The sequence below is a fragment of the Oncorhynchus clarkii genome, chromosome 17 (genome assembly GCF_045791955.1).
Source record: "Oncorhynchus clarkii lewisi isolate Uvic-CL-2024 chromosome 17, UVic_Ocla_1.0, whole genome shotgun sequence".
NCBI lineage: Eukaryota > Metazoa > Chordata > Actinopteri > Salmoniformes > Salmonidae > Oncorhynchus > Oncorhynchus clarkii.
Genome location: NC_092163.1, coordinates 38,002,003 through 38,121,421, shown reverse-complemented (window position 1 = coordinate 38,121,421; position 119,419 = coordinate 38,002,003). Strand labels below are relative to the sequence as shown.

The window sequence follows — 119,419 nt, the reverse complement described above, 5'->3', positions numbered from 1 at the left end:
TTCCTCTCTTGTGCAAATACAATAACATTGAATCGAAATACATTTGGATAACTTTTGGATCAATTTTGATAACAATCTGACACTATAAAGCTCATAAGTAACCAGGCCTATTCATGAAAGATAGAGTGATGTGAATAAATGTTTGGTTACATCGCCCCCTAAATGCAAGAAATAGTTCACCAAAAGTACATTTTTGTAAATTACCAACCCTTCCCTGATTGGAGTAAACTAATAGACAACACTTACAGCTATTTTTTACTCACACAGTGCACTCTAATCTTAATTTCAACCCTCAGATGTCCACAGACTAACCCATCTTTCCCAGTACTCTACAATTTTAATATTTCCTTTTGCAATACTTCCTACTACTTTACTGGGATGTCTTACGAGGGTCTTGAACCTCCGTATTTGTACAATTTCTACCGAGATTGCCCTAAAAATAAATACTTTACCTAAGAATATAATCATATTTCCCATTGATTGGTCGTGTTATTTGTTCAAGATCTGCTAGCACTGTTTGTAGGTCCATCTGAACACAGACATTATGATTTAACAACCATTCCTGGACCTGACTCCAAGAGCGAGCCACTGAAGGACAGTACCAAATGAGATGATCTGTTGATTCAGTTTCTTCGTGCTGCACAGGGCTGACTGTTCAACGGTAGCCTAGTGGTTAGAGCGTTGGACTAGTAACCGAAAGGTTGCAAGTTTAAATCCCCGAGCTGACAAGGTACAATTCTGTTGTTCTACCCCTGAACAGGCAGTTAACCCACTGTTCCTAGGCCGTCATTGAAAATAAGAATCAAACATCTCCAATCTAAAATCAAATCTAGAGTCGGCTTTCTATTCCGCAACAAAACCTCCTTCACTCACGTCGCCAAACTTACCCTAGTAAAACTGACTATCCTACCGATCCTCGACTTCGGCGATGTCATCTACAAAATAGCTTCCAATACTCTACTCAGCAAACTGGATGCAGTTTATCACAGTGCCATCCGTTTTGTTACTAAAGCACCTTATACCACCCACCACTGCGACCTGTATGCTCTAGTCGGCTGGCCCTCGCTACATATTCGTCGCAGGACCCACTGGCTCCAGGTCATCTACAAGTCCATGCTAGGTAAAGCTCCGCCTTATCTCAGTTCACTGGTCACGATGGCAACACCCACCCGTAGCACGCGCTCCAGCAGGTGTATCTCACTGATCATCCCTAAAGCCAACACCTCATTTGGCCGCCTTTCGTTCCAGTTCTCTGCTGCCTGTGACTGGAACGAATTTCAAAAATCGCTGAAGTTGGAGACTTTTATCTCCCTCACCAACTTCAAACATCTGCTATCTGAGCAGCTAACCGATCGCTGCAGCTGTACATAGTCTATCGGTAAATAGCCCACCCAATTTTACCTACCTCATTCCCATACTGTTTATATTTATTTACTTTTCTTCTCTTTTGCACACCAATATCTCTACCTGTACATGACCATCTGATCATTTATCACTCCAGTGTTAATCTGCAAAATTGTAATTATTCGCCTACCTCCTCATGCCTTTTGCACACAATGTATATAGACTCTCTTTTTTTCTACTGTGTTATTGACTTGTTAATTGTTTACTCCATGTGTAACTCTGTGTTGTCTGTTCACACTGCTATGCTTTATCTTGGCCAGGTCGCAGTTGCAAATGAGAACTTGTTCTCAACTAGCCTACCTGGTTAAATAAAGGTGACATTTAAAAAATGTAAAAGAATTTGTTCTTAACTGACTTGCCTAGTTAAATAAAGGTAAAATAAATAAAACCTATATTGAGCATTATTTTTGTGGCAAGAATTTTATATAATATTTTAAGTGAAAATAACGGATTGATGTATCGATTGTTGTTTTGTATATACGTTCATAAACCCCTGTTCCCAACTATCTTGAACTTTATAAGGCATAGTTGTCAAACCTCTCTACCTTCAGTGAAACTGCTACATTTTACGATTTACACTAGTCATTTTAAGCCATGCATGGTTTTTCACTGAAGGCAGACAAACCCATGCATTCCTTTTTCTTTTTAGTAATTACTTCCATTTTTGTGGCAGAGCTGCGTGAGTTGGAATTACTTTTGTAATTGAGAACACGTCTCCATACACATTCGATAAGTGCTGGTGTGACAATTTTACCGTCCTTATTTACAATGTCATTCATAAACATGATACCTTCCTTATACCTTTTTATTTCTCAAAGAAACAAGGTCTTTCCTCTATCAGTACATTGACGTTTTTAATTTGCTGTAATATTTGTTCTGTCTCTTCTGGAGGATGTAATTGGAATTGTACCCAACTCTGTATGGTTTCATTTAAAAAGGAGGATACTTTAAACAGGGTTTCATTGTCAATCCACCGGAAATTGTTGTTTTTAATCTGTATGACGGTTAAAAAAAAAAATAATTACGTTTTGAAAATTAGAATGTGTCTCTCTTAGTAGCCTGCTGGAAACCAGGTTTGGATTTCGATATAATTTCGGTATAATGTTGGCTTTAAGAGAGAGGTTTAATGCCTTAATATTTAATAGTTTTAACCCTCCAAACTCATCCCACTGGGCACAAACTGGTTGAATCAACGTTGTTTCCACGTTGAGCCAACGTGGAATAGACGTTGAATTGATATATCTGCCCAACGGGGATGTTCCTTATATAAATATGCCCGTTTAACTTTGGCCTACTTCCATTGATGATTCAAGTCGAGGAAACGAGAATGACTGCACCTGTTGTATCGATGACTCAGTGGGGAGGATTTGAGGATGGAGGTCAAAATGAGCAAGGAAACCCGCCTGCAGAACCCAATGTTTTGAGACATTTACATTTTTCAAAAGGCAACTCAATTGTAGTCTAGACTCATTGTAGACTCATGTATCCACTTAATGTATCACCTTTTACGCATATCAACATGGATAGGCTATTACGCTACAGTCTCACCAGCCCTATACTGGCTATTATAATCATTTCTTGCCTAATTGTTGGCGTAGGCGAATGTGTCGCCCGCATTATATTAGAATTTTGGCCACACTCTCAAAACTTAGCCAAGGACATGACAGTTTCAGCACGCTGGACAGAACCAATGACGGGTCTGTTCTCCTCTTCTCTTCACTTCTACTGGTCTGTTCCAGAAAATCCGCTGTCCTTTCTCCTAATACCTTTGTGCCTGTTTGTTTCTCTTCAGTTAGCTAAGATATGTCAAAAGAAGCTTCGATGGAAAGAGTCCTGACTCAAAGACAGATTTACCGGAAGAGTGTAGGCTTCAGAAACCAACTCATGCGATCAGCCAAGTGACATCACCTGTGGCGCAACGCTGTAGCCTATACATCCTGTAAAAGTGTGGAAACATGACTTTAGCTTCAATACACACAGTGCATTCGGAAAGTATTCAGACCCCTTGACTTTTTACACATTTTGTTATGTTACAGCCTTATTCTAAAATGGACGAAGAAAAAAAAATCCTCATCAATCTACACACAATACCCATAATGACAAACTGAAACCAGGTTTTTGACATTTTTGCAAATTTACTACAAATTAAAAACAGAAACACCTTATTTACATAAGTATTCAGACCTTTTGCGATGAGACTTGAAATTGAGCTCAGGTGTATCCTGTTTCCATTGATCATCCTTGAGATGTTTCTTCAACTTGATTGGAGTCCACCTGTGGTACATTCAATTGATTGGACGTGATTTGGAAAGGCACACACCTGTCTATATAAGGTCCCACAGTTGACAATGCATGTCAGAGCAAAAACCAAACCATGAGGTCGAAGGAATTGAGCAATCAAGCAATCGGGGCAGAGTGGTCTTGGTCAGGGAGGTGACCAAGAACCCGATGGTCACTCTGACAGAGCTCCAGAATTCCTCTGTGGAGATGAGAGAACCTTCCAGAAGGACAGCCATCTCTGCAGCACTCTCTACCTTTATGGTAGAGAGGCCATACAGAAGCCACTCCTCAGTAAAAGGCACATGACAGCCCTCTTGGAGTTTGCCAAAAGGCAACTAAAGGACTCTCAGACCACGAGAAACAAGATTCTCTGGTCTGATGAAACCAATATTGAACACTTTGGCATGAATGCCAAGGGTCACATCTGAAGGAAACCTGACACCTTCCCTACTGTGAAGCATGGTGGTGGCAGCATCATGCTGTGGGGATGTTTTTCAGCGACAGGGACTGGGAGACTAGTCAGGATCGAGGGAAAGATGAACGGATTAAAGTACAGAGAGATCCTTGATGAAAACCTGCTCAGAGTGCTCAGGACCTCAGAATGGGGCGAAGGTTCACCTTCCAACAGGAAAACGACCCTAAGCACACAGCCAAGACAACGCAGGAATGGCTCGGTGAAAGTCTCTAAATGTCCTTGAGTGGCCTGGACTTGAACCCAATCGAACATCTCTGGAGAGATCTGAAAATAGCTGTGCAGCGACGCTCCCCATCCAACCTCACAGAGCTTGAGAGGATCTGCAGAGAAGAATGGGAGAAACTCCCCAAATACAGGTGTGCCACACTTGTAGCTTCTTACCCAATAAGACTTCAGGCTGTAATCGCTGCCAAAGGTGCTTCAATAAAGTATTGAGTAAAGGGTCTGAATACTTATGTAAAATATACATTTGCAACAATTTCTAAAAACCTGTTTTTAATTTGTCATTTTGGGGTAGTGTATGTAGATTGATGAGTGAAAATACATTTTAGAACAAGGCTGTAATGTAACAAAATGTGGAAAAAGTCAAGGGGTCTGAATACTTTCCAAATGCATTGTATCTTCAATATGAAGCAATCTTCACTCGACCTGCAGCTGCGGGCGTAAAAACACTTCCATTTGACTTTCCATTTTAGAGATGAAGTGCTCCTCTCGTCTTGTTCATGTTGCAATAACAGCGTGTGTCACTCCATGCCATTCCTTTACTTTGGAAAAGGAAAGAGCACTTTTACTTACTTTAGATTATACTATAGTAACCCAAATCTGAATGTCATCTTTTATACTGAGACAATAACTCATAACCTTTTCAGTCAGCAGGGGGGGATTGTGTTGGTGTGTTCTGTAGTTAGAAGGTGGGTGTCCAGGAAGAGCCAGTCAGACAGAAACAGAGGGGCCCTGACAGTTAGCCAGTTTCCATTCCTTTGTATCGGCATTGACTCACCTAACCATCCATGGTGCTTTCTGTCTACCCCCACCTGGGCTTCCCTGTCTTAGTCACACCAAGGGCTCTCTGACCCCAAACATTGTGTGTGTACGTGAGGGGGATGACCGGGGGATGCCGGTGAGAAAGAGAGTTCCCTGAACATTTAGCACCAAGCACCACATTAGACAAATGGAGAGTGTGAGTAACGTGCCATTGACATGTAGTCAGAAGAAGGCTCCCGTCATTGGAGATGCAACAAAAGCAGTATTAGGATCATTTCCCCTGCCCTTATAGGGGCACTATGGATTGTGGGAAGGGAAGAGACGGAGAAGCTTCAGTTGGGTGAACTCAGCGTACAGTAAGTAGCCCTGGCCGACTAGACAAACAGACAGACAGATTTTAAATACCTTATTTGAATCAACAAATCTCATTACAGTTGAGAAGGATTCTAGCAACTCAAAGGACACAGATATCTGGACACTATGGACACAGAAAGCACCTCCTTCTCCAAACAACTAAGCTGCCCATGACAGCTGACACGGGGCAGTAACTTGCTATCTGCTTTGCCTTTGTCCTATGCAGGCCTACAAAAGGACAAATACTTTCAATCTTTGTACACACGTACATGCACCTATGCAAGTATACACTCGCAGATGTGTAACCCCCCCAAAAAGTATATGGAATTGGCTATTTTTAAGACAATAGGACAATGTGTAAGACAATAGGACAATGTGTAAGACAATAGGACAATGTGTAAAAAAAATAGGACAATATGTAAGACAATAGGACAATGTGTAAGACAATAGGACAATGTGTAAGACAATAGGACAATGTGTAAAAAAAATAGGACAATATGTAAGACAATAGGACAATGTGTAAGACAATAGTGATCAAGTATATTATCAGTCCATTGTAAATGAACTAAGGCTACATTAGTTACATACATTTTGCTAAGGGGTTTCTAATTGGGAATGCTGAAGCCAATGACACGAGGCCTTTCAAGATGCAGATTTGAAATATTTCAACATAATTTGTTCTCAGTTTAAGCTGTCTGAGAGAGATATCTATTATCATGGTTGACATTGTTTCCGTTGTTTCTAAAGATTGATGTCTCAACTTTATGCGTTAAGTTTTGCTAATGCTTTGTCTGTGTTTGTTTAGGACTAAAATGTAAATGTAAACTGTATACAGCACTTCATTAAAATGTTTTGTCAAATGTTTTGTCTAGTATTGTTGAATTAATCACTGTGTATAGTCAACTATATTTCAATGTTTCGTACATTACATAACCAAGCCATGGCCGAGTGATCATAGATGAAAAATGTTCGGTAAAGTATTTTACCAAATATGCACAGGGACTGTGGTGTAGGCTATATGCACATAATAGGGGGAAAACCAAACAATAACAAATGTAAATAAATGTGGTTCTTGACATTGCTGTAGATTGCCCGTTGGTGTAACAATAGAAAACGTAACAGAAATGGATGTGCCCAAGTTTACTATTATGGCTACTGTCAGAAGGACAATCTACAACTGAGACTACAAATACTAAACATTATGAGACTAGAAGAGCAACAATATCTTCAGCAATACTAAAATAATATTATGTGCAAAGGTTTAAACATGTACTTTTTTAACTAAAATATAGTACTATTGTTTTCATCATAAAAAGCTATGTTTGGTTGTTTCATTTTCTCGTCAAATAAGAGGAAAGATCATAAAATTGTCATAGACTGTTTTCTCTGCTACAACCACGACAAGCGGTACCGGAGTGCCAAGTCTAAGACCAAAATACTCCTTAACAGCTTCTACCCAAAGCCGTAAGACAGCTGAACAATTAATAAAATGGCCACCGGACTATTTACATTGACCCCCCCACTGCTGCTACTCACTGTTTATTATGTATGTATAGTCACTTCACCCCTACCTACATGTACACATTACCTCAACTAACCTGTACCCCCACACACTGACTCGGTACCGGTACCCACTGTATATAGCCTTGTTATTATTATTTTATTGTGTTACTTTTTATATATTTTTTTACTTTAGTTTACTTGGTAAATATTTTCTTAACTCTTCTTGAACTGCACTGTTGGTTAAGGGTTTGTAAGTAAGCATTTCACGGTAAGGTCTACACTTGTATTCGGCATATGTGACAAATAAAGTTTGATTTGATTTGATATCTTTCAAAAACATAAAAGAGAAGAAGAATTTTAGGAGTACTCTTGTTTTTTCATATAATCCTTATTACACATTACATTCATAGGCTAATGTGTGTTTGTTGAAGTGGATATTTATAAAAGTGATATAAGTTATTTTTTACCATGCTCATACCATATATTAAAACATAGGATTACTTTTCAATTATAGTTTTTACTGTATATGCTTCCGTAACAATCATTGATATATTTTTTCTCACTGATTACTATTCTTTGTATATATCTTTTATTCTAATACACATTCAGTACATCTCTCTTTAGGATAACCAAATACCATTCCAGATAGATGTATTGGCTGTTGTGAACATGTGCACTAAATTGGAACATGTTGATGTGCAGAGCAAGAACATAGGATGCTTGATTTAGGGTAAGTGAAATGAGTAATGTTAATTTGATAGTACTGTTTTCTACTGGTGTTTACCAGGACTAAAATAAAGTGTTTTCCTATGTATTTAGTATAGTAGTATATTAGTATATTTAGTATAGTATCAATGGGTACTTTTGTTCTGTTACCTGTGACAAAGAAACATTGTTTGTCAACCATAGGCTACCAAATACATAGTGATGCTTTTTTCAATTAATCTTTAAAAAAAAACAATGTGCAGGGTAACATGGGGTAACTAGTGCTGTGTAAGGTGCCTCGCGACAAACCATGTCCAAGTCATCGTAAAGTATAAAAGATGACTGTGTAACTCAATTAATTTACTTATAGATGATTTGGTAAATGCTAGTTTAGACACCATTCACTTGCATTGGATTGCCGGGTGGGCAAGATGACCCATTGGAGGGGGGAGGCAGTTACCCCCAACATTCTCACCTTAGTGAGACCTACTGCTTTATTAAAAACTGATAAAAATGTGTATCTCTAAACAAGTGGATTATTTATCTTTAGGCTCCCCTAATGGTATATACTGTATCTATACACAAGTTTATAGATCTAACTTAATCAGATTAATGTATGTATATATATATATATATATATATATATATATATATATATATATATATATATATATATATATTTAACTTTATCTAAATGATGAAATATTTGATCAATTTACCTAAGAATTGTTAAAGTGACTTCAATGAGACAGATAACATTTTTAGTTGAGCAAGAGTAGTGGAAACTGTGACCTTGGTTACAATGATTTGGGAGACAGGCGCAGGAATGCGTAATAAGGGTTTTTATTGTACCCAAATTACGGCGTGCCGTGTAAAGGCACGGGGACGAAGACCAAACAAACACTATACAAAAAACAAAGGGTTGAGACCCAAACAAAAGAGCGAGGAGTACCTCGAATAATGAACATACGCGCACAATGATTAACACAAGGGACGAGACCTGTAATCATCTGCGCAATCCACAATGGCACGAAAGCCAAAATACACAGCACAGGTACTCGCACGCACCAACGGACATTGTAACAATAATAGACAGCACCATGGTGAACAAAGGGCACATATATACAAATACTAATCAGTGGGAATAGGGGACAGGTGTGCGTGATGAAAGTTCCGGGGGGGATCCGTGACAGCAACCAGGGAATGTGTTGGGGGGAAAAAATGGTTACCCCAGGTGGCTAGTTACCCCATGTTACCCTAATTATTACAAAGTGATGAGATAAAAACTCTGTAAAATAAAGTGTAACAATGAACTGAAATTCTGTGTACATTTCTGATGCCCACTTATCTTCCACCATCTCAACCACTGCAGTCAGCTTTTCCCATTTATTTTGTCATGACAAAATATCAAATGAAATAAAGAATGAGACAACACAATGAGAGGAGTTTTAATAAAGTTGAGGGGTTTTTTCATGTCTGACGAGAGTGTTTTCTCTCACTTTTCCTCCCTCCCTCTCTCTCTCTTTCTGTCTCTGCCTGTGGCGGGCTCTGTGGTCGCTCTGTGGTTGTTTTGTTTCAGCGTCAAGAAGAGGGGCTCAAAGTTGAAAGAACAGAGAAAGAGTGATAGCGTCTCAATGTGCACAGTGCGCTCTCTCCTCTCTCTTTCTCGTGCCCTCTCTTTCTGTCACACAGGAAAGGGTCTTGTTCACTCGCTGAGACCTGAAGAACCACGGAAGACAGATGTTTTTGCTGCAGGTGTGCATGCTGTTTCGTACAAGCCTGATCGTTGTGTTTATTATACATATACACACTAATATTGTGGTTGACATCAAGAAAGACAGTTTTTATATAGTGTGTTACATGTCTCTGCTTTCTGTTCAATGCAATATGAAGTGAAATGGTGGAGCAGGCTTGATTATGTTTGTGTTTAAACGCACAGTCAGATTAAAAGTCTCCCACTCAACAGTTAAACAAGGAAATACCACACACACACACACACACACACACACACACACACACACACACACACACACACACACACACACACACACACACACACACACACACACACACCTCGCTCTGGTCCCTATGATAAGATGACAGTAAATGGACATGAAGTAATGAATGATAAAAAAAAACGATTTTATTCATCAACACATGAACCAGAATACAATGCTTCATATTGCTTTGACTCTATTGAAAGTACAGTTTTGCCAAATATCAATAGGCAAACAATGGTATTGTTCTTCCAGATGGGCAATGCATAGCAAACACAAAACAATAGATATACAGTATGCACCTATTTACAAGTAATGTATTTTATTTATTTATTAAAAGCTGCATTTGTGGTATACTAGCACATGAGAGTAATACCAGTTCATAAAAAATGTCTTCTGTTAAATACATCCACTTAATTAGAAAACCAGAGCCAGAGGCAGTAACATTGTGGACAGCATCCTAAGAGTTTCCTTTTAGACAGTTGCATTTTCAGGTAAGTTCATTGCTGCAATGAACAAAGAATAGAAAAGTGACATGCTAATAAAACTGTGTTCAGATTCAGTCGAATTGGATTCCTAGAAGGAGAGCCAAGGACACATACAGCACTGTCTCAGAGTCTGCAGTGCGGGCTCTCTGTCTTACTTCATTGGTCTTTTCCTGTGAGGCAGATACAAAACAGACAAACCGTCAAAGAGAGTCAACTACACAGAGATGAATACAGGGACAAAGATTGTCTCAATTATAGAGAAAGTCAGATCGATCACACAACATTTGAGATTAGAAGCGTGACCAGGACCTGTATTCACAAAACGTCTCAGAGTATAGGATCAGGTCCCCGCTGTCCATGTAATCGTACTCGCTGTGATCTAAAAGGCAAAACTGATCCGACGCTTTATGAATACAGGCTCAGATCAAAGAGTCAAAGAGTAAGTCACAGAGATCGATACAGAAGCAGGTAGAGATATTTTATTGTGTTGTGAGAAAAGGTGAGAGGAGGAGAAGATAAACATCACATGGAACTTACTTGGCAAACTGATGTCGACACTTTTTGGGTAGTCCTGCAACACACACGCACACAATTAATTCAGAACAGAATACTAACAGTCATAAACATGAATACGTTTCTGTCTCCCCCTTTCAACCCCATAGGAGCAGCAGGTATACTGGTATCCCACACAGAATACATCAATTACGATGTTGTTGCTTACTCCCAAAATAATGCACTTTATTGTCTTTCCCTTGTCAAACGTTAAATGTTGCAGGTTAAAATGTTGTTCGTCCCTGGTCGGGCTTCATTTATAATTTGATATCCACGTAACTCAAGTTTTCCCGCAAATATTCCATTGACATCAATACACAGTTTACACGAGGGTTAAGCACGTACATCTCAAGTAAGGATTAGGCCCTGCGTGAGCAGTGTCTTTGACAATTGACAATCCGAATTACAAACAGCACTGGAGCTGGGTGGTTCTGCTATGTTGCTTTACCGGCAGGTAAGCAAGGCGAAAAGACACTCACGGCTGAAGTAGTACAGTGTGTAGATCAAAGCCACAGCCAGGGTGAGGAGTACTCCGACCAACGGCCACAGAACTTTGTAGCCACAGCCTGGAACCCAATACAACGCACTGTTACAGTGTTTTAGCAGCTTGTAACACAACATACAACCAGTTGTAACATAACTAGACACACAAAATGAACGTGTAACACATTCAACTTGTTACGCAGGCAACAAACAACTTATTAGACAGACTTCTTAAAAGTTATGAACCTCACCTTCTGGGGTTTGATAGTTCCTTTTGGTGCAGCGGCCGGTTGGGATTCCTGGGGGCTTGGGCTTCGTGACAGGGGTTAATGTTGGGCGAGTTTCTGGTGGGACACAAAAATAGACAGACAAACGTACGAGACACACCGTGAGAGAAACAAAATAAACAAAACATAACGGAGAGAGATTTGGACAGATGAAGAAGCTTAAGGATGACAACTCAAAATACAGGTCTGCAACTGGTCGCAAGGGAAACTTCGAATTGCTTTTATTTTCTATAACAAGGCTGAATTCCGCACTGACGTTCTGACTTCACAATATTTGGTAACGAATTCCAACCCAGCTCTGAAGGGACACAAATCGAAATCTGAATCAAAGGTTGAACTGTTTCGGGGAGAACATGGAAAATGAGGAAACTGCTGTGTTCCCGGGTCATTCTAAATATAATATGGCAGATGTGAGTGCGTTCCACAGTCGTGTAACTTGTTTTAGGAGGGAAATGTAGGAATTCTGGATTTATTCAGGAAATCTTCTCATCTCTAATCAGTCATATGAACAATGGGAAGCGTCAGTGCCGTGCAGAGTAATGGCTTCCTCTCACCTCCGGGTCTGAGAAGAACTCCTGGCCTCCACAACTCGTTCTCTTTCTGGTTCTGGAGCATACAGGAGTACAACCCTGCGTCCTCTGCCTTTATTTTAATGATGCGCAGTGTGAAAACCACCTTGCTCCCCATGTCCCTTTTACTGGCCTTGAACCCGTGTTCATCCACCCCGGGTCCGTAGGTGACCCGATCAGCATTGTTGAGGCTGAGAAGGAACTGGAAGCCGGAGTTGTTGTGGTGTGTGCGGAACCAAAAGACTGTCTGGCAGGAGCGGCTGGAACACTCACAGCTGACGACCTCTGAGTTGTTGATTGGGGGATACTGGACGAAGTGGGACTCGGTTGGTGTCAGGCTGTACACTGGAAAAGGAGAAGTGAATGGGGGTTGAGTTTGGCTGGACAAACTGTTGCCACATCAAAGACGACCAACAATACTGATGAAATAAGGTCCTATTGTCATTTGTGCATGCTGGACAGAGATCACAATGATAAGAAGACATGAGGGATGTCCGTAACACTGGTATACTCTTACATAATTTTTACCTGACAATTTTTTTTTACTAGATTGAAACATTATTTGCTTGTGCTTCACTGTAAATAAATGATTGTGCTTTCAACAGTGTTATTGAAACCTGTTTATTTACGACAGGTACATTTGACCAGAAATACATCAAGCGAGACAATGAGATAAAGGGTCGAGATTGTTCCATTTAAAATGAAGCAAAAAAACTGAAATGGTGGAGAGATAGACACTGTGTTCAAACCAATAATTTTGCAAGAATGGAAGTGTTAAATTATGGCACCTTGGAACCATGAAATGTAGCAACACAACAGAAAGGTTAGACGAGAGACTTATCTATAAAGGTGACATTCTGAGGCAAACGTTGCGAGAGACAATGCTGAACTGTTTCACTTCGCTTCTTTACATGCAATGCTTCACAGAAATATGTATACATATCTTAACTTCAGAGCTCTCGTTTGGATTTAAGAAAAGCTATTGGTTGTCGTTGAATGTCAGTCATGTTTTGGAGATATGACAATTATTGAAGGTCTGTGCATTTTTGGCTCCGGCCTACTGTTTTTCGTTGACGTTTATCCGATCATCACTAAAACAACGTATCACTCAAATCACCAAAAATATTTTACAGGACTTCATACAAAGAAAACACTGGGGCCTCATCCACACTCCTTTAACATTTCCTGGTGTCAAACCTTCTTGCAAACATACACAAGTCTAGACAGAAATAACAACCTTTGCCAAAATGGAATGAGAAGTAAATAACAACAGCGCATACACTTGTCATTCTGACTCTCACTAGTTGTCAAGGTAGGCCTCACGCTGTTCCTGAGACCTCAACAGAAAATAACTTGTTGACCGTGAGGTAGAGAGAATATTGGGGTCCTTACCTGTTTTCCACAAGCACACCGTTGTCCATACCAGTGCCAACGGGGTCATCTTGAGTGGTCGTGTGTTTATGATGCGTGTCGTCTCGAGGGTTAGCTGAGGGTCGGCAAAACTGCTTTCTTTTCCCTTTCTGCATCTGTCAGAGAACAGGGGAGCAACTGAACTAACATGGCCAAGTGTCGCCTGGGTAACACCCCTACGTGACAACACACAGCCACGCACCAGGCCTATCAGAGAGTGAGACACACACACACACAGACTTCTAGTGAAGAGAGGAGATGAAGTTCAATGTATATCTAATGGCAACATGTCAGAAGTTCTCCACATATAAGACACTTCATATCCTCTTGTTGATTGCTCAAAAGGCTTTGTCTGTATATGTCACAGTATCATACACTATTATCAATAGTGTATGATACAGTCATGTAAAATAACATTTAAAAAACATAAACCTTTGAAGTTTGTATACATTAACACTTTTTACTCCTAATTCAAAATGTTTATTGCGGTATGCTGTAGAAGTGCCCAGACACTTTCTAAATCATTTCACTTGGTTTTAAGAAACTTACCTCACCAGTTATAACCCTCATCAGGAATATAACTGCTATTACTTTGCAGTAAAGGGGATGCTACACAAAGATGTATCTACTCAGAATAAAGTAACGCTCATGGACCAACAAAGTGAACAATTCCATAATATCAACAATTACTTTTCCCAACCAATGGACATCTAGAACCATAGGCAGAAATTTCAGTCAGGGTCGGCAGTATTTACAATCTGTAACAATAGTGCTGGTCTACACTATTTTTGTACTACGGTGCCTTTGGAAAATATTCAGACCCCTTGACTTTTCCCACACTTTGTAAGGTTACAGCCTTATTTAAAAAATAAAAAATAAAAAAGTTTCTTTATTCCCCTCAAACTACACACAATACCCCATAATGACAAAACAATAGGTGCTCATTTTTTTTATTTAAATGAACGTAAATATCACATTTACATAAGTATTCAGACCCTTTACTTTGTTGAAGCACCGTTGGCAGCGATTACAGCCTCGAGTCTTCTTGGGTAGGACGCTACAAGCTTGGCACACCTGTATTTGGGGAGTTTCTCCTATTCTTCTCTGCAGATCCTCTCAAGCTCTGGTAGGTTGCATGGGGAGCGTTGCTGCACAGCTATTTTCAGGTATCTCCAGATATGTTAGATAGGGTTCAAGTCTGGGCTCTGGCTGGGCCACTAAAGGACATTCAGAGACTTGTCCGAAAGCCACTCCTGCGTTGTCTTGGCTGTGTGCTTAGGGTCATTGTCCTGTTGGAAGGTGGACCTTCGCCTCAATCTGAGATCCTGAGCAGGCTTCATCAAGGATCTCTCTGTACTTTTGCTCCGTTCATCTTTGACTTCGATCCTGACTAGTCTCCCAGTCCCTGCCGCTGAAAAACAACCCCACAGCATGACGCTGCCACCATGATGCTTCACTGTAGGGATTGTGCCAGTTTCTTCCAGACGTGACCCTTGGCATTCAAGCCAAAGAGCCAGAGAATCTTGTTTCTCATGGTCTGGGAGTCTTTAGGTGCCTTTTAGCAAACTCCAAGCGGTCTGTAATGTGCCTTTTACTGAGGAGTGGCTTCTGTCTGGCCTCTCTACCATAAAGGCCTGATTGGTAGAGTGCTGCAGAGATGGTTGTCCTTCTGGAAGGTTCTCCCATCTCCACAGAGGAACTCTAGAGCTCTGTCAGAGTGACCATCGGGTGCTTGGTCACCTCCCTGACCTAGGCCTTTCTCCACCGATTGCTCAGTTTGGCCAGGCAGCCAGCTCTAGGAAGAGTCTTGGTGGTTCCAAACTTCTTCCATTTAAGAATGACAGAGGTCACTGTGTTCTTGGGGAACTCCAATGCTGCAGACATTTTTGGTACCTTTTCCCAGATCTGTGCCATGGCACAATCCTGTCTCGGAGCTCTACAGACAATTCCTTCGACCTCATGGCTTAGCTTTTGCTCTGGCATGCACTGTTAACTGTGTAAACTTATATAGACAGGTTTGTGCCTTTCCAAATCATGTCCAATCAATTTACCACAGGTGAACTCCAATCAAGTTGTTGAAACATGTCAAGGATAATCAGTGGAAACGGGATGCACATGAGCTCAATTTTGAGATTCATAGCAAAGGGTCTGAATACTTATGAAAATAAGGTATTTGTTTGTTATTTTGAATAAACTTGCCAATTTCTAAAAACTTGTTTTTGCTTTGTCATTATGGGGAATTGTGTGCAGATTGTTGAGGAAAATGTTTAATTGAATACATTTTTGCATAAGGCTGTAACGTAACAAAATGTGGAAAAAGTCAAGGGGTCTGAATACTTTCCGAATGCACTGTATATGGAATTGTTTTATACCAATACATTTAAAACAAAGGCCAAGCTTTTCTGGTGTGACTAGTTTGCACAATTACCATGTCTCACCTCTCCTAACCTCTCTGCCCAGGTGTGTGACCTAGCCCAGCTGCAGCCGCACTGAGTACTGGAGCACGGCTGCAGATCAAGCTACCTTAACTCCAGTTCATGTCAAAGAAATACAAAACCAACCAAAAATGAAGCTCACTGAGTACTTCTGTAATTGCTAAACCTGATAAATACCTGAAAATGTCTGAGTCTTGACAATTTCAACAAAGCATGAACCTTACCACTGTGAGATGTGAAGCAGCATTGAGGTCACCTTTCCTACAATAAAAGTTAAGTTATAAGTAGCCTATTTTTCATATTAAAATATTATATTTCACAGCAAATATTGTAACTCACATTTACTTGTTCACAACCTTACAGCAAGATTTTCAATGTTGTGTATACGTTTTTAATGTTGGTTCTCATGAACAAATATATTTAACACCACTCACTTACAACCCACATGTGATCATGCTTTCGTGTTTTGTTCACGTACATTATCTTATATCCTCTTTATGCCTGCCTTTATATGGGCACCCTGAGAGACGCACACAGCACACCAACTAAGGGATACAATTCAATAGAATGTGGAACGATCCGCAAAATTGGTTCATTTTTGTATTTCCAAAAGATTTCCTTTCGGTAAGAACATTACATCAGATACAGTGAGTTCCAAAAGTATTGGGACAGTGATATTTCATTTGTTGTTTTGGCTCTGTACTCCAGCACTTTGGATTTGAAATGATACAATGACTATGAAGTTAAAGTGCAGACTGTCAGCTTTAATTCGAGGGTATTTCTTATCCATACCGGGCGAACCGTTTAGAAATTACAGTACTTTTGTACATAGACCCCTAAAATGGGGGGGGGGAACTAATAGGTATTGGGGCAAATTCCCTTATATGTATATTAAAGTAGTCAAAAGTTAAGTACTTATTTAGTCCCATATTCACAGCACACAACGGCTACATCAAGCTTGTGAATCTACAAATTCGTTGGATGCATTTGCTGTTTGTTTTGGTTGTGTTTCAGATTATTTTGTGCCCAATAGAAATGAATGGTAAATAATGTAGTGTCATTTTGGAGTCACTTTTATTGTAAATAAGAATGTTTCTAAACACTTCTACATCAATGTGGATGCTACCATGATTACGGATAGTCCTGAATGAATAATGATGAGTGAGAAAGACGCACAAAGATCCTAACCCCAAGATATGCTAACCTCTCACCATTACAATAACAGGGGAGATTATCTATGCATAGTCACTTCACTCCCACCTACATGTACAAATTACCTCATCTAACCTGTACCCCGCACACTGACTCGGTACCCCCTGTATATAGCCTCGTTATTGTTATTGTGTTACTTTTTATTATTACTTTTTATTTTAGTCTACTTGGTAAATAATTTCTTAACTCTTCTTGAACTGCACTGTTGGTTTGTAAGTAAGCATTTCACGGTAAAGTCTACACTTGTTGTATTCGGCGCATGTGACAAATAAAGTTTGGTTTGAATAGCATGTCTTGAGGGTATGATATTTGTGCGTCTTGAGGGAATGATAGAAACGTTCTCTCTGATCATTACTCACCATTCATTCAGGACTATCGGTAATCATGGTAGCATCCACGTTAATGTAGAAGTGTTTAGAAACATATTCTATTCTTATTTACAACAAAAGTGACTCCAAGATCACACAATACATTATTTACCATTCATTTCTATTGGGCACAAAATAATCTGAAACACAACCAAAACAAACAGCAAATACATTCATGAAGTTTGTAGAGTCACAGACTTGATGTAATCATTGCGTGCTAGGAATATGGGACCAAAAACTAAACTTATAGCCTACTTTAATACACATAAGTGAATTTGTCCCAATATTTTTGGTCCCCTAAAATGGGGAGCCTTTGCACAAAAAGTGCTGCATTTCCCAGACGTTCACCCGATATGGATGAAAATACCCTCAAATTAAAGCTGACCGTCTGCACTTTAACCTCATAGTCATTGCATCATTTCAAATCCAAAATGCTGGAATACAGAGCCAAAACAACAACAAATGTGTCACAGTCCCGATACTTCTGGAGCTCACTGTATATATTGCAGGGTGATGGAGATATACAATTGGGGTCATGCAAAGTTACCCTGTACTACAATGCAGTAAAAAAGTGCTTAAAAGTCCATGTAACTGAACATTTTCTAATGAACGTCATCCCGTCAGAGAGTTTGTCATAAAGGGAAAGTTCACCCAAATTACAAGTTATGAACAAATATGACAGCAATCCATGCTTTGGTCTATTTACCAGGCCAGTGTTTCCAAATGCTTAATCTAATGCAAGTCAATAATATTGATATTAGCATTTTACATTCTTCATGTCCAAGTAACTTAAGTGAAGTGTGAAAAATGCTCATATCGGTACCATTGACTTGCATTGGATTTGTGCCACAAATGCTAAAAGGTTAGCATTTGGAAACAGTCAGGTCAGGTAAACAAAACCAAACCCTTTCCAAGGACTGTTTACAGAGTAACAAAATACATTTGGTAATTTGGGTGAACCCTCCCTTTAACAATGTACCTTGCTGCAGTAAAGCAAAAGCATTCTGAAATTGTAAGCTGTTAATGCCTAACTAAAACTGTATGGCTATGGAGCTTGGTTTTTTAGAGTGTGTGTGTGTGTGGGGGGGGGCGGTATAGGGGGAGAAACAAGGCCTAGGTGGGGGTCGTATAGGAGGAGGATGTGGGCACGGCACAGCTCTACGGGGGTCGAGGGTTTGAGAGACACAAGGAACCAAACCACAGGATTCTTTGAAAACAGGAGATCTCAGAGGGCTTCAGAGCATCTCTACGCGCCTCAGAACAGTCAAGCCTTTGTTGGGCTCTTGAGTCGCAAAGCTGAAATGGAGAAATATTTAGTCTCATGTCTGTTCAGGAACACAGTGTAGGAGATCTAAGAATGTTCAAGCATTATTTCCCATCTGTATGTTTGTATTATTGTTTGCAAAAAAAGTAATTAAAACATGGAACATCGGAATCTTGATAACAATGATCCAATTGACATTGTTCAAATATACACCAGATGTAACTGCTGTATATAAACTGTCATTCATTCTACAATAAACCATAGCAAGCCAAGTGTCCTCATTTTTACGTTGTTCCAGAGATCTACCGATATGTAGATCGAGGTATCAGGCAACCTCTACATTCAATCAGAGATACATTTGTTTTTATTTCCTCCTACAGCTAATGTTATTACACTGAGAGTAACACAGTCCTACAGCATTGTAGCTAACTAATAGTAAAGTCATTTCAGCCCTAATTCCTAAGAACCTGATATCTTTTATAGCCAACATAACAGATATGCATTCTAATTTACAATCTAGAAAAGTAGATTTGTTGAAGACCACATGTGTGCTTGATCATTTTAGTATTTTTCATGGCAGTGACAGACTCCAAGATTGCAGAGTTGGATTGATCGACTGCTGCCCCCCTGTGGTAAATCTTGGCCCAAGCATAGAAGGGGTAAGATCTTTTTCTTTTTGTTTTTAACAAAAAGCACTCTTCTTTTCTCTCGTGAGATTGAAGGCCAGCATCCCGGAGTCACCTCTTCACTGTTGACGTTGAGACTGGTGTTTTGCGGGTACTATTTAATGAAGCTGCCAGTTGAGGACTTGTGAGGCGTCTGTTTCTCAAACTAGACACTCTAATGTACTTGACCTCTTGCTCAGTTGTGCACGGGGCCTCCCACTCCTCTTTCTAGTCTGTTAAGAGCCAGTTTGAGTTGTTCTATGAAGGGAGTAGTACACAGCGTTGTACGAGATCTTTAGTTTCTTGGCATTTTCTCGCATGGAATAGCCATCATTTCTCAGAACAAGAATAGACTGACGAGTTTCAGAAGAAAGTTCTTTGTTTCTGGCCATTTTGAGCCTATAATCGAACCCACAAATGCTGATGCTCCAGATACTCAACTGGTCTAAGGAATGCCAGTTTAATTGCTTCTTTAATCAGAACAACAGTTTTCAGCGGTGCTAATATAATTGCAAAAGGGTTTCCTAATGATCAATTAGCCTTTTAAAATGATAAACTTGGATTAGCTAACACAACGTGCCTTTGGACCTAGCTATTGGAGTAGGTACAAGGCTAAGTGCAAAACGACATTCAAGTTGGAAAGACGATTGTTTACCGACGGAAATGGGTCCTCTAGGATAGCTGTTAGCTAAAGTTGACCTTATCATAGGCTACAGTGCCTTATTCGACATTTAACAGTTAGTGAACTAACCTTAGCTCCCTAATTTGAGAATGCCCTTGCCTTGGCTAAAGACATTAGCATTGCCACCTAGCTTTTTAGCTACGAACTGTAATTTCACATTCTTCTTGAACTCACTTTCAATCTGTGAAACATTGGTATTATTAGTGTTTATACAGAACCCACGTCATGAGTAGAAATGATGTTATTTTCAGTATCTGACTCCACTAGCAGCGGAGAACATACTTTGCTCTTCCATCTTTGTTCCTATCTGAGCAGCGCATGTGCATTGCATAGATAACTAAAAATATGTTGCAGAATGGTCCTTGTTGTCTGGGTTCCTTGGGATGTCCCAACTCTGACTTTACCCCATTGAAGTTGATATTTAAAATGGTGAAGGTAAATGACCACCATACAAATATTCCTCCCTTAGTGGTCTTATTTTTGTGGACAGAGTTTGAGCGGAGTAAACCTTCTCGCTTTGCCTCTTCCTCTCTGCTTTTTGAGATCTTATTCACTCTCTGTAAAGTTAGAATTTTGTACTCAATGTGCATATAATAACTGAGAACATGTTTGTTTTTCTTTTTGTTTTGTATTTTCAAATCATGTTTTCAAAAAGGATAACATTGCTCTCATCACATGTCTCTTGACCCATTCTTTCGTTGAAACAAATCAATTAAAGAGAGGACAATGATGAAGACATTAATAACAAAATAGATACTTTATTAAAGGAAATGGCATGTGCACGATGTTGCATCTGTAATTGATAGTCTACAGCAGCAAAAAGGGGACAGAAGGAGAATGCAATGGTCAAGAGTGATGCTATATGATTATCAAAGTGGATAAACCACAAAATTGGACCAAATCACATGAGATTAGAATAGAGGTCATGAAGGAAACAGACAAGGAAGGATGTAAATCAGCCACGGTTGATAGGTTGTCTAAGGTTATTTTCGCTTCTGAAATTCTCTGGCCAGGGCATCCAACTGCAAAGAGAGTAACATGACATGAATTACAGGTACAGTATTTTTTTGCCTTCATTTATTCCACATGTCAAAGTTATTTTACTTCCGGACCCGGTTCCCCCCACCATTTCCACCCCTGGATATGCAACATGCTTGTAACACCTGTAGACAAATAATAATACTATGCTCACACACTAGTGGCATTTCATTATTCACCCTGAATGAGGGACTGATTTAGACTTGGGACACCAGGGCTACATCCATCAGGGCACAACATTATGGAAATATCAGATAGAAATACATTATGTAGAACAAACATGCCTCTGACAGTGAAAAGGGCATCACATATGCAATGTTCCGCAACATTTGCCTATTCATCGACCATGTAGAAAAGAAAACGAGAAGTATTCCGGCCCCTCAGGCTCAGATTTGAGCTATCCCTGCCCTATATGATTGCCACCTGATAGAGTATCATTACATGAATGTACTACTTTCGTCCCGCCACTGCACTCACAATAACGTTTTTAAGGATGTTCCTTCGCTGGGGTCTCAGGTAGCTGCATTCTCCTGCCTCACAGAGTTTAATCTCCTCTGAAATCTGAGACAGAGAGATAACAGCATGATGGTGACACAAATGGCTACTGGGTGTTACCCAGACAGGTGCTAAAAACACCCGTCTTGACTCCTGATGAAAAGTGCTGTATGGTATATCCATTTGAGTCATTGAGATTGTAGTACTGTGACCCACCTCAGAGGTGGTAAATGTGTCCAGCTCCCTTTTGCCTCCAGGGTACCAGCCATGGGACCAGTGCTGGGAGGAAGACAGCTGGGCTCCCAGACACAGCAGCAGCCCCAGCATAAACACCAGTCTAGCCACACTCACCATCACTGGATCTGAGTGGAGAGGGATGGAGAGGTGTAAGGAGAGGGAAGTTGTAGGTGAAGACAGCATGCGACACTTGTCTGTGCAATAAGGCGTACCTTTCACAAGGAAAGAAAGGGAGGGATGGGGGCTGGTTATACAATTAATGCCTCAGTAACGAGAGAAAGTGCGAGAGGCTGCTTTAACACAGGCTGCTCAATTCCCCCCCAAAATTATCTAAACAAATGTGTCTTTTGACCAATTACATCTTTTTCCAATAATTGGGCAAAAGATCAGAATGAGGCTGTCTGTGTAAACGCAGATTATGTGGCCTGTCCTACTACTGCTGGTAGTGACATTGGTGTCAGAAGTGTGATGGCGCCTTCTGATGGGCCAGACTTGCAAATCAGGGTATCCAAATGTTGGCGAAGAGGAACAATTGGACAGGCAAACAGCAACACGCAACAACAAGCCTTAAAGTTTAAAATGTGTTTTTCTTGTGCCACTCATAACTTATCCAACGCAGGAGATATATTTGACACAATCAAATAATATTTATGCAGGGGGGGAAATTCTCCACAAACACATTTTGCAGTGGGTTTTAAAGATTAGTTTCTCATAGGCAATTGTTGAGGGAATTTCTTCTCAAGATTCCACCAAGGCAGGATTGAAAATAAAGAATATGTGAACACCGTAATATTTATTGTAAAAGAACGATAAATATCAAGGATTTTTTTTACGTCGAATTATTCATAGACAGCATCAAACCCAAAGCAAATGCAATAATCCTATCCAAGATCTCACTTCATCCCCATTAATACTCAAGAGCAAAAATCATAGCAATCCTTACCTTAGACCCTTAGTTCGATAATCACTGTGGTATTTAAATCGGTTGTCACTGTTGATGTCCCCCAGGTACGTCTGTGTCCACTGTTCACTTCTGCCTATTATTAACCTGTTGGTATACAGCAACTCAGTGGCACGTCACTTTTCCTGAGCCGATAATGAGTGTTGTAGAGCTGGTCTCTTATGGCATCTCTGAAGCATCCTCTTCCTCCTCAATTTATGTCCCCACCCCCACGCCACTTGGCCCTGCCCATCGCTGACCCCTTTGCTCCTTCCCCTCCCAGCGGTCAGCTGAGCGGTGTTCAGGGACGCATGGTGTGTCCGTAAGATCCGCTCAATTCCAATTATCATCGCCAAACAGTCCTGACCTCTCTCGGGATGTCCGTCCTCACTCTATCTAATACCCCCATTTCACCCTCCCTTCCTGCCCCCTAACACCAAAATCAACACATTTAGTGACGTAGGGTGAGTATTGGTTAAGTGGGACACATGGCAAAGTGGGACACTTAAGCTTTGTAACGGATATCGTTGCATGTGTACAATAACGTAACCAACAATCAATGCCTGTGTGTTAGAGATGATAAAAAAAGGATTCAGTGGGTATGATGTCTTCATTATGGCTGTGGCATCCCGTGTAATGACACGTGTCTCTAGACACATAATGGTTAGTAAAATGACATAGGGTTCTGAGGTGAATAATCAAATGTTCAATTTCGTTTTCCTTGCTAGAAAAAGCTTGCATAGCTGCATTTTACTTAGAAAAATATAACCTAACCAACATAAAAACTCCTAGCTAACTACTGTATACTCATAACCATACAGGTATATGACAACAACAAAAAAGTTTATTTGGCTGTATTTGACTCTGGTGACAATAAAAGTCATTGAAACTGATGAGGGATAAGGTCTTTCTGGTTTCATTCTATAAAATGTCCATTAGAGTGTAGTGTTTAGAATGTTGAGCTGATAGGTCGAGATTAAGTTCATTTTATTTATAGTCTATACAATTACAGGCTACATCATATAACTATAATAAAGTATGACGATAATAATAATAATAAATTATCATTCTTAATGTTCCACAAAAATACATAAAGAATGTTAGTATGAATAATTGAAGTTTATCACAAAAATATTGAAATTACTCATATATCCTCTAATTTATCCTTCTTCACAATAAAGAATTAAGTGTCCCACTTTGCCAATCAAGGTGTCCCAATTTGACAGTATCAACGTAAAAAATGTAGTCTCAGCACAATTTGCGTTTGTAGAAGAGTCATCCATCCTGTGTTTAGCATTTCTTGCTTTGCTCTTTTGTATCGTGTATTAGAGTTCTTAAGATATTTAGAATGGTATCATGTTGGAGGTTAAGACAATGGGGTGGCTCTGTAAGGTGTTCCAGAAAACACATTTTCAGAAAGTGTCCCACTTTACCGATACTCACCCTACAGTATATACACATACACTACCGTTCAAAAGTTTGTGGTCACTTAGAAATGTCTTTGTTTTTGAAAGAAAAACACATTTTGTCCATTAACATAACATCAAATTGATCAGAAATACAGTGTAGACATTGTTAATGTTGTAAATGACTATTGTAGCTGGAAACGGCTGATTTTAAAAGGAATATCTATATAGGCGTACAGAGGCCCATTATCAGCAACCATCACTCCTGTGTTCCAGTGGCACGTTGTGTTAGCTGATCCAAGTTTATAATTTTAAAAGCTGTTAGTTGCCCATGTGCCTATCCCTAACAATTTGGTCTGTTTTCACATCTTAATTTTGTTTTGCCTACTGTTCTGACTTGGTGGTGCACATGTAGCCTATAACCTGTTTTTGAGAAATGTAATTATTGAATATTGTAAGAGCTTTCATTGTATGCTTATATGCTCTCTTTATTTATCCTACAGTTCTGACTTGGTGTACAGGGAGAACACTGTAAGAACAACCCATGTTCTGAATTCTGTCGCTGTACATTTCAAAAGTGCTGAACAAATGGTTAGTTATATTGACTACGTCCGTCCTAGCTCGCTCATTAATGTCTTAATCGATAGCATTCTGTCCCCTTTTGTACATCTCAATTGTCAGTAGAAACCACATTTGTTTAAGCAAGTCAGCCATATCAGCTATGTTTTTTTTAAAGGCAGTAAATGAGGCTGAATGAACCGTTTCGTTGCCAGACAAGGCTCTGCTAATAACCAGGTGTAGCACTGGTAAGGTGTTGGGACTGCTGTTGGGATAGCTTTATGTAGATCCTAACAGTTTGTAGGCACCGTTTGTTACTGGTATAGTGCAATTAATGTATTGTTTGGTGTTGTGTTGTGTAGTGGCTTTGCTGGCATGCATCCCACTTTTTTGTTTGTTTAGCCCCACCAAGATTTACATGCTAAAATTGCCACTGACAAGTACAACTATCACTTGAGAACTGACCAAATTGGTGTCATTTAGCTAACAGTATGTGGGACCAGTCAACATCATCAGTGTTGGTCTGCAGTCCGGGGGTTGAGGATCACTGACCTAGGCCAAATCCCATTTCCTCTGTATTTGCCCATGTTTAAAGTGGTGCCGTGGCCTGTCACATGACCTCCATCACACTGGAGTGACCGCCAGGACACGGTGACCTTGGGGACACCAGACAAGCAAACACGAGCACGATCAAACATACCAGCCGCCACCATCACTCTCATTTCCGGTCTGACAGGCCTTTTTGCTTGGGGGAAGGGGTATCAATTGGAGAGTGGCTAATTTTCATGTTTAAAATGCATAGGGGGAGTTCCTATCAGGCAGTTGTTTGACAGTGTCGTCTCTCTGTTGACTTAGACAGAAATACTTTATCTGCTGACTGACACGGTGCTGACAGCGCGAGGGGAGAGCAGGATGCAGAAGGACATGATGACAGAGTACTGCATGAGTCACCGAGGAGACATCGCCTTGTCCGCCAAACCTTTCTGAGACGCGCCAACGGAACCGGAGAACCTGGGCCCGTATTCACAAAACATGTAGGATTAGAATGTAGGAGTAGGATGTATGATCAGTTGATCTTGGATCAGTTGAGCCTTTTAAACCATAATGAATAACAGGAGGGACCTGATCCTTATTAGACTAGGGGCGTCAAACTCATTTTGTCCTGGGGACCCGCAACGAGGTCTGGAGGGCTGCACAGAAAATTGGTTATATTTCCTCACCGGTGAAATTTGCTAAAAAAATCTATAATTTGGAGAAATGTTGATACTCATTGACTGTCTAGCTTTCATTTAGGTGATTATTAGCTAGCTGGACACAGTCAAGGATCTCTATGAATGTAAGTCCACTATGATTTCTACAGTTTCCATTTGGTTTCAGTCATTTTAAAGTAGGGTATAATGAGTTTGTTTGTTTGCCCACCCGTGGGATAGACCATGGTTAGTTGGATTAGGTGTGTTAGTGCATAAAAGCCTACACACACAGTGGCCTTCCAGGTCCAGATATCCATATCCTTGCATGAGTAGGCTCAATCAAGTTCTTACGACAAGCTGCATCATTTAGATAATGTATTATTTGGGTATGGATTAAAATAGGGGTCTTCAACATTTTCTTGCCCAGGCAAACCAGCGTCCCCCATCATGTTTTTATTTGATTTATTTAACCTTTATTTAACTAGGCAAGTCAGTAACATGTTTTTTCCCCCCCCACGTCTTCTCTCATCTGCTGAATAATAAATAGCAAGGACAGGTAACCAACATTTTATATGGAATAGACTTGGTATATAGTTTTGCATTATTTGGACCTCCCCACATTATAACTGGAAGAAGTGTCAACTGTAACATAGCCTATTAGATAGAAAAGTAACTCCAAACGCGTTCGCTAATACTGTAGCTGCTGTTTAAACAAAGGTTAGCATTGTGTTGGCAAAAATGAATGTCCAAGTCAAGAAAGCTTGCCAGCAGCCAGCAGCACTTGTGACTGGTATTCGCAGGTGCTTTTTCAAAGCATATGTCAGATACTCCAGTGAGTGTAATTGGTTCCAATTAGTGTAATTACTCTATTAGGAGTTGAGAAATAAAGTTGACATTGTTAGAAAGAAGATATTCCCTTTTTCTACTGAAGGTATGTAATTAAAATGTTGTTTCTTCTGTTTTTTTCTGGCAATATTCATAACATTGGATTTTTTTATATATATATATATATATATATATATACAGTTGAAGTCAAAAGTTTACCTACACCTTAGCCAAATACATTTAAACAGAGTTTTTCACAATTCCTGACATTTAATCCTAGTAAAAATTCCCTGTCTTAGGTCAGTTAGGATCACCACTTTATTTAAAGAATGTGAAATGTCAGAATAATAGTAGAGAGAATTATTAATTTCAGCTTTTATTTCATTCATCACATTCCCAGTGGGTCAGAAGTTTACATACAGTGGGGCAAAAAAGTATTTAGTCAGCCACCAATTGTGCAAGTTCTCCCACTTAAAAAGATGAGAGGCCTGTAATTTTTATCATAGGTACACTTCAACTATGACAGACAAAATGAGAGAAAAAAATCCAGAAAATCACATTGTAGGATTTTTAATGAATTTATTTGCAAATTATGGTGGAAAATAAGTATTTGGTCAATAACAAAAGTTTATCTCAATACTTTGTTATATACCCTTTGTTGGCAATGACAGATTTTCCACATTTGAAGCTGCACAAAGAACGGTAAGTCGTAGTTAATATAGCCGACAGCTAACATTACATAATTTATAACTTTGCTCGTGTAGCATGTAGGTTAACCTAACGTTAAATTAATGAGCCTCCGAACAGTCAGTCAGTGCGGGAACGTGATCATTGCACCCAAGATTGAGGTACAACTGGCTAGTCAATTGGTATCCTAAATCCTGCCTGATGTTACTCCTGTTGCTAAAGACATTGACATACGTTAGCCTACTGTAACCACACACAGAAAGGGGGTGTGTTAAGGTTGGGTGATTGTGTGCAAGCCTACATCGCCCCATAGTGATCCCTGATAGTTGGGGGGGGGTCTTTCTCATGGCTACCCTTGTATTTCCATGGAAATATTAAGTTTATTTGGAAAGTTGTAAATATATATATTTTTAAAAACATTCATTATTTGCGTAAATGTAATATACTAACTATTACTTTTGTTTAAAGTATGAAATGGTATGACATTTGGTGAAGAGCACATCATGACATGTTTAGGACTCGAAACTCAAAGTTTAGGACTTGAGACTTGACTGGAGACTTGTCGGTCTTGACTTGAGTGCCAAGACTTGAGACTTACTTGTGACTTGTAAAACAATGACTTGGTCCCACCTCTGATATATACACACACATACACACACATAGTACCAGTCAAAAGTGATGGAGTGCTTGTTGGCTGCTTTTTATTCACGCTGTGGTCCAACCCATCCCAAACCATTTAAATTGAGTTGAGGTTGGGTGATTGTGGAGGCCAGGTCATCTGATGCAGCACTCCATCACTCTCCTTCTTGGTAAAATAGCCCTTACAAAGCCTGGAGGTGTGTTTTGGGGCATTGTCCTGTTGAAAAACAAATGATAGTCCCACTAAGCTCAAATCAGAAGGGATGGCGTATCGCTGCAGAATGCTGTGGTAGCCATGCTGGTTAAGTGTGCCTTGAATTCTAAATAAATCACCATCAAAGCAGCACCACCTCCTCCTCCATGCTTCAGGAGTGGGAACCATACATGCAGAGATCATCCGTTCACCTACTCTACATCTCACAAAGACACGGCAGTTGGAATCAAAAATCTAAAATTTGGACCCATCAGACCAAAGGACAGATTTCCACCGGTCTAATGTCCATTGCTCATGTTTTTTTGGCCCAAGCAAGTCTCTTCTTCTTATTGGTGTCCTTTGATGCAATTTGACCATGAAGGTCTGATTCATGCAGTCTCCTCTGAACACTGGATGTATCTGCTACTTGAACTCTGTGAAGCATTTATTTGGGCTGCAATCTGAGGTGCATTTCACTCTAATGAACATATCCTCTGCAGCAGATGTAACTCTGGGTCTTCCTTTCCTGTGGCGGTCCTCATGAGAGACAGTTTCGTCATAGCACTTGAGGGTTTTTGCGACTGCACTTGGAGAAACTTTCAAAGTTCTTGACATTTTTTGGATTGACTGACCATGTCTTAAGACAACAAGGGTTAAGGGTGAAAAATGACCCGCCACTATGTTTAACAGCAGAGAAACCCCCTAAATTATATTTTTTCAACTTGAAATTGGATTACTTTTCCTAGAGTGACCCCAACATTAGAAAAAATGAAACAACTCGTTTGTTCATATTTCCATGAAAGCTGTACACCACCAGGGTATAAAGATTGTCTTAGGGTCATAGACCCGACAGTTATAAAATCATGCACACGCCACAAAAACACAATGAGAAACTGAGATGATGTGTGCTACTGATTGAACTCAGCCAGCAGCTCCTGAAGAGGAAGATCACCATGGTTGGCACAGTTAGAAAGAACAAGCCTGAGTTCCCCCCTGCAATCCTCTCAACAAGGGGGAGTGAGGCGTTCTCATCAAAGTTTGCCTTCACCCCGACTCTAGTTTCTTACCTCCCAAAGAGGAACAAGAATGTGGTCCTCCTGAGCTCACTGCACAAAACGGCTGAGACCAGTGATCGTGAGGACAGGAAGCCAGCCATCATCCTGGACTACAACCACAACAAAGGAGGCTTGGACCACCTGGACAAGGTGATTGGAACTTACAGCTGCAGGAGGATGACTGCCCGCTGGCCCCTGGTCATCTTCCATAACATCATTGATGTGTCCTCATACATTGCCTTCGTGATATGGAACAAGATCAACCCTACCTGAATGCCTGATGAGCGGAACAAGAGGAGGGTGTTCCTGGAGCAGCTGGGAAAGGCACTTGTAACTCAACACATTCAAAGAAGGGAGCGCCTCCCCCACACAGCAGCCTCTGCAGCGCGTGTGAAAACTGTTCAGGGGGCTGAATCTTGTCCTGATCCACCTGAGACTGCAGCTGGTGCAGGCAAGAGGAGGAGATGTCAATTCTGCCCCCAAAGGACTGTAAAACAAATACTATGTGCTGCACATTTGAGAAATACATCTGCAAGGTCCATGCACACACACTTGCATACTGTCCTACATGTGAGAAATACATCTGCAAGGTCCATGCACACACACTTGCATACTGTCCTACATGTGAGAAATACATCTGCAAGGTCCATGCACACACACTTGCATACTGTCCTACATGTGAGAAATACATCTGCAAGGTCCATGCACACACACACTTGCATACTGTCCTACATGTGATAAATACATCTGCAAGGTCCATGCACACACACACTTGCATACTGTCCTACATGTGCTAATTAGAGTTGATTGATTTATGTTCTTCACGTTTTGTTTTGTATCCATTGTCTGATTTTATTCTTATTTATTGTTGTTGTTTATACACCTTGTGGGTGGGGGCAATGGTTAAAACAAATAGGAGTAGACTACTATTTTGCAGTTGAATTCCTCATTATACAGTTTAAAAACATATTATTTTGTCAGAAAAGTTCAAGACTGTTTTTGTTTCCCTTCAATAAAATGGCTATACAAGTGCTATCTTTCGCAAACAAAAAAATTGTTTACACCTATGCAGTACCTTTAGTAATAATAATAAACATCTACTTTAGTAAAGAAAACAATTATGACAGGTGTGTTGTAATAAAAACGAGTGGTGTCCACTGATTAGATGCAGTCTTTCTGCATTGCGAAGAGGGAAAACCCAGATATTCAAAGTTTGTGATGAATGACAGGTTGTTTCTTCATACAAAATATATGTGGGGTTTAACATTTTATTTAGCGGATTTATTTTAGGCGTTTAGTGAAGGCGGGTCCTTTTTGACCCTTAGGACAAGGGGAGTATACAGAATGTTAAGACTACACAAAGGGTTAAAGTAATGATGGACGGTCGTTTCTCTTTGCTTATTTGAGTTGTTCTTGCCATATTATGGAATTGGTCTTTCACCAAATAGGGCTATCTTCTGTATACCACCCCTACCTTGTCACAACACAACTGATTGGCTCAAAAGCATTAAGGAAATAAAATCCACAAATCAACTTTTAACAAGGCACACCTGTTAATTGAAATTCATTCCAGGTGACTTCCTCATGAAGCTGTTTGAGAGAATGCCAAGAATGTGCAAATCTGTCATCAAGGCAAAGGGTGGCTACTTTGAAGAAACTCAAATATAAAATATGTTGATTAGTTTAACACTTTTTTGGTTACTACATGATTCCATGTGTTATTTCATAGTTTTGATGCCTTCACCATTATTCTACAATGTATATAATTGTCAAAATAAAAACCTTTGATAGAGTAGGTGTCCAAACTTTTAACTAATATATATATACACACACACACACACACACACACATACATATATCTATACATACACACACACAAATACAGTTGAAGTCAGAAGTTTACATGCACTATAGCCAAATATTTTGACACAACTTTGGAAGTATGCTTGGGGTCATTGTCCATTTGGAAGACCCATTTGCAACCAAGCTTTAACTTCCTGACTGATGTCTTGAGTTGCTTCAATATTTCCACATAATTTTTCTGCCTCATGATGCCATCTATTTTGTGAAGTGCACCAGTCCTTCCTGCAGCAAAGCACCCCCACAACATGATGCTGCCACCCCCGTGCTTCACTGTTGGGATGGTGTTCTTCGGCTTGCAAACGTCCCCCTTTTTCCTCCGAACATAACGATGGTCATTATGGTCAAACAGTTCCATTTTTGTTTCATTAGACCAAAGGACATTTCTCCAAAAAGTAAAATCTTTGTCCCCATGTGCAGTTGCAAACCGTAGTCTGGCTTTTTAATGGCGGTTTTGGAGCAGTGGCTTCTTCCTTGCTGAGTGGCCTTTCAGGTTATGTTGATATAGGACTTGTTTTACTGTGGATATAGATACTTTGTACCGGTTTCCTTCAGCATCTTCACAAGGTCCTTTGCTGTTGTTCTGGGATTGATTTGCACTTTTCGCACCAAAGTAGGTTCATCTCTAGGAGACAGAACGCGTCTCCTTCCTGAGCGGCATGACGGTTGCGTGGTCACATGTTTAAATTTGCGTACTATTGTTTGTACAGATGGTACCTTCAGGCGTTTGGAAATCGCTCCCATGGATGAACCAGACTTGTGGTCTGCAATTTTTTTCTGAAGTCTTGGCTGATTTCTTTTGATTTTCCCATGATGTCAAGCAAAGAGGCACTGAGTTTGAAGGTAGGCTTTGAAATACATCAACAGGTATACCTCTAATTGACTCAAATGATGTCAGAAGCTTCTAAAGCCATGATATCATTTTGGGGAAATTTACAAGCTTTTTAAAGGCACAGTCAATTTAGTGTATGTAAACTTCTGACCCACTGGAATTGTGATACAATTCACTAAGTGAAATAATCTGTCTGTGAACAATTGTTGTAAAAATGACGTGTCATGCACAAAGTTGATGTCCTATCTGACTTGCCAAAACTATAGTAGATAGGACATCAACTTTGTGCATGACACGTCATTTTTACAACAATTGTTTACAGATTATTTCACTTATTTGTGGAGTGGTTGAAAAACGAGTTTAAATGTCTCCAACCTAAGTGCATGTAAACTTCCGACTTCAACTGTATATATATATATATATATATATTACACGTACATATGTAAACTCAGCAAAAAAAGAAAACGCCCTCTCCCTGTCAGCAAACCTAACGTGTAAATATTTGTATGAAAATTAGATTCAACAACTGAGACAAACTGAACAAGTTCCACAGACATGTGACTAACAGAAATTGAATAATGTATCCCTGAAGGGGTGGGGGGTCAAATTCAAAAGTAACAGTCAGTATCTGGTGTGGCCACCAGCTGCATTAAGTATTGCAGTGTATCTCCACATGGATTACACCAGATTTGCCAGTTCTTGCTGTGAGATGTTACCCCACTCTTCCACCAAGGCACCTGTAAATTTACTGACATTTCTGGGGGAAATGGCACTAGCCCTCACCTTCCGATCCAAAAGATGTTGTTGCGGTGATGTCTGGTGAGGACCTGCCTCACAACAAGCCTACATGCCCTCAGTCCAGCCTCTCAGCCTATTGCAGACAGTCTGAGCACTGATGGAGGGCTTGTGCGTTCCTGGTGTAACTCGGGTAGTTGTTGTTGCCATCCTGTACCTGTCCCACAGGTGTGATGTACCTATCCTGTGCGGGTATTGTTACACATAGTCTGCCACTGCAAGGACGATCAGCTGTCCGTCCTGTCTCCCTGTAGGGCTGTCTTAGGCATCTCACAGTACAGACGTTGCAATTTATTGCCCTGGCTACATCTGCAGTCCTCATGCCTCCTTGCAGCATGCATAAGGCATGTTCACACAGATGAGCAGGGACCCTGGGCATCTTTCTTTCGGTGTTTTCAGAGTCAGTAGAAAGGCCTCTTTTTAGTGTCCTAAGTTTTCATAACTGTGACCTTAATTGCCTACCGTCTGTAAGCTGTTAGTGTCTTAACGACCGCTCCACAGGTGCATGTTCATTAATTGTATATGGTTTATTGAACAAGCATGGGAAACAGTGTTTAAACCCTTTACAATGAAGATTTTTGGATTTTTACAAATTATCTTTGAAAGACAGGGTCCTGAGTTCATATACATATATGCGCATCCACGCACACACGCACGCATGCACACACGCACACAATTAACTGAAATGACCACTGAACTGCAGTAACTATTGCAGACTGCACCAGATAATGCTGTGTAGTCAATAAACAATCTCAAGCACTTTATTTAGGTTTGAACAGTATCTTGCTTTGAAAGGCCATTTGGCATTATATAATTATATATAATATTATCATATATATAATTATATATACACATATATTCAAATTTTTGAATAACAAAACACTATAAAATGAAACAAACGCAAATTAAAAATGATTTAAGACAATAATAATACAAATTAAAAATAGCCAAAACAAAAAACATCAAATACATTTCAAAATGGTCCCAGTACAGTTTTAATATAGATTCTTAAAAAATGAGAAAATAAAAAAGCAAGGCAGCAGACAGGAATGAAATATAAATAACCCTACATTATGTACAGAAGGGAGTGGGACAGTGACCGGTTATAAGGGAGACAAAACCGGCCCAAGGGGCAAAGAGAACGAGGCGGAGGCGGAAGGAGAAAGAGGATAGGAGTTAAGAGAAAGAGCGAGACAACTTTGGGAATCTCAAAAGGGACAGCTAAATGGGCTCAGAGGAGAGACAGGTTTAGCGGGGAGAGACAGGTTTAGGGGTGGGGGAGAGACTGATTGAAACCTATGAAGTCCCACTCCTCCAGTCTGTTTCACTATCGTTCACTGTCTCTGGAGAAAGGTGTGCCCTGTAACTCAGACAGGGATATTCAAAATGCTCTACGGGGGCATTGCGTCATATTTCAATCTGCAGACGGTATGGAACAAGGACCCAGACACACTAGGCTGTCCTCTGTAATAACCAGTAAACTATGTCTTTGTGATTGCAGTAACTCAGGGCAATGTATTATACCAACTATATTTGGTTAGGTGGAGGACTCAACGAGGGGCCATAAAGAAGGAATAGTCAAAGGTCCAGCACTTCAGTGACATGGAGTGAAGACGTAGCTGGAACACAAAACAATGGGTTTGAATTGGAATGGAACCCGGTGTTACAGCATGAAATGGAAAGGGGGAAACCTAGTCCGTTGTCCAACTAAATGTATTCAACTGAAATGGGTCTTCCGCATTTAACCCAACCTCTGAATCCGAGAGGTGCAGAGGGCTGCCTTAATAAATCGACATCCACGTCGTCGGTGCCGGGGGAAAACTGCCTTGCTCCGGGGACAGAGCGACAGATTTTTACCTTGTCAGCTCGAAGCTGGTTGAGCATGAACAGAAGAATAAAAAGGCCCTGATCTTGGTCTCAAGAGTTACAAAGCCAAGAGGCAGCTCGGGCTTTGTACACAGGTGCTTTGGTCGACAGAGTTCTATACGATGGCTCAGAGATAGTGGGAAGGGGGCAAATATATGTACTAATCTATAAGGTGATACTGGTTTACCAAGCTTCTATACACCAACACTCAACCAACTCACTGAGGGAGAGGTGCAGTCAACATTTACCATATAAAAATCTACCTGTGAGGCACTTTCAACCTGTGAAGCTTTAGGTCAACAGGGTTGGGGGTTGGCACAATGTCATTGGGAAAAAGGGATTATTACATTTGGCTAAACATTCAGACACAGCCAATGACAGACAGAACCATAGCATGGAAGCAAGGTGGCTAGAACCGCAAACCTTCGGGCTCAAAAGAAGAGTAAAACCCTCCCTCCTCGTGGAGCACACAAACACCCACCCTGATGACTACAAAGATCCAAACACACCCATGAAGTAAAACAAAAAGGTAACCAATTGTAACCCACGGGCACTTGGGTAGAACGGGGTCTGAAATGACGGTGACAGTTGAAGTGACTGGTCCAAATGAGACATCCAGTTTGAAGTTCTCTACCTAGCTATTTATGTCCCATGGTTTAACCTAGGTTTCCCAGTCAGAACTAGAGGCCTAACTAGAGGCCATAACCAGAGGCTTTTATAAGGCCTCTCCAATGTTGACATTAGGGTTGCAAAATTCCTCAGAAATGTCCCCCAAAAAAAAGTATTGGAGGATTTCTGGAATCAGAAGGGAATAAAGCAACAAGGTAATCCTCCAAACTGGAATTCTTTTAAACAGGATAATAAATCAACAACTGCAACCCTAGTTGACATCAAGTAATTTCCTATCTAAAGGGCCATGTTACCCATCTGGCCATTGTATCATTGGTTCAGTCATATCAAGGGCTTTTTTTGGTGCAACTAGCACAAGCTTTTTGAACAATCAACAAAAACCCAACAATTTCTCAATAATGGTGCGTTTTTTTGTGTGCAGAATATTTAGGGACTCTTGTCAAATTCAATGATCCGAACACATTGACAGAGTTGGATTGTGCTCCTTCCTTTCTGCTCTATAAAAATATATAAAAAAAGGGAGAAGTCAAACCGATCTATTCCAACTACTGAACAGTGGGGGTTGTGCGCGGTGCAAGCGTTTGTCTACACACTGCTGGCTCTCCTAATGACAAAAACGATGCCGAACCTCTTTGATGGGACAAATAGAGCCATTTGCATATAAGAGAATGAGTTTGGTATCGACTAGGCTTGGCAGATATTCATGGCTCTCTAGCACACCTGTCAACTCCACAGACCATTGGAGAAACTAGGATCAAAATGGCAGCTCTCACAATTGACCAATAATCCCTGATCACAATTGACAGCTAAAAACCTCAAATCAGTTCCACCCCATTCACCCATACCAGGGTTGACACCTTGGTTCATGGGAAGGGGGTGGGAATCATATGACCTGCACTCTACACACTATTACTGTTTACTACAATCCTTTGGGGCCAATTGGTAGCTATGATTGGCTAATGGACCAGGGGCAATTCCATTTGCACTCAACCAACTAAGTAGACAAATTGAAATTCTATTCATGCATTGAGAGAACATGTACGGGAACCCCCCCCGCAACAACTGGCAATTTCAAGTAATTTCCTGAGTTGACTGAGATGAGATGGAATTGACCTCGAACTTGTTGCTAGCTAATTGACATCATTTATATTTCATTACAATCGCAACTAAAGACGGCGGCCTCATCCACAAACCCAGAGCGTGTGTTTCTAGCCAAGCTGCCCTTGTAGCCACACAAAATGGAAAAAAAGGAAAAAAATAAAAATCACTGCAAACATTCCATGTCACATGGTTCAACAATAAAAGTAACAATGCAATCCTTTGGGGTGGGAGTATCAAAGCAACAGCATTAAAGTATAAAACATTGCTCAGTATTAGTCATAAAAACACTAACAGCACAGTATTGAGGTGCCACAACAGATGGTGAAACGTTCTAAATGTTGCAGATAGAAATATATTGAATAGAGCTGACAAATCTCCATTACATTTGACAAACAAACATGTTCTAAAACAGCACATTTCTATCGGAACATTCTATAACATTTCATCATCCTGAACAGGCCCCAGTTGAAAAACAGAGAGGGATGTCTTCACATTTTGACGCCATCTTCTCAAACAACCTATACCGAAAATAAATATCTGCAATGGAGTACAAGTAAATGGAATGATACGTAAATAATAGATAGGAAATGTCTTCCCCCATTCTAATTGTAAGCAATTAAATATATGAATACATGAGAATCTCCATGACATTACAAAATGATAGGAAATGCACAGTAATTGCGTGGTTAGTTTATTTGACCCATAATCTATGTAGTTTTCTAAATGGAAATTCTGAAATAATAATTGTATTATGGCAACATTCGGGCCTCCTACTCATTATCATTATGCATAGGCTATTTTGAATGCATTGTTGGCCTAATCTTCAACAGGCCCATTACATTTAAATATATTTGACGTTTGATATTCGATTTATTTTCGGTATGGGCAACTTCAAATTCCATAAACGTTCTACACACACAGAATCCACTGTGACGGCAAGCATGTCCAGGTACACCTAAACTACATTGTTTTCTATGTCCTTGAACACAAACGCAGCAAAGCCACAATGTCTTGGACTGTGTGTGAGATGTGGCTCGAGACGGCCTGGCTCGCAGATGGAGACACGCTCCTAGGAGGAAAAGTGGCCCCTAGGTTTAGATCTGGGATCAGCTCGCCCTCCCCAAATCCTATGCTTAACTATGAATGGGGGAAACGCAAAACTGACCCAAGAACAGCATCTAGGTTCAACTTCACCCTTCATCTGAAGAGACTGTTTGGCACATGGCTCCCTTTTAAAACACACACATAGTGTGTTTGTGCCCTGAGAAATCATTGGCTGTGTGATGCTATGCTCTTGTGTAACGGTGGGTTTAGCTAATGCCATGGCTCCTTGACCTCTGTGTGAACTGTGAACGTTGAACTCAAAGGAAAACTAGTGGAAAGAGTTTAGATCATGTGATTGGCTAGGCCAATTCTGGAAGTGCTCCTGGCCAGCTGTAACGTGTTTGTGTGTGTGTGTGCGCGTGCGTGTGCATATGCACCGATTAATTCTGATTGGCTGTGTAAATCCATTCCTCTAAGGAAGATCTATCAGCTTTTAGCTTCAGCCTGAATCAGATAAAGCCATCAACAACGTAAGTCTCAAGTCACTCAACCGCAAAAAAAACACAAAAGAGAACAAAGAAAACCCAAACACCATTTCCTCGACTCTCAATTTGACATACACCTCTAAAGAATACGATTTATATACAGTACCAGTCAAAAGTTCGGACACACCTACTCATTCAAGGGTTTTTCTTGATTTTTACTATTTTCTACATTGTAGAAAAATAGTGAAACCATCAAAACTAATGAAATAACACATATGGAATCATGTAGTAACCAAAAACAGTGTTTAACAAATCAAAATCTATTTAATATTTTAGATTCTTCAAAGTAGCCACCCTTTGCATTGACAGCTTTGCACACACCTGGCATTCTCTCAACCAGCTTCATGATGTAGTCACCTGGTATGCATTTCAATTAACAGGTGTGACATGTCAAGTTAATTTGTGGAATTTCTTTCCTTCTTAATGCATTCGAGCTAATCAGTTGTGTTGTGACAAGGTAAATGTGGTATACAGAAGATAGCCCTATTTGATAAAAGACTAAGTCCATATCAGGACAAGAACAGCTAAAATAAGCAAAGAGAAATGACAGACACGAAGGTCAGGAAATCCAGAACATTTCTAGAACTTTGAAAGTTTTCAAGTGCAGTTGCAAAATCCATCAAGCGCTATAGCGAAACAGGCTCTCATGAGGACCGCCCACAGGAAAGGAAAACCCAGTTACCTCTGCTGCAGAGGATACGTTTATTAGAGTTACAAGCCTCAGATTGCAGCAATAATAAATGCTTCAGAGTTCATGTAACAGACACATCATAACATCAACTCTTCAGAAGAGACTGCATGAATCAGGCCTTCATGGTCGAATTGCTGCAAAGAATCCACTACTAAAGGACACCAATAAGAAGAAGAGACTTGCTTGGGCCAAGAAACACGAGCAATGGACATTAGACTGGTGGAAATTTGTCCCTTGGTTGTGTCTTTGTGAGACGCAGAGTAGGTGAACGGATGATCTCTGCATGTATGGTTCCCACCATGAAGCATGGAGGAGGTGGTGTGATGGTGCTTTGCTGGTGACACTGTCAGTGATTTATTTAGAATACAAGGCACGCGTAACCAGCATTCTGCAGTGATACGCCATCTCATCTGGTTTGCGCTTAGTGAGTCTATAAATTGTTTTTCAACAGGACAATGACCTCACACACCTCCAGGCTGTGTAAGGACTATTTGACCAAGAATGAGAGTGATGAGTGCTGCATCAGATGACCTGGCCTCCACAATCACCTGACCTCAACCCAATTGAGATGGTTTGGGAGGAGTTGGACCGCAGAGTGAAGGAAAAGCAGCCAACAAGTGCTCAGCATATGTGGGAACTCCTTCAAGACTGTTGGAAAAGCATTCCAGGTTAAGACAACACCAAGAGTTTGCAAAGCTGTCATCAAGGTAAAGGATGGCTACTTTGAAGAATCTCAAATATACCATATCTTTTGATTTGTTTAACACTTTTTTGATTACTACATGATTTCATATGTGTTACTTCATAGTTTGTGTCTTCACTATTATTCTATAATGTAGAAAGTAGTACAAATAAAGAAAAACCCTTGAATGAGTAAGTGTGTCCAAACCTTTGACTGGCACGGTCTATGTACACACACATACCCATAAAACACATTATGTCACCCTAAAAATGCAGCCAAACTTAAACTTTACCTAAAAACAAAACCCCCAAATGTGACAGGGTAAAGTACAGTATATGTACATTGGGTGGATTGGGGAGTGTCGATGTGGGGGGATAGATGTGGGGGGGACAGGGACAAGGGGCCCGTATTAACAAGCTCAATATTACAAAATATTCAAGAAGGCATCTCTGATATTCACTCCCTCCGGTACACTGCAGCGCTGCACTTGGCTCCGTCACAAAACTTCAATTCCCTTTTCCTCTGTGCACGCAGGCTGCCCAGTTTGTTTCTTTCCGTCGGGTACATGTGGGTTTGGTGTGTGTTTATGACTGTGTACGGATGTCCGTCCCCTGTGTGGGTCCCTACTTGAAGTTGGCGTAGTCAGAAAAGGCATCGATATACTCCTGGACCACTTTGTAGCAGAACTCGTACTGCTCCTAAACACGAGAGAGAACATCCCAATGATGAGTAGAAAATATAAAGTACACAACCAAGATCAATTCATTTGCACAAACTGAATTGCAAAAGTCGCCGAAAAAGTTGTTTCCGATGCCGTCTAAAAACAGCAGAGAAAAGGGCGGCAGGTAGCCTAGCGGTTAAGAGCATTGGGCCAGTAACCGAAAAATCTGCCGATTTGCCCTCGAGCAAGGCACTTAACGTCTGCTAAATGATTCAAAAGTAAATGAACTCAAGCACACACACAGACAATGTCTCATTTGGTGATGATCACCTATTAAGAAGAAATGGAGGGGGGAAAAAATACATGTGAAACAGAGGGAGTTTCTAACTAGGTGAGCCAAGAGCTCGTTGAGGAGTTTACGCTAGCTTACTTGTGTTCACATGTTGTTGTTGACAACAAACATGGTATGCTAGACACGAAGCGGCACCATTTTCACAATACTTTCCACATTATTCACATGAGGTGACATTTAGCACGAGGATTTTTGGCCGTGAATTAACCCTAATAACAAAAAAGACAGGAAGGCATATTACTGAATGCGAGTTCCTAAGCTTGCAACTCCTAAATGCATCACATGCAGTGAACAGCTGGCCAAACACATTTTAAAAAGTACATCATTAAAGGTGTATAATTACATCGCGCAGCAGATTATAATGAGCTTTAGAGTATATATATAATTTTTCTCTTTTTGTGTGATAAATTATGTCCATAGTGTGTCCTCACCAGTGTCTGCACCATGTGGGGCCTCTGCAGCCGGAGGCTCTTGACAGTCTGAAAGACATCCAGGATGGCCTCAGCCTTCACCCGCTCCAGGACCGTGCTCAGGGCACAGAAGGTCCCCGTCCGCCCCGCGCCCGCACTGACAACACACACACACACAGAGATAAACCAAGGTTAGACGCACGCGCACCCACAAAATATAATAAATGGCAAATGCTACAGAGTTGGATGTTAGGTTACACATTTCTGTAAAGATATTGACTCAAACATTGTTAGAACGTTAGGTGAATGTTACCTGCAGTGGACAGTGATGGGGTGGTTGCCAGATTGTTGCTGCTGCTTCTGGACCGCGGCGATGATGTTGATCATCCCCTTTCCGTCGCTGGGGATGCCCACCTCCGGCCAGCCATGAAAATGGAACTGCCTCACCGCACGAGCCTTGTTCTCCTAAAGAGAGCGAGCGAGTAAGAGAGAGAGCGTAAGGGAGACACACCCACACCCACATGAAGACACACAGACGTGACTGAATTCAGTTGACCTTGGCTTAGGGTGTGTGTGCAGATGTTGTTTTGAATGGGTTGTGTTGACTAGAGTTTTTTGGGGGGGGGGGATTTCGAGGTGGCCTCTGTCCTCACCCGGTTGTTGGTGACCAGAAGGTCTCTAACAGTGTAGCTCTCACTCTCCTCCTCCCTCTTCAGCTCGATGGAGAGGTCACCACACACCATCACCCCATCACTGGGCCAATACTGAGCACACTTTTCCTACAGAAAGACAGCGGGGGACGGAGAGAGCGGGAGATGGAGAGAGCGAGAAATGGGAGAGAGAGCAAGGCAGAGAGAGCCGGAGGAAAAGAGACAAGGTATGTGAAGCGCAGTCGTTTCCCAGGCTCATGGCACTGTGCATTCAGCTCCAGGAAGTAGTTAAACTAGCAGAGAACGATCCTCTAATGACAAGACAGAACCGGAAAACGGACCAATAAGAGGACTTTCCCCTTCCAATAATTGTTCTCTCTACTTCTGGCATGGCATGACTGGGCTGAGTAAAAGGTCCATCTCTCCATACCTGTCCTCTCTCCTCCAGCTCAGTGAGCATGACTATGGAGCAGCTCCTCCACTCCCAGATCATCCTCCAGAAGTCTTCGATGGTGTGCTGCAGGGGGCCCTGACTGGCCATGTACGAGTCCTTCTGACGGTAGCCCTGGACCAGACACACAGGTCAGCTATGACACACGAAACTACACACACACACACACACCTCCACAACAACCATTGTAGGAGCCATTTTGGCCTTTATCAGTTGTGTAACCTTCCCAGACTCTCGCCAATGTTCTCTACCTCCACGATCATTTCAAGACAGGCTTATCCTTACATTCAACCTACATGTGAATAGTTACTTGTATTGGCGCTAAAGTTCTGTTAATTTGTCTAATTTTCAAAACCCATAGTCTACTCACATCAATGAAGGAAGCGTTGACATAATCCGTGCTCTCCTCCCCTCTCTTGACTGGATTGATCACTCTGTTGAACTCGTCTACAAGACACCCACAAACAGGTTACATTGCACGGAGTTCTGTGACCGACTTTAACATTAGACTGCAGTAATCTGCTACGCTAAAGCCTAGGCATTAGCTCGGGGAGCTAACACAAGTCTTCAGGTCTCAGGAGAGGTATCTGGAACAGTAGAAGCCGTCAACTCACATGGGATGATCTGGAGAACTCGGTTCTTCTTCATGTTTGCCGGCAGGTTGCCCGTCCTCATCTTGTCGTTCTGGATCTTGATGGAGGTCAGCTTCTGTGTGGGGAGACAAAACCAGAGGCTTAGCATTCAGAGACTCTGAAAAAAATTACCCAGGGGGAAAAATGCTCTCAAGTCAACTGCCACTGCAACGGTTTAAACTTTAATCATATTCATTAGTGCACACCGTAGCAAAACATTTTGCAACATCAAACAAAAACGACCATCAATTTTCATCCATTTGAGTCAAATAGATGTGCTATGGTCAAATCCTTTTAAACACTTGTAGCTGAGGTGCGCTTGATTTAGCTTGCACTTTTGGGACTATTCCATTACACCAGACAAACAAAATCACCTTGAACTCTGCTTCCATGCCCCCACAGCCGGCAGCGGAGGGGGCGTAGAGCTTGGCCAGGTGGGACTCCAGGGAGGTCACCTCCAGCTCTGTGTCTCCGTACAGGTAGTGCTCCAGCATGGCCTGGAAGATGAACACGTATTGCATCTGTGGGGAGAAGGAAAGAGGGTGAAGTAGAGAGAGGGACGAGAGAGCGAAATCCTTATAGACTTTTAGTATACTTGTGATGCTCATATTATACATCCACAAGAGGTGTCAGAAGAGAACACAACATGAACAGGTAATACCCACACACTCAAAGCTCCCAATTTGAGACTTGATTGGAACCTGTTTATATAATTCATACATTATAATGTGAGTGTGTGGTCTTTATTCAAGTCAGGGTAACGTTGTGGTCTTATTCAAGTCAGGGTAACGTTGTGGGGTCTTATTCAAGTCAGGGTAATAATGTTATGTTGTAATCTTATTGCAGTCTGGGTAATGTTGTGGTCATAACAACTTACGTCGGTCTGGACCATTTGGCAGCGCTGGGCTCTGATGCGCGTGACGAAGCCAAAGACGTCCACCTTCCTCTCGGTGTTCATCATATCCAACATGGCGTCTATCACTATGAAGGTACCGGTCCTCCCCACCCCCGCACTGATACAGTCCGACACACACAGGTAGAGAGAGAGAGCGTGAGTCAGAAACTAACATAAACAGAAAGCTACTTTGTAGTGTGTGACTGAACCTGGGTCGTGTTAGCCCACTCAGCTTAAACCTAGGCATTAGCTTGGCATCAGTGAACCACCTCGGCTGCCACCAATAAGACATACATACACACACACACACTGACCTGCAGTGGACCACGATGGGGCCGGAGTACTGGGGGTTGCAGGTCTTGACCTTCTTGAGGAACTTAAGCATGCCGATGGGTGTGAAGGGAACGCCAAAGTCTGGCCAGCTGGTGAAGTGGAACTGGGTCACCAGCCGCTGGGGCTTCTTACCCCCCACATCCCCCACCTAGAGAGAGGGGTGGGGGGTGGCATAGACACCTTTAGTATAACTGTTTTGAAGTATCATACAAGCTTAGTGCCATCTTCACCTTAACCATTACCTCGCTCACATTTTCACAAACTTTGCCATCAGCGTACCAAACATGTAGAGACCTGCTAAGCGTGTTGTTCATTAGAGAATGCTTGGTGTCTGTAGGGCATGGGTTTGATAGATGGTGTGGTGAGAGGAGCCAGGAGAAAAGAGGATAAACGAGGGAGGGAGGGAAGAGAAGCGTACCTGTGGATACAGAGGTGAGAAGAGAGGGACGGGGGACGCCAGGGTTACCTGTTGGATGCAGAACTTGCGGATGGTGTAGTCCACCAGCACCATCATGTCTTCCACAGAGACCCGGATGTTGCCGTAGGTCCAGCAGCCCTGGTCAGGCCAGTACTGGGCACACTTACACTGAGACACACAGAGAGATTGCCGCTGTATGGATTTCTTTCAAATGAAAAGAAACAAACACTCATAGTTGTACACTCATACGGTCACGTTGGAAATTTGACATGCTGAACACACCCCATCATCTTCATATAGCCTCTACTAAGAAAGACCGAGCCGGGGTCTTTTCAGGAGGGTGCAAGTTTACAGAACGGTTCAGATCCAAATACATTTCTTAGACCATATATGATAAATGCCTTTAAACTGTTAAAATAGGCAACGCTCTGAACGTTTCACCTTCCTGAACACACCCCAGTTCTCACCCCACCCCCTTCTTTCCCTACCTCTTTTCTCTCCTTCAGGTTGGTCACCATGACGATGGTGGCGGTGTTCTGTTCCCAGATCATTCTCCAGAAGTCGTTTACCGTCTCCTCCTTTGGCCCTGAGAGAGACAGAAGAGATATATTATCATCACTGATTAAATACAAACCTGTACGTTTGATTTGGCAATGTAATATGTCGTCATATTACGATGCCAATAAAGCTCATCAGATTGAATGGAACCGAGAGACAGGGTACTTTAATCCGGGGCCTGCGTCCCATACGGAACACTATTCCCTATTTGGTGCACTACGTAGTGAATAGGATGCAATGACTCTGGTGCAAACGTAGAGCACTAAATTGGGAATAGGGTGCATTACATGAGCCTATCCCAGGGCTAGCTAGAATAGCCACCTTACCTTGAGCTGCAATGAACTTGTTCTTCTCTTGGTAACCCTGAGAACAAGAGGACGGCAGAAAGGGAAAAGGGTTGAGAAAAAAAAACGTTTTGTTTGAACGCTGAATCCATTTACTGACCATGTCTTGCATCGTTAAGTAAAGTTCTGATGTCTCGTCCGTGTTTCTCTACTTTCTGATGTATTGATGCCGTTTCAAAACTTCATGCGCGCCGAGAGCGGGACATGCGTTCTCCAAATGAAATAGTATTTTTATAAAAAGAGAGAGCAAAGGAGAGCGACACAGAGGGACGGCGAGAGAGCAAGAGTGATGAATATGTCACCATTCTAACGCAACCTTTTATCGATCCGTTTAAACTTTATTTATCCAGGGAGCCCCATGGAGGTCAAAAGACCTCTCTGACAAGGGAGAACTGGCCAAGTGTAGCTCAATATAAAAAACTATTAAAAAAAACACGTCAGACACAGCTTGTCATCGATGTCCATGGCTTGTGGCGTCACTCACGTTGATGAAGGACGCATTGATGAAGTCAGAGTCTGGAACTCCCTCTAGAGACGACAGATGCACCCTGGAGTGGTCATCTGAAACACACACAAACAGAACCTTGATTAGATGAACGGCAAGCCTGTGTTTTAAAAAGGAGCTACATGTAACATTTACATAATAGCGCCAAATGTCAAATACATGCCGATCGAAGCCAAGGAATAGAAATCCACGAGAGTAAAACATACTTTGTAGAACACCGCTCGATGCTGCTAATTAGCTCTTTTACAGAGACTAGCCGGGTCTAGCTGTTGCTGTATACAACTTCCCGAATTACGATTCGTTCTTGTTCGCAACGTTGATGTTTTTTGGATAAGGTAACAAGCGGTTCTATGCCATGCTAGCTATTTCTAAACAGAATTGGGCTTTAGCTCGGCGTTGGGGACTCACATGGCAGGATGTTGACGTATCGGTTCTTCTCCTTGTTCTCCTCCTTAGAGGCCGCGTCGCATGACGCCTGGATGGGACACACCGGCAGCGCCTGGACACACAGACAGAGGGCCATTAGCCACACAGACAGGTAACAATTATTTGAGATGAATGCCCTGTAATGCATGTTCCTATCGGTGTGTCCCTAGAGTGATATTCTTCTTTGCAATTCCACGAAAAGCAAATAAGGAAAGGAAGCTAAGGGTATTAGGTATTATTGGGACACAGCTTATAGGCTCTGTGTAGGGGAGTATACCACTCCAATCAGTAGCTAGTCCCACGCATAGCGTTCTAGTTGCAAATTCTACCCGCCTATTGTCCTGACAGGGCCATAGATGGCTAATATGTGTAAGGCGTGTGTGTGTGCGTGCATGTGAGAGTATATATCGATATATATATAGTACCAGTAAAAAGTTTGTACACACCTACTCAATGAAGGGTTTTTTATTTTATTTACTATTTTCTACATAATAGTGAAGACATCAGAACTATGAAATAACACATACGGAATCATGTAGTAACCAAAAAAAAAGGTTTAAGCGAGAAAAAAATATATTTTATATTTAAGATTCTTCAAAGTAGCCACCCTTTGCCTTTATGACAGCTTTGCACATTCTTGGCATTCTCTCAACTTGCTTCACGGTACACCGCATCCCAAACCATCGCAATTGGGTTGAGGTTGGGTGATTGTGGAGTCCAGGTCATCTGACGGAGCACTGGTGGTGTGTTTTGGGTCATTGTCCTATTGAAAAACAAATGAAATTTCCACTAAGCGCAAACCAGATGGGATGGCATATCGCTGCAGAATGATGTGGTAGCCATGCTGGTTAAGTGTGCCTTGAATTCTAAATAAAATCACTGACAGTGTCACCAGCAAAGCACCATCACACATTCTCCTCCATGCTTCACGGTGGGAACAAAACATGCAGAGATCATCTGTTCACCTACTCTGCGTCACAAAGACACGGCGGGCCGGAACAAAAAAAATAATCAAACATTTGGACTCATCAGACCAAAGGACAGATTTCCACCGATCGAATGTCCATTGCTTGTGTTTCTCGGCCCAATCAAGTCTCTTCTTATTATTGGTGTCCTTTAGTAGTGGTTTCTTTGCAGCAATTCGACCATGAAGGCCTGATTCACGCAGTCTCATCTAAACAGTTGATGTTGAGAGGTGTCTGTTCTTGAAGAATTTATTTGGGCTACAAATTCTGAGGCTGGTAACACTAATGAACGTATCCTATGCAGCAGAGGTAACGCTGGGTCTTCCTTTCCTGTGGCGGTCCTCATGACAGCCTGTTTCGCCATAGTGCTTTATGGTTTGTGCGACTGCACTTGAAGAAACGTTCAACGTTATTGAAATATTCTGCACACTCTTTTACCAAGTAGGGCTATCTTCTGTATACCACCCCTACCTTGTCACAACACAACTCAAATGCATTAAGGAGGAAAGAAATTCCACAAGTTAACTTTTAACAAGGACCACCTCTTAATTCAAATGAATTCCAGGTGACTACCTCATGAAGCTGGTTGAGAGAATGCCAAAAGTGTCTAAAGCTGTCATCAAGACAAAGGGTGGCTACTTGAAGAACCTCAAATATAAAATATATTTTGATTTGTTTAACACTTCTTTGGTTACTACAAGATTCCATATGTGATATTTCAAAGTTGAGGTCTTCACTATCATTCTACAACGTAGGAAATAGCACAAAGAAAAACCCTTGAATGAGTAGGTCTCTAAAATGTTTGTCTTGTAGGTCTTGTATGTATGTATGTATGTATGTATGTATGTATGTATGTATGTATGTATGTATGTATGTATGCATGCATGTGCACGCAGACTCCATACATTGAACTCCTCCCGGAAGAGCTTGTTGTCATCAGCCATGCGACGATTCATATCCTCCTCCAGCTTGTCAACAACAAGGGGTGGGTACTTCCTGTTGGTGCTAGGCGAGCGGGCCAATAGCGGCACACTCTGGAGCTCTGCAAGAGCAGGAAGGGAGGGAAGTAATGGGACAGGAAAGATAGGTGGCGATTGAGGCCCACGGGGGAAGGGGGGGAGAGAAAAACCCTTATTGTTGAGACACTGCCAACAATAAAGATAGTCAGACATTCACCAACCAATTATTATAAATTAATGAACTATAGAAAATGTTATATTATGATAAATTTGTTATACATTAAAACAGATTCTAATCTACACATGCAACTTCTCCAAACTGACTGTGTGCGTGTGTGTGTGTGTGTGTGTGTGTTAATAAAAGCCCACAAGGGGGCGCCATAAACCAATCCAACACTGCTAGTGTGCCACAATTCATCATATTGAACAACTGCTTTGCCCAAGAATCAGTAAATGATCAGAAAACCAATGTAATTTTATTTGAACACAGAACAATGGAGAAAGTTGGCTATGATAGAGACATGCATAAAAATTCCGGTAAATGTACGACCACAGAAAGAACATGCACGTTCTCACACAGAAAACACACGTGTATATACACACACACACACACACACACACACGGTTACCTGTATCATCTGATCTACCGTTGGTCAGCCTGAAGGAGTTGGAATGGCTGCCGGCCTGCTTGTACTTCTTAAACCTGTCAATCATACGACACACACGAATACTCACACCCTTTGACTTTTTCCACGTTGTGTAGTGTCACAAAGTGGGATTAAAACGTCAACGACCTACACAAAATGTATGTAAAAATGGAAGAGATTTACTACTTTTGGTAACGTAAAACAAGTATTCAACCACCCCCACCCCAAGAGTCAGTACATGTTAGAATCACCTTTGCCAGCAAATACAGCTGTGAGTCTTTAGGGGTTGTACAACACCTGCCCATTATTCTTTAAAAAAAAAAAAAAATATCTGTCAAATTGATTGTTGATAATTGCTAGACAGCCATTTTCAAGTTTTCCCATAGATTTTCAAGCCGATTTAAGTCAAAACTTTAACTAGGCCAATCGGGAACATCCAATGTCATCTTGGTCAGCAACTCCTGTGGATATTTGGCCTTGTGTTTTAGGTAATTGTCCTGCTGAATGGTGAATGTCCCCAAGTGTCTTTGGAAAGCAGACAACCAGGTTTTCCCCTAGGATTTTGCCTGTGCTTAGCTGTAGTCTGTTTCTTCTTATCCTAAAACTCCCTAGTCTGTCCTGATGACAAGCATACCCATAACATGATAGAGCCACCACCATGCTTGAAAATAGAAAGAGTGGGACTCAGTGATGCTACAATGTTGTTAATACCTCCTCAGTCACTTCCTAACCGGCAACGGAGTTAAAAAGGACGTCCATCTTTTCTTTTCTTTTTTTAGGCCAATAGGCTATTTGTCAACCATTGGAAAACATCCCTGGTCTTTCTGCTTGAATCTGTGCTTGAAATTCACTGCTCGACTGAGGGAACTTACAGATAAATGTTATGCGTTGGTACAGAGAGCTGCAGTAGTCGTTTAAAAATCAACCCTATTTTTTGCACACAGGAGGAGTCCATGCAACGTGTGACTTCTTGTTAAGAAACTTTTTACTCCTGAACTTATTTAGGCTTGCCATAACAAAACATACTTTATTGACTACAGACATTTCAGCTTTTTATGAATTGGTTCACATTTCTAAAAACATAATTCAACTTCGACATGAGAGTATTTTGTGTAGATCATTGAAACAATCTCAATTTAATCAATTTCAATTCAGGCAGTAATAACAAAATGTGGAAAAGTCGATGGGGTGGGAATACTTTCTGAAGGCCTTGTACATGCAGAATATCACCCACACAGTCACACACACGGCCATTGCCATGGTAACTACTATGACACTTGGTTCATTCACACTGGCCTCTATAGGGTGTTTGTATATGAAAGAAGACAAGCAAACTGTTTCCTGCTCTGCGCTTTTACAATGTGTAATGAATTGTGTGAGTAGGTGTGTACAACACCGTTAGCATGGTACATGGGTCTCATATCTGACTATTGTATAGCTCTATTTCAAAGATAAATCATGCCTGCATCCAAACTTTTCTATTCCGTTTAAAAATGCTTCCCTGAGACATAAGGCTGAAGGCGCGACTGTGGGGGAGAAAACCAGGGTGTATTCATTATGGTACACCATATCAAAATGTCCAATAAAAGTTGAAAAAAATATTGCTACAAGTTCAGGAAGCCCCTCTTCTTCTATTTGGTGCCTGATGAACACGATCCAGGGACGAGTTTCCGCTGGACCACACAGGCCAAGTACAAGCTGAACTCCAGTGAGATAAGACTTCTGGTTTAGATACAAAAAGTTTTGAACACAACCCAGATGAGTGGTGTGGGTTGTTTCTGCCAGAGGAACATGACTGACCTGAGCATATAGAGGATGATGATGATGAAGACGATGACGAGCAGGGATGACAGAGCCACCATCACTGCAATGATGGGCGTGTCATCTGATTGCGTATTTTGGTCTGAGAGAACGAGGGAGAGAGAGAGAGAGAGAGAGAGAATTTAACAACATTCTAAAAATGAGTACAAGTTCGATTTGGCATTTGATTGAGCGGGTCTCGGGTGCCCCAATGGGGTTTGGGTAGGCACTTTTTGGACAATTCATTGGATCCATCGCACCAGGCAAGCTCGATCAAGCGCACAAATCAGCTCAAGTATTTGAAAGAAAACCAATACTATTCAATACTGTTAATAGTTAACAGTATGCGTCAGACAGGCTGTATGAAACTGTCCACTCCATGATTTCTGCACAGATTACATGAGCTCCTAAGTAAGGACATCTTGGTAACAGTTTTTTGGACAGCATCGTCATTAGTCTTACATAACATTTTCATAATAATGACAGTAGCGATGCCGTTAACTGTCGTTACAGAGCAGAAAGAGTCAACATGACACAAACAATGTGACTTTACAGAAGCAAATAGATGAGGAACAGTCATATATTGCAAATACTTAAGCAATAAGGAATGGGGGGGGGGGGTGGTGGTACATGGCCAATATACCACGGCTAAGGGCTGTTCTGGATACAGCCCTTAGCCGTGGTATATTGGCCATATACCACAAACCCCCGAGGTGCCTTATTGCTATTATAGTCATTTTTGGTTATTCTGTGGAATGTTCAGTGTTCTCTGTGGGACACTGTACACATTGAATGGTGCTGCACCATGTTGGTAGGAAGGTAAGTGAAACTGATGAGCAGTAGAGGACTATTCAACCCATTCCAATTCAACGGCTCATACTGCGCGCACAGAGGACGGATACAAATATATACAGACAGAGGAGAGATGCAGAGCTTGAATACTGCGTGTGTTCGACAGGCCATTTTAATTATTGGCACGGCGCTGCCACGACTGCTTATGACTTCAGAAAAGCAGTCACACCCCTGGACTTTTCTCTAAACGTTGTGTTACAGCCTGAACTTAAAGCGGAATCAATTGAGATCTTGTGTCACTGGCCTACACACAATACCCCATGACGTCAAAGTGGAATGATGATTATAAATGAATGAAAAGCTGAAATGTCTTGAGTCGATAAGTATTCAAGCCTAAATAAGTAAAAATGTGCTTAAATCACACATAGATTTTTCAATGACTACCTAATCTCTGTACCCCACACATACACTACATGACCAAAGATATGTGGACTCATGTTCATCTTACATCTCATTCCAAGATCATGGGCCTTAATATGGAGTTGGTCCCCATTTTCTGCTATAACACTCTTCTGGGAAGGCTTTCCACTAGATGTTGGAACATTGCTGCGGGGACATGCTTCTCTTCTCTTCAAACACAAGAGCATTAGTGAGGTTGGGCACGGATGTTGGGCGATTAGGCCTGGCTCGCAGTTCCAATTAATCCCAAAGGTGTTTGATGGGGTTGAGGTCAGGGCTCTGTGCAAGCCAGTCAAGTTCTTCCAAACCAAAGGCAGCTTTCTCATGCCATCCGCCAAACCCAGTACCGTCCGTTAGATTGCCAAATGGTTAAGCGTTATTAATTCATCACACCAGAGAACGCATTTCCACTGGTCCAGAGTCCAATGGTGGTGAGCTTTACACCACTCCAGCCGACACTTGGCATTGTGCATGGAGATCTTAGGCTTGTGTGCGGCTGCTCGGCCATGGAAACCCATTTCATGAAGCTCCCGACGAACAGTTCTTGTGCTGAAGTTGCTCCCAGAGGCAATTTGATGCTCATCATTGAGTGTTGCAACTGAGGACAGATTATTTTTACGTGCTACGCGCTTCAGCACTTGGTGGTCCCGTTCTGTGAGCTTGTGTTGCCTACCACTTGTTTCCACTTCATAATAACAGCACTTACAGTGGACCGGGGCAGCTCAAGCAGGGCAGAAATTAGATGAACTGACTTGTTGGAAAGGTGGCGACCTATGAAGGTGCCACATTGAAAGTCACTGAACTCTTCAGTAAGGCCATTCTACTGCCAATGTTTGTCTATTAAGATTGTATGGCTGTGTGCTCGATTGTATACACCTGTCAGCAACGGGTGTGATTGAAATAGCCAAATCCACTAATTTGAAGGGGTGTCCTCATACTTTTGTATATATAGTGTATAATTATCTGAAGGTCCCACAGTCGAGCAGAGAACTTCAAACACAGATTAATTCACAAAGGAGAAAACTGAGGATGGATCAACAATATTGCAGTTACTCCACAATACTAACCTAATTGACAGAGTGAAAAGGAAGCCAGTACAGACTGAAATACTACAAAACATGCATTCTGAATGCAAAAAGTAATACTGCAAAAAATGTGGCAAAGAAATTAACTATGTCCTGAATACAAAGCACTAGGTTTGGGGCAAATCCAACACAACATCGAGTACCACTCTTCATATTTTCAAGCATGGTGGTGGCTGCATCATGTTATGGATATGCTTGTCATTGGGAAGGACTAGAGTTTTTAGGATAAAAATAAACCTAATAGAGCTAAGCACAAGCCAAATCCTAGAGGAAAACCTGGTTCAGTCTGCTTTTCAACAGACTCTGGGAGACAAAATCGCCTTGAAGCAGGACAATAACTGAAAACACAAGGCCAAATATACGCGAGTTGCTTACAAAGACAACATTGAATGTCGCCGATTGGCCTAGTTACAGTTTTGACTTGAAAATGGCTGTCTTACAATGATCAACAACCAATTTGATAGAGTTTAAATATTGTACTATCCAAAGTTCTTAGAGACATACCCAGAAAGATTCAGGGGTGTGAACACTTATGTATATTTAATTTTCCATACATTTGCTAACATTTCTAAAATCATGTTTTCATTTTGTCATTATGGAGTATTGTGTGTAGGTGGGTGAGATTATTTTTATTTAATCTATTTTGAATTCAGGCTGTAAAAACAAAACGTGGAATAAGTAAAGGGGTATGAATACTTTCTGAAGGCACATTATGTTGTGCTCATGTTAGCTGTATGACCACGTTGTAACTTGAGACAACATACACACACTCTTACCTGTGCCGTCTTCTCCACCACCTGAGGGTAAAAAAGTATCATTACTATCCAACATTAAAAAAAACATCCTACACATCACACACAGACCTGCTCGCCTTTCACTCGCAAGCACACACACACACACACACACACCTGTTGTAGTATCACTAGTAGTGTCGGACGACGTGGCTTCCACCGTAGGTTCTATGGTGGTCTCCAGCGAGGGATCTGTGTGACTGTCCGGAGCAGAGGGTGTGGTCCCATTCTCCCCACCCTGACTGACCGTGGTCGGAGCAGGGGGTGGTTGGGGGGCAGTGGTTGCACCCGTGGGGACTTGGGGGGCTATGGTGGAGCCAGGGGGTGGTGGAGGGGGGATGGGCACCTGGGTGACACTGGGGCCTGCAGTCAATATGTTCCCCTCTGCAGTGCTGGTTGTTGTCAGTGTCGTTACGGCTGTTGGAGGGGTGGTGGTTGTTGCCACTGGAACATTGTGGAGGGTGGTGGCTGGAGAATCCGTGGGTTTGGCAGTGGAGACTGGACCTTCTATGAGAGAGATACAGTTCATCAAGGCCACGGGTTCTCAAACGTTTTGTGATAGTTAATTCATCGGGGACCATTTCATAATCAGAACACAACTTCAGTGAGATGAGAATAACATACAAGGAGTTTAATTATGACTTCGGCAGTGCATGGACGGATGGACAGACCAAGTCTCGGGCACTGGGAAGGAACATTTTAAAGGCCTGCCTCTGAGAAAATGTAGCTGTTTTCAAGCAATTTTTCTGCAACACAACACATTTTGTTGTGGGGCAGAGAGATGTTTTGTTGTTGCAGTTTTAAAGCCAATTCTACACATTTTGCCATGAGGCAGACAGAACTTTGAAGTTTAAGTAAATGACGATGCATTTTATATAAAAAATAAAGAAAATATTTGGGGAAATACAAGAAGTACTGAGTTGAAAAAAATTATAATTGGTGGAGTACTGTGGATACCAATATTCCCATGTTGCCCAGGGTCAAGAACATACATTGTAGATGAATAATTTTACATTGTATTATATGACACCCTCTGAATTGAATCTGTTAGTAATATTTACAGATGAAGATAGAAGTTTACATACACCTTCGCCAAATACATTCAAACTCAGTTTCACAATTCCTGACATTTAAATCCTAATAAAACCACCCTGTCTTAGGTCAGTTAGGATCACCACTTTATTCTAAAAATGTGAAATGTCAGTACAATAGTAGAGAATTATTTATTTCAGCTTTCATTTATTTCATCACATTCCCAGTGGGTCAGAATTTTACATACACTCAATTAGTATTTGGTAGCATTCCCTTTAAATGGTTTAACTTGGGTCAAATGTTTTGGGTAGCCTTTCCCCAACAACAAGTTGGGTGAATTTCAGCTCATTCCTCCTGACAGAGCTGGTGAACTGAGTCAGGTTTGTAGGCCTCCTTGATCGCAAACGCATTTTCAGTGTTGCCCACAAATTTTCTATGGGATTGAGGTCAGGGCTTTGCGATGGCCACTCCAAGACCTTGACTTTGTTGTCCTTAAGCCATTTTGCCACAACTTTGGAAGTATGCTTGGGGTCATTGTCCATTTGTGACCAAGCTTTTACTTCCTGACTGATGTCTTGAGCTGTTCAATATATCCAACAAATTTTCCTACCTCACGATGCCATATATTTTGTGAAGTGCACCAGTCCCTCCTGCAGCAAAGCACCCCCACAACATGATGCTGCCACCCCCGTGCTTCACGGTTGGGATGGTGTTCTGCGGCTTGCAAGCCACCCCCTTTTTCCTCCAAACATAACACAATGGTCATTATGGCCAAACATTCTAGTTTTGTTTCATCGGACCAGAGGACATGTCTCCAAAAAGTACGATCTTTGTTCCCATGTGCAGTTGCAAACTGTAGTCTGGCTTTTTATGGCGGTTTTGGAGCAGTGGCTTTTTCCTTGCTGAGTGGCCTTTCAGGTTACGTCTAGGAGAAAACCTAGAAAACCTCAGGAAAATCCAACTAGGAAGTGCCTCTTATTTTGAAACCTCCCTTTTCCATTGCATGCCTTCCCTCCATTTAAAGGGATATCAACCATATTCATTTCCCTATGGCTTCCACATGGTGTGAACAGTCTTTAGACATAGTTTCAGCCTTGTATTCTGAAAAATGAGCGAGAGCGATCACATCGCGTCAGTGGATGCCAGCAGAGTTTTGCATGCGCCAACAGCTTGGAGCAGACATTTTCTCTCTCTCTCCTATTGAAAAAGCTACGGTCCGGTTTAAATATTATCGACTATTTATTGTAAAAACAACCTGAGGATTGATTATAAAAAACGGTTGACATGTTTCTACAGACTTTACGGATACTATTTGGAATTTCCGTCTGCCCCGTCGTGACCGCTCGAGCCTGTGGATTACTGAACATAATGTACCAAACAAATGAAGGTATTTTGGATATAAAAATCATCTTTATGGAACAAAAGGAACATTTATTGTGTAACTGGGAATCTCGTGAGTACAAACATCCGAAGATCAAAGGTAAGCGATTCATTTTATTGCTTTTCTGACTTTCGTGACCAATCTACTTTGCTGCAAGCTGTTTGTAATGTTTTGTCATCTGCTGAGAGAGATGTCCTTACATAAACGCTTGGTTTGCTTTCAGAGCTACGCTGTGTTTTGCAATATTGCACTTGTGATTCCATGAAAATTAAATATTTTTTGTAATTTATTTTGAATTTGGCACTCTGCAATTCGGATGTTGACGAAAATGATCCCGCTAACGGGATGGGTGCGCCAAGAAGTTAAAGGCACAGTCAACTTAGTGCATGTAAACTTCTGACCTACTGGAATTGTGACACAGTGAATTATAAGTGAAATAATCAGTCTGTAAACAATTGATGGAAAATTACTTGTGTCATGCACAAAGTATGTGTCCTAACTGACTTGCCAAAACTATAGATTGTTAACAAGGAATTTGTGGAGTGGTTGAAAAACGAGTTTTAATGACTCCAACCTAAGTGTATGTAAACTTCCGACTTCAACTGTATATATCAAAATATATATATTATAATTTTGTTATATTAAGAGATCTGGCTGGAGACCCCCTGCCGTACCTCCATGACCGAACTTTGAGAACCTGTGATGTTTGTGTTGAGTCATTTAATGGCTCAACTGCAACTTGATTGGAGTTGCGGTGATACAAACAAGCATTTTACAATACAAGAACGTTCAATATGTCAAATGGTGTCAAGCGGTAGATTCCGACTGTTCAGGTGATAATGTCATGTGGGTCCTCCTTACCTGTGGGGGTGAGAGATGGTCCCTGGGCTGAGACCCCGAGGGCCACACTGAGCAGCAGGAGCAGGGGACACACACCCATACTGCCCTGGGAGAACAGGGACAAACGCCTTACTGACAACCCAAAAATGACCCTTTCACAGTGCAGCTGGTCATGATCGGATTATAAATTCATATGCGTGGTACTTGTAACTGGAGGCCTAATCGTAAATCCTTCATGAACACATTTAGAGAATAATCCAACAAAATTTGGGTACTTACATTTTTGGGTGGGATCAAGATTTTTTTTACAAGAAAATGCATTGATTATAGAGTAAATCATTTTGAATTCAAACAGTTTGACAGCACCGCTTTTTGATTTAAACCAAACTTTCCAGACATGTTTGCCCACGGAAGACGTGGTCAGAAAGTGACTTTTTGGAATGAATGAGGTGCTCAAACTTGACCAATTTTGCATACCCCAACATACCACGAGACATCCATGTCTTTCACTGGAAAAGATAAACGGTTGAGATTTATACCATTTTTAATCTCACACACAGGGTTATCAAACTATTATAATTTCTGGATAAAAAAATTAAAAATGCAAGAAATTATAAAATAGTTTAACAACGTTTTGTTTAGACCGAAAATGGGTGCAGTCAAAACATGATTGAAATTATATGGATTTACCCTATAATGATGAGTGGCACAAGGAGTTGATCTCTTACCTTAAGGAGCGAATTTGGCATCAATCACTCATTCGCACAGTGTGGTCCTGGATGCAAACAGAAAAGGAGGAAGACACTGTTAGAATCTCAAAGAGGCGCTTAGAAATGTTTCACTAGTTAGTTTAACTAGTTTTGTATTATTCGTTTAACTTGGATCTTGCTGGTTTGCCTGTTGAGAACATTCCTACTTGCAAAAGTATTCATCCCCCTTGGCATTTTTTTGCATTACAACCTGTAATTTAAACCGATTTTTATTTGGATTTCATGTAACGGGCAGACACAAAATAGTCCAAATTGGTGAAGAGAAAAAAAGTAATAAAAAATAAAAAACACAAAAAAATGGGAAAGTGGTGAGTGCTTATGTATTCACCCCCTTTGCTATGAAGCCCCTAAATAAAATCTGGTGCAGCCAATTACCTTCAGAAGTCACATAATTAGTTCAATAAAGTCCACCTGTGTGCAATCTAAGTGTCACATGATCTGTCACGCGATCTCAGTATATATATATATATATATATATATATATATATATACACATACACACCTGTTCTGAAAGGCCCCAGAGTCTGCAACACCCCAAAGAAAGGGGCACCACCAATCAAGCAGCACAATGAAGACCAAGGAGCTCTCCAAGGGGCGGCAGGGGCGGCAGGGTAGCCTAGTGGTTAGAGCGTTGGACTAGTAACCGGAAGGTTGCGAGTTCAAACCCCCGAGCTGACAAGGTACAAATCTGTCGTTCTGCCCCTGAACAGGCAGTTAACCCACTGTTCCCAGGCCGTCATTGAAAATAAGAATTTGTTCTTAACTGACTTGCCTGGTTAAATAAAGGTAAAAAAAAAAAAAAAAAAAAAAAAAAAAAAAAAAAAAAAAAAAAAAAAAAACAGGTCAGGAACAAAGTTGTGGAGCTGTACAGACCAGGGTTGGGTTATTTAAAAAAATATCTGAAACTTTGAACATCCCACAGAGCATAATTAAATCCATTATTTAAAAAATGGAAAGACTATGGCACCATAACAAACCTGCCAAGAGAGGGCCGCCCACCAAAACTCACAGACCAGGCAAGGAGGGCATTAATCAGAGGCAAGACCAAAGAAAACCCTGAAGGAGCTGCAAAGCTCCACAGCGGAGATTGGAGTATCTGTCCATAGGACCACTTTAAGCCGTACACTCCACAGAGCTGGGCTTTACAGAAGAGTGGCTAAAAAAGCCATTGCACACAGTAAAAAATAAGCAAACACATTTGATGTTCACCAAAAGGCATATGTGAGACTCCCCAAACATATGGAAGAAGGTACTCTGGTCAGATGAGATTAAAATGGAGCTTTTTGGCCATCAAGGAAAACGCTATGTCTGGCGCAAACCCAACACCTCACCCCGAGAACACCATCCCCACAGTGAAGCATGGTGATGGCAGCATCATGCTGTGGGGATGTTTTTCCTATCAGCAGGGACTGGGGAACTGGTCAGAATTGAAGGAATGCTAAATACAGGGAAATTCTTGAGGGAAACCTGTTTCAGTCTTCCAGAGATTTGAGATTGGGATGGAGGTTCACCTTCTAGCAGGACAATGACCCTAAGCATACTGCTAAAGCAACACAAGTGGTTTAAGGGGAAACATTTCAATGTCTTGGAACGGCCTAGTCAAAGCCCAGACCTCAATCCAATTGAGAATCTGTGGTATGACTTAGACTGCTGTACACCAGCAGAACCCATCCAACTTGAAGGAGCTAGAACAGTTATGCCTTGAATAATGGGCAAAAATTCCAGTGGCTAGACGTGCCAAGCTTATAGAGACATACCCCAAGAGACTTGAAGCTGTAATTGCTGCAAAAGGTGGCTCTACAAAGTATTGACTTTGGGTGGGTGTCAATAGTTATGCACACTAAAACTTTACGTTTTTTTGTCTTATTTCTTGTTTGCTTCACAATAAAAAATATTTTGCATCTTTGAAGTGGTAGGCATGTTTTGTAAATCAAACCAAAAAAATAAATTTCAATTCCAGGTTGTAAGGCAACAAAATAGGAAAAATGCCGGGGGGGATACTTGCGCAAGCCACTGTAAATCAGTCAATTGAAATAAATGTATTAGGCTCTAATCTATGGATTTCACAAAACTGGGCAGGGGTGCAGCCATGGGTGGGCATAGGCTCACCCACTGGGGAGCCAGGCCCAGACAGGGCTTTATTACAGACAGAAATACTCCTCAGCATACACTCCCCCCCCCCCCCCCCCCCCCCCCCCAGTTCTCAGACGATCCCACAGGTGAAGAAGCCAGTGGTGTGGAGGTCCTGGGCTGAAGTGGTTACATGTGATCTGTGTTTATGAGGCCCGGCTGGACATGATGCCAAATTCTCTAAAACAATGTTGCAAGGCTTGACTAATCCCAAACTTGCCAGGTGGTGATTTATCCAAATATCTGACCCTTACCTCAATTTTTTTTATAATTCTGAAAGCGTTACATATCCCGAGTTAGGTTATGAAACCATGTCTGCATAAACCCACCCTCTTTTGGTTTGCTCATTTATCAGCAGCCTTTATCAAATGTTAGCCTAACTCACTACTGTGACCCATGCGGGAATCTTACCCACAACCCCGATGTTGCCAGTACCATGCTGCAACCAACAGCCATCAGACCCGCATAGAAGCCCACCATTCTGTGTCTGCTAAATCCCAGACGCCGCCTCTCTCACCGATATCTAGATGTGTCTTGTATCCAGGTGGTGCTCCGTAACATAAATAATAAAATTACCACATTCTGGGACACAGCGAAGGGAACAAAAAAAAAAGCACCATTTTATGTAGGCATATATGCATTTCAACTTGGGCTATACGCAAGACTGCAGATAGCCTAGTTACCCGAGCTCTGGGGATAAATCAAGAAGTTAGAGACTGAGAAGGAACGCAGAGACTGGATTGAGACAAATTTGTTCAGATTTGGACACGTATTTGGCAAAATTGCCTGTATTGCGCAATAATTTCAAATCAAATATGTTGTATTTCTGCATTGACTGCAGTGGAGCTGCTACGAAAGGGAGTCAGTTGAAATAAGGGCGAGTGTGTGTAGGAAAGGGCCTAAAGTGCAGGCTGGGTGGGCTGACAACTGTGTAATCCCACCAGTCCACTGGGTGCGGCCTCAATGACTGAGCTGTGATAGTCTTGTGGTCTCGATACAAGAATAATCCAGCCCGTCTGGCTCTCTGTACTGCGTTCCAGCTCCGCGCACACACACACACAAAGTATGGTTATCAGGGATTTACTGCCAGAGCATCAGAATTGGGTGGGAAAAAACGCTACTGTGCCATTTGTATCTAGGGGGAATAACTGTGATCCATCCTTACTGTTTTGGGGAAAGCAAGTGGTTAAGATGGGTCTATCAACGAGTAGTATGTATTCTGTTTTGTTAGGGGCAATTCCACGTTAATTTTTCACGTTAGAATGTGTGCCAAACCAAATCTATTGATTTCAGAGTTTAACAAAGCATACAACTCTACGCACAAAGTCTACTAATTTACACAGAGAACTTCACAAAAACACATTTGCTGGAAGAACTGTTGGGTAACAGAATCTCCCTCCGCATTTTATGCGACCACATTTTCCAGAAAAACGGGGTGTCCGCTATGACTGACACCTCGAGTTTTACAGAACTACGGTAACGGAATTATGTCATGGGTCCCTGATCTGTACTATACAGAAATGCATAATTATGGATATGAATTTCATGCTCTTCATGGTGATGTATCCTGAATAGCTACAAAGGTAGAAATATGCAATATCCTTATTTTGCATCTTTGAATATTATTCTAATGAGCTCCGCCCCCAAACACGACAACATATGGTTGGTCCAGACCAGATCAAATCTGAACCAATCATAGACGTTTATGATTCACAAGTTTGGACATCACAGTATAGTAGAACTACTGTCCAAACTTGTGAAACATAGACGTCTATGATTGGTTCAGATTTGGTCCAGCCAGGGCGGACTGAACTAATTTCACCGTCCAAGGATGTCCGATGTCGGTCAGTTCTTAGTGGGCGAGGATGCTCGCTACAGTAAACGGAAAGAGGATAGGTGTCACTAAGAACCAGGTTGAGGTGACATTAAGGAGAGAGAGCGAGAAGTTGTCCAGAATGTTTTTCACAGTCTTGCTTTGACCACTAGACAACAGAAAGAAAACAGTTGAGCTGAACATAACAGCATGCCAGTGGAAGGGAGGACAGTAGCAGGCGACCCAACTGTGGTTTGTGACAACGATGATTTCCTATTGTAGCCAATTCAATTGCAGTAATTCCACTACCAATTTGGTAACAGAATTACGAGTTTTAAACACCTAACTATTCATAAGCAAACTTGACATCAATAAATACACTAACGAATTGGTAGGTCTACCTTTACTTGTTACTTCTGTGAACTTTCATTATCCTGCCTTACGAGGGAGCGAAATTAGAAAATATCTTAAAGTTATGTGGGCTTTTGGTAACAGAATTACAAGGCAATGTTTCTTAAATTTACAGAAGGCAAATCATTTCTCTAAAACAAAATATAAGTGTTGATATTAGTTGGCAGGGGTCTTCAACATGATTGTGTTTTGATTGATTTCTAACACCTTTTCTGGTAGATGTTGTCTAAGACCCATTTTCCATCTGTTTGACCAGTATTCATTTGACACCCAATGTGAGACACTGCTCCTATGTATTGCACATGTTGGTGCTCATGGGTCCTTCTAGAAGGAAATGTCCCTTAGCACAGAATCGTTTTAAAATGGATTGTGAAAACCACACTTGGTATTCAAGCTTGCAGACTCATGCTGCATCATATTTAGCCTAGCACTGTACCTACCCTTCCCCCAATACTTTTGCCCTTTGCCCGCTTCCCTTCCCCGGTCTTACCCACCCACATTTACGCACCCACAGCTGACAAAAAACATCCACAATTACAGTTCTCCCTTCCATGCCCAAACCGTGCCAACCACCTCCCCAGAAACCTCAACCAGTGCTGCAGTTTCCCCTCAGACCTCAGCCAACTCTGCTACTGCTGCACACAGGGTGAATTTCACTTGTGCCGTTTTCCACCTCTAAACGAGAACAGGGAATGAGGATTCGTCCGTGCTAAATTTAGAAGAGGTGTTCCTAAAAATCAAAGCATTTTTTAAATGTCCAACTTTAAACCTAAATCCAATCATGTTTTCAGTTTATTTTTTATTAACATTAGTTGACAACAACCAAACGTAAATCAAAACTAGACGTTGAACTGAGGTATGTACTTAACTGTAGCTTATGCATGTCATACTAAAAAGAAATTGATCAACTTTCCTTCCTCCTAAATATAACACTTAAAAAGACGTGCCCAATAAGGTGCAGAAAAAAAAAAGGATGGAACGGCGCATTTGACCCCTTTCTCTGCATCTCTCCCTCAATAGTAGGCTAGGCTGTCGATCCAGCTGACTCAGACTGCAGGAAAGTCTTAAAACGACGAGAACCCAGCACATTGCTTCCTTCCCCTGCAGTCTGGCTGCTAGTACCGCAAACTCCTCACTCATCCAAAAATCAGCCTCTGACCCTTGAACCCTTCCTGTACAACGCCCCAGCCTCCCCTCACCTGACCCATAGAGCAGCCATCCTCATAACCAATGACTCAGCTATGACACAACCATTCCCCATTGACATTAGTGACTTTAAAATCACATTTGATTGAAGTAGAAGTAGAAGCTTCCTCTCTAAATTAGGCTAAATGTAGCATGGTTGCATCATCAGTCTGGTATGAATCAGACTTTGTGCTTATGAATCAGCATGCATCATTGGGAGCCTAAACAGCCTTTTTGGACAAACATGACTCACTGCTGTCACTCTGCTGTGATAGGGTGGCGTGTTCATGTTGGTGAGGTGAAGCTGTCCGACGCTAACTGGAGCTAGTAGCCACATGGATGCTGTTTATGAGTGTAGTGTCTACCAGTCTGATCTATAGGTCTGAGTGCATCAGTCTATGGGGACCTGGTTAAATGCGTTTTGCCTACCAAAGCAGTCCCCAAACCCTTTCTGTGTGTGTGTGTTCATCCACAGAGGAGTGTGTGCTGTGAGAGGGATGTCCCAGTGACTTAAGTGGAGAGAGGACATTATTAATTCAAGGAGGCACTGGTCAAGTGTTTCTACTTCATACCTAGGCTATACCCACTCAACACAACAAAGTGCCATCTTTTATAGTCAAGTAAGAGAGCAGCCACCCTTTGGCGTGATGGATCTCCATTTGTAGCGGAGACGGCAGAGAAAGCTTTCTGAACAATCTCTGGTTGTAGTAGCAGTAGAATGGGAGGGGCACGGAATCACGCACATCCATATGAGCATATGCAGCCTCATCACTAAGCTGACGATACAGTCTAGCGCTCTAAAAATACAAGTTGGACAACACAAACATCTTATATGCCTAGTAGCCTATGCCATAATACTGTGCACTGTACTGCACAAAGGTACAACGTTCTCCTCTTGCGCTTACCAGTTTCCTGTTACGAAAGCGGTGTTGACAGCCGTGCCCGACCAAGATATTCCACTAGCGCAGAGAACAAAGAAGTGGGTCCACAGCGGCTTCCTCTCACTGCTTCGTTTCGGATTGCAATCTTCCACTATCTAGGCCGTGTTCCACACAAGCACATCCCAATTTGATTAAGGCTATATTGACCACGTCTATAACGTTCTAGCAAGCTCCTGTGGAACTAAAATACATTTTCTTAACATTACGCCACCTGGGTTTGCGCGGGCCAGAATCAGCGCCCACCCAACCATCTTCATATTCGGACAAAATGTGCCTCTAAAATAAACAGCAACAGTGGTCCATACACAGCCTATTCAGAACTCTGACTCCAGATAGAATGCAGAGTTCGCCAAGATATTCCAAAAGCATCATGCATGTTAGTCACTGTGGGTGACTGTTGCCTCAAACAATATGCTCCCAGGGGTTAAAGCTACAACATCTAACCTTTGGGGCAGCCTGAGTGGGATCTCTGCTAGTTTTTATGGCCCATTTACATGGCCTCCTAGGCCAGATCCCAGCCCTCCTTTTAGGCTGGGGCGGTATCCAGATTTCCATATCGTCACACCGTCCACTTACCCTGGGATTGATGGTATTACCAACACAGCACGCAAGGGGGCGCTAAACACCGCAAGAAAAGACAATCGGGTCTCTTACCAGAATGCTAATAAAATTAGCACAAACTAATAGCAAAAATCAGACAACTAACTAAATGCAAAGAGAGGCAAATCCAGCTCATAAAGTTACACAAGCATTGCTAGAAGCTACCGAATGTCATTTTCAGTAAGTGTGGCATTTACAAGTTTAAGTGAACGAGAGAAATTGTTCAAATGAACAAAGTTGTGACGCTGCTCTTTCTTCAGAAAAGCATGCCCGTGTACACAGAGCAGAGAAGAAATATAGAAGAAAATTTAAATCTAAATACTACTCATATTACAGAAAGTTGTAAAGCATCATATGACACCAATGTTTGCAGCGTACCACCTACAGATCAAACACTACGGAGTCAAAGGAGGCCAGGGTAAACCCAAAATGTCATAAGTCAACTTTGATAGATTATTAATCAATTATGCTTTTAGATACAAAATGGCAAATGTGTCAACAGTCCTTTCTCCAAAGGACTGTTCTATGGATAACAAAATCCCCAAATTCATGTTCTTTTTTTTTATGTCGGTTTCGTGAGGAATCACTTATCGAGCGTCTCCTTTTCTTTCACATGGACTGTGCCTAGGCTAATACACAGAGGCCATTCTGTCCCGCTCCGTCCAATTAAGGATGCCAACGAAGAGACGATTGGGATGAAAACAAAGACACCTTGTGGCACAGCAGAATTAGAGTAGGCCCCCCACATGCCTACTTTGCAGGTGTTAACATTAACCAATGAACGGATCCATTACAGAAGGTGAGCCTAACTTATCACAACGGTGACAGAAGGCTAAAGAAGCCGACGTGGGAATCTCAAAGGACAGTCCGATTTTAAGAGCAGTCATTTGACAAACATTTGACCATGACACAAAGAAAGAAACAGCCTGTTACTTCAAAGTCTTCCCTGCAATTGCAGTTTTAACAACCGTGGATATGGATGCAGACCTGTGTTTGTTTTTTTGCATGAGAGTGGTGACCACAGCATGACCACAGAATAAATACATGGTTCCCTCTCCGCCTGTGGCCAAGTGTCAGCCTAATCGGTGTGAAATTACTGCGTGGTCACAGGACTGTGTTTCTCCTCATGGTATTTCATTCACACAATGTGAGAGATTTACTTCAAGGGGCATTTTACCATTCGTTTCGTATCTCTTGTCCATTTGGTCTCTAAATATCACAAAGAAATGAAAACAGCTAAATCACAGTGCATTTAAAAAAAGGTACGCTAGATCCTCCCACTTGTTCACGTCTGCTTTGGGTTTAGGCAATGCTCGTAATAAGCAGGCCTACACTGATCGACAATCCTCTCCTCACCTTATAACATCAATCTGAGCAGCTGCACTAGACTCAGCGGATTCACCTAATTCTCTAAAGTAAAATTCTCTACAGTTGATACAGATATGGAAACTCGGCGCATCTGATAACAGCCATTACATTTGACTGAGTCACTCTGTAGACCTACAGCTCAAGCAAACCAGCTCATGAGTGTACATGGCGTGCCAAACAACATCAACTCTAGTTCATCCAAGGCGGGTAGCTTAGATTGTCAGGACACCGGCTTGCCGGCAGCGCCCGCTGATAAGCAGCCCAACGGCCTTGATGAACTGACGACAGCAAGAAAAGCATGTACTGGAGCAGCGCAAATTCCCCCCTGCTCACTCACTCGAGGGTGCACGGCTTCACGAGTCATCGCGAGGAGAGATAATGGCAGTCTGTCTGCCCTCATTCATGGCATATTAATACTCTGCCTGTGTCCTGAGGGGGATCCGCTGAGGCAGGAATACTCTGAATGATCCTCTTCATGGCGGCTCAAGTAGGCCATGCCCAAGACTCTCCCTCGCCCCCAACACAGACCACAGATTATACATCCTCAACGCCACACACATCACCCACAATACTCTGGACTTCCTTTTTTTTTAGGGCTAGTACTGCTCCTAGTATGCTCTGTGACAGTGTTCGCTCACCTCATTCATATGAGCCAGGAAATTGGTGAAACGGAGTGAAAGCTCCAGGATTTGCGCCAAGGCAAAATGTGCTGTCAGCCAAAGCTTGTGGGAGCTAGAGTGTGTCCGGATCAAAGGACCAAGCGCAAATGTGGTGACTCAGTCAGGCTGTGCATGTAGGCTGCTTCTGCTTTGTTGTGGGGTTTCTCACAGAGCACGCCAGGGGACTCCACAGTCTACCCACATCACACAGAGGAGAGGATGTGGTGGCGCTAAGCAGCGGCCTTCCCCTAAAGCCACTGTGACCCGGGAGCGTAGTGTGGGCTGAAGGCCACAAACCCACACTTACTCTCACTCCATCAGCAAATGTAGGGACGACGGGCTTCCATGCATTGGCCTGCATACGAAACTATAACAAAGGGTCAACATAGTGAACTTGTGCATTTCTAATGGTTTGATTTCCTTAAGCCTACATGGAAACTCATGTGCCGAGTTAGCTAGGATTGGAAACTGTGGCCATCGAGTTGTAAAGTGCAATGGGCAGTCTCATTGCTGCTTGCAGTCCTTCATACAATTTTGCTAGCATTAGCCTACTTTCATATTTACATGTTAGTCATTTTGCAGACGCTCTTATCCAGAGCGACTTATTGGAGCAATTAGGGTTAAGTGCCTTGCTCAGAAAATGTTTACCTAGTCGGCTCGGGGATATCATTTGAATAATCAACACACCGTCTTCTTTGCCAGCTACCCCGATTGTGAAATGGACTGCAGTGTGAGGGGATGCAGAGGCTTGCCCCCTATGTGGACTGTTCGGATTATTGCCATGGGGTGGTGGTCTTACTGGTGCTTTTACAGTCGCCGAAGCATCACCCAGGTGGTTACTACAACACAGTAGTGAAAGATTCAGCCTATGTTCCAACATGTTCCAAGATTCCTCCGATGGCATTGAGGAGTACACCACATCAGTCACTCGCTTCATCAATAAGTGCATCGATGACGTCGTCCCCACAGTGACCATACGTACATACCCCAACCATTAGGCCATGGATTACAGGCAACATACACCACATCAGTCACTCGCTTCATCAATAAGTGCATCGATGACGTCGTCCCCACAGTGACCGTACGTGTATATACCCCAACCATTAAGCCATGGATTACAGGCAACATACGCACTGAGCTAAAGGCTAGAGCTGCCGCTTTCAAGGAGCAGGACTTATAAGCTTATAAGAAATCCCACTATGCCCTCCGACAAACCATCAAACAGGCAAAGCGTTAATACGGGACTAAGATTGAATCGTACTACACCGGCTCTGACGCTAGCTGGATGTGGCAGTGCTTGCAAACTATTACAGACTACAAAAAGGGAAACACGCCCGAGAGCTGCCCAGTGACACGAGCCTACCAGACGAGCTAAACTACTTATATGCTCGCTTCAATGCAAATAAAACTGAAACATGCATGAGAGCACCAGCTGCTCCGGAAGACTGTGATCACGCTCTCTGCAGCCAATGTGAGTAAGACCTTTAAAACAGGTCAACATTCACAAAGCTGCAGGGCCAGACGGATTACCAGGACGTGTACTGTGAGCATGCGCTGACCAACTGGCAAGTGTCTTCACTGACATTTTCAACCTCTCCCTGTCCGAGTATGTAATACCAACATGTTTTAAGCAGACCACCATAGTGCCTGTGCCCAAGAACACTAAAGTAACCTGCCTAAATGACTACCGACCCGTAGTACTCACATCTGTAGCCATGAAGTGCTTTGAAAGGCTGGTCATGGCTCACATCAACACTATTATACCATAAACCTTAGACCCACTCCAATTTGCATACCTCCCTACAGAGCCACAGATGATGCAATCTCTATTGCACTCCACACTGGCCTTTCCCACCTGGACAAAAAGAACACCTATGTGAGAATGCTATTCATTGACTACAGCTCAGCGTTCAACACCATAGTGCTCTCAAATCCCATGACTAAGCTAAGGACCCTGGGACTAAACACCTTCCTCTGCAAATGGATCCTGGACTTCCTGAGGTGGTAAGGGTAGGTAACAACACATCCGCCTTGCTGATCCTCAACACAGGGGCCCTCTGTGGTGCGTGGTCAGTCCCCTCCTGTACTCCCTGTTCACTCATGACTGCATGGCGAGGCACGACTCCAACACCATCATTATGTTTGCCGATGACACAACAGTGGTAGGTCTGATCACCGACAACGATGAGACAGCCTAGGAGGTCAGAGACCTGGCCATGTGGTGCCAGGACAACAACCTCTCCCTCAACGTGATCAAGACAAGGAGATGATTGTGGACTACAGGAAAAATAGGACCAAGCACGCCCCCATTCTCGTCGACGGGGCTGCATTGGAACAGGTTGAGAGCTTCAAGTTCCTTGGTGTCCACATCACCAACAAACTAATATGGTCCAAGCATACCAAAGACAGCCATGAAGAGGGCATGACAAAACCCATCACTGGGGACAAGCTTTCTGCCACCCAGGACCTCTATACCAGGCGGTGTCAGAGGAAGGCCCTCAAATTTTCAAAGACTCCAGCCACCTTAGAGAGAACAGTGTATGACTGCTAAGTGGTACCGGAGCACCAAGTCTAGGTTCAAGAGGCTTCTAAACAGCTTCTACCCCCAAGCAATAAGACTCCTGAACACCTAATCATATGGCTACCCAGACTATTTGTCCCCCCCCCCCTCTTTTACACCGTTGCTACTCTCTGCTGTTATCATTATGCATAGTACTTTAATAACTCTACCTTCATGTACATATTACCTCATCTAACCGGACACTAACCGCACATTGACTCTGTACCGGTACCCCCCCTGTATATAGTCTCTCCATTGTTATTTTACTGCTGCACTTTAATTACTTGTTACTTTTATTTCTTATTCTTATCTGTATTTTTTAAAACTGCATTGTTGGTTAGGGGCTCGTAAGTAAGCATTTTCACTGTAACACCTGCTGTATTCAGCACATGTGACTTCATTTTTAAACATTGTACACACAAAATAACCAGTTGTTTCTTTGTCACTATGGGCTATTGTGTGTAGATTGCTTTTTTTCCCTCCCCTCATCAATTTAATCCATTTTAGAATAAGGCTGTGACAAAATGTAGAAAAAAATCAAGGGGTCTGAATACCTTCCGAATGCACTGTATATGAAAAATAATATGAATCTATCCATTTATCTAATACCAGGCAGGCAGGCATTAAAAATATACGAGCACATCAGTTTGAGCGACGCACCAGGAAAGCAGAGTTTTCCCTTTAAACATTTCACTCCCCTTCCCAGTGCACAGCCAAATCAAGCGCATCCTCTATTTTCAAAGGACTAGCCCCACCCATAACCTCCAGGCATATGTGACTTTGCCACACTGACCAACCTCTGCAGAGACCATAATCACACTCCCTCAGCCTTTGCAAGATAAGAGACCCATCCCAGGCCCAGAGTTTCTCTACACCCTGTGACATCAGTGTTCCCTCTAGATTTGTTTTCTTATGTAGGGCAGGAAAAATTGACACCAAATAACTATTCCACTGATACCATTTGAGGACAAGCCTAACTGGGCTATGGTCAGAGCTAGGTGAGGTGGGAGGCCCACCATAAATTGGCTAATAGGTTGAGAATATTGTAGGACCTACATACCATAATTACAACCCTCTCCAGACAGTTCTTGTGCGACCTTTTAATCCATAGGTGAATTAATGTCAGTGGTTTGGGTCCCCATTGAAAAGACACAGAAAAGAGAAGTGTTAGCGTCGAAATGAGACCATTACTCTTAACACTCAACGTGGAATTTAGCTCAAAATCTTTTAATAGGTTTAAATTCTGCAACGAGTGCAGGTGACAGTGCAAGTTATCACGGTCAAAAATGAGCCCAAATAGGCTAATGTGTTTTGAAAATAGCTCCACTAGTATTTACAAGGTCAAACTGTCACTCAAAGTGCACTTTTTCAATGAGCTGCTACTACCGTGTCTAGACTCTGGGGCACTAGAAACTGTCCAACACCCCATAGTTGTTAGATAGGGCCTAAATATTTACCCTAGCATCTGATGTTATTTACGTCAGTAGCTAGGCTTATGCTAGTGTTGCTATCCAGGGGCGTTGCTAGGATTTCAGGACATTGGGGGCTAACCGGGGGGAAAAAACTATTTAAAGTTTCAAAAGTTAAATGTATCAATCTAGTGAACTTTGAGATGAACATTGAGTGAGATTAAATCTACTAAGAATGCTGAAGAAAGTAGAGGTCGACCGATTAATCGAAATTGCCGATTAATTGGGGCCGATTTCAAGTTGTCATAATCGGAAATCGGTATTTTGGGCGCCGATTTGCCCAAAATAAAAGGTATATAAAAACATTTTTAACTAGGCAAGTCAGTTATTAAGAACACTGTTATTTTCATTGAGGGCCTAGGAACAGTGGGTTAACCTGTTGCGACGACCAAACCCGGATCCGGGATTCTATTTATAGACCTAAGCTCATTACCATAACGCAACGTTAACTATTCATGAAAATCGCAAATGAAATGAATTAAATATGCTAGCTCTCAAGCTTAGCCTTTTGTTAACAACACTGTCATCTCAGATTTTCAAAATATGCTTTTCAACCATAGGAAAACAATCATTTGTGTAACAGTAGCTAGCTAGCGTAGCATTTAGCGTTAGCATTAGCGTTAGCATTAGCGTTAGCATTTAGCAGGCAACTATCACAAAAACAAGTAAAGCCTTCAAATAAAATAACTTACCTTTGAAGAACTTCTGATGTTTTCAATGAGGAGACTCTCAGTTAGATAGCAGATGCTCCGTTTTTCCAAAAAGATTCTTTGTGTATTAGAAATAGCTCCGTTTTGTACATCACATTTGGCTACCAAAAAAAAAAAAAAAAAAAAAAAAAAAAAAACGAAAATTCAGCCCTCAAAACGCGAACTTTTTTCCAAATTAACTCCATAATATCGACTGAAACATGGCAAACGTGGTTTAGAATCAATCCTCAAGGTGTTTTTCCACATATCTCTTCAATGATATATCCTTCGTGGAAGCCTGGTTTCTCCTTGCTCTCAAATGGAAAAATAATTGCACCTGGCTTTACGCTCCAATTTCGACGCAGGGACACCAGGCGGACACTTGGAAAATGTAGTCTCTTATGGTCAATCTTCCAATGATATGCCTACAAATACGTCACAATGCTGCTAACACTTTGGGGGAACGACAGAAAGTGTAGGCTCATTCCTTGCGCAATCACAGCCATATAAGGAGACAATGGAAAACAGAGCTTCAGAAATTCTGCTCATTTCCTGGTTGATGCATCATCTTGGTTTCGCCTGTAGAATGAGTTCTGGGGCACTTACAGACAATATCTTTGCAGATTCTGAAACTTCAGAGTGTTTTCTTTCAAAAACTGTCAAGAATATGCATAGTCGAGCATCTTTTCGTGACAAAATATCGCGCTTAAAACGGGAACGTTTTTTATCCAAAAATGAAATAGCGCCCCTAGAGATCAAAGAGGTTAACTGCCTCGTTCAGGGGCAGAATGACAGACTTTCACCTTGTCAGCTCGGGGATCCAATCTTGAAACCTTACAGTTAACTAGTCCAACGCAATAACGACCTGCCTCTCTCTTGTTGCACTCCACAAGGAGAATGCCTGTTACGCGAATGCAGTAAGCCAAGGTAAGTTGCTAGCTAGCATTAAACTTATCTTATAAAAAACAATCAATCATAATCACTAATTAACTACACATGGTTGATGATATTACTAGATATTATCTCGCGTGTCCTGGGTTGCATATAATCTGACTGAGCATACAAGTATCTAAGTATCTGACTGAGCGGTGGTAGGTAGAAGCGGGCGTGTAAACATTCATTCAAACAGCACCTTCGTGCGTTTTGCCAGCAGCTCTTCGTTGTGCGTCAAGCATTGCGCTATTTATGACTTCAAGCCTATCAACTCCCGAGATGAGGCTGGTGTAACCGAAGTGAAATGGCTGGCTAGTTAGCGCACGCTAATAGCGTTTCAAACGTCACTCGCTCCGAGCCTTCTAGTAGTTGTTCCCCTTGCTCTGCATGGGTAACGCTGCTTCGATGGTGGCTGTTGTCGTTGTGTTGCTGGTTCGAGCCCAGGGAGGAGCGAGGAGAGGGACGGAAGCTATACTGTTACACTGGCAATACTAAAGTGCCTATAAGAACATCTAATAGTCAAAAGGTTAATGAAATACAAATGGTATAGAGGGAAATAGTCCTTTAATTCCTATAATAACTACAACCTAAAACTTCTTACCTGGGAATATTGAAGACTCATGTTAAAAGGAACCACCGGCTTTCATATGTTCTGAGCAAGGAACTGAAACGTTAGCTTTCTTACATAGCACATATTGCACTTTTACTTTCTTCTCCAACACTTTGTTTTTGCATTATTTAAACCAAATTGAACACGTTTCATTATTTACTTGAGGCTAAATTGATTTTATTGGTGTATTATATTAAGTTAAAATAAGTGTTCATTGTTCATTCAGTATTGTTGTAAATGTCATTATTACAAATAATAACATTTTTAAAAAATTGGCCGATTAATCTGCTTTTTTGGTCCTCCAATAAATCGGTCTCGGCGTTGAAAAATCATAATCGGTCGACCTCTAGAAGAAAGTAAAATCAACTCATGTCAATTCTATTCAAAAGTCAATACAATACAAGACATTCTGGTAACTTGCACCATCCCACCTGCCACAGCAGACACGGCCAGTTCCAATTACAGTAGCTGTGGGTCACTACGCTGGAACACACATCTACAGTGTATTGCCAAAAACCTCCATACCACTCAACAACTCTGACTTGTCCAATGAGCCAAACTGCTTAAAGAGTCAGTCACTCTCGGAAAATGATATCATAATCGAATGACTAACTTACTTTATCTTTCAAAGGAGAGATGTGGCAGACTTTAACGCCGAAGTACAGTGCATTCCACTGAACACAATCATTTTCTGTCCTATATATTTACTGCTCTATTAAAACGTGTTTTAGAATAGAACCCTAGGTGTATCTGAAACAAATCTGTAAATAGATTTGATGGCGCTTTATAAACAACACAAAGATATGTCAAATTAGCAAATGCCTGAATTAAGTATGCTTTCAAGTTATTGAAATGCACCATACCGGTAATGGAAAATTCAGGAAAGAAAAATGAAGATTATCAGGCAATCATTGTTCATTTAATCTTTCTGAGAACAGAAGATATGTTTCTGAGAGTCTTAGCTTTCAGGAATGGGGTCATAATTGCTAATTGCCCAAACTGTCCCAAGGCTGGAGCCAAATTCATAGGAAGAAGATCACAATTGAATTAGCATTTTGCCAAGGCAGCAGCTACACTTCCTGGGGTCCTAACATATTAAAGCACTTACATTACATACAAAAGAAAACAGTACAACATCATTACACCACTACATATCTACAACACAAAATGTACAATACCACCATACAACAATATGTGTGTGTCTGTACCTTTGTGTGTGCCTCTTCACAGTCCCCGCTGTTCCATAAGGTGTATTTTTACCTGTTGATTTTTAAATTCTGCTGCTTGCATCAGTTACCTGATGTGGAATAGAGTTCCACGTAGTACTGTGCGGCTCCCAAAGTCTGTTCTGGACTTGGGGATTGTGAAGAGACCTCTGGTGGCATGTCTTGTGGGTTATGCATGGGTGTCCGAGCAGTGTGCTAGTAGTTTGAACAGGCAGCTCGGTACAATTCATTTCCCCCAGTAATTCTGTGCAGTTTTATAAAAGTCCTTTCTAATGAGTCATGCGTGACTTGTGAACATTGTAGAGGGAAACAGAGGGGAATCTTAGCTTTCATTTGCGGGGTCATAATAGCTAATAGCCCGAACAATTCACACGCTAGAGCCAAATTCATAGGAAATAAACTCAACATGCCACACTGGCTTTAGAAACGGCTGGGTGCAAAGTTAAACAGCCTGTCAGCCCCTTCCGATGCGTCTGCATTGTCCTAAAGCACACTGAATCATACTATTTTATGTTTTTTTACAGCAGGCAATTTGACAATTCTTCAAACATCAATAGGTTCGGGGCTGCACTGTGCCACACCCTTTTATCCATTTAGTTGATATCCTGTTTTTATTAAATGGATCACTAAATTTCCTTTGCAACTTTGGGTAGAAAACAATCACAATTCAAGCCAGTCGTCCATGAAAGCAATCAATTAGCTTAATTTCTCAGAGATCAAATTCTATTTCAACAAAATAACGTTTCAGCAACGCTAATCTTATCTGTTTCTAACTACAGAAACAGATATCCCTTTGATTCCTGTTTACTTGCAAAAACAATAGCAGGAAGCACAAGTGACTGTCAACAAAGAAGTGGTCAGACGACGCAGATGCTAAGCTACAGGACTGTTTTGCTAGCACAGACTGGAATACATTCCGAGATTCTTTCCGATGGCATTGAGGAGTACATCACATCAGTCACTGGCTTCATCAGTAAGTGCATCGATGACGTCATCCCCACAGTGACAGTACGTACATACTAAAGGTCGACCGATTATAATTTTTCAACTCTTTTTCAACTTTTTCAACCGATTATTGGAGGACCAAAATAGGCCGATACCGATGAATCGACCAATTATATACATACACACACACACACAGTTGAAGTCGGAAGTTTACATATACTTAGGTTGGAGTCATTAAAACTAGTTTTTCAACCACTCCAAATTTTTTGTTAACAAACTATAGTTTTGGCAAGTCAGTTAAGACATCTACTTTGTGCACGACACAAGTAATTTTTTTCAACAATTGTTTACAGACATATTATTTCACTGTATCACAATTCTAGTGCGTCAGAAGTTTACATACACTAAGTTGACTGTGCCTTTAAACAGCTTGGAAATTACAGAAAATTATATCATGGCTTTAGAAGCTTCTGATAGGCTAATTTACATCATTTGAGTCAATTGGAGGTGTACCTGAGGATGTATTTCAAGGCCTACCGTCAAACTCAGTGCCTCTTTGCGTGACATCATGGGAAAATCAAAAGAAATCAGTCAAGACCTCAGAATTATTTTTTGTCTGGTTCATCCTTGGGAGTAATTTACAAATGTCTGAAGGTGCCACGTTCATATGTACAAACAATCGTATGCAGTATAAGCACCATGGGACCACGCAGCAGTCATACCGCTCAGGAAGGAGACGCGTTCTGTCTCCTAGAGATCAACGTACTTTGGTTTGAAAAGTGCAAATCAATCCAAGATCAACAGCAAAGGACCTTGTGAGAGGCTGGAGGAAACAGGTACAAAAGTATGTATATCCACAGTAAAACGAGTCCCATATCGACATAACCTGAAAGGCCGATCAGCAAGGAAGAAGCTACTGCTCCAAAACCACCATAAAAAAGCCAGACTACGGTTTGCAACTGCACATGGGGACAAAGACCATACTTTTTGGAGAAATGTCCTCTGGTCTAATGAAACAAAAATAGAACTGTTTGGCCATAATGACCATCGTTATGTTTGGAGGAAAAAGGGGGAGGCTTGCAAGCCGAAGAATACCCTCCCAACCGTGAAGCACGGCGGTGGTAGCATCATGTTGTGGGGGTGCTTTGTTGCAGGAGGGACTGGTGAACTTCACAAAATAAAAACTTCCAAGTTGTGGCAAAATGGCTTACGGACAACAAAGCCAAGGTATTAGAGTGCCCATCACAAAGCCCCGACTTCAATCCAATAGAAAATTGGTGGGCAGAACTGAAAACACGTGTGTGAGCAAGGATGCCTACAAACTTGACTCAGTTAGACCAGCTCAGTCAGGAGGAACGGGCCAAAATTCACCCAACTTATTGTGGGAAGCCATCTGAAACATTTGACCCAAGTTGAACAATTTAAAGGCAATGCTACCAAATACTAATTGAGGGTATGTAAACTCCTGACCCACTGGGAATGTGATGAAAGAAATAAAGCTGAAATAAATCACTCTCTCTACTATTATTCTGACATTTCACATTCTTAAAATAAAGTGGTGATCCAAACTGACCTAAGACAGGGAATTTTTACTTGGATTAAATGTCAGGAATAGTGAAAAACTGTGTAAATGTATTTGGCTAGGGTGTATGTAAACTGCCGACTTCAACTGTATGTATGCATGTTTGTATATATATACTTGAAATAATGACAATTACAACAATAATGAATGATCAATGAACACTTATTTTAACTTAATATATAAAATCTATTTAGTTTCAAATAATGAAACATGCTCAATTTTGTTTAAATAATGCAAAAAGAGTGTTGGAGAAGAAAGTAAAAGTGCAATATGTGCCATGTAAAAAAAAAGCTAACGTTTAAGTTCCTTGCTCTGAACATATGAAAGCTGTTGGTTCAATATTCCCAGTTTTTCAATATTCCCAGTAAAGAAATATTAGGTTGCAGTTATATGGATTATGATACGTCGACTATTTCTCTCTATACCATTTGTATTTCATATACCTTTGACTATTGGATGTTCAAATAGGCACTTTGGTATTGCCAGCCTAATCTCAGGAGTTGATAGGCTTGAAGTCATAAACAGCACTGTGATCAAGCATTGCTAAGAGCTGCTGGCAAACACAGTAAAGTTTGAGTGAATACTTACGAGCCTGCTGCTGCCTACCACCGCTCAGTCAGACTGCTCTATAAAAATTACAATATAATAAACACAGAAATACGAGCCTTAGGTCATTAACATGCCAAATCCGGAAATGATAAGTTCGAAAACAAAACATTTATTCTTTCAGTGAAATACGGAACAGTTCCTAAGTCTAAATACTGCTGTTACATTGCACAACCTTCAATGTTATGTCATAATTATATACAATTCTGGAAAATTAGTTCGGAACGAGCCAGGCGGCCAAAACGGTTGCATACACCCGGACACTGCGTGCAATGAACGCAAGAGAAGTGACAATTTCCCTTGTTTATATTGCCTGCTAACATGAATTTATTTGAACTAAATATGCAGGTTTAAAAAAAAATATGCTTCTGTGTACTGATTTTAAGAAAGGCAAAAGATGTTTATCTTTAGTCACATTCATGCACTGAATGTGCCATCTTCGCAAATGCTCCTTTGTTAAATCATCACAGGTTTGGTGAAGCAGGCTGTGATTTGATGATTAATTAACAGGCACCGCATTGATTATATGCAACAAGACAAGCTAGTTAACCTAGTAATATCATCAACTATGTGTAGTTAACTAGTGATTATGTGAAGATTGATTGTTTTTTTAAGATAAGTTTAATGCTAGCTAGCAACTACCCTTGGCTCCTTGCTGCACTCGCGTAACAGGTGGTCAGCCTGCCATACAGTTTCCTCGTGGAATGCAATGTAATCGGCATCCAAAAATGCTGATTACCAATTGTTGTGAAAACTTGAAAAATCGGCCCTAATTAAATCGGACATGCCGATTAATCGGTCGACCTCTAGTACATACCCAAACCAAAAGCCATGGACTACAGGCAACATCCACACTGAGCTAAAGGCTAGAGCTGCCGCTTTCAAGGAGCAGGACTCTAACCCGGAATCTTACAGTGGGGCAAAAAAGTATTTAGTCAGCCACCAACTGTGCATGTTCTCCAACTGTGCATGTTCTCCAACTTAAAAAGATAAGAGAGGCCTGGAATTTTCATCATAGGTACACTTCAACTATGACAGGCAAAATGAGGGGGAAAAAAATCCAGAAAATCACATTGTAGGATTTGTAATGTATTTATTTGCAAATTATGGTGGAAAATAAGAATTTGGTCAATAACACGCTTATCTCAATACTTTGTTATTTACCCTTTGTTGGCAATGACAGAGGCAAAACGTTTTCTGTAAGTCTTCCCAAGGTTTTCACACATTGTTGCTGGTATTTTGGCCCATTCCTCCATGCAGATCTCCTCTAGAGCAGTGATGTTTTGGGGCTGTTGCTGGGCAACACGGACTTTCAACTCCCTCCAAAGATTTTCTATGGGGTTGAGATCTGGAGACTGGCTAGGCCACTCCATGATCTTGAAATGCTTCTTACGAAGCCACTCCTTCGTTGCCCGGGCGGTGTGTTGATTTCTTCAAACCAAGCTGCTTACCTATTGCAGATTCAGTCTTCCCAGCCTGGTGCAGGTCTACAATTTTGTTTATGGTGTCCTTTGACAGCTCTTTGGTCTTGGCCATAGTGGAGTTTGGAGTGTGACTATTTGAGGTTGTGGACAGGTGTCTTTTATACTGATAACAAGTTCAAACAGGTGCCATTAATACAGGTAACGAGTGGAGGACAGAAGAGCCTCTTAAAGAAGAAGTTACAGGTCTGTGAGAGCCAGAAGTCTTGCTTGTTTGTAGGTGACCAAATACTTATTTTCCACCATAATTTGCAAATAAATTCATAAAAAAATCCTACAATGTGATTTTCTGGATTTTTTTTCTTCTCATTTTGTCTATCATAGTTGAAGTGTACCTATGATGAAAATTACAGGCCTCTAATCTTTTTAAGTGGGAGAACTTGCACAATTGGTGGCTGACTAAATACTTTTTTGCCCCACTGTAAAAAAAATCCCACTATGCCCGCCGACGAATCATTAAACAGGCAAAGCGTCAATACAGGACTAAGATTGAATCGTACTACACCGGCTTTGACGCACGTCGGATGTGGCAGAGCTTGCAAACTATTACAGACTCCAAAGGGAAGCACAGCCGCAAGCTGCGCATTGATACGAGCCAACCAGACGAGCTAAATTACTTCTATGCTCGCTTCGAGGTAAGTAACTAGCAGACCAACATAGTGTTCTTGGGCACAGAGACTAAGGTAACCTGCCTAAATGACTACCGACCCGTAGCACTCACGTCTGTAGTCATGAAGTGCTTTGAAAGGCTGGTCATGGCTCACATCAACACTATTATCCCAGAAACCCTAGACCCACCCTAAATTCCATACCGCCTCAACAGATGATGCAATCTCTATTGCACTCCACACTGCCCTTTCCCACCTGGACAAAAGGAACACCTATGTGAGAATGCTATTCATTGACTACAGCTCTACAGACTACAGTTCAACACCATAGTGCCCTCAAATCTCATGACTAAGCTCTGGGACTAAACACCTTCCTCTACAACTGGATCCTGGACTTCTTGACAGGCCTCCCCCAGGTGGTAAGGGTAGGTAACAACATATCCGCCATGCTGATCCTCAATACTGGGGAGCCTCAGGGGTGCGTGCTCAGTCCCCTCCTGTACTCCCTGTTCACTCATGACTGCATGGCACAACACCATCATTATGTTTTCCGATGACACAACAGTGGTAGGCCTGATCATCGACAACAACGAGACCGCATATAGGGAGGAGGTCAGAGACCTGACAGTGTGGTGCCAGGACAACAACCTCTCCCTCAACATGATCAAGACAAGGAGATGATTGTGGACTACAGGAAAAATAGGACTAAGCACGCCCCCATTCTCATCAACCTGCAGATGAACAGGTTGAGAGCGTCAAGTTCCTTGGTGTCCACATCACCAACAAACTATCATGGTCCAGACACACCAAGACAGCCGTGAAGAGGGCACGACAAAACCTATTCCCCCTCAGGAGACTGAAAAGATTTGTCATTCGTCCTCAGAAGGTTCTACAGCTGCACCAGTGCCTGGTACGGCAACTGCTCGGCCTCTGACCGCAAGGCACTACAGAGTTTAGTGCATACAGCCCAGTACATCACTGGGGCCAAGCTTCCTGCCATCCAGGACCTCTATACTAGGCGGTGTCAGAGAAAGGCCCTAAAAATTGTCAAAGACTCCAGCCACCCTAGTCAGACTGTTCTCTCTCCTACCGCACAGCCAGCAGTACGGGAGCGCAAAGTCTTGGTCCAAAAGGCTTCTTAATAGCTTCTACCCCCAAGCAATAAGACTCCTGAACAGCTAATCAAATGGCTACCCAGACTATTTGCATTGTCCCCTCCCCACACACTTTTACACTGCTGCTACTCTGTTTATTATCTATGCATAGTCACTTTAACTCCACCTATATGTACATATTACCTCAATTACCTCGACTAACCTGTGCCCCTCCACATCGACTCTGTACCGGTACCCCCTGTATATAGTCTCTCTATTGTTATTTTACTGCTGCTCTTTAATTAAGTGTTATTTTTTACTTAACACTTATTTTTCTTAAAACTGCATTGTTGATTAAGGGTTTGTAAGTAAGCATTTCACTAAGTTCTACACCTGTTGTTTTCGGCACATGTGACAAGTAAAATTTGTTTTAGTTTTTTGGTGGAATGACCCTATATCAATCCCCCCCCCCCCTCCCCAATCACTACTAGATTCCTAATTGCGAGGAGCAGTGATGAGCCCAGACATGACGAGGTCGGGCCAGCCCTGTCGGCATGCTAGGGCAGTCCAGGTCTGACGAGTCAATGTCAGATCGAGGCAAGCAGCTTCTGCTTTGCACTTGAATAGTCAAGACATGACAAGCCGAGCTCGGTGGAGAGGAAACTGCATTCTGGGATAGCGCATAGTGGGGCAAGACCAATGCAACTGCTCACACTGAAGCAGTCCAGACATGACTCGTCAGCTTCTTTTGTACACAGCTGCACACAACTCATTTATGATATGATGACACGCCAAGCTCTGCCATAGGCCTACTTCCTACTTGGAGTATTGCCGTAGTCAATCTATTCTTTCTTAATCCATTCCTTCCTTTCTTGACATAATGTTGATATTTGACCATGTTATCATGCTTCTTTGACCCAAATACTGAAAACCATAGTCTGTTCCCTTTTTGTAAGCTGTTGAGTGTTATCCATGTTGCTGGTTGTGACCGACAGTGAGCATACATGCATGTAGCTTTTATAAATAAAGCTTATGTGCATTAGGCCATATTCTATACATATAATATATCTCCACTGTCACCATGATTAAGTCAGGTCTCATGAGAATGAAAAAGACTCAAGCTGCACTACATTCTCAAGCTTTGCTGCAAATATCGGCTAATGATGAAACACAAATGGCATCAAATGACAGTTGTCTCCAGCTTAATAAAATCCCTGGTTTCAAAAGGTAAAGTGACAGAATGTAGCAAATTTTCCTGAATGACTCCTGCTTTGCCAAATGTCTTTTCTGGGTTTAGTAACCTTTGTTGATTAGATAATTGAGGGAACTACAGCATGTCACTACAACACTACCTACAGTATGTGGTAAGTAAATACTAAGGCCCTGCCCTGAAACTTTTTGAAACCAACCTACCTGCATAACTATATTTAGGCTTGACTAAGTCGACTCAGGATCCAGTCAAGCCAGAATAATTCGTATGAGAAGAGGAAATGGGGAGTGCGAGGCCGTGTCAAGCAGTATGATGCTTGTCGAAGCTAAATAGAGAATATCTGCTGTGATTTGAATGGGCCTGGCTGTCTAAAACGATCTAATTCCTGCGCTGTGGTCGCACTCAGCCCCCTATCCACCCCACCCCGGCAACAAAGCATTGATCAATATGTACTTTTCAGTGAGGTAGAACTCACTGGACCGCCTATTGGTTTTATTTCGCATTGTTACAATGTATGCGTTCACAGAACACACTAACATACGGACTTCCAATCAAAAAATAACTATGTAGACACTATTCCTCTCCCCCTTTCTCGCCAGCCCCCCTCGAAAAATGTCCCTCCCTGCCTCCGAGCTAGTTGTGTGAATGTTCTCTGTCGCAACAAACATTATTTGAGCTCCTATGATGATAGCCATGGAACGTTACTTAAAAATAAATCACCTAGCTTCCCTCTCGGCCTTATCGCGCTCATCACAACGATGTTCGCCGTGGAATACTTTGCTATGATAATGTGTGGGACAAACCAAAAGTGCTCGTTTGTGACCAAGTAGTCGGACCTTATTACAACTAAATGAAGCACGCTACGCTGTAACTAGTGACAATTTACAGCAGAACAAAAACAAAACTCACCACGACTTCCGTTTGGTTTTGCACAATCCTGAATATTTAGTTGTGCAATTCCTTTCTTCCTTTTTTCCACGTTCTTAACCCCAGCCCCTGTCTTCACACCCCAGGAACCAATAGTGTGTGTATGTGGGGTGGGGGGCCTGGGTGATATGAACGAACTGGGACAGACCGCCAATTTGGAGGCAACAGATCGCAAGTATGTTAATGTTAACGAATGACTAGAACGGTCCCAAAAATTCCTCAATGTTCCCGAGGGTGTTTCTAACAAATTGGTGTCTCTCCGTCTTCCTTGAGCATAGGGGGCGTGAATCCCACTGTTTATTCGCTGTATCCGGGCGGGTCAGCCGTATCTTTTAGTCCGCCATGTTGTCTGCATTAAGGAGGGATGGGAAGCAAAGAATTCCCAGTCCTGGCCCCTCCTCTCCCTCCATCCATAGCGCCGGTGCGACATCTGGCGGTGAATCTGTGACATCGTCACGAAACCGAGTCAACAACAGCAGCCCTATGCAGAAGAGCAGGAGTCCGCCATCTGGTCATGTCTATCACATAGGCTGCGTTTACACCGTCAGCCCAATTCGGATATAGATAATTTTCACTAATTGGTATATTGACCAATCAGATCTGAAAAATAATATCAGAATTAGGCTGTTTAAACAACGAAAATTGGACAGCCTTATTAATAGCTAATATACTGCCTGGGCACACAATCCCATTTAGTTTACAACAGCAGCTTGCTCTCAACATAGGCCAGTGGTGGTCACTAACCCTGGTCCTATTAGTGGGTGCAGCCTTTTGATCCAGCCCACTGAGCCCAGCACTACCACACCAGATTAAACGAATCAAGGTCTTGAGACTTGATGCTCAATTGATAAATTGAATCAGGTGTAGTGCTAGAACAAAAGCCTGCACTCTAATAGGACCATGGTTGGTGGGCGAAGCAGGCTTGACTAAAACTCTCAAACTTAACTCTGGACCACGAAGCCAGTTCCACCACATTTAAAATAAAAGTTGTTCACCTCTAGTCGGGGACTGATTTAGCCCCGACACCAGGTGTGTGCAATTAATTATCAGGTAGAACAGAAGTCTCAGGGTAAGAGTTGAGTACCCCTGTACTAGAATGTAAATGTTTCTCTTGACAACTTCAAAGTTCTAAGATGGAAAACAGTACTGTCCCAATCAGCTTTTTTTCTGTAAATGGTATCCATTTCTGGAACTTCAAGATTACTTTAAAACGTTTGCAAGATTTACATACATTTTACTGGAGGTTTCAAACCCAGCATCACACTGTTGCAATTCAATATTTACACACCTAAATGAACAAAAAACAATTACATTTCTGTCTGCACTAATATCAGTCAATATATTAAATTACAACACACTTTGTTAACATTGATTTTCCACACAGCAAAGTATCAGGTATAGGAATATGTTTATTACTAATTATGAATGAACAAGTCAATAATGCATATAACACTTGTAGTGAATAAATAAAATATAGTACATGTATCTTGTATGAATATCTAAACAAGACCCATTCATTGAAGAACACCACTCTGGTAGAGAATGTGGAATGTGACTTACAAGTTCCATACAACTATCGTTGAATGGAAAAACATTTATTTTGGTACCGTTCACAAGACTGTAGGTGTCGTCCCCATATTGTCTTCTCATTTATGTAACCGGTCCTCAATTTCATTGTGTGTATTTGTACATATTTTGAGGTTTGTATGCATTTCAGTCTATGGGTGTTAGCTGTTGTTGAGCATGGGTCAGGATTTAATCTGTTGCGCAGCTGTTTGAGTGGTCAATGCAGAGAGACTAGTTTGAAGGGAGTAAAATAAAGAATGTGTGTTTGAGAGGCTAGCTCAGATGGCTAGGTTGGCGATGACAGCTCTGGTGAACTCGTCGCTTGTGGCATAGCCCCCCAGGTCTCCTGTGCGCACCTGCCACAAATAAAAGAGTAGTGTCATACACACACACACACACACACACAGGCCTGGTTTCCCCAAAATCAGCTTAAGGCTGCTCATCCTTTGGGAAACTAGGCCCTGGTCCATTCCCGGAAAGACAATGGTCCTCACAAATATATACACAAAACATGATTAGTGTGTAAGAGAGCCTTTTTCACCACCAAACTCAGACACACATAAATAGGGTAGAGGAATATTAGCTTATGTTGAAGCAACTCAAGTCCATGGTCGTATGTATGTATTTACTCATAAAACAGTTAATGACCAAACATACTAAATAAGAATGGATGACTCAGGAATCTACATTTATGGCTAGCGTAGTCTATGTTGGTCTTTCAACAGATGCTGCACCACTCATCCTACGCCTGGAAAACAACAATGCGAGTTTAAATCACACCTTTGATTACATTTTTTGTTGTTGAGAAAACAGGCCAACACAAACATTTCCCCATCTTTTATTCTTCAGTATTTGACCATGATAATATGACATAAGCCAATACATTTGAAGTCCCAATGACTGACTGACACATGCCAGTCTAAGTCTCTAATAGAAATGCTACCACTGAGATCATCAACATAACCAATATATAATTTAATGGACTTTTGGCACAAAGTCCAAAGCCAAAGTGAACTCAGGCAAGGCTGGTCGTAGGCTCGAGTTACAGTGGCTTGTTCGTTTGCAAATTTAATGATGAAAGAGCTTTGCCTGACTGAACAGCCAAACACGATGGATCTCCAAGGTCACAACTCCAGCAAAAAGCTGCCTAGATATTGACCTCTACGATACACATTATGTGCGTTTTACAGCATACACAGTGAACAAATTATTAAGATTTATTTTTAGTCACTAGTGATGACTAGAGTATGCAGATGAGCGACAATTCATAATTAAAAGGTTCTATGAAGCTAGCTACAAATACCAAACGGTGAAATTGGCTAACGTGTTAGCATCCCTGCTAACGCAACAATATCAAAACATTGATTGTAGATTCTGAAAAATGTCACCCTTCTCAGGAATGACCTCTACATCCTGCCTCCTTTAAGACAGTGGTGCTGATATGTGTTCGTGAGAAACTTCCATGTTTATGATGACTGTGCAGTTTAAATTTTTATTGTTTTTACAGCAAGTTTAAAAAAAAAATTTTTTACAGCAACTAAAACAGTCTTAACCTGACTGTGCATGTAATTAAAGGTTGTGATTGAAAAGGCCAGTTAAAAAGGATACTGGAAGATTCTGGCAATTAAGCTGTTTTTCTACTTACCCAGAGTCAGACGAACTCATGGATACCATTTTTGTCTCTGCGTACAGAATGAAGGCAGTTAGAGGTAGTTTCAAGAGCCAATGCTAACTAGCGTCAGCGCAATGACCGGAAGTCTACAGCTACGGTAGTCTACGCATATGCTACCACGGTAGCCTGGACTCCAAGCCAAGAAAAGTCTGCACAGAGTCAAAGGGCTATGAACGACGTACTGTATATGCCTGGCACGACTCAGGACTGTGAAATGACAGGCCAGATATCCATTTATACAGTGCTGTGGTAGAGATTTCTCACTCGCTTTGGCGTCGGTGAATTGTCCCCGTGGCTCGAAACCTGCTTGACCAATACTGCTGAATAACACACGGCCCCGACCGGTATGGACTGCGAGGCTGGACTAGTGGAGGTCAATGTAATATAAAGATCATATGCTTGTCCACAGCAGAGACAATGAAACAGCTCAGAGAGAGAAGAGGAAGAGTTGGAGTGAAGGGAAAGAGAGTTAGCTGACAAATAGGAGAGTAGACTATAGGGAGTTAGTAGCAGACAAAAACAGAGAAGATTCTAGAGCAGCTTATAGAAGAGTGCAGCCAACAGCAGAGGCAGTACAAAAGAACAGGCTGACATGGAGGAAAAGAGAGAAGCAGTAAACGGCACCAAGCAGGGGGTGCTCAGTTGGAGAAAGGGTTCCACAAGGAAAAGACTGGGAGAAAATAGAAGTCCACAGCATAAATGGACGATTTGAAAAAAAAAAAAAAAAAATGACGATAATTATCTGCTTTGGCCAATAATTTTTGAATTTGAGCAAGAGAGAAAAACGAAATAGAGGATACGCCGAGCGCGTAAAGAGGAATATGAAAAGAAAGCGGAGGAGAGAGCTGCCAAGAGTGACGTAAGTGTTAGTTTAGTGGGAAAGTGAGCAAAAAAGTTAGTGGGGTAAAGTTTAGGGAATGTGGCAATATTGGGTTCAATATATCCAGATTATATTTGGTTGGCCGTCCAGTTTACAGAAAAGGGCAGGGCGTTCAGGGGATCGGGACTTCTTTAGCACATGGGTCGGTGGCGGAGGTTCCCCACAACGGCTTGCACAAAGTCCCCGGTCGTGCTGTAACCGCCCAGGTCTCGCGTCCGCACCTGGGACACACACACACACACACACACAGGGTGCAGGGGAAGAGGAGGAGCAAAGGAGATGGAAAAGGGGAGGGTACTTCAGACACTAGTGGACTGACAAACACCATACTTCACACATTCAGATAATCCGTCCTTCAACACTCAAATTGAAATAGCACACTTTGCCCACATTCAAACCACAAAGGCCGGTCTGTCGAACAGAAATCATTCCCCTACACTCCTTCTGCAAAAGGACACCTTCTGTGCCATGGCTGACATGACAGAGCCATAGCTTAGCGTAATGGTGTGTTGACCCATGTGCCTCCCTAAGAACCATGGTATTAGTTTGGGTTAGTGTTGCTGCTATTAGTGCAAATAAGGGCTGGGACGCACACCACAGTTAGTAGGATCTTTGTTACCAGTCAGTTTCTATGGTTACAGAGCTGTGTTCCGTCACCTCACTGTGCCGGCTGAGAACAAGGACAATGTTTAGCAGGACACACAGAGGGGTGTATACGACACCACCCACGTCGACATGCATAATCAAAAGGCTCTCTCACACACACACACACACACACACACACACACGGATATGGGTTATCGATTGTTAGGTGTAATTTCATGGCTAAATGCAATTTGAGAGTCATGAATTGATGTTTGGATCTGAGTATTTCGCTTTACACTTTTCACCAATTTATTTTTCTTAATTGACCCACAAAATGCATGGACAAATATGTTATGTTGCAAGAACACTTCTTAACCATTGAACTTTAGAATTAGTCATACTGTATACGTTTAGACAAACACTCACTCCCAAACATACACATTTGCATGCACACAAACCAATAAGATTGAACAGGATGTTGATACAATAGTCACACACACACTCTTACCTTGCCCTGTTTGATGACCTTCCTGACAGCATCTGACACCATATTGGAGTGGTATTCCAGGCTGTAACACAAAACAGTCAGTTGAGATTGTGTGCGCGCTCAGACACACACACTACACGCACACACTACACTTCCCATTGGAAGCAGTGCCCACTCACTTGAGGTGATGGAGCATGTTGGCAGCACTGAGCAGCATGGCCGTGGGGTTGGCGATGTTCCTGCCTACAGCCTGGGCAAAGGGGTGCCGAGCTCCCTAAGAAGGAGAGGAAATGTTTATTTTCAGGCTATTTTACACATGCTTATTGTAGCACTATACTGACGGTTGAATGTCTAATGTAACAAGTGTATGATTGCAGCTGACTGGTTAAGATGGATCTCCGGCAGACAGACACTCACGGTCTCAAACACGGCGTACTCGGCGCTGTAGCTCTCTCCTGGCACCACTCCTGCCCCGCCGACCAGCCCAGCGGCCAGGTTGTCAATGATGTTGCCATAAAGGTTGGGCATCACCAGCACGTCAAACTGGTATGGGTTCTGGACCAGCTACAGAGAGAGGGTGCATATTTGAGTGAGAGACAGAGAGAGAGAAAGAGACAGAGAGCGCAAGAGAGAGAGCGAGGCATACCTGCATGCAACAGTTGTCTATGATGATGTTCTCATATTTGATCTTGGGATACAGCTCTGCCACCTCGGCACAGCACTGTAGGAACAGGCCATCTGCAAGCTTCCTGTAGAAAGACAGAAGGAGACTAAATCAGATGTAGAATGTACATGTCAGTGCAATGGTGCTGTAACGTACCTAAAGCCATTTGAATTAAAAAAAATAATAATTAACAGCTACACAATCACAGTGTGTTTCTGATTCCACGTGTTGATCCGGGACCACCTACGTCCACCATCCTTAACTTAAATGAATGTCAATCCCTGCTATTGTTACATTTATTTTACGCCTGTCATTCGGGCAAGTTGGACAAACTTTTGTCTGAAAGCTCCAGTCGCTTCACAACACACACACACAAAAAAAGTCTAACACCATGTGCCAAAAAGGGGCCTGAAAATTGTGTTGTATGATGTAAGGAACCACTTTACAAAATAACATTCATCATCATCATACAGAGAATCAGGACAAAAAGTTATCACGGTATTAACCCATTTTGGTCAATAACCATAAATATCCTAAATATATATATGTTTTAATGCAGTTGCTTTCCATTAGTGGCAGGGCTCTAGCCTGACTTTTTCCAGCGCCAAGACAGACATGAAAGAAGTTAGCCATTTCATCTAACATGTTCAGGGAATGCATGTTGAATATTGTGATGTGCAACAATAGGATTCAGAATGAGCAGATTTCTGCATCTTTATTAAAAGTGTTTTGCATATTGGCCTAGGCTATATGCTACATATTACCACCTGAGGAAGTGGGAATTCAAAACACATTAGCTAGACTTCTAAACGTAAATATATTGTTGCTAGATAGCTATGTAATTGATCTAAAGAGTAAATTCAATGTCCAAATTTTTTTTATTTTTCACCCCATTGGCAGGCCGAATAGGCTACTTGATGTCTTCACCGCAAACGGCGTGCTCCGCTCCGACCTGCGCATCATCTCAATACAAACGCTGTAAAATGGTGCCATTTCCTCAATATTGAGTGTTGAGAAAAAAAAAAATGTATACTCCGAGACTAGCTGAGACTCCCCTCTCTAACAGCATTTATACATGCTAATAGCTAAATAGATGTCGGCTCGGGTATTCGAACCAGCAACCTCTCAGCTCTAACCACTAGGCAACCTGCCACCTTAGTTTACTACAGAGACAACTAGGAAGACTAAGCTATATGGTTTTAATTGGCTCTCTCCTCGAGCAACGGTACATGACTGTATAAACCCAGTTTGCTGACCAAAAAGTAGCTGCAACTGGGCAAATAACTCACTAACTAGCAAGGAATATCAACAACCCGCCTCAGGGTTTGATCTCAAAAGTGCATCTCGCGACCACAGGTGATTAAAAAACCCTTGTACCTCAATGCAATTCAATAATTCTACTCATGCGCTTTGCAGAGATAGGGAAAACAGTGTGCAACATCGTCTCCAGAGGAAAATTTGATCAGAGTAATTGTTTGATAGTGATTGTGTGATCTTTTTTTTACTTGTCGATTCAAACAACTTAATCTATATTCTGCTTGCCCCACAATTATATATATTTTTTACTTGTCCCAGACAAGAGGGCAAGTGTTAATGTTGAGCCCTACATAAACAGTTGGGTTGGCTGTAGTTGGATAGATGTGTAGAAGCCTTTAAAATGAGGTTGCTTATTTGGCAGCGAGACTCACATGATGTTGGCCTTGTGGACCGCCGTAACCTTGCTGCGACCCTTCTTGGTGGCGTAGTCGAAGGCAAACTTGGCGATGCGCCGAGACTTCTCCCTAGTGATGATCTTCAGACATTCAATCACTCCAGGCACACTCTGAGACAAGAGAGCACAGTTCAGACCAGGACATACTTCCATCTGACCATGTTTTGACCATGGTGTTGGAGAGCTTAAATGTGATAATTTTCTGCCCAGTGTACACAGGCACACGGCGATGCGGACTGGAGCTTGATTTGGCCTCTGCATGCCTCCGGAGGCTCTGCAACTGCGTCAAACCCTCCAATACGAAGCCTCGGCCCACATTTTCGGATCTACCACGAATTGGCTTTTAGCGGTGTGAATGTTGAAATGAAATTGGGATCCTTAACGTTAAGATAAATCCCTAACCAATTTCAATTTCCGCAATAACTAAGAGTGTTGGAGTGCGAGGCTCAACTTCTCCCCTGTTTAGTTTCCCTGGCTACCACACTGAACAGCGTGAAGCAAACCTGTGCACAGATACTGTGTGACAGTGTGAGAGCGAAGTGTTGCATCTCGCTCATCTCAATGTCCTAGTCTATTCATTGATGATAGGCCCTGCTTTACTGAAGTTGTGAGCCCAAAAATAGCGAGGTACAGCATTTCATTGCGAGAGACAGCTTTGGACTGCCGATAGATAGGTCTAGTGCACGGTTCTGACTAGCTGCCTGGTGGCCGACCTTCCTATACTGTGCACCTCCCCTCTCTCCACCCTCGCTAGCTCGCCATGAAAGATGCGAATGTTTGTGTTCTCGGAAGTACACCAACTAATCAGTGTCCCCCATTCCAAAAAATACTGAATCTTACGAGTCGATTCCTGGCGGAATAGAATCTGAAGACTCATAAATGGGAGTCGATACCGGGAGTCGATACCGGGAGTCAACGAAACAATTATTTTGGAATCTATTCTCCACCACGTCATCATTGTTGACAGTAGGAAAAATGGCAGAGAAAGTTAAATAGTACTTTTAGAAGTTAAATGAGAAGTAAAAGCAAACTTTGAGGTGGAATTGAGGTACAGTAATGGTAGTACAGCTGCAATGCTTAACCATCTGAAAGGGACACACCGTGAGACCCAAACGGTTGCCAGCAGCACAGCTGCATTGTAAATTCTATACATTTTTCTTAACGTTTTAACGAAAAAAAGTAGCGCCCGCTTTACTTAAAGTAACTAATACTATTACTCAAACTTGATAAGTAATGTTACAGTAATAATATTACTTTTGAGTAACATTAATGTAACGCATTACTTTTGAAACACGTTACACCAACACTGGTTGTGATAGATGATTTCATCTAAAAATGTGTATTACCCATACAACAAACTTAAACATGGTTAGATTTCAAATGAGGACTGGGTCAACTGGTTTTACCTAGCCAGGCAGGGTGAGTGGCGATTTCCATTTAGGACCAAAGAAATGGTCATAAGTGGGCAAACTTCACCCACCTAACACCCTTGTCGAGCTGAAACCAACACACCCATTAGTTGTGGCAGTGTGTGGTGATGTACCTCGTGCTCCAGAGAGCTGTACTCTCCCTCGGTCTGCTCTCGGATGATGACCAGGTCCAGGTTGTTGTGGCGGGTGCTGTAGCCCGGCAGGCTGTTCACGTGTACCACGTTTGCAAACAGGTCCAGCCTACGCCTGAGCAGAGCACAGGAGGGAGAGGCTCACTAATAAGGACAGCCAGCCACACACTAAGAGATCTCATTAAAATATTCATTTATTGTGTTGGATTCATGCTAGCGCTAGATCTAATATGGCCTTACCTAATCTTCATCTCAAAGCCAGCCAGCTCCCCTTTGAACTCCATGGGGGTGTTAATCTTTCCTATACACACGAAGAAAAGAAAAACACTCAGTCAGAACACACTGATATGGTAAAAGCAGACAAAAGGAAGCAAATTCCCAACAGAGGAGACAAGTTAGTTACCTTTCATGGCCACCCTGTTGGTCTTCATGGAGGCCAACACCTGCTCCAGCTTCTCGTCGCTGTCCATGTGCTGCACCTCACTTAGGTGGAACTCCTCAAACTCCACTGGGACGTCACCCGCCTGGAGAGAGAGATGGAGGGAAGGAAGGAAGGAAAGAGAAAGGCAGGGTTAAGGGTGGAACCAAGGAGATAAGACAAGGGGACGAGAAACAGGATGGAGATAGAGGATGGATGAATGAATAAATAAAAGGAGTGAGCGAATGAAGGCAGGCCCCCAAAAAATTGTCGAAGACTCCAGTCACCCAAGTAATAGACTGTTGTCTCTACCACCGCACAGCAAGTGGTACCGGAGCGCCAAGTCTAGGTCCAAAAGGCTTCTACCACCAAGCCATAAGACTGCTGAACAATTAATCAAAAATGGCCACCCGGACGACTTACATTGACCCCCCCCACCCCCTGCTACTCACTGTTGATTATCTATGCATAGTCACGTTACCCCTACCTACATGTACAAATTACCTCAAATAACCTATAGCCCTGCACATTGACTTGGTACCAGTACCCCCTGTATATAGCCTCATTATTGTCATTTTATTGTGTTACTTTTCTTAACTCTATTTCTTGAACTACACTGTTGGTTAAGGGCTCGTTAGTAAGCATTTCACGGTAAGGTCTACACCGGTTGTATTTGGCACGTGTGACAAATAAAATGTTATTGGATTTGAATGGACTATAAACATTATGAATTAGTCTTGCATATTCAGTTATCAATGAACACAGAAAGTATTGGATTGAGCTCAGAGCATGCTTGGCGCATGGTGCTGGCAATAGTGAATTCCATTCCCACATGGGCCACATAATGTGTGTATTGACTGCTGAGACAGGGTCACAAGCATGGGGGTGAGGTGGGGTGTAATAGCATACCTGGAGGAGAATGTGCTAAGGAGATGAGTCCGCTATATGTCAACAGAGGGACGACACATCCACACCAATCTGCACTCTCAGTCAAACTGTCACTCCAGGTCAGCCTTGAGAAAGTGGAGCCACCATAATGTACATACCTTGAACACCTCCTTGACAGCAGTCATCAGTTCAGGTCCTACTCCGTCCCCGGGCACCATGGTGACTTTGAATGTGGCGTCGGCGCGGGCCGGGGGTGCCTCAGGCCCACCCAGACTGGCGCTCATATTGAGGGACCGGGCAGCCAGCTGCTGCCACCGCGGACCAGTGCCAGTAAGGCCCTAGACCAGGACACAATAGTTAATTAGGTCCACTGTAGAAAGTAAGCATAATCAGATGGTCTTGTTGTCATTATAGCTAATGTGTCTTATCTGCCAGTGGCTATATTCTTTTTTTAAAATCTTTCTATAAAAACATTTTGGATATGCTTGGTTGGTCGTTTTCAACATACTTTCGTGTCGTCTTCATCAGCAAACCACATACCTAAACACACTTTCATTCTAAATGTAAAAATGTTGGCATGAACAGAGACTGTCACGTAGAATGTACGTCACGATTATCAGACAATTACAGACTTTAACTAGCTAGCTAACCCTGCTTTCACAATGTCGAAAAGCTGTTGCGTACCATTTTGTTTGAACAGTAGGAGAAAGAGACCACCAAATCAAGTTTAATCAACTGCCCAAGGACCAGGTTAGACAAACCTCTTGATTTCAGGCTATTACGGTGTGATGAAGTAAAGCTGTGGGCTCCAGTTACTTATAACATGTGTGTTCGAAGCACTGCATCACTGGTAAGTTAGTCACACTTGTTTGTATCCAACTAGTTAAAACTTCTTAAGGATAGGGGGCAGTATTTTGACATCCGGGTGAAAAGCGTGCCCAAAGTAAACTGCCTGTTACTCAGGCCCAGAAGCTAGGATATGCATATAATAGATAGTAGATACTATAATAGATTTGTATAGAAAACACTCTAAAGTTTCTAAAACTGTTAAAATAATGTCTGAGTAAAAAAAGGTCATAGGATTTCCCAATGGTTCTATGGGAAGCCCTATTTGAGGAACCTGGTTGCAGTTCCTGTGGCTTCCACTAGATGTCTTCAGAAATTGTTCAATGTTTTTCTTTTGAGAAATGAAGAAGTAGGGCTATTCATTCCATGTGTCACTCTGAAGGTCCCTACTATTTTGGTGCGTGTGAACAGGAATGCGCTTCACGTTGTTTTTATCCGGTATTAGAAACAGTTTATTCCGTCTTAAATTTTATTGATTATTTACATTTTAGGAATACCGGAGGTTGGATTAGGAACGTTGTTTGAAATGTTTGGACCAAGTTTACAGGTAACTTATTAGATACTTTGTAGTCATGTTGGGCGAGTTGGAACCGGTGTATTTCTGAATCAAACGTGCCAAATAAAAATTGACATTTTGGGGATATAAAGAAGGATTTTTTATTTTTTTTAAACAACCATTCGTTGTGTCACAGACATTTGGGATTGCAAAAACAATTAGATCTTCAAAGGCATTTATTATATGGTTATTTCTGACTTTTGTGTCGCACCTGCCTGGTTGAAAAATGATTTTCATGTGTTTGTATGCAGGGCGCTGTCCTCAGATAATCGCATGGTCTGCTTTCGCCGTAAAGCCTTTTGAAAGCTGACACAGCGGCTGGATTAACAAGAAGTTAAGCTTTATTTTGATGTATAATCGATCCCGCTAAAGGGATTGGCGCGTGAAGGGATCCATGAGAGGTTTTAACTTGCAGTAAGGACTAGTGATATGTATCCGTCGAAATAACAGCTATAATATTCTTCTGCATTTGGAAATGTATGCAAAACTGGAGTTTCCACCAAGTAGGTGTAGATATGGCAATAGGCTACTTTGGGACATTTGGCAGGGTTGTCTCCCCAGCTGGTCGCCAGCAAGTTGAAAGGACATAGAGCATTTGGGAAGTATTCAGACCCCTTGACTTTTTCCATATTTTGGTACATACAGTATTATTAGAAATGTTTTTTTCCCCCTCAATATATACACACAATACCCCATAATGACAAAGCAAAAACAGGTTTAGATTTTTTGAAAATGTATTTTAGGGTCTGAATACTTGTAAATAAGGTAGTTCATTTTTATTTACTTTTTTTAAAATCCATTTTAGAATAAGGCTGTAACGTAACAAAATGTGGAAAAAGTCATAGGTCCAGAATACTTTTCGTATGCAGTGTATAGGCAAGCCAACAAGAATCAACTTTTCTAAATACTTAGACCAAACAAAAATATAAAACATGTAATGCAGTGGTTTCATGAGCTGAGCTAAAAAGATACACAAAAAGCTTATTTCTCTCAAATTGTGTGCACAAATTTGGTTACATCCCTGTTAGTGATAATTTCTCCTTTGTCAAGATAATCCATCCCCTTGACAGGTGTGACACATCAAGAAGCTGATTAAACAGCATCATCATTCAACAGGTGCACCTTGTGCTGGGGACAATAAAAGGCCACTAAAATGTGCAGTTGTCATGACAACACAATGCCGCAAGTTAAGGAAGCATGCAATTGGCATGCTGACTGCAGCAATATCCACCAGAGCTGTTGCCAGAGAATGTAATGTTCATTCCTCTACCACAAGACGCCTTCAACGTCGTTTCAGAGAATTTGGCAGGACGTCCAACCAGCCTCACAACCGCTGGCCATGTGTATGGGGTCGTGTGGACGAGAGGTTTACTGAAGTCAACATTGTGAACAGGGTGTCCCATGGTGGAGGCGGGGTTATGGGGTATGGGCAGGCATAAGTTACAGACAAACACAATTTTATTTTAAATCAATGGCAATTTGAATAAACAGAGACACCGTGACGAGATCCTGAGGCCCATTGTTGTGCCATTCATCTGCCGTCATGACCTTATATTTCAGCATGATAATGCACAGCCACAAGTTGCAAGGATCTGTACACAATTCCTGAAAGCTGAAAATGTCCCCGTTCTTCCATGGCCTGCATACTCACCAGACATGTCAGCCATTGAGCATGTTTGGGATGTTCTGGATCAACGTGCATGACAGCATGTTCCAGTTCTCGCCACTATCCAGCATCTTCGGGCAGCCATTGACGAAGGCGTCAGACGACATTCCACAAGCCACAATCAACAGTCTGAACAACTATGCGAAGGAGATGTGTTTCGTGCTGCATGAGGCAAATGGTGGTCACACCAAATACTGACTGGTTCTCTGATCCACGACCCAATCTTAATTTTTAACCTCTACGGGATTGGTCTCCCTATACCGTGACGGTTGATGCTAACGTACGCTAATGTGACCTTGTAAGTAACAGCAAACTTTCCAGGACATAGACATGTCTTGTATGAGCAGAAAGCTTAAATTCTTGTTAACCTAACTGCACTGTCCAATATACAGTAGCTATTACAGTGAAAAGAGACCATGCTATTGTTTGAGGACTGCGCACAACAACAACAACTTTATCACGGCAACTGGTTTGATACGTACACATCTGAAGGTAAATAATGTACTTATATTCAGTAATCCTTTTCTGATTTGTCATCCTGAGGGTCCCAGAGATAAAATGTAGCACAGTTTTGTTTGATAAAATCTATTTTTATATTCAAATATAGGAACTGGGTTCTACAGTTTGAACCCCTGCCGTCTCTGGCTCCACACCCACCCCGCCCGGCTATCTAGATGTGTGAAAGTTAGCGTATAAGCTAATGATCCATCATGTATGACATTCCTGGGAGTATGTAAACTTACAAAAATGATATGGTAATACAAAATAAATGTTCTCTATAGTTATGTACTTGAAAAATGTATAAATTGACCAATTCGACACATTTGGGAAGACTTGATACAAAATAGTGTGCAGTATTGCAATCCTTCACTGGATCGACAGTGCTGCCATCTAGTGGCCAAAATCTAAATTGTGCCTAAAATGCAATATTAGATTATAGCCTTTCTCAAAGATGATGGGGAAAAAAAGAAAAGAGAACATACGCTTTTTTATTTTATGATATTTTATCAGATCTAGTGTTTTATTCTCCTACATTAATTTTACATTTCCACAAACTTCAAAGTGTTTCCTTTCAAATGATATCAAGAACATGCATATACTTGCTTCAGGCCCCGAGCTACAGGCAGTTAGATATGGGTATGTCATTTTATGCGAAAAATTGAAAAAAAGGTTTAGATCTTTAGGAGGTTTTAAGCTGTCTGTGACCAACAGATGCATATCTGTATTCCCAGTCATGTGAAATCCATAGATTCGCGTCTAATTAATTTGTTTAAATTGACTGATTTTCATATATGAACTGTAACTCAGTAAAATCGTTGAAATATAGTTACGCGGCATATCTAAGAGTAGCAAATTAGATTAACTTATCTCGCTAGCCAGCCAGCTAACATCAGCTTACGCAAGTATAATGTGATAGCTTTACTGTCTGTGTTAGCAGGTCGGGTAAGAAATTAGTGGCAGAATAAGTATTATGCAAATAATTTGTTGTTGTGACAGTAAAGTATGTTAATAAAGACATGTGAGGCTACTGAGAAGGTTAATTGAAGATGACCAAAAAATAAATAAAAAAATGTCAGTTTACTGGATGCTGCCAAAGTTAGGCTAATTACATGGGAGTAACAGGAGTACCCTACTGCTGTACACCTACTCAGGGTGTGGTCACGTTTAGCACATTTTTCATGCCACTGACATGCGTAATGAAAAATAGCTTAATAGCCTACGTGATAGGCTCATGTTTTACCAGTACTGCATTACCCCCAATACTTATTTGCCAGTAGGCTACTCAGTACTGGACCATAACTGTACTGACTTTCACCCCTGGGTTTAACCTACTAACCTAATATGCCAGACATACACTACACGATTTTGCAACGTTTATGCAGTCCCAGACTAATTTTCACGATCGAGGTGAAATCCTATGAACTTGGGCTAGGATCAGTATGTCGGGACTCGCTTAGTTTGACTTGGCTAAGGACGCACCGATGATGGCTGTTCCATTTTCCAGACCCCTGTTGGATGTCCAGATAATTTTCTGACATGTCAGAAGTGTTGGTCATGTATCTTGTAGAATGAGCAGTGCTACGACGCAATTGGGCAAGGACCGCTGCCAATAGCCAATGAGCACTTAAGACCAAAACAATGATAGCGAAGAGAATAGCGACAACACCCACCGTGTGGACAGAGATGATTGGAAAACAGATTAGTAGATTAGTGGAGCTGTGGAGAACGCCGCTGCCTTTTCAATGGGGCAGTTCATTTGACATGGTGTCACGGATGAGCGGCGTTGACTAATTTTAAACTATTCATTGGTCCTTAAGTGAAACCTCCACCCACATGGAGCATGCAAAACTAACTCCACCAAAAATATATGAATTCATATTATGAAATTAAGTCCATATTCTGAGCCTCTGACTCTCTTTATGTTTTTCCACACTAATAAAAGCAGCTCACTGTTTGCGTATCTGCATTTTTTCCCTCTGACAACTAAGAAAACGCGGGGGGAGGGGAGCGGGGGTTGAACTTGACTAGGTTATTATCTTAGCGTAACGTGAGCACCCACGTTCTGGGTTTGAAGATGGGATGAAAGGTTTGGGACTGGGAAATGTGAGCACGTTCAAGTTGTTCAAATCGTGTAACGTTACTAGTGTATGCCCTGCATAACTGAAGCTGTGGTCTGAAGCTGATAACCATGAGACATCAATCTGTTAGCAGGTTGTTCATTGATACGTTGTTAGATTGCTGATTAACATTAGTGACAACATTCAATGGCATGTGAATGCGACAACCATCCAATTTCAACCTGGCTGCGTATCTTAGTTAGCTAGGTAGCCGTATCGTACTAGGAGCTAGCCAGCTATGGACATTATCCTGTCGCATTACCATTGGTGACTAACGTTATAAACTGCTTAATATAAATTCCCCTAACAAAACAATGGTAGTCCTCAATAACACATACGAAAAGATTTGTCCACAATTTGATGACTGTAAACATCATCTACCGACTCACCTTGGCCAATGTTACAACGCTTCCTCTCAAGGCGGCAGCCATCATGATCCAGAAAGAATGTGGAGGAAATTAATTCTTCTTCGAGGTTTAAGCGCAGTTGGCATCCAATAAATGTTGTATTACCGCCACCTACTACACTGGAGTACAATTTCCTTACACTTTGGTTGAAAAAATAAATAAACAAATACCCTACCATCTAACGCTACACTCACAAAAAAACTTACTCCACTAATTAAATCTATTTAGTCCTACCTCAGGCCAACCACCTGAAAGGATGGGACACCACCACTTAACACACCCTGTAACTCCTCTGATGTCAAGTCTCGCACACCCAAATACATCTCTGCAGCTGCCACCACAACCTCCATTTTCTGTGACTTACGTTCCATCCCTGCAGTAAAGTTGATAACCATTGCTATAATTGCTAAAAATCAAATCTTACTGAAACGTATCACTTGTTGGCCTATCCCTTTGTACTGGTACAGATCTACTACTCACACCACTCCTCTCACAGCCCTTCCCCCTTGACCCATCTTCCTCTACTTTCTTCGCTGCCTCGGCATATGACAACTTCTGCACTACTCTAACCCTGGAACCTGCCTCTCTCGCACAGGACATTTCTGCACTAAATCTTTAAATTCTTCTTCTAAAATATCATGGTGGTCTGCAAACAAACGTGTAAAGTGCATGCCACCACCTACTGTGCTGGAATGCAAGATCAATCATGATCTGCCCAATTCTATACTACCATGAAAATGTAAAAACAAAAAATCCCTAATAACTTCTACAACACCCTCCCCAACCCCCCTACCCAATTAAACTTGATCTATATCATGCTGAAACACTCCACTGTTAGGATTGTTCAGCATGTCAACCATTTAAACCACAGCCACGGGAAGTACGGGTGTTGAGGGTGCTGCAGCACCCCCTGAAAAATCGGAAATTAAAATATTCAAAAAAATATATATACACAGTGCCTTGCGAAAGTATTCCCCCTTGAACTTTGCGACCTTTTGCCACATTTCAGGCTTCAAACATAAAGATATAAAACTGTATTTTTTTGTGAAGAATCAACAACAAGTGGGACACAATCATGAAGTGGAACAACATTTATTGGATATTTCAAACTTCAAACAAATCAAAAACTGAAAAATTGGGCGTGCAAAATTATTCAGCCCCCTTAAGTTAATACTTTGTAGCGCCACCTTTTGCTGCGATTACAGCTGTAAGTCGCTTGGGGTATGTCTCTATCAGTTTTGCACATCGAGAGACTGACATTTTTTCCCATTCCTCCTTGCAAAACAGCTCGAGCTCAGTGAGGTTGGATGGAGAGCATTTGTGAACAGCAGTTTTCAGTTCTTTCCACAGATTCTCGATTGGATTCAGGTCTGGACTTTGACTTGGCCATTCTAACACCTGGATATGTTTATTTTTGAACCATTCCATTGTAGATGTTGCTTTATGTTTTGGATCATTGTCTTGTTGGAAGACAAATCTCCGTCCCAGTCTCAGGTCTTTTGCAGACTCCATCAGGTTTTCTTCCAGAATGGTCCTGTATTTGGCTCCATCCATCTTCCCATCAATTTTAACCATCTTGCCTGTCCCTGCTGAAGAAAAGCAGGCCCAAACCATGATGCTGCCACCACCATGTTTGACAGTGGGGATGGTGTGTTCAGCTGTGTTGCTTTTACGCCAAACATAATGTTTTGCATTGTTGCCAAAAAGTTCAATTTTGGTTTCATCTGACCTGAGCACCTTCTTCCACATGTTTGGTGTGTCTCCCAGGTGGCTTGTGGCAAACTTTAAACGACACTTTTTATGGATATCTTTAAGAAATGGCTTTCTTGCCACTCTTCCATAAAGGCCAGATTTGTGCAATATACGACTGATTGTTGTCCTATGGACAGAGTCTCCCACCTCAGCTGTAGATCTCTGCAGTTCATCCAGAGTGATCATGGGCCTCTTGGCTGCATCTCTGATCAGTCTTCTCCTTGTATGAGCTGAAAGTTTAGAGGGACGGCCAGGTCTTGGTAGATTTGCAGTGGTCTGATACTCCTTCCATTTCAATATTATCGCTTGCACAGTGATCCTTGGGATGTTTAAAGCTTGGGAAATCTTTTTGTATCCAAATCCGGCTTTAAACTTCTTCACAACAGTATCTCGGACCTGCCTGGTGTGTTCCTTGTTCTTCATGATGCTCTCTGCGCTTTTAACGGACCTCTGAGACTATCACAGTGCAGGTGCATTTATACGGAGACTTGATTACACACAGGTGGATTGTATTTATCATCATTAGTCATTTAGGTCAACATTGAATCATTCAGAGATCCTCACTGAACTTCTGGAGGGAGTTTGCTGCACTGAAAGTAAAGGGGCTGAATAATTTTGCACGCCCAATTTTTCAGTTTTTGATTTGTTAAAAAAGTTTGAAATATCCAATAAATGTCGTTCCACTTCATGATTGTGTCCCACTAGTTGTTGATTCTTCACAAAAAAATACAGTTTTATATCTTTATGTTTGAAGCCTGAAATGTGGCAAAAGGTCGCAAAGTTCAAGGGGGCCGAATACTTTCGCAAGGCACTGTATACAGCTCTGGAAAAAAATTAAGAGACCCCTGCAACATTATCAGTTTCTTTGGTTTTTACTATTTATAGGTATGTGTTTGGGTAAAATTAAAATGTTTGTTTTATTCTATAAACTACTGACAACATTTCTCCCAAATTCAAAATAAAAAGATTGTCATTTAGAGCATTTATTTGCAGAAAATGACAACTGGTCAAAATAACAAAAAAGATGCAGTGTTGTCAGACCTTGAATAATGCAAAGAAAATAAGTTCATATTCATTTTTAAAACAACAACACTAACGTTTTAACTTAGAAAGAGTTCAGAAATCAATATTTCTAAGGAGTAATGTTAGACTCCTTTGATCCATTATTAGACTAGGAGATCCCTCATCCGCATTGGAATGTGCTGGGTACCAAAAGGGATCAAATAAAAAAAAAATTGTCACATGCTTGGTAAACAACAGTTGTAGATTAACAGTGAAATGCTTACTTACGGACCATTCCCAACAATGCAGAGAGAAAGAAAATATTAAAAAAAAATAGAAAAGTAATAACAATAAATAATAAATACTCAATGGGTAATGATAACTTGGCTATATACATGGGATACAAGATAATTGAGGTAGATGGATAATAAATAGATAATAAACAGTAGCAGGAGTTTATGAGTCAAAAAAAGTTAGTGCAAAAAGGGTCCATGCAGAAAGTCCGGGCAGCTATTTGGTTAACTATTTAAATAACTATTTAGCAGTCTTGTGGTTTGGGGATAGAAGCTGTTGAGGGTTCTCTGGGTTCTAGACTTGGTGCATCGGTAACATTTGCCATGCGGTAACAGAGAGAACAGTCTATGACTTGGGTGGCTTGAGTCTTTTCTGGGCCTTCCACTGATATTGCCTGGTATAGAGATCCTGGATGGCAGGGAGCTCGCCCCAGTGATGTACTGGGCTGTACACATTACCCTCAGTAGCACCTTGCAGTTGCCTTACCAAGCAGTGATGAAGCCAGTCAAGATGCTCTCAATGGTGCAGCTGTAGAACTCTTTGAGGATCTGAGGGCCCATTTCAAATCTTTTCAGCCTCCTGACGGGGAAGAGGTGTTGTCATTCCCTCTTCAAGTCTGTATTGCTGGTGTGTGTGGACCATGATAGATCCTTAGTGATGTAGTGACCAAGGAACTTGAAGCTCTCAACCTGCTCCACTACAGCCCCGTCAACGTGAATGGGGGCATGCTCGGCCCTCCGTTTCCTGTAGTCCAAGATCAGCTCCTTTGTCTTGCTGACGTTGAGGGAGAGGCTGTTGTCCTGACACCACACTGCCAGGTCTCTGACCTCGGCCCTATAGGCGGTCTCTTCGTTGTTGGTGATCAGGCCCACCACCGTTGTGTCATTGGCAAACTTAATGATAGTGTTGGAGTCGTGCATGGCCACGTAGTTGTGGGTGAACAGGGAGTACAGAGGGTACTAAACTTTCACCCCTGAGAGGTTCCCATGTTGTCAGTGTGGCAGATGTGTTGTTGCCTACTCTCACCACCTTGGGGCGGCCCGGCAGGGAGTTCAGGATCCAGTTGCAGTGGGAGGTGTTCAGTCCCAGGCTCCTTAGCTTAGTGATGAGCATTTTAGAGCACTATAGTGTTGAACACTGAGCTGTAGTCAATGAACAGCATTCTCACATAGGTGTTCCTCTTGTCCAGGTGGGAGAGTGCAATAGAGATTGCGTCATCTGTGGATCTGTTGTGGCGGTATGCAAATCGCAGTGGGTCCAGGGTGTCTGGGATGATGATGTTGATGTCAGCCATGACTAGCCTTTCAAATAATTGAATGGCTACAGATGTGAGTGCTATGGGGTGATAGTCCTTTAGACAGGTTACCTTGGCGTTCTTGGGCACAGTGACTATGTTGGTCTGCTTGAAACATGTAGGTATTATATACGGGGTCAGGGAGAGGATAGAAAATGTTAGTGAAGCCACTTGCCAGCTGGTCAGTGCATACTCTGAGCATGCATCCAGGTAATTTGTCTGGCCCTGCGGCCTTGTGAATGTTAACCTATGGAGAGTGTGATCACACAGTCGCCCCGAACAGCTGTCGTTCTCATGCATGGTTCAGTGTTGCATGCCTCGAAGCAAGCATAGAAGGCCTTCACTTGTCTGTTAGGCTCGCGTTGCTGGGCAGCTTGCGGCTGGTTTTCCCTTTGTAATCTGTGATAGTTTGCAAGTCCTGCCACACTCGATGAAAGTCAGAGCCGGCGTAGTAGGATTCGATTTTAGTCCTGTATTGGCGCATTGCCTCTTTGATGGCTCATCAGAGGTAGTAGCGGGATTTCTTATGTGTCCGGATTAGTTTCTCTCTCCTTGAAAGCGGCAGCTCTAGCCTTTAACTTCGTGAGGATGTTGCCTGTAATCCATGGCTTCTGGTTGGGATATGTATGTACGGTCACTGTGGGGAGGACATCGTCATGCACTTATTGATGAAGCCAGTGACTGATGTGATGTACTCCTCAATGCCATCGGAAAGAATCTCGGAATGTATTCCAGTCTGTGCTAGCAAAACAGTCCTGTAGCTTAGCATCCGCTTCATCGGACCACTTCTGTATTGGTACTTCCTGTTTGAGTCTGCTTATAAATTGGAATCAGGAGGATAGATATGGTGAGATTTGCCAACTGGAGGGCGAGCTTTGTATGCGTTTCTGTGTGTGGAGTAAAGGTGATCTAGAGTTGTTTTTGCATCTAGTTGCACAGGTGACACGTTGGGAGAAATGTGTTAGTTTTCCTTCATTAACATCACCGGCCACTAATACACCTGGGAATCCCCCAACCCCACACCCAATGCTAATAGCTGCTAAAAAAGTTAAAATATTTTTACCTATTTGTCATCACATCCTCCATAACCTCCGGGGCAAAGTTTCAAAGTGTTTTATATTTACCTTGTTGGGTATCTTCTTAAACTACACTATTCAAGCAAACGTCATTTCCTCAATAGGCAAGTGATCGCAAGTCAGCGGCTGCTCTCGTCGGAGTTTACTATATATGGGCAAGGCAAGGCATACCGAGAGTGGCGTTTGCTTCCGTGTTTGTGCGATTAGCAGTCTAGACTAGCCGGTGGATCAGAGAGGTTTGGTGTTTCATTCATTCGGAGGAATTAATACAACATCAGCGAACATGTCATATGAATTGAGTAAGTCGATTAATTTATTTTGCTTTTTGAAACAATATACAATAAAGGTGGGCCTTTAATCGCTTCCTCAGAATAAATTAAGTGCTTCACTGGAGAAGCAGCTAGCTAGCTTGCTACGTGTATATTGCACAAACCTCGCCCAATTTGCATTTTCAATCACGTTTCTTGTCTTGAAAGCCGTCACACCGCTGCCAAGGTCCCTGTGTATAAATAGCTACGCATTCGTAATTGAGGTGATTTTCCTCTTATTGGATGGAGCTTGAAAGTGAACCTACTCGGTTTGAAATTGCCATACGAAATATGCAACGCAATATGACAATTCACAGAATGTGGGTCGTTGTGCGTGCTTTTAGCAAATATATTACAGTCGTGCGCATAGTTGACATTTTTACATTGATTAGCTAAAAGCAGAGGTAGATGTCGGCCTCTTTAGTTATTGTCATTTACATATACATATGTGACTTGCCTAGTTAAATAATTGTACAAAAAAAAAAATATATATATATATTTTTTTTTCAATGACCTGGCATATTTACATGATACAAACCGAATTACACTCTAGTTTGTATTAGTTGATTTTGAAGTACACTTTTGCTTTGTCTGTTTTTACTACCACTGTTATCGTTGTGTGGGTTATTTACCAACCACATAGGTCAATGCCTAGACTAACTTATGCCATGCCTATAATCAGATAACAACAATAATAATAACACACTTTTTTGTGTCATTCACACAGAGCATGTATTTGCCAGCCTCCCGCAGATGGAACGAGGAGTCGCCAAAGTCCTAGGTGGCGATCCCAAAGGCAACAACTTCCTCTATACCAATGGAAAGAGCGTAATCATCAGGAACATTAATGTAATTATTTAAATCCAATCAACATATCACCTGACACTGTTGACAGCTGATAACCTTAAACTCATAGGCCTATATCTGAGTGTGTTCATGGAGAGTAAAATATGTGATCTGGGCTGCCTGGTCAGATTTATTATAGGATATAACCTCTTCCCAGTCTATATTGCAGCTGTGTGCATTTAAAAAGTATTCCTGGGATGGCTGGTGTGGGTGTGAGACAACCTTTACTAATGTTAGAGTTCTGCTTCATCTCTGACAGAACCCTGCCATAGCTGATATCTACACTGAGCACCCTCATCAGGTTACTGTCGCCAAGTACGCCCCCAGTGGCTTCTACATTGCTTCTGGAGGTAGCTATGGGTTATCATGTCTTATCATGCTTCAGATGCCAAGAAACAGGAAAGCTTTTCCAATTCACTTGCATCGCTTCTGTCAGTGGATTTGGCGTCTTCATTGTGAATGGTGAAAAGACCAACTATAGATGTCTTGCATGTACCTAGAGTCATCTCATGCATGTTTATTCTGTGGAGATTATGTCATTTGCATAGAGCCAAATGGCCGGATATAATTTTCATGGGAGTGATGCCTAATCTGCAACGTTCAAATGTAATGTTTTCTACAGATGTGTCTGGTAAGATTCGTATCTGGGACACTACCCAGAAGGAACACCTGCTGAAGTATGAGTACCAGCCTTTCGGGGGGAAAATCAAGGACATCGCATGGACTGAGGACAGCAAAAGGATTGCTTGTGTGGGAGAGGGACGTGAGAAGTGAGTCTATAGGGCCTAGTGCAGGACAGGGGACATGGAGCCTGCACACTTGTCTTCCAAATAAGCTCACAGGTTTTGCTAACAGTGCAGTATGTACACATTGGCGAACAATGGTTGAATGTCATTGAGAATTGTATAAGCTTTAGGTCAGCCGTCATCATCACGTCACCTGGAGAGTTACAGGGTGTGCAGGCTTTTGTTCCACATCAGCATTAAAACACCTGATTTTAATTTGAGAACCTGAGTCAGGGTTGTGTTCAGTAGGCGTAAGACATTGTTTTGAAACAGATCCCAATAATAATGCTTATTTTTGGTTAAGGCGATAGTTTCTATTAAAATTAATAAAAAATCCTATGTTCTCTGAACACGACCTGGCATGTTGGTTCTTGGCTGGAATAAAAGCTTACCTCTCTTGAAACAGTTGTGGCCCACCCCTGTTCTTAAAGTGAACATCCCAGTATCTGATAAATTCAATATTCCAGTATGTTACATATCATGTGTTAGACTTTTGTTTTGGACCTCTCCTCCCCTCAGGACTGCATTTTGGGACATTAATACTTTTTTCTCCCCTAAAATGAATTTTTCTTATTGGATAATGGGAACTTCGCAATCACCCATGCACTTGTGAATGACTTGTTTAGATTTGATTCTGGCTCTCTTGGTGAATGTTTTGTAATTTCCTTTCTCACTTTATTTAAAAAAAATGTTTGTTCTTCCTCCCAGGTTCGGGGCTGTGTTCCTGTGGGACACTGGCTCCTCTGTGGGAGAGATCTCAGGCCACTCCAAAGTCATCAACAGCGTGGATATCAAGCAGACTCGCCCCTACCGTCTGATCTCTGGAAGCGATGACAATTGTGGAGCCTTCTTTGAGGGACCACCTTTCAAGTTCAAGTTCTCAATCACAGTGAGTGTGTGAGGTTCCCGAGGAAAATATTGGAAGTGGTTCTCAATGTCCATCAGTGTGTGGTTGTGAGGGACTTGTCTATAGGTCTCTAACTGTTGTCCTGACTATTGACTTTTATACCATAGGCCGGATTCACTTGGGGGAATTCAGACCTGAGTTAAGCGCACGTAAATAGACCCGAATTTCCTTTTATGCACTTCTTTCCACGCATAGCTGATCGTTAACTTAAGCAAGGGAATAGCATGGTATTCACCCGCTATTTGTTTGTGGAATAGATCAAATAAAGGTGTGGCAGAGACTTAACTTAATTCCACCACCTTTACACACGAGGAAACCATGAATAAGCTCTAGTGAACCGACCTGTTCCAAGTGGAAGAGGCATCCCATCTACTTAATTTTTCCCCGATTAAAAATACCATCACTCTCCATGCACTGTAATTTACAACTTGATAAGAGTAAATTATTCATCTGTTTGGATAAGGGAGTTGTAAATATAAATTACACTTGTTTTACACTGATCAAATGTAACAATTTCAGAGATTTTACTGAGTTACAGTTCATATAAGGAAATTTGCCTGGGCCTAATCTATGGATTTCACATAACTGGGAATACATATGCATTTGTTGTTCACGGATACCTTAATTCAAATGGTGTGACCATTTCCGTTGCTTAGAGTTGATCAGGCTGTTGGTGGCCTGTGGAATGTTGTCCCACTGCAGGCAATGGAAGAACTGGGACATTTTCAGCTTCCAGGAATTGTGTACAGATCCTTGCGACATGGGGCCGTGCATGATGCTGAAACATCAGGTGATGGCGGCGGATGAATGGCACGACAATGGGCCTCAGGATCTCGTCACGGTATCACTATGCATTAAAATTGATAAAATGCAATTGTTCGTTGTCTGTAGCTTATGCCTGCCCATACCATAACACCGCCTCCACTCTGGGACACTCTGTTCACAATGTTGACATCAGCAAACTGCTCACACTGTCTGCCATCTGACTGGTACAGTTGAAACCAGGATTCATCTGCGACGAGCACACTTCTCCAATGTGCTGAAGTTGGTTACAACGTCGAACTGCAGTCAAGACCCTGATGAGCTTCCCCGAGATTGTTTCTGGCAGTTTGTGCAGGTGAAGAAGCTGGATGTGGAGGTCCTGGGCTGGTGTGGTTACACGTGGTCTGCAGTTGTGAGCCCTGTTTGACATGCTACCAAATTTTATGTAAATGATGTTTGAGAAGGCTTATGGTAGCGAAATAAACGTTCAGTTCTCTAGCAACAGCTCTGGTGGACATTCCTGCAGTCAGCATGTCAATTTGAGACATCCGTGACATTTTGTGAGAACTGCACATTTTAGAGTGGCCTTTTATTGTCCCCAGTACAAGGTGCACCTGTGTAATGATCATGCTTCTTGAAATGCCACACCTGTGGATGTACATTTCCTAAGTCTGTATTGGCCCGTTGGTGTTTGTCCTATGGCCGGGTTACCCCTGTTGTGAGTACTTGGATACATTTGTTGACCATGGAAGGCATCAAGTCTACTTTGGTTTCTTGTAAAAGAGAGGAGATATACTTTGGTAACTTTGTTTGTCGTGATAATCTTCTGCTGGAATTAGTCTGGTCAAATGTTTTTATTTCTGATGTCTAAAGGGTTCCAGAACAAATGAAAAGCCTCCATTTGTCGTGTACTTATAGAGATGTGGTCAAGGGGAAGTACTCTGGTCTTGGGCCTGTGTGTTTCTTTTCTTAGCTACTTTTTTGAGTGGTTCTCAGTTTGTTCCACTCTTTGCTTTCACAGCATGTTTTTATTTTTTTGTTTGTCCATTCACATGTTACATAGTCCACAACCCCCTTTAAAATCTGTATGTTTGTGAATGGCATTTCTACATTTTCAAAAAGGGAAGTACAGTCTACTACCAACTTATTCAGTAAACATATTTTTGTGCAGTATGCCTACCAAACACTACCGGTCTTGGCGCAGTCATTGTTTAGCAATTAAAAAAAATATATATATTTTTTGCATTTCCCCCAACTGCCCTTTAGCAAGAAAGCTGTCTGTTTGGACTTGGCTTTGCAACAGGCTACCACCAATCACTGTTTGTTTGTCTTGGACCACGTCCATATACATTCAGGGCTTACACATCACCAATTTGAGTGCCGTATGGTAGCTTGGCAACAAATCTGGGGAGAGGGGAGATGACCCTAATAAAATAAATGCTTTTGTTTATTTTGGGAAGAGCTAAGTGTCATGCTTGGAGTTTGTCTTCAGAAATCATGGCAAGCCTTGCAATGAGCTGAACATTAAACAAACACATTCACTGTTCATATGTCTGTTTACCCCACCATGCTGTAATTATTCTTTAAGCAATGTCCACACATCACTTCTGCTGTAGATGGTAGTGTTGAACACTATACCATTTCCTCTGTTAGTTAGGACTCTAAGGGATACCCCTTTTCAGTGATCTAAAAATAGACCCTGGATGTGGTTTCAATAGTCAAACCGTACAAGATAATGTGTTGTCAGAATGTTGCGTCTGTCTGTGTAAATGTTTCTCAAACCTGATTTGTCTAACCAGCATGCACTCCTAGATGGAGGCATCTTAAGAGCATTGCGTTTTAGATAAAGTGCTTTGGCAATTTCCGATTGCTGAAAACATTTGTATTTGGAAATGTTCATGCCATTCTGAGCTCCGTGCAGTTCCATGACAAGATGCATGAGACTTGTGTGATCTAGCAGATGGTGTCATTGCAGGTTGAAAAGAGAGCCTTGTGAAATGAAACAGATTTCTTTGTATTTCCCTTAAGGGTCTCCAGAAGTAGGTTGTCCCTTCTGTGTGTGCATATTCTCTTTTAAAAGAGAAGGGGGTGGCTGTTCCTAAAAGCTGGTTCCAATGAGTAAACTGCTTGAAATAACTTTAATATTTTCAAGAAATAGACTTAAACTTGACACGGTATAATTGACTTGGCGACAACAACCAACATACAAATGTAGCCCTCTTAAATCATATTATAAAATTATAAACTTTTTTATAAAGTTAGCTGGCTTAATTTATAATCCTGCTTTTTGGAATGGCCTGAAGTGTCTAACAATCTCTCCTTCTCCCGCTCTACCCCATCCTAGGACCACAGCAGGTTTGTCAACTGCGTGCGTTTCTCTCCAGACGGGAACCGGTTTTGTACGGCTGGTGCCGACGGTCAGGTGAGTACGTGAGCTCCTCCAGGGTCAGGTGCCCAGCATCACTAAGGTTGTCTCAACCCACAACTGATGCTAGAGCATTGACAGCCTGTCTTAATTGTTAGAGAAACAGTTTTTGTTATGCCTAATATAGCATCTGAATAACGTATTGTCATTGGAGTATTTTGTAAATAAGAATAGATTTTTATGAACACTTCTACATTCATATGGATGCTACCAAGATTCTGGACGATAATGATGAGTGGGGAAGTTAGAGGCACAAATAACTTTTTTTTTTTTGTTATAACCGCCCCCGTTATTGGTGATGGTTAAAGATAAGCATGTTTTGTTGTAGCCTCTAAATTTCTCACTCATCATTATTCATGATTTTTCTTAGGATAATGATTAAAGCCAGTCACCATTCAGATACTATTTGGCAAAACAAAGCGTAAATGCAGCAGAGTTTAGAGTCAAAAGCTCGATGCTGTCATTGCGTGCAAGGAATATGGGACCAAATACTGAACTATTGATTACTTTATACACGAAGTGAATTTGTCCAAAATACTTAGGACTTCTTCAAATGGGGGCGGGGGGGGACTAGATGCATAAAGTGCTCTCATTTCTAAATGCTACAACAGATGTATGGAAACTAAACTATCAAATAAAAGATGACCTTCTGTACTCTCGCCTCATGAATCATTTGATCTCCATTCCAAAGTTCTGGAGTATAGATCCCCATAAAATGTAGCTTCACTGTCCAAATACATATGATGTTGAGTGTAGTTCTAGTTTGTTGGAGGGGAGTAAGAGTACAGTAGGAAACAGCTGTGAATTAGTACATTTTGTCAGATACATTTCAGTGAAGCCACAATTGCTGACTGTAGGCATTAGCAATCACGTGTTTCTTCCTGATGGTGAATGGAAGCAATTTTACCGTACGTTGCTGGTTCTTACTCGTTACTGTTTTCCTAGATCTTCCTGTACGACGGAAAGACGGGTGAGAAGATTTGCGCTCTAGGCGGAGCCAAGGCACACGAGGGAGGAGTCTATGCCGTAAGTACCTCGCAGGCTTCCGTATCGTTTTTATTTTCCACGTCAACGTTCAACTCTGACTTGTGGTTTGAAACGTGTCGTCATTGGGTTTTTACTTTAGCCTGCTGAGAATGGAAGCTTTTTTTTCCCCCCCCTTCAGCATAGCTTGTCAGGCTCCAATGATGAGGGGGGTGAACACCCAGTCCAGATTAAAGTGGCCATGTCGTCTTCCAGATGGGCTTGAATGTAAACAAGCTAAATGGATGCTTTCCTTTTCAAATTAGAAGTGCAATCTATTCCTGTGAAAAGACCTACTTAATTTCATTTCCCACTAAGAAATGATTTAATCTTGTATACCCCAACAATGTTTCTTCTTTTCTTTTTTTTTCTCATGAATGTTTTTGATTGACCCTTGTTATTTTAACAGGGCAGACATTGAGACCTAGGTCTTTTACACATTTGCCATATATATATATATATATATATATATATAACAGAAATATTGACATTCCCCCCCCCCCCCCCCATAAAAAAAAGTGTGTGTGTATATAGCACATCAAGATGAAATGTATTTACATTTTGTTCTAGCTATACAGTGCATCACAACTAAAAGCAGCTTTACCTAGCTCAATGGAGACCGTAGGAACCTCAAGAGTTAACCAATCCTGTGAATGGGTTATGCAACTCGGGTGTGTCTGTACTTCAACAGCAGTGTTAGATAAGATGAAGTTCATGAAGTAGGGCCTTGTGAACAGAAGGGGCCTAATGTAGAGATCTACGTGTCTAGCGAAGTCCAGCCAACCTTTTTGTTGCAGGATGACACGATAAGTGTCTCAACTGTCACCGGTAACAAAACGAAGGGCACTATGGTAGTAGCTGCTGTGCTTTGATAAATATCACATAATCAAGAACAGATGAGGTTGACTGAATAATCTGCTTCCAACTTTAAATAACCAGATAATTAAATCCAAATGCCTAAGTATGTATATGCGGGAACACGTTCATTTGGAGAACCATCTGAGTGAACATGTAGTTCATCTGAAACCTTACGAGAGTTTTAAAACATGTATTTAATTTTGCCTGTATTAAGCACAACTTTTAAATCAGCAAGGGATTCCTTCATAGCTATAAAATCTGATCAGTTTTAACAGAGCCAGATCTACGGTCAATGGCATGCATAATGGTATCATCGGCATATAGATGACGTTTACCATTTTTAACAGACTGACCAATGGTTTTTATATAAATAGTGACGCTCAACCCCTTTTTGTACTTAAATTCAGATTGAACTACATCAATCATGAATGAAAAGGCAGGCGTCAGAACTCAGGCCTATCAAGGACAACTCATCCAATTAAATAACATGATTAACAGTATCAAGCTTTTGACAGGTCCACAAACAAAGCAGCGTATTTAGTTTGTCTAAAGCATTGACAAGCTCATTAACTACAGTGGTTGCTGAAATGGTGCCACGCCCAGGCCACGCCCAGGCCTAAACCCTGATTTGGTTTATATTCAAAATACATTTGTCAGATTTAAATAGCAAAGTTGTAAATTTACCAAGGATTCAAGAATCTTAGACAAGGAAGCCTTGAAATGGGGCAACAATGAAGATCACTACTCTCCCCGCCCTTGTGGAGTGGCACAAGCTAATTTCCATACTTTTTTTCAGTATTTCCTGTTCACAATGTTAAATAAAGAATGTGTGTTATTGAACCAACAATGATGGGCACTGCACACTTAAACAGACCAGGATCAAATTTGTCGGCCCCTGTGGGTTTCTCATCTAATTGCTAGCAAAATATCTAGGACTTATTTTTCTGTAAATAGTCAAAGCTTACTTTAAATAGTCCCCTATCAGCATCCAGACCAATATTCACAATGATGGGCTTAAGTTCTTTCAAAGCGAGCCCTCTGAAATAAAATGGTGGTTTTTAATGCATCAATGATGGCTTTTTTTCTGTAATGAGGCCAGCGTCTGAATTAATTTGTTTTGGCGGAGGAAGTAGAACCCTTTAGGGATTTGACAGTTTTCCAAATTTGCATTTATTTTTGACATTTAGCCAGGTTCCCATTACAATCCGAAAGAGCGGTTACATAATAATCAGGTTTAGCCTTTCTGATTTGTCTTGCACAATGATTCCTCAGTTGCTTAAAAGCTTGCCAGCCTAAGCCTGTGTTCCTGGCCTTGACCCAAGCATCATCTCTTGGTAGATAAGATCAGTAATTATGTTTATTTATCACTGGCACAGTCACTTAAAACACAATTCTATACATATTTGTGGATTAATTTACTTCTACTCCATGCCTCCTTTTGTATTTGATAAAGTTTTTGAGCAAGGAAAATTGTCATGCTTATACCACAACAGAAACTGTAGCTGAACAGGTTTCTGCTGAAAGCACTGTGATAACCAACAGTGATTCAACGCTTCCAATCTGTGACCCTGTGTCCACTGCTTCCCTCTGTTCTCCTCCAGGTGAGCTGGAGCCCCGACAGCTCCCAGCTCATCTCTGCCTCGGGCGACAAGACAGTGAAGCTTTGGGACGTAGGCACCAGCACGGCCCTCACCACCTTCAACATGGGCGCCGACGTCATGGACCAGCAGCTGGGCTGCCTGTGGCAGAAGGACCACCTGCTCAGCGTCTCCCTGTCTGGCTACATCAACTACCTGGACAAGAGCAACCCCGACCGGCCGCTCCGCACCATCAAGGTCAGCCCAACGCTTTCTTTAACACCACACAATTCTCAGAATGTTATATGTTCATAGTGTGAAAGCAGCTTAAAGGAGTTGGGGATCCAGAGTCGGGGCTGGAGAGGTTGTTAAGATTAGGGTTTTCTTTTGAACTCTTTAGACACAACTGGCAGGCTTTATCTCCTGATTTTGGACGGACCGCCCAGAAACGGTTCCTAGCAGATTTATTTACATGATAAGCACTCTATGAACATCGTCTGTATCCTGATCACAAAATCGTCCTTTGAAAAAACTGATTCTCATGCCACTTGTTGCTCACCAAATGCACGTAGCTCAGTGACAGGACAGGAAATGGCATACAAGTGGTTCTCGGCAATCACCAAAATTCAATAGTTAATTTGACAGTTTTCTGGAGAACGCTAAAAGTTGCTCATTGATTTGAAATGCTGACATCGTGCCCGAACTGAAAGTGTCACAACTGATGGTTTTGAGTCCAACTGAATGAATGTTCTTCTCCACTAATCATTTGATGACTGGGTGCTAAACAATACGTCTCTCTTTATCATGTGCCTTACAGGGTCACAGCAAATCCATTCAGTCCTTGACGGTTCACAAAAACGGGGGGCGTTCTTACATCTACTCGGGCAGCCATGACGGGCACATCAATATCCTTTCACTGGGAGGAGGGCATGCTGTGTCAACACTGAGGCCTATTAACGATGAGCGGCGCTTTCCGCTGAGTCCATTTCCCCCGAGTGAATGGGAATTTATATAATGGGGTCTGGTTGGCATTTGGAACATGAGGCTAATAAATACCCTCAAGTTCTAATAGTCAAGGCCTTGTGTATGTAGAATCCAACAGCATCATTGGCACTTATGAAGACTCACATAAAATCTAATAGCCATTTCTGCATATGTCCCATAGCTGCAGCTGATGTCATCGTCTCGGGCAGATTAGCAGGAGGCCCACACCGCTGTTATGGTTTTATGGTCCCTTGCGTTTAAGTTAAGCCCATGAGACCTGCTCCACTGTCCTCTCCTGGTCTGTCAGATGATCCTTAACTGTGGCCTCCACATTACTGGGACGCGGAGACCGGGGAGAACAACGACTTCTCAGGGAAGGGCCACAGCAACCTGGTCACCAAGATGGCTGTGGACGATGCTGACCAGCTGGTGACCTGCAGCATGGACGACACGGTTCGCTTCACCAGCGTGACCAAGAAAGAGTACAGGTGGGTCCAGACACGATAGGCTTTAAGGTGGAACACCAGAAGTGCACTTAGCATAGTGTGATTTTGGAACTTATCCTGATATGAGAGGGGGATACATTTCACCGAACTCTTTAACAGCTTCCTATGGAATATTTTTTTATGTTGTGTTCTTATCTGTATTTAGGGTAGCTTTGTCATGTTCACTTATTCTCATTGGGCAAGCGCCAGTAGTTTTGATGTCCATACATTATGTTCATTTATAAACCCGGAGCAACATCTATATTTGACACATCCTTTGATACACATTTTATTAAGAGGGGAAAGTACACGTTAATAGGGATCTATTGACATCAGACATAGATTTTTCACCCAGAGGACTTAAAGGTCCATGTTTTAATGGGGAAAAAGGATTCAATGGTACTTTGTTGTTTTTGGCAGTGCTTCCAACCTGGTAAAGATGGACGTCCAACCTAAACATGTGTCAGTAGCAGCAGGGGGGCTCGCTTTGGCTGTGTGCATCGGACAGGTAACCCAAGTCAACTCCTGATGTGTGCCCACTCATGTCACGCAGGCATCATAGTTGGAGGGTATTGTAGTCTGGGTTGGGGGGTCTAAATACACTTTTAATTGACTCAGAATGGGGCTGTGGTTTGTCTGTGCTAGATAATGTTAATATTGACTGTGTGTGATGGTCCTCAGGTGGTGTTTTTGAAAGACAAGAAGAAGGTGTTCACGCTGGACAGTCTGGACTACGAGCCGGAAGCAGGAGCAATCCACCCAGGGGGCAGCACTGCGGCAGTGGGCGGGGCAGTAAGTCTCCCTATAGCAACTTCATTTGACTGGAACTATTATATTGTGGTGTTGGCTCAAAAAATTGAATTTCAAGATCTATTGGATGATGTCTTGTGTCATATTTTGTCAAGCAGTATGTTATGTTTACACTTGCATCAGGGGCACAATTAATCATTACTATGAAACAATTCAGAATGTAATTAAAACTGCACGCTAAAGTTATTTATTTCTGGGTCAGATCAAACTACTATATTTCTCCCCTTGTCATTGTCATTTCTCATTGCTACCTCTCGCTCTCCTCCTGGCAGGATGGAAAGGTCCGCTTGTATTCTGTCCAAGGCAACACTCTGAAGGACGAGGGGAAGAGTGTGGAGGCCAAGGGGCCAGTCACAGACATGGCCTACTCCAAAGATGGCGCCTACCTGGCCGTCACTGACGAGAAGAAGGTCGTCACAGTCTTCACAGTGGCAGACAATTACTCGGTACGCAGCTTCTCATATCCCTCTAAAGCAAAATTTGCAAAAATAAGCCTCAACGCGTTCTTCCGTATTTGCTGTCCTGAATGCCAGACTTATAAACGTGTTTACAATAAATATATTCCTAAAGCCCAATGAACAGCGAATGCCATTTGGGTTTATGAATATCAATCAGTCGTGTGGAGTAGTCTTTTTATTTTCCATGGTGGATTCTGCATCCATTTCTGTTTATCCCCTTTCAACAGGTAAAAAATGATTTTTATGGACACCATGCAAAAGTGGTTACCCTGGCCTGGTCTCCCGACAATGAGCACTTTGCCAGTGGTGGGATGGATATGATGGTCTATGTTTGGACAGTGAATGACGCAGACAAGAGACTGAAGATCCCAGGTGAGGGCCAAAATAGTATTCAGTGAGCAGAGGTATACACACAAAGTATTGATTTAACCCCGCCCCCGGTTGGGCTGCCCCTGTGTAACCGTATCCAGATATTTCAAACCAGCACTATGGTAACTACTGTCACCACCTCTCCTCCTTTCTGTAGCAAACATTTAGAGCAGGTAGCTAAATATACATTTTTGTGCAGGTACTTAGCTTTTTGTCTGGACAACAAAAGCTAAAAATACACTTTTCAGTGCCTCTGACAAATGACAAAGCATCTTAGATTTTTATTACCATTGCTGATGAATCTTGCAGAATTTCTCAAATGTCCCCAAAATGAATTCTATTCCCCACCAGTGGATGGCAGTCAGCATTATTCTTTCCTGTCTTCTGCAGGAAGACATTCAAAATGCTCCCACTTTTCAGTGGAAAACCAAACACTCTACTTTTTAGCAGTAACACCTACTGTATATGCACTCCCAATTCTAAAATGTTAGTCTTATGACATCTCTTGATAACTTGTCATTTGCCCCGTTATGTTGTTTTTGTTGTTGTCTGTCACTGTGAAATGACTGTTCTCCCATCCCTTTCCAGATGCTCACAGGTTGCACCATGTCAGTGGCCTGGCCTGGATAGATGAGCACACTCTAGTGACCACCTCCCATGACGCCAGTGTCAAGCAGTGGACTCTTAAATTCTGATCGTCACAAGACTGGATCATTAGGGACGACTGTAGACCGCTCTTTCCCTTTTACTTTCTGTATCTAATTGATGGTCTCTTGTCAGCAATCCCTGAAATAGTCAGTGTGTCATTGTAGGGAAAAGCTCATATTTAAAACAAAGTCCCAACGCTGTTTTATTCTTTGAAGCTTTTAAATGATTCACAAATCCACGAACAAAGAAAAGGACCCAAATAAGCAGCACTTGATCTCTTGAGCTTTTCTGATCAAGAGAACCAATTTTAAGATCAACATTCCAGAGGCAACAGCCTTATCTCAGTTAACTGAAATGCCTGTCTGTGGTTGGAGGGTCATTTCATCTCAACTCAGGGAATTAAATGAAATTCAATTCATGAATTGAGTAAAGTCCTTATTGAAAATAATGGAGGTATATTTTGGTTACAATCCTGAATGGCGTTGAGAATGAATGGCCCTCCGACTGTGCTTGCCTGTTAGTTTATGTTACCATTTGAATGGGGTTGGGTATTTAGTTCTCATTTTTCTTTGACTCCATAATTTGTTATTCACAATAATGTGAATAATAATTTGTAATTCACAATTTCTAGTTGGAACAAATGTGGTTGGTAGAGCAATAATAGGAACTTTAAACAAAAAAGAAATGAATCATGTATTCAAAGAAGCTCCTGTACTGTTGCCGTGTGTTTGATTTGCCTCACGATGCTCCCATGTCTCACTTTATTTTTTGGATGCTTCCACCTTTTTTCTAAGGGTGGATATGATTCATAATATTAATGACAAAAATAAATTTGTATGCATTTCTAGCAACTCATGTCCATTTCGTGCTACTCATGTCCATTTCGTGCTACTCATGCTTAATGCGAACTGTGCTTGTTAACATCTCATTACCAGGAGGGTAATGGGTACCAGTTACTGGGCTAATCAAGGGGCGACGAAGCTGAACATTTGCTTTATGATTGGAGAATACATGTGCGTAGGGCTACAGGACTTCCAAAATCAAACTCTTCTAGTGGTCAGTAACTTTTCATGAATAGTGGAATAACAAATCTCAGGTGATAGACGTTCGACTTCAACTCACACACTTTGCTAGTAGTTCCTTAAGATATAAAGCAACTATTCAAAAATTATTATTCTAATTGCACGGGACCTTTTTAATGTTTTTTTGGGGGGGGCCACCTCTACTATAAATATTTTAGACTTTGCTTATGCACCAGATTGTGCAATTTAAATTATAATTTTTTGTTACTAATTGAATCATTGAACTACAGTGACAAACTTTATGTTATAACCCAATTAACTCCCCATCTGATTTGTGTTGTCTTTAATCGTGTGAAGAATGAAATATGTACCTATCAATGTAACCTTTTGGGAACTGCACAACAATGCATTCAACCGAAATGTGTCTCACATTTAACTGAATCAGAGTTGCGAGGGGCTGCCTTAATCGGCATCTGGGGAGCAGTTTTTTGGGGTTAACTGCCTTGCTCAAGGGCGGAACAACAGATTTCTCCACCATGCCGGCTCGGGATAAGAATGGTGACCTTTCGGTTACTGGGCC

At 41.8% G+C, this 119,419-nt stretch overlaps 5 protein-coding genes across 7 annotated transcripts; 1 reads left to right on the top strand and 4 right to left on the bottom strand.

Moving 5' to 3' along the window:
- Positions 1-9,830: 9,830 nt before the first annotated feature.
- On the bottom strand, positions 9,831-13,603 carry LOC139369734 (uncharacterized). Its single transcript, XM_071108994.1, has 6 exons — positions 13,474-13,603; positions 12,067-12,426; positions 11,477-11,569; positions 11,222-11,308; positions 10,728-10,761; positions 9,831-10,360 (listed from the first exon to the last, which is right to left on the bottom strand). Exons 1-6 carry the CDS (start codon positions 13,520-13,522, stop codon positions 10,342-10,344), a joined length of 642 nt encoding a protein of 213 aa, XP_070965095.1. The 5' UTR covers positions 13,523-13,603; the 3' UTR covers positions 9,831-10,341.
- Positions 13,604-20,916: 7,313 nt separating this feature from the next.
- Positions 20,917-22,949, bottom strand: LOC139369733 (gonadotropin-releasing hormone 2). The gene is made up of 4 exons (XM_071108993.1): positions 22,831-22,949; positions 21,867-22,012; positions 21,633-21,716; positions 20,917-21,139 (listed from the first exon to the last, which is right to left on the bottom strand). The coding sequence occupies exons 2-4, from the start codon at positions 22,002-22,004 to the stop codon at positions 21,101-21,103; spliced, it is 261 nt and encodes an 86-aa protein (XP_070965094.1). The 5' UTR covers positions 22,005-22,012; positions 22,831-22,949; the 3' UTR covers positions 20,917-21,100.
- A 16,870-nt stretch (positions 22,950-39,819) lies between these two features.
- On the bottom strand, positions 39,820-82,980 carry LOC139370766 (receptor-type tyrosine-protein phosphatase alpha-like). The gene is made up of 23 exons (XM_071110464.1): positions 82,612-82,980; positions 57,541-57,587; positions 56,834-56,918; positions 53,677-54,066; positions 53,545-53,565; positions 50,433-50,535; positions 48,615-48,688; positions 47,932-48,068; positions 46,044-46,134; positions 45,615-45,691; positions 45,113-45,149; positions 44,717-44,814; positions 44,277-44,396; positions 43,792-43,958; positions 43,460-43,595; positions 42,957-43,103; positions 42,565-42,658; positions 42,321-42,397; positions 41,930-42,064; positions 41,503-41,628; positions 41,163-41,314; positions 40,871-41,006; positions 39,820-40,124 (listed from the first exon to the last, which is right to left on the bottom strand). The coding sequence occupies exons 2-23, from the start codon at positions 57,559-57,561 to the stop codon at positions 40,050-40,052; spliced, it is 2,499 nt and encodes an 832-aa protein (XP_070966565.1). The 5' UTR covers positions 57,562-57,587; positions 82,612-82,980; the 3' UTR covers positions 39,820-40,049.
- A 1,040-nt stretch (positions 82,981-84,020) lies between these two features.
- On the bottom strand, positions 84,021-99,213 carry LOC139370763 (isocitrate dehydrogenase (NAD(+)) 3 non-catalytic subunit beta). Of its 3 annotated transcripts, XM_071110456.1 has the most exons (12): positions 99,137-99,213; positions 93,220-93,399; positions 92,159-92,279; positions 91,996-92,056; positions 91,738-91,870; positions 90,172-90,305; positions 88,466-88,568; positions 88,237-88,383; positions 87,999-88,093; positions 87,841-87,901; positions 86,843-86,968; positions 84,021-84,551 (listed from the first exon to the last, which is right to left on the bottom strand). In XM_071110456.1, exons 1-11 carry the CDS (start codon positions 99,179-99,181, stop codon positions 86,879-86,881), a joined length of 1,170 nt encoding a protein of 389 aa, XP_070966557.1. In that variant the 5' UTR covers positions 99,182-99,213; the 3' UTR covers positions 84,021-84,551; positions 86,843-86,878. The 3 variants fall into 3 exon arrangements, with proteins under 3 accessions (XP_070966557.1, XP_070966558.1, XP_070966556.1); XM_071110457.1 differs by lacking the exon at positions 86,843-86,968; XM_071110455.1 differs by lacking the exon at positions 84,021-84,551 and having other exon boundaries at positions 85,018-86,968.
- Positions 99,214-104,682: 5,469 nt separating this feature from the next.
- Positions 104,683-118,668, top strand: LOC139370762 (WD repeat-containing protein 1-like). Its single transcript, XM_071110454.1, has 15 exons — positions 104,683-104,871; positions 105,608-105,729; positions 105,986-106,076; positions 106,349-106,496; positions 107,220-107,400; positions 110,525-110,602; positions 111,551-111,631; positions 114,088-114,321; positions 114,881-114,968; positions 115,379-115,535; positions 115,953-116,040; positions 116,214-116,324; positions 116,615-116,788; positions 117,028-117,172; positions 117,758-118,668. The coding sequence occupies exons 1-15, from the start codon at positions 104,856-104,858 to the stop codon at positions 117,862-117,864; spliced, it is 1,821 nt and encodes a 606-aa protein (XP_070966555.1). The 5' UTR covers positions 104,683-104,855; the 3' UTR covers positions 117,865-118,668.
- Positions 118,669-119,419: the final 751 nt, after the last annotated feature.

What these genes read in the sequence shown, in the direction of transcription:
- LOC139369734 (XM_071108994.1), bottom strand. Translation starts at nt 13,522, where the DNA reads ATGACCCCGTTGGCACTGGTATGGACAACGGTGTGCTTGTGGAAAACA. An exon ending in GGTGTGCTTGTGGAAAACAG is followed by an intron (nt 12,427 to 13,473) that starts GTAAGGACCCCA and finishes CTCCTTTTCCAG; the next exon opens with TGTACAGCCTGACACCAACC. An exon ending in AGTTCTTCTCAGACCCGGAG is followed by an intron (nt 11,570 to 12,066) that starts GTGAGAGGAAGC and finishes GTGTCCCACCAG; the next exon opens with AAACTCGCCCAACATTAACC.
- LOC139369733 (XM_071108993.1), bottom strand. Translation starts at nt 22,004, where the DNA reads ATGGTGAGTGTGGCTAGACTGGTGTTTATGCTGGGGCTGCTGCTGTGT. An exon ending in ACACATTTACCACCTCTGAG is followed by an intron (nt 21,717 to 21,866) that starts GTGGGTCACAGT and finishes TCTCTGTCTCAG; the next exon opens with ATTTCAGAGGAGATTAAACT. An exon ending in ACATCCTTAAAAACGTTATT is followed by an intron (nt 21,140 to 21,632) that starts GTGAGTGCAGTG and finishes CTCTCTTTGCAG; the next exon opens with TTGGATGCCCTGGCCAGAGA.
- LOC139370766 (XM_071110464.1), bottom strand. Translation starts at nt 57,561, where the DNA reads ATGCCAAATTCGCTCCTTAAG. An exon ending in ACCATCTCTCACCCCCACAG is followed by an intron (nt 54,067 to 56,833) that starts GTAAGGAGGACC and finishes TCTCTCTCATAG; the next exon opens with AAGGTCCAGTCTCCACTGCC. An exon ending in TCTTCCGGGAGGAGTTCAAT is followed by an intron (nt 46,135 to 47,931) that starts GTATGGAGTCTG and finishes CTGTGTGTCCAG; the next exon opens with GCGCTGCCGGTGTGTCCCAT.
- LOC139370763 (XM_071110456.1), bottom strand. Translation starts at nt 99,181, where the DNA reads ATGATGGCTGCCGCCTTGAGAGGAAGCGTTGTAACATTGGCCAAG. An exon ending in TAGACAACTGTTGCATGCAG is followed by an intron (nt 88,384 to 88,465) that starts GTATGCCTCGCT and finishes CTCTCTCTGTAG; the next exon opens with CTGGTCCAGAACCCATACCA. An exon ending in AACATGCTCCATCACCTCAA is followed by an intron (nt 87,902 to 87,998) that starts GTGAGTGGGCAC and finishes TTTGTGTTACAG; the next exon opens with CCTGGAATACCACTCCAATA.
- LOC139370762 (XM_071110454.1), top strand. An exon ending in AGTTCAAGTTCTCAATCACA is followed by an intron (nt 107,401 to 110,524) that starts GTGAGTGTGTGA and finishes ACCCCATCCTAG; the next exon opens with GACCACAGCAGGTTTGTCAA. An exon ending in GGCCGCTCCGCACCATCAAG is followed by an intron (nt 114,322 to 114,880) that starts GTCAGCCCAACG and finishes TGTGCCTTACAG; the next exon opens with GGTCACAGCAAATCCATTCA.